At 41.6% G+C, this 144179-nt stretch overlaps 1 pseudogene; it reads left to right on the top strand.

Annotated features, from left to right (window-relative positions):
* The first annotated feature begins 5057 nt into the window (after positions 1-5057).
* Positions 5058-5274, top strand: LOC132485557 (large ribosomal subunit protein eL38-like; annotated as a pseudogene).
* The last annotated feature ends 138905 nt before the right edge of the window (positions 5275-144179 follow it).

Genomic DNA, 144179 nt, shown 5'->3' with positions numbered 1-144179 from the left:
CCCTCAGAATGGGAGAAAATATTTGCAAATGAAGCAACTGACAAAGGATTAATCTCCAAAATTTATAAGCAGCTCATGCAGCTCAATAGCAAAAAAAAAAAACAACCCAATCCAAAAATGGGCAGAAGACCTAAATAGACATTTCTCCACAGAAGATATACAGACAGCCAACAAACACATGAAAGGATGCTCAACATCTTTACTCATTAGAGAAATGCAAATCAAAACTACAATGAGATATCATCTCACACCAGTCAGAATGGCCATCATCAAAAAATCTAGACACAATAAATGCTGGAGAGGGTGTGGAAAAAAGGGAACACTCTTGCACTGCTGGTGGGAATGTGAATTGGTACAGCCACTATGGAGAACGGTATGGAGGTTCCTTAAAAAACTACAAATAGAACTACCATATGACCCAGCAATCCCACTCCTGGGCATATACCCTGAGAAAACCATAATTCAAAAAGAGACATGTACCAAAATGTTCATAGCAGCCCTATTTACAATAGCCCGGAGATGGAAACAACCTAAGTGTCCATCATCGGATGAATGGGTAAAGAAGATGTGGCAGATATATACAATGGAATATTACTCAGCCATAAAAAGAAATGAAATTGAGCTATTTGTAATGAGGTGGATGGACCTAGAGTCTGTCATACAGAGTGAAGTAAGTCAGAAAGAGAAAGACAAATACTGTATGCTGACACATATATATGGAATTTAAGAAAAAAAAAATGTCATGAAGAACATAGGGGTAAGACAGGAATAAAGACACAGACCTACTAGAGCATGGACTTGAGGATATGGGGAGGGGGAAGGGTAAGCTGTGACAAAGTGAAAGAGTGGCATGGACATATATACACTACCAAACGTAAGGTAGATAGCTAGTGGGAAGCAGCCACATAGCACAGGGAGATCAGCTCGGTTCTTTGTGACCGCCTGGAGGGGTGGGATAGGGAGGGTGGGAGGGAGACGCAAAAGGGAGGGGATATGGGAACATATGTATATGTATAACTGATTAAATTTGCAAAATAAAAAAAAAGGAAAAAACAAACAAACAAAAAAAAAAAGAAAAAAAAAAGAAAAGAGGAAAAAAGAAAAGAAAAAAAGCCTTGGGTATGCGGGTGGAGTTTAGGCAGGGATGGAACTTAGGCAGGGGCGGGGTTTAGGGTGGGGCAGGACTTAGGCAGGTGGGGGCCTAGGCTCAGGACCCACATAGGTGAAAAAGACCCTGGGTGCGGGGCCTAGGCAGGGCGACGTTCAAGCGTGGGGCAGGGCCTCTGCTTAGGACCTGCACGGAAGGGGAGAGGCAGCACGTCAGAAGGAGGGCCTCTGGAGTGTGGAGTTCTGGAGTTTGGAGGTAGGGCCTGAGTGAGGGTGTGTGGGTGGGGTTTAGGCCCAGCACATTGGAGGGGGTCTCCGAGTGTAGAAGTAGGGCCCTGCGTCGGGGTGTAGGGGCGGGGTTTGGGTTCTGCACTGCAGAAGGGAGGCTCCAAGGGCAGAGGATTAGGCCCGGGGGCCCAACAGGCTCCCCAGTGCCTAAGTGGAAAGGGAAAGTACTGGCCGCGTTCCCTTCCGTTCCGTTGCGCCCCTCCCCCACCATCTCCTCCAGAGTCTCCCCTGTGGCGCTGGACCCCTAACCATGGCTGAGTCCCACTCGGTGTAGGAACTCCTCCCCTCCCCCAGCCACCCCTCAGGGGTGCAGGTCCCGTCCCAACTCCACTTCTCCTCCCCCTTCACTCCCCCAACACCCCACGTCCTTCCCGGTCACTGGGGGTTCCTCCCCTCTCCTTATGTATCCATGGACCCCACCGGTGGCTGATAGGTGCCCTAGTTGTGAGGAGACGCAAATTCCACGTCCTCCTAGTATGCCAGCTTGATTCTGCCCTCCCATTATTCTGTAATAACCTAAATGGGAAAAGAATTTGAAGGAGAATAGATATAGGTATATGTACACCTGAATCACTCTGCTGTACACCTGAAACTAACACAACATTGTTAATCAACTAAAGTCCAATATAACATAAAAATTTAAATAAATAAATGACAATCAATGAGTAAGATGTCTATTACTATACACAGTCATACCAATGATTTGCTAATCATCTTGCTGTTCGTTCACTCAATAATGTTTTACGGAATGTACTTTTTTTCCAATACCAGTAAACTATTCTATTTTATTTTATTTTATTTGCTAGTTAGAATCGCCAATTGTATGAATGCAAGTTTAACAATTGTACTGTAAGATCAAGAGGAAAGAAAAATGCTCTTTTGGCATCCCTTGATTTCTCCTCTTAGGTATCACTGTCTTCCCCTGAGATACAGTTGGGCCACTCTACAGCAAAGTGGCTTGACCCTCTGTCCTCAGTATCACTGGCAACAATTCTCGAAACTGCCAATGGCAGTTGTGGACACTCACTGGAAATGACAGCAGACTTCAACATGGCATTGACTTGCATGAAGTTTCTCTAATGCTTAAGGAGTTTGGTCATGTGTCAGAGCTGCTCACATTAAATGATCTATTAGGTGCCATGATCTCCAGAAAGTTCATCTGTCACACAGTAAGTCAGAAGTGTCACCTCTGTTTAATGTGATATGAAGCCAAACTCCCAAACTAACTAGAGAGAAACTGGCATATGTCACTGCTGACAATCAGAAAACTGAGGCTCTCGGTTCACACCCACGATTGTGCAAATGAAAGTTCCCCACTTTAACCGGTACATAAACTAAATGTTTAATAGTTTAAGAGTCTATGACTTAATGGCCATTGATTTTTAACAGTTACAGTATTATTAGCTTAAAATAATATTATAATGAATATAAAGTAATGCCTATAATGAGTATAGTTATGACTAAGATGAGTGAAAGCCTTTTTTTTTTTTTTGCGGGGGTGGCTACAAAATGAAACTTTTGTGAGTAGTAAGTGAAAATATTAAACTGAATTTACCAAACAAGAAAGGTTTTTTTTTGTTTTTTTTTTTTTTTGCAGTACGCGGGCCTCTCACTGTTGTGGCCTCTCCCGTTGCGGAGCACAGGCTCTGGACGCACAGGCTTAGCGGCCACAGCTCACGGGCCCAGCCGCTCCGCAGCATGTGGGATCTCCCCAGACCGGGGCACGAACACTTGTCCCCTGCATCGGCAGGCGGACTCTCAACCACTGTGCCACCAGGGAAGCCCAAGAAAGATTTTTAACTGCGAAAGAAGTCCAAGATTCATTTTCAGGTATTTGTAATATTTGTGAGGATCTGGGGTGATTCTTAAGTTGGTCAAAGACAACATCATGCATGGCAAGATGTAGCTAAAAAGAAAAATCACAGTATCGATTAAATGGAAATCAAGTTTAGTGAACTGTCCCTGAAGATAGGGTATATAGACTCTTCAGAAGCACCCGCAAGTGGTTATCACTAGGTTAACGTGGACTGGTGATTTTAAGAATTAATTATAAGGGGAAAAAATACAATTTAAATATTTGTGCTAAAAAGTATGTACGTGCATTATATCTGACATATTTTTGATATCACAAAAGATATCAACTGGGTTCACTCTCAGCCTTTGTCTCAAGATACATGAAAGTAAAAGAGAAAGTGTGCACTTTAGGCTGACATTTCATCATTCATTTGTATAATCTGTATATGTTTCCCATTTTGTGTGTTTTCCTTTGTTACAGTCCAGGTAATTTTACCAATAGTCTAGAAGACTGTTAAGATGATTTCTACAGCTGAGGTGTAAGTTGCGTCTCTTAGAGAACTCACAAGTGTGTAAAATTTTTAAATAGACTAGGGTCATGCAGAGACTCAAATCTCCTTCCCCTTTAGACAAGTGCTTGGAAAGACAAAACAGGTGAGTTATTTCTCCAAAACACAGTTTTGGAGTTGCGGCTAGGGCACGCTGGGACTGCAGTCTGCACACTGTTCTGTGTCTTTCCAACGTGTGATGACACCTCCCACAGTACTAAATTCTTTAGGATATGATTAGTCTTTACAGTCTTCCTCAAGCAGCGTGACTGCCTCCTTACACTTCAAAGAGACATTAAGAGACCCTAAGAGTGCAAACCATAAAAAAGAATTGATAAATTGATAATGCTATAATTTAGAAGTTTGTCACCAAAAAAAGATACTATAAACAAAAGATAATGTACAAATGAGAAAGCATTAGCACTGGACATAACTGAAAAAGGACTAGTCTCCTGAATATATAAAGAGCTCCTTTAACTCAAAAAGAAAATGATAACAGCAAAAAAAATGGACAAAGTATGAAGAAGCAATTCATTGACCAAGAAACCCAAATGAAAAATAGATGAATAAAAAGATGCTCAGCCACACTGGAAATTAGGAAGATGTAAATTAACACAACGAGATAGCATCAAATTGACAGAAAAAAAGTCTGACACTACCAAGTACAAGTAATGTTGCAGAGCTATGGGAACTGTCATATACTGCTGCTAAGAGTTTAAATTGGTACAATGACTTTGGACAACTACTGATAATATCTAGTAAAGTTTTTAAAAGCTCATATCCTATAAGTCAGCAACTTTCCCCTAAATCTGTGTTTCTCAACAAGGAGAGTAGTTCACCTATCCAGGGGGTATTTGGCAACGCCTGGAGACATTTTGAGTTGTCACATCTGGGGTTGCAAAGGCAAGGGAGGAGGGAGGGGATGCTACTGCAATCTAGTCCACAGAGGCTAGAGATACTGTTAAACTTCCTACAAAGCACAGATTATCCCTATGCCCAAAGAATTATCTGGTTCAAAATTTCAGCAGTGCTGAGGTTGGGAATGATGGTCCCAAAAGACTTGTCTACCTGGAATCTGTGAATGTGACTTTATTTGGGAAAAGGGTCTTTGCATGTGAAGTTAAGGATCTCAAAATGAGATCTTGGATTATCTAGATGGATCCAAAATCCAATGACAAGTGTCCTTATAAGAAGACAAGCACGGGTCTCTCGGGCCCTATGTGGGGAGTGGGAGGTAATCCGTGGTAATCCACAGCCGGGTGATATCTGGGGACCCCGGGCCTGGATGGAAAGTTCCAGCCACGCTCTCCGTGCGTCACCATGCCTCGCAAAATTGAGGAAATCAAGGACTTTCTGCTCACAGCCAGGTGAAAGGACGCCAAGTCGGTCAAGATAAAGAAAAATAAGGATAATATGAAGTTTAAAGTTTGATGCAGCAGATACCTTTACACCTTGGTCATCACAGACAAAGAGAAGGCAGAGAAGCTGAAGCAATCCCTGCCCCCAGGTTTGGCAGTGAAGGAGCTGAAATGAATCATGCACACTGACTTGAACTGTATTAAAATTTTAAAAATTCTCCAAAAAAAAAAAAAGAAGAAGAGGAGGCACAGACAGAAGAGGAGAGACACAGAGGAGATGGCCACGTAAAGACAGAGGCAGAGATTGGAGTAAGCATCCCCAGGCCGAGTGCCAACAGTCAACAGAAGATGGAAGAGGCAAGAAACGAAATCTCCCCTAGAGCTTCTGGAGGAAGTGACTGACACCTTGATATGGGGCTTCTGTCCTGCAAAAATGTAAGAGGAAAATATCTGTTGTTTTAAGCCACCCAGTTTTTAGTAATTTGCTGTGGTAGCCTGGAGACTAGATATACACTCAAGGGAAACACTTGCATATGTTTGGGAGGAGAAAGGTACAAGGTTGTAATTGAAGTTCATTATAGCAAAAAAAAAAAAAAAAAAAGAATTGAAACAACCTAAATTTTTATCGAGGAAAATTGAAAAATGTGTTGAAGTATATTCACTTAATGTTCTACAGCAGTTAAAAAAAAAAAAGAACAAATTGGAACTGCGTGTATCAGAATGTGTTAATTTCACAATATAATACTGAGAGAATAAAAGCTAGTTCAGAAGGATATATAAGGTATGATACCATTTATATAAAGTTTTTAAATCTACAAAGCAATATTCTATAATATTTATGGCTATCTAAATCTGTGGCAAAAGTATAATAATGTGGGTGATAAACACTGGTCCCCCAGTAGTAAGTACTCCTGCTATGGATATGGAGGAAAAATAGAGAGAAGGGGTGTACAGGAAGCTCCTCTTTGCATCTGAAATATTTAACATCTTTACTTAAAAGAAATGTCTGATGAAGATCTGGCATGATATTAAGATCTGATAAAGCTGGGTTTTGCCATCTTGTACTAGTGTCCATTCTTCTCTCTTTTAAATCATATATGAGAAAATTAACTAGTCAAGGTTTATAAGACATGGAAATGTATGCCATGTAAAATAAATCAGAATGATGTTTACAGGTGTCAGCGTAGTAATGAAGAGACAATGAAGTGATGAGGAAACAGGATACAGGTGGGGCGTTGGATTCAACACAGAGATAGAGCCCTAATGAGCTGGGCAATCAGAGCACAGATGCATCCCTTTTTAAAGCTTTCTTCAGGGAGTCGCCTCTTTTCCTCCCCACCTGTCTCTCTTCTAGTTCTTTTATTATTTGATTTCAGTTGAGAACATCCTCCCTAGTTTTTCCTTGGTCCAAAATTACATCTAGGATAGTGGTAAATGAGAGGGGGAAGTGAGGATGGAGAGACTTCGGTCTTTGTTGTTTTGATCATCAACAGCCAACCAGGAGATTTGCATCAGTGAGTTATAGTGTCCTAACCATACAGTTCAGATTTGGAGGAATTGCAGCTGTGATGTCTTCCAAGGGACGTCTGAGCACAACAGCAGAACTGTCTTATTAGCGCTTCTGGGTCCTGGCTCTGGGGTTCCTGGAAGAAGGCAGGGCCAGCTGAGCAACACAGATGAATTTTGTGAGCCTAGTTGAGCTTGTGAATATGTACAAAGTCCAACTCCAGTTTGTGATTATGAACTTAGTCGAAGTACACCAAATCAAGAGTTAGGGAAGGCATCCGAGAGGAAAAAACTAATAATAAAACACTATGCTGGGGCTTCCCTGGTGGTGCAGTGGTTGGGAGTCTGTCTGCCGATGCAGGGGATACGGGTTCATGCCCTGGTCCGGGAGGATTCCACATGCCGCGGAGCAGCTAGGCCCGTGAGCCATGGCCGCTGAGCCTGCTCGTCCAGAGCCTGTGCTCCACAACGGGAGAGCCCACAACAGTGAGAGGCCCGCATACAGCAAAACAAACAAACAAACAATGAAACAAAAAAAACCCACTATGCTGCTGGCATGTGGGGACCACTAGTAGTTTGGAGATGTTTTGGGAAGAAGAAAATATCCTGAATGTTTAACAGTCTAAAATGCCTAGGCTCCTTCCTTTCACGTTGTCCCTCATGACAAAGACTGGATTTTGGTAACAATGACTGGCTTGAAATAATTAGGAAGAAAGCACTATATTCTTTGGACCACAAAAACACAAAAATTTATAAACTGAACCTCTTCACTCATGAATTTTTATATTAGATGAGGCACTTCCAAATGTAAGATGGAAATATAGTGCTATTCTAAGAAAAAAAAAACACCCTGTATTTCCAATTTTGCAGCTCATTATCTTTCTTTGTCCACTACATATATATAATCTGCTCCAAAACTTCAAATTAGGAACTTATTTATAGCATAATTCTTGCTAACCTTGATATTAACCCCAAAGCTTCTGGACAAGGGCTACTTTGGGCTTTGCATATCATCTGTCCTTTCCCCAAGATGTACTCACTAGGATACAAATATTTATGTATGCAGTTATCTGTTTACTGTGTTCCCACCTAGCTAGACTGGAAGCTCTATGAGGGGAGAGAGAGTGACTGTCTCGTTCAGCACTTCATATTAGTGCCTATCATAGCGTTTGCCCCATAGTAAGTCCTTATAATGGACTGAATTATGTTCCCCCAAATTCATATGTTGAAACTAGCTTCCAATGTGACCGTATTTGGTGACAGGGCATTTAAGGAGGTAATTAAGGTTAAATGAAGTCCTGATCCAATAGGACTGGTGTCCTTGTAAGAAGAGGAATAGATATCAGAGCTCACCCTCTTTGTGTTCACAGAATAGAGGCCATGTGAGGACACAGCAAGAAGCCAGGTGCCTATAACTCAGCTTACCAGAAACCAACCCTGATGGCACCTTGATCTTGGGCTTCTAGCCTCCAAAACTGTGAGTAAATAAATTTCTGTTGTTTAAGACACCCAGCCTGTGGTATTCTGACCTAATACATTGTTCAATAAATTCTTATGAAATAAATGGTGTTGTGTTGATGATGATGATTATAATAAATTACAGGCTGATAGAACATAAATGCTAAGTATGTAAAGGTATAAGTTATTAAACCCATTTTAAATACAGATTTAGTGCTTCCTAAATACACAAAAATAATTCTATCCATAGATCAAAGATGTTTAAATTACATTTCACAAGAATAGATGCAGAAAACCATATTTCATTCTTGATTGGTTATTTTTTTTAGTAAGTGGAAGTATTCATTTCAATTTTTAAAACTTACTTGACCTTCTTAATCCATTTTGGTAATTTCCATGATTATTAAATAAGAACTCAAAATGCTCATACAATCCTACAAATGTTAAGTAACTATGTCCAAAGTACTTTGATTGACTGAGGCCTTTTTTCACTTGAACGTGGAATTGAAGAGGGATTAATTAATGTTTCTTTAGGACATGAGAAATTTATTCTTGTCCAAATATACATGTTTTTCCCACCCCAGCTTCATCAATATTATGTTTCTCTTATCTTCTCCCCAGTGCCCAAATCATTTGCTTCATTGAACTATCACAATTAGAAATTACAGATTTATTTGTGTAATTCTTAATCTGACTCTCACCAAACAGTAAGCTCCATGAGGAAAGAAATTATGTCCAATTTTATCTTAGCACAGTATTCTCTGTACCAAGCACCATGGCCACCATATAGTAGGCCCTTAATAAATATTTGTTGAATAAATTAATGCATTTTATTTATTTTTTTTTTTTTGCTGTACGCGGGCCTCTCACTGCTGTGGCCTCTCCCGTTGCGGAGCACAGGCTCCGGACACACAGGCTCCGCGGCCATGGCTCGCGGGCCCAGCCGCTCCGCGGCATGTGGGATCTTCCGGGATCGGGGCACGAACCCGTGTCCCCTGCATCGGCAGGCGGACTCTCAACCACTGCGCCACCCGGGAAGCCCTCATTTTAGAGGAATAATTAAATTTTTGCCCTTTTCACTGAACTCCAAGGCAAGGTAACTCTTGCCTTCATTTTAACATCTAAAACCAACCCAATTAAGTCAGCTACTTTCAAAGGACCATTTGGAATTATTTGCACACCTCAGAGTTCCGCACTACAACCACAGGCAACACAGAAACATTTTCTCTTGCCAGAGCTGAATGAATCCATCAAAGGAAGTAAATGTTGCCAATGACTTCTAAACACTCTTCTGGGTGATTGGCAAAAGAGAGCATAAAACCGGCCTTGCCAAGTGGACCAGTCATTCTCTCTGAATCAGCACTCATCATGATTGACTTAGCACCCAGGAACTGTCCTCCAGAAGTCCAGAAAACAAATACACTTGCCAGATGAATGTGAATGTGAATGTGAATGTGCTTGCTTTTGCAATTTGCTCTGACTCAACAGAGACTGATGTGTGGTGCTATGGGTCATAATGAAAAAGCACAAAAATCTAATCATTGGTACCTGTAATGAGCTTTCCTTAGCTAAGCCCCCTGAAATTGTATCTGAGCAAAGATCTTTCCAACATGCTCTGGCGACCTAGGTCATTATCCAATCATTTATATTTTTGGAAAGGCCTTTGAGCAGTAAGCTGAGGGTGTTTCATAGTCTTTAAAATCAAGTCTGTCAGAGAACACATTGCGGAAAAGCAAAAGTTCATGACATAAATCTTAATGTTGGTTTAAAGTTTAATAACTCTTTCTACATTCTCATCTTCTAGCCATTTACTGTGTGTATAGAAGGAAGTGCATTATACTCAGGGGGCCTACTAATCAGTGGGGAAGAAATTGGGGAAGTGCATTAAGCCTTTTAGGCCGTTAGGATATCATTTAGCTCATTGGAGAAGATCATTTACTTACAGCAAGGAGCCAAGGTCCTTCCCAAAGATGAGCCATTTAATCCCAGCTCACCCACATGATCCTGCCCAATGTTTATTTTCCTAGTTTAATTTCCTCTGTAGGTTTTCTTTGATTTGTCCTATTTTATTTCCCATTTTATAGTCACGTTGTCCAATTTAAACTTAATTAAAACTTGCAATTAGAAAAAAAAAAGGATAGTTCTAGATACCTCCCAAGAAACACTTCATTAATGGGAACTACTTAATAAGCAAAATATCTCACTGTGTAGACTACAGCCAAAGCTAGGGCTTCAAAGATCCGACATGTTTTTTCCAAAGTCTGGGTCGCGATGGCCAGGGATGACTAAATGCCTCAGGGCTAGAGAGTTTGGAGCATAGCTAAGATCAGCATCTTTGGCTTGAGGTATTGTGTTCACCTGATGACTGTGATTGACTCAGGAGTGAAGCATGATCTAAATGAAAGCAACCAAAGCCAAACCAATGAAGGGACTTTTTCTGGAACTATTGGGGAAGATGCTCTATCTTCTCTGTGCTTTTCAAGCTGATAAATTGTAATTCTGGAACTTCTAGAAGCATGGGATGCCAACAAAGAAGTAAGTAGAGCCTAAAAATCGAAGTGACAAATTATTGGAAATGTAGTTTAAACACTTGATCCAGCTGTGCTTGAAGCAATATTTACTACTGCACTTTTCCAAGTACACAGACATCCTTTCCCCAAAAAAACTCCTCTCCACATTTTTTCCCTTAGACCTCAGACCTACTGAATCAGAATCTCCATTTCAACAAGATCTCTAGGTGATTTGTATGTCCATTAAAGTATTAGAAGCACTAGCTTTAGCCCTCTTGAGTTGCACTGTTTTTACTTGCAGCTGAAATATTCTTAATAAATATTGGTAGGTTCTATTATTATTTCTGTTTTTACGAAATAGGATACTGAGAAAAGTTCAGTTGTTCAGGATCATGCACGTAGTAAATGGCGGAACTGGGCTCAAAACTCGGCCTGCCTGTCTCCAAAGCACATGTCCTTACCACATGGGCCAAACCACAGGGACTCTGCTTGACCCTGATTGACCCTGTTTTCAAGGAATCTTCAATGTGATAGGCGAGGTCAACAGGTTGGAGATTCAAGGAAGAATTGCAGTTTGAGTCCAAAGGTGGTCTGCTGACAGAAATCCTTCTTGCTTGGAGAAGATCAGTCTTTTAAAATTATTATTATTAATTTTTATTGGGGTATAGTTGCTTTACAATGTTGTGTTAGTTTCTGCTGTACAGCAAAGTGAATCAGCTGTACATATACATATATCCCCTCTTTTTTGGATTTCCTTCTCATTTAGGTCACCACAGAGCACTGAGTAGAGTTCCCTGTGTTACACAGTAGGTTCTCATTAGTTATCTATTTTATACCTAGCAGTGTATATATGTCAATCCCAATCTCCCAATTCATCCCAGCACCTCCCTCCCCTGAGAAGGTCAGACTTTGCTCTATTAAGGCCTTCAACTGATTGGATAAAGCCCACCCACATTATGAAGAGTAATCTGTTTACTCAAAGCCCACCAATTTAAATGTTAAACTCATCCGAAGAAACCCAACCAAACAACAAGAACAAAAACAACCACCTTCCCAGAAACATCCAGAACACTGTTTGACCAAATATCTGGACACTGGCCCAGCCAAGTTGACACATAAAATTAATTATCACCATTTTATGGATTGATGGAGGCAATATCTTTGCCTCTTTGTGTGGAACCTGGCAGATTCAACCATCTAAGAAAAGTGCGACAATAACTACTAATCTCTAGGATGAACGTAACTCTCTTGCCCTGGCACAAGGTCATTCTCCAAGGAGTTTTATATGCCACTATGGTTAGGCCTGGAAACTCAGCAGAGGCCAGTCTGGCCACAGCTGCTCCTGCTTAGGGGCTTCCCCGGTGGTGGCAGAAGGTTCTTGTCAGTACAGGTAAAGGCTAAAAAGGTCGCTGGTCATCAGAAACATGAACGGCAGCCTAAGAGGACATGGCTGGCCAGGTGGGATTTCTGTCCTAAAGGAATGTAGCCAACCAACCTAAGAAGAAAAGGAATGTTATATAAAGCTGGACTTTCAGAGAATACTTTATCAGAGACTCCTATCTCTTCCTGATTTGCCTTCTTTTTTTAATTGCATTGCTTGTTTTGGATGGTTTGGATGTCACGTATTTCAAAGAAATATTTGGGTTTCTCTGGATTAGACTTTAGCTTGTTACCTTGGTTTAATGCAAGTAAATATGTCTCCATGCTTTTAGGATAAAAATCCACCATATTCTTATTTATACTCTCACCTTTAAGCTTTTTGTTTCTCTTTCTACAATATTTTTTTTCCGTATTTGCCCTAATAGTTTTTCTATTTCCCAATTAGACACACCTTGGGATACCCATAGGTTACCATATCCATAAGACATAAGTCCCTGTGTAGAAGGCACCCCTGACTTACTGGGATGATGGTCGCTCCTGACTTATCACATCCATCTGCTGTTACATCATCACTCATGGAGTTTTAGACCCACTGTCTCTGATATAGAACAGAGCTCAGACAGCAACATGCCAGAGGGCACAGTGTTATATATAATTTTGTCTTCTAGGCCTTGGATACCATTTATTCATATCCAGTAGGAGCTGCAGGTGTGACCTCTGTAAGGAACCAGAGGGGGCTGCTAAGCCCCCTGAAGGACACTCTGAGGGCACAGTATACCGGCCATGGTCAATTTCAAGTGACATCAAGTGGACAGTAAGTCCACTTATTTACAAGTTGGCCTAAGTCCTTTCTTCCACATATTCAAAGGGAAATCCACTTGTGAAGAAGGATCAAGTAGAAACTCTCTAGATCAGGAGCTATCCTAGGGGAAAAGAAGGGGTGGAGGGAAAGGGAGTACTTTACTCCAAGGTCAAAGTCAGAATCCATGTTAGGCTCCCTGGACTTGGAATGTTAGCACCACGGAGAAGGAGTGATGTACCTCACCTCAAGACCCAGCTACAATACTCTTGGAAAGCAGAAAAGCAACTGAGTTTCTCCACCTCTCAGTACATCACCAGCATACAGTCCTCAAGAAGTGACTTTAAACAACCTAAAATGAAAATCTCATCAAGTCATTCCCCTACCTTAAAGCCTCAAAGATTTCTAACTGCCCTTACAATTAACAATAAAAATAATAATACCAAAGGTTGGCATTGTTTCCTATTATTTCCACTGTGCCAGGCACTGGCATAAATGCTTTATGTTCACCTACCCTTTTCTCGCACCTCATACTCTGCCTGGCACTCATGCTGAACTTGTCCAATTCCTCAAGATGCCTGTGTGCCCTCCCTCTCCAGGTGTTCCAATAGGTTGTTTCTTTTGCAAACACTCTTCCACAGCTATGGTCTTGGCAGATTCCTTTCCTATTCAGATCAGCTTAGATAGCACGTCCACAGGGAAGCATCTCTGTTACCTCCTTCAAAGTTACTTGCTCTTTTTTTTTTTTTTTGGCCACGCTACGCTGCATGTGGGATCTCAGTTCCCCAACCAGGGATGGAACCTGCACCCCTTGCAGTGGAAGCTCAGAATCTTAACCACTGGACAGCCAGGGAAGTCCCACCTTCCTCTTCTTATATGCTTCCAACGCATACTCACTTCCTGTTTTGTAACACTTATCACACATACAATTTCCTGTTCAATGTCTGTCTCCCCCACCTGATTACAAGGCCTACAAGGGCAGAATGACATTTGTTTTTTCACCAGTGTACCCCCAGTACATCACCCATAGCTTTGTACACAGTATGTTCTCAGGAATATTTGATGAATGAATATAAGAAAACACACCCCTCATGACATAGGACATAACATTATTTCTGACATTTTCCCGGTCTGTGCTACAAAATTTGGGGGACCTTTTGTAGGCCTCCCCCAAGAGGAAGTTTCTTTGCCTGTGATACCAATTGTTAATCACCAAGTGAACAAACTGGATGTACTTCCCACTCGATCTCAGGCAGTGACACCTTCCCGTACTCCTGACCGAGGGCCTTAACTCATGCCCCCAGCACTACTCTCCCCAGTGACAATCCTCAAGAAGCCTCCTCATGTGTCTACAAGCTCATCAAACCCAATTTGTCAAAAGCCCTGGTGGTGCTAAATAATATATGAGATACATCTTAGTGCAACACTACCAGCATGACATCACTGGGACCTACTGTGTGCCAATATCATTAATGATATAATGATTATGACAATACTGATAACAGTGACATCACAATTATTTCTTGAGCACCAGCTCATACTAACCCTAGGAGGACACTGCTCTCCTTTTACAGATAAGGAAAATGAGACTCGGAACTTGCCGAAGGTCACTCGGTAAGGGCGGGCAGAGGCAGGATTTTAATCCAATCATCCGTGTGGTTCTAAATGTGGCCAGAGAACCACAAATGTCAGAATTACCTGTGTTTATTTAAAACACAGGCTTCTGATACATAGAAGACCGAAATTAGAATCTCTCACAGCATGGTCCATTGTTTCCCCTTAATGCACCTTAATATTTGGGAAGGGTCACACCAAACTGCAGGTTTTCCATAAACTGTTTCAAATTCACTGTCTCAGCTTATTAAGTTAAGCTCTTTCCACTTACCATAACCTTAAAAATGGACCCGAGACCACTCTGAAAGGGATCATCTCCCCTCATTTTAGCTCCTAGAACCCATCTGTATCCCCAGTTGGTCTGATAAGGGTAATGAACTGGGAAGAATAAAACAAACTGGTGGGTTTTCACATACATGTGTGTGAATACTTATATATTCATAACTAAATATCTTCTTCAACTTTTTACTTTGAAATAATTATAGATTCACAGGAAGTTGGAAAGAAATGTACAGGGAGGATCAGTGCACATTTTACCCAGTCTGCCCCAGTGTTAACATCTTGCATAACTATAGTACTATATCAAAATCAGGTAATTGACCTTAATCAGATATAGGAACTCATCTGTGTGTGCGTGTGGGGGGGTGTTGTATGTGTAGTACTATGCAATTTTGTCACATGTGTAGCTTCCTGTAACTACCACTACCATCAAGATATAATCACCCCAAAGCTCCCTTGTACTACCTCTTTGTATCCATATCCCCTCACATCCTTCACTCCTGGAAAGCACTAATTTTTTCTCTATAATTTTGTTATTTTAAGAGTATTATATAAATGGAATCATACAGTGTGTAGCCTTTTGTAATTGCCTTTTTTCACTCAGCATAATTCCCTTGAGGTTCATCCAAGGCATGTTGAGTTGTTGTATCTATATAACAGTAGTTCATTTCTTTTTATTTTTGAGTAGTATTTTGTGGTATAGATAAAACGTAGTTTGTTTAACCATTCATTCATTCATTGAAAGACATTTGGGTAGTTTTCAGTTTTTGGCTGAATAAAACTGCTATGAACATTCATGTACAATTTCCTTGTAAACACAGTTTCAATTTCTTGGGGATAAGTGTTCACAAGTATAATTGCTGAATCATATGGTAAGTCCATTTTTAGTTTTAAAGGAAACTGCCAAACTATTTTCTAGAGTGATGGTACCACTTTACATTCCCATCAGCAATGTATGAGTAATCCAGCTTCTCTGCCTCCCTGCCAGGATTCAGTGTTATCACAATTGTGTCATCTCCAAAAAGAGACAGTTTTATTTCTTCCTTTCCAACCTATATGCCTTTTCTTTCTTTTTCTTGCTTTATTTCACTGGGTAGAACTTCCAGTATTACATTCAAGTAACCCACAGGAAAGTAAGAAAAGAGAAAAAGAGGAATAAGAAAGAGAAAACAAACAGAAAACAAAGTGGCAGACTTAAGCCCTAACATATCAATAATCACTTTATCTATAAATGGTTTGAATACACTAATTGAAAGACAGAGGTTTCCAGAATGAATAAAAAATTAGGACCCAATTAGGCTATCCACAAGAAACTCACTTCATACATAACAACATAGGTAGGTTAAAAGCAAAAGGACAAGAAAAAGATATATTATGCAAATATTAATTTTTTTTAAAGCAGGAATGGGTAAACTGATATACGACAAAGTAGACCTCAGGGCTCAGAAAATTACAAGAGATAGAGAGGACATTACATAATGATTAAAAGGTTGATCCTGTAAGAATACATAGCAATGCTAGGTGTGGATGTATCAAACAACAGAGTTGCAAAAAATGTGAAGCAAAAACTGATAGAACTAAAAGGAGAAATAGGTAAAATTTTAATTATTGTTGGAGACTTCTATACCCTACCTTCAGCAATTAATAGAAGTATTAGACAGAAAATCAGCAAGGATATAAAATTTAACAACACCATTACCAAAAGAATCTTATTGACATATACAGAATATTACTCTTAACAATAGAATATCCACTCTTTTCAAGTGATCATGGAATTTTCTCCAAGACAGACCATATCCTAGGTCATAAAACAAAACTTAAATTTAAAAGAATTTAAATCACACAGTGTATGTTCTTTGACCAAAATGGAATCAAACGAGAAATCAATAACAGAAAGACAACAGAAATATCTTCAAACACATGAAAATTAAGGATCTTTTAAATCCTCCCCTAAAACTCTCTTTTCCCACATCACCTCAATAGATTGTTGATAATAAAAAATTGATCTGAGGAAAAGAAGTAAAATAAATAAAAGTACAGAAAAGTGAAATTACATCTCCAACCTGAAAAACTTCTTACAATCTCATTTTATGGGAAGTGGAGGCCACTGATGAACCCCCAGATCTCTAGCCTCTGCCTGAGCTATGCCTGCAATTCATAAGCAATGTAGGATTTTCTACTTATTCAGCTGAGATTTTAGGCATCAAAGGTAAACCTGTCCTTCTCCTTGGCTGCCTACTTCTTCTTGATGACACACAACCTTAAGACATATAAGCGAGGGAGGAAGGGGTCCACTGGGCAGTAGTGTGATGATCTGCAATCAGGTGTGATTTCAGCAGAAAATTGCATTCTGCCCTTTTTCAGAGTCAAGAAGCAATGCATGGGGCTTCCCTGGTGGTGCAGTGGTTGGGAATCTGCCTTCCAATTCAGGGGACACGGGTTTGAGCCCTGGTCCGGGAAAATCCCACATGCCAAGGAGCAACTAAGCCCGTGTGCCACAACTACTGAGCCTGCGTGTGACAACTACTGAAGAGCGCATGCCTAGAGCCCGTGCTCTGCAACAAGAGAAGCCTGTGCACCACAATGAAGAGTAGCCTCCGCTTGCCGCAACGAGAGAAAGCCCGTGTGCAGCAACGAAGACCCAACGCAGCCAAAAATTAATTAATTAAAATAAATAAATAAATAAAAGAAGTAATGCATGAATCCAGCAGAAATGGTTGACTCTTACCCCTTGAAGGACTGGGCCTGGTTAGTCAAGACTTCGAAAGAAAGAGAAAGAGCCCAGACAGCGATGCCCTTTTCATTTGGGTCTCAGAGCTGAAGGAGAGGAGTCACAGAAAACAAGACTGCGGTGTTTACAGAGATGACACTGACAACTGCAGAGCAGGTGGGGCTACAGTTGTTTGTTCCTGTACTGAGAGGGTCTAGAGGCAGTCAAAGAAAACACAGTGTACCTGGAAAGGGGAGAGCTCCCACTTTGTTTACAAGCACAGATGGTGCCTCAACCTTGGTTTCTTTAATCAGGCCTCATGTCCCGTTGGCTTCTGTGTGTAAAACAGTTACCTGGTTCTAGCTAATGGTTATGTTTTGATGGAAAAATAAGTGCTCTTCTGTTGTTTAAACCCCTTCAGTGACTCCCTGATACCCTTGGAATCAATTTGAAATTCTGTACTGTGGCCTGCAGGCAGTCCCTCATGAACTGCCCCTCTGTACTGTGTACCTTCAGCTTCAACTTTCACCAACCTTCCCCTCTGTTCTACACTCAGAATGAGCCTCTGTCACTTCCTCTACTGCATCACATTCTCTCTCATTCCTGGGCCTTTGAATTTTCTGTTCTCTCTACGTAATACACACTTCAGCCTCTCCGCCTGGCTGACTCTTATTCATATTTTGAGTCTCATTTAAATGTCACTTCTTTCCTGGTTCCAACCTATGCCAAGTAGACACATATGTAGCACCCTGTACTGCCCCTCTTTGAGCCCCTACGCACTTTGTGGTTACTGCTAGCTTAATGGTGTCTCCTCCTGGTACACTGGGAGCTCCACGTAGACAGGAACCACGTTTAGCTTGTTCATCATTTATTCTCTCATACAGCGCCTGGTATGTGATCGGCACTTAATAATTACTTGTCAGATAAACAAAGAAATTAATAAGCAAAAGAAGAAAGGCAAGAAAGTGTTATTTTGGGGTGGTCAAGTTGCCTCCTGTATGAGCACAAGGCCCACTCAAAGGTACTATCACTAGGCATTAACAATCAGGGCTTGGCCTCTGGTTCCCAACTATGAATTCACATTAGAAACATCTGTAGAACTTTTTCAAGATATCAGTTTTTCCACATGCCAGGTAGGTGCACTTCAATAAACATCTGATGAATTAATATATAAACAAGCATCAGAGAAGGATATTTTTCTCTTCCAAAAATCACTGCAGCCTCCTCTCTGCTTATTACTTCATCGCCCAACAATGACTCTTCCCTGCCTTTCCATTTATTTTGATAAGAAACAGAAAAGTAACTGAAACATGAGACAAAGGTTCTGGATTTTAAAAACAACTCTATGGTAACAGGCAACAACTCCATGATAATAGGCAATAACGTGCCTGAACCTCAGTTTCTTTACCAAATGAAGGTGGTAGACCATGCTCTGTACACCTCAAGATAAAGGAGCGTATGTAAAAATGCTTTTGTAGGGCTTCCCTGGTGGCGCAGTGGTTGAGAGTCTGCCTGCCGATGCAAGGGACACGGGTTCGTGCCCTGGTCTGAGAGGGTCCCACATGCCACGGAGCGGCTGGGTCCGTGAGCCATGGCTGCTGAGCCTGCGCGTCCGGAGCCTGTGCTCTGCAACGGGAGAGGCCGCAACAGTGAGAGGCCCGCATACCGCCAAAAAAAAAAAAAAAATGCTTTTGTAAACCTTAAAGCACAAGAGAAGGTAAATTCATTTTATTATGCCAAAACTCAAACACAAGATCACAAATTCATATTCTTCATTTTCTCTCTATCAACCCAGTAGAGAGTTACAGAAATGTTCGGACATGAATATGACTGGAAAGGAACAGATCAAAGACTATTTCATTAAACAGATGCTTAAAATTCCATCCAGAATACATAATGTTCTGAGAGGTTCCTGTCCTGGATTTCTCTATCATCTAATATCTGTGTTTCTTCCAGTATTCAATAGCAGCGATTGGCAAACTTTTTCTGTAAAAGGTCAGGGAAAAAATATTTTAGATTTTGAGGGCCATGCAGGCTCCATAGCAATTACCCAACCATGCCGCTGTAGCAAGAAGGAAGCATAGACAACATGTAAACACATAACTGTGACTGTGTTCTAATAAAACTTTATTTATAAAAACAGGCAGTGAACCACATTATTTCTGTGGGCCAGAATTTGCTGATCCCTGTTCTAGAGAGATCCTGAAGAGCAATCTCCCTGTTATAGGTTGAGTTTCCTAGGAAGTAGACTCAGAGATAGAAATTAGCATGTAAGAGGTTTAGTAAGATGAGTTCTTGTGGTCAGCACCTTTGGAAGGGTAGGAAGCAAGACTGGACAAAGCAGGAAGCTGAGCATGATGCCGTCCCAATAAAAGTCTCGGTCAATGACTCTTCAGAGTTGTACCAGGTTGTGTGTAGGGGGCCAAACCTGGTCATTATCCATATCCCATAGCAACTGGTCATTGGGTAGGGCCTGTCCCAAGAAGGGTACATGACCTTAGGCAAGGAGGGGCTCTTCAACTGGGACAATTCCTGTAAGAACTGGCAGCCTGCAGAGCTCCCAATAGCTGGAGGAGGAAGCTCTTCATTCTTTTTTTTTTTTTTTTTTTTTTTTTTTTTTTTTTTTTTTTTTCGGTATGCGGGGCTCTCACTGTTGTGGCCTCCCCCGTTGCGGAGCACAGGCTCCGGACGCGCAGGCTCCGGACGCGCAGGCTCAGCGGCCACGGCTCACGGGCCCAGCCGCTCCGCGGCATATGGGATCCTCCCAGACCGGGGCACGAACCCGTATCCCCTGCATCGGCAGGCGGACTCTCAACCACTTGCGCCACCAGGGAGGCCCGAAGCTCTTCATTCTTGAAGGAGAATCAGGGCCGTGCATCCTATCACCCACCATACTCTCCCTTGAGATTTAGCTCTCTGTTCATAAAACTACAATTTGTTTCAGGTCAATGTTTCATCTACATACAATACTTATCTTAAGATAAGTAAGTATCTTAAGATACTTACCTTACGATACTTATCTTAAGTAAGTATCTAACATCACTGCAGCCAGATTTAGAAAATCTTAGCATATTCCCCAACTTTCTCTGTGAAAGAACATGGGAAAAAGTCACATCGGTTCACTGCTTTCTTACATTCCATCCCAAACTCCAATCTCTGGTGGACAAGAATGGCAATATGGCGAGGGGTCATAAAGGGGTTATACAGTCTTATCTAGAGTTAAATAAATGAACTAAGTAAAGTTTGTGGTCTGTAAAAATTCTATGCTAGCATGCAGATAAAGATGGAATCAAAACTACTTACAGATAAATTATTAAGCCAGAAAATCTGCAATGGTCAAAAAGAAACAATGCTTTGAAGTTACTTAAGCCCAGCACCATACTGGCTAAAAGGTTACTAGCCAATATCTAGAAACTCAATACCTCCTGCTTCAAATAATGTAGTTAGATCTTCATGTCAGTCTGAGGTTTCTAACTGAGCATCAATCAATTTGCATTTCTACAACTGAGACACTGAGATGTCTGTAGGTGTATCAGAGGAAAGAAGCCTGGATAGATTGTATAGATTAGCTCCACTTCTCCACGTAAGGGTCCATGAGGGAGTCATCTATGATTGGTAACAGTGCTGCCTGGGATCACCTTAATCATCTCTTGGCAAGCAAAAATAAAAATCACCTAAGAAGTTAGCTATGTTGAGAAAGAAAAAGAGAAAAAATGAGGGGGGAAAGTATCAGAATACAGCCAGGATGCACATTACAGTCTTCCCTTTATTTTAATTGAATGGTTTGTGTCTTCAGGAAATCTCATTATTCTCCCCAGAGCAGAAGTGCAGAATGAAGGCACAAACCTCATTAACTTTTGAATGTGGAAATCAATAATCTGCAATAAATCTAAGCTGATTTGTTGCCAATAAATCTCCCAAAATGCTGTGTTTTGTAGCTGGGGACATTGGAGGGTATGGTAAGAACTTCCATGTCAACATCAAGATGGCATCTGGGGTTTACCTTGTCGGTTTTTACGACCTTTTAACATGAAACAATTTATTGACATTTACATAGAACACGGTTTTCCGTGGGGTTGTCTGTTTTTTCAGTTGAGAACATATTGGGACTTTTTCTCTTTCCATGACTCTTTTAATAAATGACATGAATAAAAAGAAACAGGCAGGCATCCATTTGGCAGTTCTTTCTCATGTACCTGCCCTGAAAAGGAAGAACAGAGCCCATACTGAGGGACTGGGAAAACGTTCTTTGAGCCTAAAACTGGCTTTACTCATGACTAGCACATAGTAGGCACCTAAAAAAATTTGCTGAAAGAGTAAATGATGGCCATGACCTTTGAAAATCAACCTTTGCTAGCTAAGTATATATATTTACTATGTATGTATTGTTACACATGTGTTATACCTATGTGTGTATATGTGTATACACATGTATGTGTATACATACATAGATATGTACACTTCTATTACATACACACATACATATATATAAAATGTCTGAGCAAGGGTGGGATACTTGCCTATTTATCTTGCAAAAAAACAAAAAAAGAAGGGGCCAATAAAATATTAACCAGTTATGGAGAAATGATTGGGAAACAAGGTGACAGGAAACCCAAAGGACCATGAGGCTGTGTTACAATGAAAACTCCATGAGAGCAGCTTCTCTGTGGTGTTCACCACTAAGCCCTAGTGCCTACAGTGCCTAGGATAAGGCAGGTACTTGGCAAGTGTTTGTTGGTTGAATGGATGGATGCATGGGTGGGTGGGTAAGTGGGTGAGGAAATATTTATTATTAGTAGGAGAAGTAGGAGAGTCATTTGAGATTTCTGTGAATGGTCTACATGGAGAGCAGAGAATATCTGTAGACTAAAGCAACAGGCTAACCCCTTGGTATACATAACAAGGGACCAGCGTTCAAATTGCTCTGTCCCATGCTTTTGGATAGGAGAAGATGTTTGTGTTCCAGTGCAGTGCATCAAAACTACAAAATGTGAAAGAGCAGGTCCCTATCATGATGTTTTATCTCACTGACACCTCCTCTGGTAAGTCTAATGGAACCACTCTACATGTAATTGGGAAGAACAAATCTGACTCCATATTGGATCTGTTTTTTTACCTTTGTATTTTATTGCTTTTTCTATAAGTTAATCACTAAAAGAATGTTGCCTATAGCCTGAAATATACAGGATAGCCCATTCTCAAGGCTCTGACCTTTAAAGGTGTAACACTTTTCTATTCATGTAGAGATAAAAAGTTGCAGAACAAAGAATAATATTTGTCTTGTTGGAGGTTTATAGGAACACTATGGCCACACCTACATGGACAGCTGCAAGAACAAAGGATTCTAGCACCAAGAAGTTCACAACAACCAACCACACCTCCTCCCCTTTTAGCATAAAAGAAGCCTGAATTCTAACTCAGGGAAGAGCTCTAGTGTTCTTTGGGACACTAGTCTACCATATTCTCAGTCTGCTGGCTCTCCAAATAAAGACACTGTTCCTTGTCCCAACAACTCATCTCTCGATTTATTGGCCTGTTGTGCAGCAAGCAGTACAAGCTTGGACTCAGTAACATATAGATCTCAGAACACCATTGAGCCTTCTGACAATCAGGCTCAGTGTCGAAGTGCTCTCAAGAGGAAAAGCCACCCCATTGCTTTAGCATCAAAGGGAGGGCTAATTTCACCCTTGGATGCGGTGGCTCCAGTTCGGGTTTAGTCGCAATCATTCAACCAGATGCATTGGCACTGCTGGTTCCCCCCACCCACTAGAGGTCCTGTGCACTAGGCTTTGTTACTTAACGAGGTGAAATTCTTTCCCTAAGTAAGGGAAGAAGAAAAGGTAAAAGTTACTGTACAAGCTTCACACTTCCACCAAGTGACATGCCATTGCTCAGCTTGACCTGTTTAATGAAGACCTTTATTTATTTATTTTTTTTTTGCGGTACGCGGGCCTCTCACTGTTGCAGCCTCTCCCGTTGCGGAGCACAGGCTCCGGATGCGCAGGCCCAGCGGCCATGGCTCACGGGCCCAGCCGCTCTGTGGCATGTGGGATCTTCCCAGACCGGAGCACGAACCCGTGTCCCCTCCATTGGCAGGCGGACTCTCAACCACTGCGCCACCAGGGAAGCCCAATGAAGACCTTTTAAAAGGATACTTCTCAAAAGTGTCATCCCCAGGCCAGCTGCATCGACGTCATCTGGATGGCAGTTAACAGTTCACATTCCCAGGCCCTGCTACCAGTGATACAGGTCATAGGTCAGAGATAGGGCCAAGGAGTCTGCATTAACAAGCACCCTAGACAACTTACAAGCTCCCTGAAGTTAGACACCTGTAATTCAAAAATAAATGTCCACCCCTCCTCCTCTCTAAGAGTCTCACAAACACCTGGTCCTCACTGATACCGAAGTAGCTGGTAGCATAGTCAAGAAAAAGCTCTGAGTCAGTACGCAAGTGCTGTGTATCTGCTGTGTGACAGGCGGTAGAGGCTGGTGGGTAAGCTGTGTCCCCTGGTGTGAGGCTGCCTGAGTTTGAACTCCAGCTCTGCCACTTACTTGCTGTAAGAAAGTTAATTAGCCTCCTCACCACTTAGTTTCCTATTTGCCAAATGAGGGTGATAACCATAGCTCCTCTCATTTGAGTGTTAAGACAGAACCAGGCCCAAGGTAAGTGCCCACTAGATTTACTGTTATTATTTCTATGTCATAGGAACTGGGGATGATCTGTGAAAAAGAGACAGATGCCTGCCTTCTTGATGCTTAAAAATAACAGGAATTGCAGGCATTAAACACAATCTCTTAACAATGTATTAACTAAATACAAGTGTGAGAGTGCTTAGAGGGAGAATCGCTGGGGGTTTTTGGTGTGTGCAAGACCATGATCCTAACAGTGATCCATGAGGACTGAGCTACCTGAGTTAGGAATTGTTTGGCCAAAGTCACGGGTAGTAAGAACCAGGTTCCGAGAGTCTCAATATTTTACACTCTGATCTTTAAAGATTTGGTAAAATTGCCCTCAGAAAAAATTATGTCTTGTGCATTTTACTGGGAAGTTCTTTTAAATCGTTTTGTATTTAAAAAAAAAATTCATTTACACTCAAAAAAAAAAAAAAAAAAAAGCCAGTCCCATTCTTGCCTCTAAATGAAAGTACAGGAGTCCAAGGCAAGTTCATCCTCTTTCCGAATCTTATTGCCCAACCTATAAAATAGGGGGCTTGGCTAAGATGCTTTCAAAGGCCCTTCCAGCTGTGGCAGAGCAGCAGGACAGACAAGAGGCAAGCTTTGCAGAGCTGGGGCGCCAGAGCCAGGCAATGAGAGCCAGAGGCTCCCTCCGGGAAGGGAGGTGAAAAGAAAGGATGGGGGGTGGGGATGGGGGTGTGGGGAGTGGGGACCAGGGGTCAACACCAATCTTCCTCTTGCCAAAGTTCTCCTCAGCTTGTCCCTGCAGACACAGTGCTTTGGTCAAAGGTATTCTTCTCAGAAATCGTGTGACAGTAGAAACTACGGCCATGTGATACGTGGGGGAAACAGCATCCGGCTTATTGTTTGGGTCTGTGGAACAGAGAACTGCATATTTTCACGTCGCCGTAAGTTAATGGAAAAGCAGTTTAGAAACAGAGGGAGGGAGGGGAGAGAGGAAGGGGGAAGGAGGTCCAAAGACGGAGAGGAGGAGGGGGACAAGCAAGAAGGAGGGAAATACAAGGAGATGAATCAGCTCAAAGTGGGGGCAATGCCTTTCAAAGGCAGAGTTTGCAATTCCATAGCTCACACACAGCTGCTCCTGCTCTCGGCCCCCCTCCACTTAGACTTGATGCTAACTACATTACAGAACCTTTCAGCGGCTTCATCTCTCCTCGTGTATTTCCTAAGTAGTGATAATAGATGAATGACAAGAACTACCAACCTACTCCCAAGGTAAAGACTGGAAACTGCCTTTATGTAAGTGAGAAAAATTTTTAGATTAACCTGTCTGCCTACATGAACTCTTTTTTCTGTTATAAACATTACCTCGAGCTGGAAAGAGAAGATGCAGAGTAGAAAGATGGAATGTTAAAAGCCCGCCTCATTTTGCAGACGGAGAGAAAGGGGCCCCGAAAGAGCGACCTGCCCAGGGTCACTGAGCAAGGAGGTGGCAGGGCTGAGAGTTCCATACAAGTCACCTGTCAACTAGTCCTAGTGAGACAGTCACAAGGACACGAGGGAACATTTTGTATTTTCACAGTGACATATATACTGCAATAGGTATTAGGAAAATTACCACATGGCATCCATGATTTGGGGGACATCATGGCTTAGGGCAAAGCTAAATTATCTATGTTTAAAATGTGAATCAATTTAAGGGACAATATTGGGTCCAATGGAATTGTTGATACATGGGTAGCCAATAGCTCCTGACCCGGTCTCAGATTACTGAGAGAGACCATGTTTCTAGTCCTTCAATGAGAGAAAAAAAAAAAAAAAAAAGACCCAAAAATGCATCTAGCCTGCAAACCTCCAGAGCATCCTCTGAAAAGTTTTAACAGCTCACCTTGCAGCGTCTCCTCCCCTTCCTTGAGTAAGCCTGGGAAATGAGAGTTGGGTGTTCAAAGGAGTCAGACAAGCATAATACTATATATACACTCTACATCCATCTCCTGTATGAAACCTCATCGTTCTTGCGTAACAAAAAGTAAATACTTACCGTGAGCCAGGAGAGGTAGGGAATGATCAGCACTTGGGCCATCAATCACAGTGAGCCAGGCTCCCATCTTAACAACCCTCGTAAGGGAGGGCAGGCAAGGATGGCGAAGACTGGCCGGTAGATAAGAGTTTGTCAAAGGAGTCAAATGGCTCCAAGTGGAGGAATATAAGGTGAGTTGTTCACGCGTGCCACCTGTGAAGGGCCCTGAAGATGGGTTTATGAAGTTGAGGCATAAAGGTGCAGTGGTGAGGAACACAGCCTCTGCAGCTGGACCACCAGCTCCTCCACCTACCAGCTGCGGGAGTTTGGCAAGACAATTCCAGCTACCTCTGTGACGTGGGAATAAGAGCACGATCCACTTCATAGGGTTGCTATGAGGATTAGATGAGGTATTACAGGCAAAGTGTTTTTAACAGTAGTGGGGGCATAGAAAGTGCTCAATAAATATCTCTAGGAGAGCCGAAGACAACAGCCTCTCTTGGTTGAAAGAAGATGGCTTGAGGGTGGTACCCAATCTGTTAGCTGTCATGCACTCAGCTACCCAAGAACTCAATCAGCTGATTTAGAACTTGTGTAACTGTCTAAGCTCACACAGCCAGGAAGAAGCAGAGCTATGATTTAAGCCTAAGCAGTTTGGCTCCAGAGCCCATGGCCTTAATCTTTATTCCTCTTAAGAGATCACATACATTTTTTTTCTTTTATTCTTTCTTTCCCTCCTAGTCAGCTTTCTCTCTTCCAGGTATAGGAATTGACTGATTCTCCATGGCAAAGGTAAAGTGCTCAAGTGAAAATAAAAGCAGGAAACAAGGGTTGGAAAGCTTATATTGTAGGCCCAAATGGGATGGCTGGAGGAATGGAAATGTTTACGCCTGGAGAGGGGAATATTTCAGCAGAGGATAAATCTGTGTGTGTTGAGGAGACCTAAGATGAAGAAGGAAAACCAGCCCATTCCTCAGGGCTCGAAACAGAGACTTAATTCCACCAAGCAAGAGGTTATGAGGAGAGAGATTCTGGTCCAATGTCAGAAAGAACATTCCAGGGGCTATCCCATAGTAGCTGAGAACTTAAATTCAATCAGACAAATCCCAGCTCCACCTCTGACTATTTCTGTGACCCTGGACAAGTTATATGACCTCTCTAACTAAGCCTCCATTTCTTTGTCTATTACTGAGGAGGACTTAGCAGTACCCATCTTGTAAGACCAATGAAAGGTTTATATGTGATAAAGCATGTAAAAAGGTTAACATAGCTTATCATAAGCCCTCAGTGCATGTTGGATGTAAACTGGTCTAGATTATGAATGAACGTAGATATTGCTCTGAATAGATATTTCTTTATATTTTCTTCTTCTCTAGAGACCTTTTTAATTTAATTTTTGTCCCTTTTTTAAAATGTATGCATTTTTATTAACCATTTTTATTACATGTATATTTTTATATATAAGTACTTATTATAAGTATAGTTAATTTACAGTGTTGTGTTAGTTTCAGGTGTACAGCAAGGTGATTCAGTTATATATGCATGTGTATATATATATATATATATATATATATATATATGGTTTTTCAGGTTCTTTTCCGTTATAGGTTACTACAAGACATTGAATATAGATCCCTGTGCAATACAGTGATTTACCTATTTTATACATAGTAGTGTGTGTGTGTGTTAATCCCAAATTCCTGATTTATCTCTCCCTCCCCACTCCCCACTATCCCCTTTGATAACTATAAGTTTGTTTACTATGTCTATGAGTCTATTTCTGTTTTGTAAATAAGTTCATTTGTATCATTTTTTTAGATTCTACATATAAGTGATATTATATATTTGTCATTCTCTGTCTGACTTACTTCACTTAGCATGATCATCTCTAGGTCCATCCATGTTGCTGCAAATGGCATTATTTCATTCTTTTTTGTGGCTGAATAATACTCCATTGTATATATGTACCACACCTTCTTTTTTTTTTCTTTTTGCAGTACGCGGGCCTCTCACTGTTGTGGCCTCTCCTGTTGCGGATCACAGGCTCCGGACGTGCAGGCTCAGCGGCCATGGCTCATGGGCCCAGCCACTCCGTGGCATGTGGGATCCTCCCGGACCGAGGCACAAACCCTTGTCCCCTGCATCGGCAGGCAGACTCTCAGCCACTGCGCCACCAGAGAAGCCCAACCACACCTTCTTTACGTTCATCTGTTGATGGACACTTAGGTTTTTTCCATGTCTTGGCTATTGCAAATAGTGCTGCTCTGAACATTGGGGTTCATGTATCTTTTTGAGTTAGAGCTTTCTCCAGATATATGTCCAGGAGTGGGATTACAAGATCATATGTTAACTTCTAGAGATTTTATATTTAAAGTGTCTTTGGAAGATCCTTCATTCATTGTTTCATTCATTTAGCAGATGTTTCCTGAGCACTGACTGGTGTGAAGCTCTGAGGACAGAGCATGAACAGGAGGGAAATAGTCTACTTAGATTCCAGTGAAGGAGGCAAGTACGGAAGAATGGTCACCCGACAAACTATTAAATTGTAGTTATAGTATATGTGCCATGTAGGGTAAGTCTAGAGCTGCCACCAGAACATTCAACATAGGGACTTATCTAGACTTAGACAAGGAGACCATGGGGACCTCCAAGGAAGTGAGTTTTGGGCTAAGTCACCTCAATGTGATTCTGTGATTTGTGGCCAAAGGCCTGTGTGAGCCCTTAGAAGGGAGTTATCAATCTCGTAAGACCCAGGAAAGCTTCACAAACGAGGGCATCTGAAGGAGCATTTCCCCAGGAAGAGAAAGGAAAGAAGAATTTTTGTGGTACAGGACTCTGTAAAGACTTGGAGAAAATCGCACAACAGGAGTTCAGATAATACTAATTTTGTTACAAGTAAAAAGCTATTAGTAAAAATTAAAGGTAAATCTATTCTTTAAAGATTTTCACTGCAGTGTTATTTCTCAAGGAAAACTGTAAATACTCATAACACATAATTGTCCCATTGTCCAGCTGAGGAATTTTAAGCGAAATTAAGTCCAACAGAACTTTCTACATGATACTACAAGTATAAATATTGCAGCTTTTTGTATATCAATCATACCTCAGTAAAGTTGCTTTTAAAATTCAACTAAAAAATACAAAATTAGAGTGAGAAACAGAAATAAAAATAAATATTTAAAAAATTCATATCAGGTTTTTTTGGGATATAGAAAATTTGGTGGTTTTTCCCCCAACTTGTACATACTAAGTTTTCTATAAGAAGAATGTGTTACTAATTTTTGTTGATGATAGGAATAAATAGCTTCTCCCTTCTTTCCTTTTAGTTGATCTTCTGATCAACTTTACCCTGCCAATGTCATTTCCTCAGCTGAGGTGAAGCCTGGAAGACACCCATTATTCACTCCTTAACCCTGAAGGATTTCTTTAGAAGGAAAAAATTTACCTTTGAGGGATGACCAGTTAAACCACTCAATCTTGAAATGGTTTGTGATATCAGCTCTACAACAATGGCCCAACACTGAACGACCAGAAGAGAGGGCAGGCAGGTTCTGACAGAGAAGAGGAAGAAAGCTCATTTTGGAGAACAGGGGAAAGAAGAAATATGTAAAATGGTCCAGGATAATAAACCTCTAGGAGAGAAAGATGACATCAGTTAAGAATAAAAAGAGGGCCTGGTGGCGCAGTGGTTGAGAGTCTGCCTGACGATTCAGGGGACGTGGGTTTGTGCCCCGGTCCAGGAGGATCCCACATGCCGCGGAGCGGCTGGGCCAGTGAGCCATGGCCGCTGAGCCTGCGCGTCCGGAGCCTGTGCTCCGCAACGGGAGAGGCCACAACAGTGAGAGGCCCGCGTACCACAAAAAAAAAAAAAAAAAAGAATAAAAAGAAACCGAATATAAAATCCATTAGTTTGACTATCTTGGGTCAGATTCCACAACACTGCATAAATTCTTCAGCTCTTCTAATAGGTCTTCCTATCCATATGTTGGTCTGCCTGTCTCAGTGTCTGTTTCTCTCTGTTTGTGTGTCTGTGTGTGCCCACTCTTTGTTTTCTCATATATCAAATACAAATAGTGATTAAATTTTCTTAGTAAGGAACTGACTTACAAGCAGTAATGTTTGGAAGCCTTTGCAATTGCAAACGGCTCTGCTAGTCCGGGGTAAGACCAAGGAGGCTATCTTGGAAGGCAACTGTCAGGCAAGGTGGGAGGTCGAACAGTCACCAGCACAGATGTGTTGCTCATCACTGACCCTTTGGCCATCTTCTAAGCCAGGGCTCCAAGTCAAGCTCTGACCACAGTGAGGTTAACGGGATATGCTCACAAGCAAGGTCAATGAAATTCACTGGGAGTAAGACACCCCTACTAGGAGAAAGTCACCCCTTGAAAGACATGGACCTTGCCAGACTGATGGTTGGATCACAGGAATCAATCTGACTCTTTGATATTGTTTTTTTTTGTGTGTGTGTGGTATGCAGGCCTATCACTGCTGTGGCCTCTCCCATTGTGGAGCACAGGCTCCAGATGCGCAGGCCCAGCGGCCATGGCTCACGGGCCCAGCCGCTCCGCGGCATGAGGGACCTTCCCGGACCGGGGCACAAACCCGTGTCCCCTGCATCGGCAGGCGTACTCTCAACCACTGCGCCACCAGGGAAGCCCTGATATTGTTAAAGGATGGCAACCATGCCTTCTGTATCCACATGTGTATGAGCTTGACAAAGTCAACCTCAGTAGTACACACATAACCACCTGCGGGCCACTCTAGCACCATGTATCTCTATGGCCCACCCACCCTCTATTTCAGAATACATATATGGTCTGCATAAATGCCTGCTTACCCCTTTAAAGATACATGTGTATGTGAGGCTGCATGGTTGTGTATTTCATTTCAACAAATTAAGTCAGCCAGCACTGCACTAGACATTGTGCAGGGTAAAAAAAAAAAAAAAAAAAAAAAAAAAAGAAGGTCTCTATTCTCAGGGAACTCACCATCTATTAGGGAAGACAAATGTATACACCAAAAAAAGGAAAAAATCTTTTATAAAAGGTAGCATATGATAATCATTATAAAGAGGTAAGAAGAAGTAATGCATGCTATTTTAAAGGTAGAAGAGTAATGTTTGAGGACCTGGTCCCTTAGAGAAGTACCCTGCTACAATGCAAATATACTCAGGGTAGGTATGTAGGCAGGGGGTGGGGGGGGAGCAAGAGAAGTAACACATGTAACTTTCAAGCATAACAGCTTTAATAAACAGGGGACATCTTGTTCAACAGAGCATATGCCACTGAAAGAATTAAATTGAACCCATCGATTATCTACCATGCACAGGACAGGTAAGTTTTGATGAGAAGGCTATAAAAGGTGATCCTGTCAAGAGAGGAAGGGCAGATGAGGGCTCTACTAGTGGCAGTATGAATGTCATGAGCCCTTAGGGCGAGAGAGAGAAGCATAATGAGAAAGAGTTTCTAGGAAGGTTGCACCAACCCTACTTCAGAGTTAGGAGGTGGTGGCTTAATATTATATCCCAAATATTGGATCAGATATTTCTGCAGTTCCAGAGCCTATACATCTAAGTGCTTTCTGGACATTTCCCTTTAGATTTCCCAAAAGAACCTCAGAGTCAACATGTCAAAAGTGGAACTTATCTTCCAACCAAATCTCCACCTCCATCCTTTACAACTCTGGATCCTCTTTTGTGAAAGGCATCATTATTCACCCAGTCACCCAACCCAGAAACATGGCTATCTTCCACTGCTCCCTCTCTCTCATGCCCCACATCCCCAAAATTCAAAGTTCTGCCTATTCATATTTAATCCCTTTCTCTTCACCTCTACCACTACTCCCAAAGCTCAGGACATCTTAGGTCAGATCTCATCAGTGGTCACCTGATAAGACTCCCAAGGTCCCATCAGTTTTCCACACAGAAGCCAAAATAATATTTCTACAATGCAAATTTCATTGTATTACTCTTTGCTCCTGTTCAAAGCACTGTACTGGGTACCCACTGCGCTCAGGATAATGGGCTAAGCCTGCGGTTCACGAGGATTTCATGAATCCTTTCTGCATCTTCTACGTCATGTCAAAGTCTCCCATCCCCTTACTTTTCCAGCCACCCTGGGCATCTTTCAGATTTTAAATGCACAAAGCTCTCTCACACCTCAGGGTCTTTGCATATGCTGTCTCCTCTGCCTAGAAACTCCTTGCCTATACCTAGATAGGTAAGAATACCTCTAAAGGAAACCTTTCTCTGACCCCAGAGACCAGGTTAGACTTCCTTAATAGGTACTCCCATAGCATCACTCCTGACTGCAAGTGCATGTTTGTCTGTTTCCCTACTAGGCTAAAATTGAGTGCTTTGTCTACTGCTGTATCTTTAATGCATTAAAAAAAAAAAAAGCTAGGACAGCACTAAGGAAGTATCTGTTGAGTGAATGAACAAATAAAAAACTGCTTGATGCCACAGGATATAGGAGAAAGACCACCATCCTATTAAATCCTTCATGAGACTGATGCTGACATCCCCTTATTGTTCCTAGTACCAATGGCTTCATCTGGCTTCTCTTTAATGGCTCTCCCATCATTTCACTAATTTCTTATCACCTCCACTTTCCAGTTTAGAGACTAAGTAATCAAGTTCAAAGCTTTCTGGCACAGCTTATCCTTCAGAAAATTATCACGGTCTAATCCAACTCTGAGTCCTCATCTTCATCCTCTATCCCCTGCTTATATAGGGACTTAACTGGATGAATTGTACTACATTAATGGATTGAAATCTTTTATTTCATTCTCAGGTAATTAAACTTCCAAGCCTGAGCACAAAAACTTTATCAGAAAAGCAGCATCTCAGGAGAACTTTTCTCCAGCTAGACGGAATAGCAAAGCATATTCTACTCAAAAAATATAATGCCAACTAAGCTTGGCTTCTGGGTTTGGGGAGCACTCTGATGACAGACCAGCTATACCCTGGCCATGAAAAGGCTGGCTTGGAAGGACTCTAGATAGACAAGAACCTCTCCAGGTGTGATCCATGGACCCATCTACAGTGACATCAAATAGAAACTGAGGATAAGCTCTTAGAAATATTTATAGCAAGCTAACATTGCTGAAATATTTTTATTGTATTTTATAAAAGCATCAGTCCATAACAACTGGAAATTAACTTTTTAAAATCTGGTCCTTCACTACAGGCAGTCTGGAAACACTGGGATAGACAAGTCTGAGAATGAATTCAGCACAAATGTCTTCCATTAGTTCTCCTCCCATCCTCTTGATTAATCTGTGTTCCACAGTTAGCTGAGCTCATCAGTAACAGCAGCTCTATAAGAACCCAATTTGGCAAATTCAAGATAGTTCAAAGAATAAAAATACTGATGGCAAAAGAAGAACCAGTCTCTTTCATAATTGTAATTATCCAAGGCTGCTCTATCTAATGATCTAATGTCATGTAGTAATATCCATGATGGTTAATAGCCATGAAGCACCACTATGTGCCAAGCCATTGAAGTTATTCATGTGTATTATTTAATCCTCAGAATTCCTTGGAGTAGGTATTATTGTAATCATTTTAAGGATGAGAAACTCAGAACTAGATAGTTTAATTAAATTGCCCAAGGTCACACATCTAGCAATTGGTGACACCTAGGCTGGAGATTTAATCCCAAATCTTTAATAACAGCCCAGACCCTGAGTCCTTAACCCGAAACCTACACTGCCCCTCTCCCATCTGTATTCCTTATTTTAGTTCCTCTGATTGTGATTTATATAATTGCCCTTTATCTTTCAAAAGAAACACCAAAGCAACTGAAGTATAGTACAACAGAAAGAACAGTGAATTGGGATCAGCATACTTGGACACCAGACCTATACCTTTTACTAAATTACTGTATGATATTAAATAAATGTTATCAAGTATAACATGGAGAGAACCATGATGGTACCATTTACCTACTTCACAGAGTTTTTAAGAGGCTAAAACGAGATAATGAAAGGGAAAATTCATTGGAAACTCTCAAGAGCCATTATTTTGTAGATATCACCATTGTTATTAATCTGGAAAACTGAGACTTGACTATGTTTATCCCAAAGAAGATTCAGAATTATTGCATTATTACAGTCTTCTTGTGAAACAGACAGTAAACTGAACTATTTAACAATTCCAACCAATTACCTTTATCAGCCCAGATTTATGCAGTGATGTTTTAAGAAGCATAAAAAATATATTCCCTGCCCTCAAAGAGTTTATTGCCTTGTCCAAACAACACTACTTACATACACTGAAAATGTAGAAAGCAACACAAGATCATGCAGATGACCAAGGACTGGATGACACCGCATAGACTCAGAAAGAGAAAAAATCAGCAAGAGCTGGAATGATTAGGAAGGGCTTCAAGAAGGAGCAAGCCTTGAGCCTGGATAGAATCCTATTGTAACTGAATGCTGAAAGACAGCTTAGAAATCACTCCCACCTTATGCACATAGGGGAAGGGAAGCCCAGGTACAGGAAATGACCTGCCTGAGATCTCACAGCATGTAGGTGGAGGTCGGGACCATGTGATTGCAGTGCTTCCTCTTCATCACCTCTGCAGTTCTGTTTTTCAAGTGAGATGTGTTTACCCACAGCAATGAGGTCCCAACGTGGGGACTTTTGGACAGGTTGGCAGATCTGTGGCAGATATATTTCTGGATAAAGAAAGGAAGGTTGGCTTACTTAGCAAGTACCTTCTCCTCCTATGCCAGAAGGCAGCCCCGCCTAAAGAACTGAATAGGTAGTAATAAGAGTAAGAATAAGAAGTCCACCAGGACTTCCCTGGTGGTGCAGTGGCTAGGACTCCGAGCTCCCAATGCAGGGGGCCCGGGTTCAATCCCTGGTCAGGGAACTAGATCCCACATGCATGCTGCAACTGTGAGTTGGCATGCCACAACTAAGGAGCCCACATGCCGTGGCTAAGGAGCCCGCCTGCCGCAACTAAGACCTGGGGCAACCAAATCAATTTAAATAAAGAAAGAAAGAATCCAAACTTGAAATGCCCTACCTGCTGAAACACTATCTTTCTGACAAATTGTGTCCCTTGGGAGTCTGTGGAGGCACAAAATGTCTCCAGGGGATCCTGACAAAGAACACATGACAGGTACAATTTGCCTCTGCTCCAAACAGCATTCCACCCTCACCCACCCACCTCCAAGATCCAAATAGCAACTCACTGCAAAAAACAGGCTTTCAGGACAATTCTCTGAACTCTCTGAATCTGGATGTGAGGCCACACTTGCATAAAGAAGCTGGAGAAGTATATGGTCAAAACAAGGGCAGATGGTACCTAGAGATACCATCACAGGTCACAGGTCTGCATGCTGCTTCTCAAGGTGAAGTTGAGGCTACTTCAAGGCAGACCTGAGACTGCAGAGAGGCAGAAATAGGGTATGTTCTGAACCCCAACGCACACACTTTCCACATTGGTTTTCCAAACACTGAGCAGTTTAGGAATGGGGAAATAAATGGCTATAGGATGTCCTCCAGCCAGACTGTGGACCCTTGCCCATGGAATGCCCCTTGTTCCTCTGCCCAGGCCATTGGCAGGCAGGAAAGAGTCCAGAGAGGATGCACTCACCTCTACGGGGTGGTCTGGCCAAATGGGCAAAGGGCCATTGACAAGTCAGAACCCTGGCTCTACAGGGCCTTCACCACGTCAGGCACCTGCTGGTTATAAATATGTTCCCTCCAGATACAGCCAAGAGTGACTGTCATGCGGTGACCCTGCTTGTCCTAAAGTGCAGTGTTACTGTATCTAAACGCAACACGCAGGGAGAGAAATAAAAGAGTATAATCATTTTTCAGGGCTTCTGGCCACTGCAGCAAATCTGTGCCTAGTGATGACTGAAAATTTCTCTTTATTCATTTCTCAATGAAAATGCAAACAAACAAGAAAACTCAAGATGAAGATACAGTTAATTTTTACTAAACACGTGAGGGTCTTGGCGGCTTATCTCCGGATGGTTGAGAGCCCTGTCAACTAAGGTCAGAGGGTCCAAGATGACTTTTTTTTTTTTTAACATCTTTACTGGAGTATAATTGCTTTACAATGGTGTGTTAGTTTCTGCTTTATAACAAAGTGAATCAGCTATACATATACATATGTTCCCATATCGCTTCCCTCTTGCATCTCCCTCACTCCCACCCTCCCTATCCTACCCCTCTAGGTGGTCACAAAGCACCGAGCTGATCTCCCTGTGCTATGCAGCTGCTTCCCACTAGCTATCTATTTTACGTTTGGTAGTGTATATATATATGTCCATGCCTCTCTCTCGCTTTGTCACAGCTTACCCTTCCCCCTCCCCATATCCTCAAGTCCATTCTCTAGTAGGTCTGTGTCTTTATTCCTGTCTTACCCCTAGGTTCTTCATGACATTTTTCCCCCTTAGATTCCATATATATGTGTTAGCATACGGTATTTGTTTTTCTCTTTCTGACTTACTTCACTCTGTATGACAGACTCTAGGTCCATCCACCTCACTACAAATAACTCAATTTCCAAGATGACATTTTTGACATCAGTTTCATTTCCTTTGGTTGCACAGTGCAGTACTAGGCTGACCACTTTGCTGGACCTCCACTGCTACTTCCTTGGATCTAGACCTTATTTATGACTTGGGTCCTAGATGATTAGGTCAGGGAAGCCAATTATATTCCCTTTCTCCTGCAAATTCCAACCAGTGGATATAACTTCCTGGAGTACACTCTGAAATACCCGGTTTCAACAGGAAAGAGTGCTGTGATGGATTAGTGATGGTTTCCACTGTGGTGTAGGGTACAGGGATGAAGGTATGCATGTAGGGAAGGGAAAAGCCTTTCTCCTCTACCCATCTTAGGTTCTCTGGCTGGGGTCCTATACATTAAACGGACAAACAAGAGACAGATAAACTAAAGGAAAACAAACAGAAGGTTATTAACACGTGCATCATGCTTGCACTAAGGAGCACCCAGTGGTGAATAATTCAAAGGAGTAGGTAGAACTTGGGCTTATATAACATCTTAAGGAAAGAACATTTTTAAAGATGTGACAAGACAAACGAAAATAACTTTGAACTTCTAAGGGTGGCAAATCGCGGAAAGGCAAATAAATGGGGAAACTAATGATAGTTTAGGGCTAGCTTTAGCAAGGTTTGTTCTATACATTCCTCTGATGCTGAAACTAGACTGATAAGCGTCTGGAGTTGTCTCCAGTGATTAACTTCTCTCCTTCCTGGTATAGAGGGAAGGGAGGACACCCTTACAAGTTTATGTTCTGCTTTTAGGGAAATGCAGGGGGAGAGCAAAGAGCTTTTCTGATATCTGCTTCTTCCCAACTGCCTTCAGCTCAAAATAATCCTTACTCCAAAGTGGCATGTTTTGGGCTGACATATTCTGCTACCCTTCCCATGGTATACATCCACCATCCTATGATACAGACCTTCTCTTACCTTTTATGCTTACTCTCGGAGCAAGGTCACTGTAATGACAAGATTCTAGAACAACTGTTTTCAATACAACAGGGCTATAGTACATAGGCCTAAGTGTGACTAATACAACTGTATACATATTCACTGGCTGCCGTACAGTAAATTCTTAATAAACATTTGAATGAATGAATAAGAGAAAAAAATGTACACAGACCATATATGGGTCATCAGTCATGGGCAAAGAGAAATAATAGCACTTCAGCATTTCTGTCCCGTTCCTGGGTCCCGCCCCTCCCTCCCCAGATGCTTTTCTCCCTCACTGCCTGTGAATATTAGCAGAGGTGACGATAGCAGATTTCTTTCCCCTGTATTTCCTTGTAAACTGTGCCCTTCTCACTTTATCAGTTAGAATGCTTTGACTCCAAAATAACAGCAGACTTCAAGTAGCCCAAATTAAACAATAATGATTTTCTTATCCTTATTAATATCCATATTAATATTAATTTTAATAAGAAGTCTGGAGTTAGTTCTAGAGTTGATTAACCGAGCAGCTCATCAGCATCATTAAGGACCCAAATTCTTTCCATCTTAAATAAGGAAACAGTATCCAGAACTCTCCAGCAGATGTCCTTTTGTGTCTCATTGGTTGACACAAGCAAGGGGATTGGGGCCATGACTGGCTTGGATGTGGCTTAGGCTCTGAGTTGCTGTAGGGCCAGAAGTTGGGGCTCTTCCAGTAAGAATGAATGGGAAATGGTTGCTGGGTAGGTAACGCCCCTCCCCCTCCCCCCGCCCAAACATCAAGGGCATTCATTGCTACAGAGAAGGGATAACAGAACAGAAAAATGCTCATATCTTTTGGTCCTTAAGTCTTAAAAGCCTAGGCTGGTTATACACAAAATATTTAGAAGAATGAGATACATAAGAGCAAAAGCTTCCCTACATCCTGAGACTAGATAATGATTACCCAAGTGAAGAGGGAAATGATAAAAGACCCCAAGGGAATTTAGGTATGAGCTATCCCAGGCTCCCCACTTTACCTCTGCTTCCTCCCACCCTCTACCTCAGCCCAGGCAGAACCTCAGCAGGAAGGGCCACAGGATATAGAAGACAAAGGGGGGTTCATGAACATGGAAGCAGAGTGTTCCATAGCCCCCAGTGGTGTGGAAGGAGATCCCTCCCATCCCAGTAAGCACCCAAAAGCCATAAGAACATGGGCCATTGCGTGTGTGACCCTGAAGAAGCTTTGTTACTGGAACAAGGGAGGAACTCAAGATCAAAAGGTGTACAAGGCATCTCAGCAGTGGATAAATGATAATGATGTAGCCCCAATGCCTTACGAATGCCCCGGTGCTCTATGAAGGCCTCCTGGCTTAGTATTAACACTATGGAAAGAGGAGAGACCCCAGATCCACGGAGATTAAACTTCATACCGTTTGTCCCCAGTAACACAAAGTAAATTCATTTACCAAAAACTAGAGAATGTTATGTCTCTTGAACACATGAGTTGGTTGCCTGAGATGTGTGCCTACTTCAGGTACATTTTCTGCTGAGTTTCACAGCCATTCTCCAACTAATTTTTATTTTTTTTTATTTATTTATTTATTTATTTTTTGCGGTATGCGGGCCTCTCACTGTTGTGGCCTCCCCCGTTGCGGAGCACAGTCTCCGGACGCGCAGGCTCCGGACGCGCAGGCTCAGCGGCCATGGCTCACGGGCCCAGCCGCTCCGCGGCATATGGGATCCTCCCAGACCGGGGCACGAACCCGTATCCCCTGCATCGGCAGGCGGACTCTCAACCACTTGCGCCACCAGGGAGGCCCTCCAACTAATTTTTAAAATAAGTGTTTATTAGCCTAAGGTTCATAGACTTAGGAAAAGGTAAAGCCAGCCTACCTCTCTTAACTCTGCCTGACGACCCAGTCTAAAGTAGAATCCTCTTCCCAGTACTCTCTCATCAAACCTTGTTTGTTTCTATATAGCCCTCACACATTTTGGAATGATACCTTTGCCTGCTTGTTTGAGTGTTTATTTTCTGTCTCCTCCACTATGTTGTAAATGCTACAAGGGGCTCTTTTAATCACCAACCAGCAGAGTGCATAACACACAATAGCTGTCAATAAATATTTATTAACTAAATAAATAAGGACTTGACTACAAGATCTGTGTTTGTAGTCACTATGTTGTATCATATTATAGAGTATATAATATAGACTGTAAATTTGATCTTCCAAACAATTCTTTGAGGTTAGAATCATCAAAGACTCCAGTTCACAGGTGAAAAAGCTGAGGCCCAGATGGGTCAAGTCTCTTACCCATCTGCATCAGTCATACCAGTAATGACAGTGTCAAGACCTTGACTCAGACTTCTGGACTCCTGAGAGTATGTTTTGCCCATTGCACTGGAGTTGAGCACCTCCCACCTCTGACATCACCTAAGACCCAAGAAGTGCAGTTTCACCTGAGACAACCCAGCCAGGGAAGAAGTGAGTGGATTTCTGTTCATAATATCCCAGTTGGTTACACTGCCATGAATTTCCAAACAAGCTGTAGCGCCTTTCTCTAGCATTTCTAGAATGTTCACGTAGCTTGTGATGTTAAGATACACATGCTACAACCAGACCACAGGTGCACAACAGCCCAGGAGGCACACTGACATTCTATCCTGTACACATTCTATCCTGTACCTCCTGCTGGGGAAAACTGTTAGTTCCAGGCTAGGTGACTACACTTCGGACTGTGGAAAAGACCACAACAAACTTCTCAAGCTGATAAAAATCAAAGCTGCAGAGAAAGAAAATAATGTGAACTCCTGCTACTCTTGGATTAATTAGAAATGTGTTTTCCTTTCTTAAAAAAAAACCAAAAAACATCTTGTTCTGTGCAGTTGCTAAAAAGTTCTCCTTTTCAGTTAAAAGGTTAAGTAAAGCCACTTACATGCTCTTACATTACTTTTTTTGAAAGAGCACACTGGTCCTTCAAACTTGGAGAGACATTATTTCATATGTTTCCAGACTGGCCCAAGGTTCTGTATCTTCTTTGTATTATTATTCTTAATAATTCTTCATGTTATTATCATTATCTGGAAAGCCATATTCCAAGTTTGGTATTTGGGGTTTTAGTTTAGTTTAGTTTCTTTAGTTTTTGATTTGGCTTCTTAGCAAAATGACTTGAGGTTTAACACTTTTATAGTCTTCATTTAGGGAGCAACTATCTTACCACTGGGATCTATAAAGTGAAATTGCATGTTACATACAGTGCTTCCAATAACTACCCTAACCCCAATTCTAATAGTATCAGAACTACAAATTTTAATTTTTAAAGAAGAAATTGTTAATAATTCCAAATTTAAAAAATAAAGCTATAGTAACCTAAAGTTTAAAAAAGTCTTAAACTGCTACAATTTTAAGAAATATTCCATGGTCTGAAATTGATTTTCTTAAAGCCATCAAGCACATGATTGATTATGTGTTGTTGTGACAAAAAAAAAAGTGATTAATTGGTTTTACCTTGTTAAAAAACAGGACGGAAAACAAACAAAATACACTTCTTCCTCCTCCTTTCCTAGAGAACCCTGTGTTTTAAAAGGAAGAAGAAAAAACTGTGAGAGTTATGTAAAGGCACAGAGTACTGTGGGGTCATGAAGAACATTCTGCAAAGCTGGTCTATATGTCCATTCATCAGGAGGAGAGTGGTCTACAGAATTCTCAGAAAAATAACAATTAACAGTTCTAGAGAGTTAAGTTCACAGTTAGGGAGATAATCCTGAACTTGGAAAAATATTCAAAGAAGGTAAAGGTAACAGTGTGGGAGCTGGTAGCAAGACAAAGGAAAGTAAAATTATAGAGACAAAGAGCAAAGAGGTAGGGATGGCAACAGAAAATATCAGAAATAGTGGTTCAAAGATAAGCAAGTCAAAGAATGTTACCGCGGAATGTAGGAGCGGATTTTAAAAGCCAACTAGCATTGCTCTAGCAGGCAGAAGACAAAATGAAGAACTGGATACTCTAAACACATTTTGAAGAAAGCAGAGCCATCAGAGTCATGGAATTATGCCTTCTCATGGTGAAGGAGATGGCTTTAATGACGAATCAGGTTGGACCAAAAACCAGAAGGTAGACTCTGAGAACTGTACTCATTTCCTCTACCTGGATAATCCATCCCATATTTTCAACCTGAGAAAGTTCTATCCATCCACCAAAGCCTATCTCAGCTTCCACCCATTCTAAAAGTCTCCCCAGATTCCACTGGTCAAATTGATTTCACCATTTTTCACACCATGTGTTCCCTAGGACTACAGTCTGCCCTATGTTACAGCAGCAGTGGAAACCCTTGGGGAAGTTTCAAGGGAAAGTTCACATAAATTGGTTTATTTATGCTGGTTGCAATCCTACCAGTGGGAGAGAGGACAAGTAGGGTCCAAATCCAATATTCTATTGAAAATGAGACTTTCTCTTACATCCAAAACTCAATCCCTGACATAACATTAGTTACCATACTTTCAGACTCAGTAAGAACATGTGTATAGAAAATAATAATAATAATAATAATAATAATAATACCACCTATATATTTTTCATCCTTCATCACAACACCACTAAAGGGCATTCAGCTACTGATACCAGAGAACAGTTACCAGCACCTTGCCCTATAATCTCAAGTGGAAGTCCCTGGCATACACTTAATAAATAATGTTCCTGTAGGCTTAAATGTCCTTCCCAATTCATGGTTTCAGGAACACTTGGTGCTGACATTTCTCTGGGTGATACAAAAAATAAACAAGTCAACCTTGCTGCTTCCACCAACTTAAAAATTTGCATAGAATTACCATAATACATTATGAGTTTGTTTTAAAATCATTACTGCTGACAGGCTCCCCCATCTAAACTGAGTATCTGTGGCCTTTACCTTTAAGAAGAGCTTTGCTCATACCATGCCTTTAAAAACATAAATCTATAGTCACATTTTAACCTCAAACAAGATGAGAAAAAACAGTTTTCATTTCTAAGAGATACGCAAGGAATCATATGTATCTCTCATGGGGAATTTAAGGTGGATATTATACACTTCCTTGATATAATTAACCTATACTACGGTCCTCTAGTTTTAGCCTCTGGTATCTAGGCTCTTTAATGCCATCAGTATAACTTATAAAACTAATAACATTTTTCTTATCACATTAAATGTGTCATACTATTGTTGACATTTTAGAAAAGGCTTCTGAAGAAAAAAGAAAATAAAAATCACCTATACTCTTACCACACTGAGATCTTCATCCTAATATTTAGATCGTCTTAATGTTTATTTTTCCAGAATTTTTACAAACAGGAAACTTTGGTAATCCTGTTCAAATTACATTTTTAAGCTGGTGGAACAAGTTTGGTTGACTTGGCTTGCTAATATCACTCTGTGAAGGTTCAACTTCATGATTATTCTCATATGTTTTTTAATAAAGGCTCTTCACACAATGTTTCAGTTCATTATTATTATTTCATGTTTATGGAGTAGTTATCAATCAAATCAATAGTGTGTTTACAATACATATATTCTGATGAATTCACTGACAGCACCAGATGGGGAGTTTAGGAGACCAGAATCTTTATTCCAACTCTTTGACTATTTGGCTGTGTGACTGGACCAAGTCACTTCTTATACCACCACCATTCCCATCATGCTGAATCTCAGCTCCTTTATCTATAAATTAAAGTGGTCAAATTAAATGGTCTAAGTAACTTTTAGTTCTCTTGGTCTAAAATTTAATTGCTCACTGCGCCAATTAACAGCTGACTGAGATGGAACTGTTAAGAGTGACTCTGGGCAAGCCCATGACCACAACAGGGAAAAATGGAGGGGTCATACTTATCACTAAGATTCATTCCCTTAAGAATCAGAGAAGGAGAAAAATAAGTTCTCTGTTCAATATGGTTCTGGCCAAAAGCATCAATAAATAAATAAGCAGGCACGGGGCTTCCCTGGTGGCCCAGTGGTTGAGAGTCCACCTGCCGATGCAGGGGACATGGGTTCGTGCCCCGGTCCGTGAGGATCCCACATGCCGCAGAGCGGCTGGGCCCGTGAGCCATGGCCACTGAGCCTGCGCGTCCGGAGCCTGTGCTCCGCAACGGGAGAGGCCACAACAGTGAGAGGCCCGTGTAACACACACACAAAAGATAAATAAATAAATAAATAAATAAGCAGGCATACAATGTAAAGTGTGAAATGAACAATAAAACATAATCAAATATAATTTTAGAGAGTGAAAAGTATATAAATACCATAAAGCAGGATTTAGGGATAGAAAATAATTTGCTAATCATTTAATTGTCCACCTATAACACCTGGTAGAACCAACTATCAGTTTAAGTTTAGCAAAGTGTATGGATACTTAATATTTAAAATTAATAGCTCTAACAGATATTTTAATAGAATTTTTAAAGTAGCCCACTCATAACAGTGATAATATAAACTATAGACTACTTATGAATAATCATAATGAGAAAAATAGGGCATACTGAAAGTAGGTAGTGAAGAAAATATGATAAAAAAGTGAATGAAGAGATGGATCATTCAGTGGTCAGTAGCTTTGAAATCTGTTAGGACATCAATTCAGGGACGATGCCAAATTAAATTTCAGATGTATTAAAATGACACAAAATATTTCTAATCTAGAAAGAATATAGGTATTTATCAAATATATAAAAGGAAAATGACTTTCTAAACAAATTCTATTTATGGAATCACAAAAGAAAATATCTATAGACTTAACAACCATAAAACTTAAACTTGTAGATTATGTACATCAAAATTAAAAGGTTGAAAATTCTACTTTAGCCAAAATGAGGGAACAGGGACCAGATTTCCCCTTCCACCCTAAACAACTAGAAAATTAGACCCAACATATGAAACAACAGTTTTTAGACATTGAACAACAGGCAATGGAGGACTGTGATTTCTGAGATAAAAAACAAGGTGAGCCCTACAATCATAAGCTTACTGCCTGGAAGCAATTTCCAAGCTACAGCACATGGAAGAGGAAGAAAATCTAACAGGTTTCATTCAGTTGAGAAGACGGAGATCAGACTTAAATTTCAGTGATCAGTAACATAAAATTCATAATGTTTACTATCCACTTAAAAATCACCAAACATGCAAAGAAGCATATAATCCATAACCAGGAGAAAAATCAATCCAAAGAAACAGACCCAGAAATGACAGAAGTAATGGAATAGCTAACAAGGAGAATAAAATAGGTATAATAAATGTTGTCCATATGTTCAAGAAGGAAGATGAACGCTTAAACATACAGAAGAAAAGGAACCAGCATTAACAATGGATTAAACACAGTAGAAAATCAGTTGAACTTTCAGATGTAGCCATATAAAAGCTACCCAAAATGCAGCACAGATTGACATTATTAAGGCACTGGGAAAAAAATTTTGTCAACTTCAAATTCTTTACCAAATGAAGACATCTTTTTTAAAATCAAGATTAAACACTTAGACAAAAGACTGCTGAGAGAATTCATAACCAGTAAACTTGCACTACAAGAAATAAAAGACTTTTTTGACATTTGAAATTCAATCAATACAGTTCACCATATTAATGATCTTAAAAAGAAAAATGATATGATGCAGAAAAGACACAATTTAACACCCGTTCATATTTTTTTCAAGCTCTCATAAAACTAGGGATTCCCCCAACCTTTCTCAAACAACCAGATATCTCAAAGAACTAGTACTAGTTATTGATTTCACTGATTTCCTCTGTTTTTCTATTTCACTCTTTTTTTTTTTTTTTTTGGCCACACCACATGGCTTGCCGTATCTTAGTTCCCCCACCAGGAATCAAACCCATGCCCCCTGCAAGGGAAGCATGGAGTCCTAACCACTGGGCCTCTAGGGAATTCCCGTCACTCATTTTTTTCTCTGCTCTTTATATTTTCTTTCTTCTCCTTATTTGGGACTTTACTTGGTCTTCTTTATCTAGTTAGGTGGGAGCTGAGTGATTTAAGACCTCTTTTCATTTCTAATAAAATCATTTAGTGCTATGAATTTCTAAGTACGCTTCAGCAGCATCCTACATATTTTGATACACAGTGCTTTCATTTTTTTCAGTACAAAATACTTTTTCATCTCCCTTTAGATTTTTTGACCCATGTGTTGTTTAGAAGTATGTTTTATTGTTTCCAAATATTTGGGAATTTTTCAGATTTCTATTATTGGTTTCTAATTTAATTATCCTGTGGTTAAATGTACTTTGTACAATTTTAATCCCATTAAATGTATTAAGACTTGTTTAATATCACAGAATAAGGGATACTAACTTGGTAAGTGTTCTGTATGTCCCAGGGAAAAAAACACCGATCTTGCTGTTGTTGGGTGGAGCACTCTGTAATTATCAATTAGGTCAAGTGGTTGAGAGTGTTAAGACCTATAGTCTTATTGATTTCTATTTACTTGTTCTATGAAGTATTAAAGTATTTAAGTCTCAAATTATAATTGTGTAGTTTTCTGTTGCTCTTTGCAGTCCTAACAGTTTTTGTTTCATGTATTTTTTAGCTCTGTTATTAGGTGTATAAACGTTTAGAATGTTATGTCCTCTTGATGAACTAACCCCCTTCTCATTAAGAAATTACCTTTATTTTTTTATCCCTGGTAATATTCTTTGCTCTGAGTTCTACTTTGTCTGATATTAACTTAACCACGCCAGCTTTCTTTCCATTGGCATAGACTAGCATATACTTTTCTATCTTTTTCACATTTAACCTCCTCTTGACTTTATATTTAAAGTAGGTTTCTTGTCAGCAACTTATCCAATCTTTTAATTGGGATATTTAGACCATTTACATTTGATGGTATATTTTTAGACAATAGATTGTTTTCTATTTATACCATCTGCTCTTTGTTCTCCTTTTCCATCACTCTGGGATCAGCATCTTTCATTATCCCATGTCCAATATCCGGAAAAGCCCTGTTTTATCCATTTGTCTATTTTTTGTTTGCTTATTTCAGGGAGGAGGATGAATCCAGTTTCTGTCACTCTATGTTGCCCAGAAGTGGAAGTCCCTGGCATATACTTAATAAACAAAAATTCTTATTATACAAAAGCTGGGGGGGAAAAGCCAATGCCTATTAACTGTTGAACAGATAAACAAATTGTGGTATGGCCATATAATCAGCAATAAAAAGAACAAACTTCTGATATATACTAAAATATAGATGAAAGCACCATGCTAACTGAAAGAAACTAGACACAAAAACTACTTAATGTAGGATTCCATTTACACAAAATTCTAGAAAAGGAAAAATAAAATGACAAAACAGAGACATGGTTGTCAGGAATCAGGGGTAAAGGGAATGGACTGACTGCAAAGGGACACAAGAAAACTTTTGGAATGAGGAAAATGTTCTATATCTTGATTGCACGTTGGTTACATGACTCAGTACCTTTGTCAAAACTCAGTAAATGGCGGGCTTCCCTGGTGGCGTAGTGGTTGAGAGTCCGCCTGCCGATGCAGGGGACACGGGTTCATGCCCCAGTCCGGGAAGATCCCACATGCCGTGGAGAGGTTGGGCCCGTGAGCCATGGCCACTGAGCCTGCGCATCCGGAGCCTGTGCTCCGCAACGGGAGAGGCCACAACAGTGAGAGGCCTGCGTACTGCAAAAAAAAAAAAAAAAAAAGGAAACTCAGTAAATGGTATATTTAAAATTACTGAGTATTATTTTAGGTAAATTATACTTCAAAAAGCTACATTTTTAATGTTTTAGAGACCAACAAAAATGGTGGCAAAGAAGATTTTTCCATAAATGTGACAATAAAAACATTTTAGTATATAAAGGATCACATCAATCTGTAAAAAAAAAAAAAAAAAAACACTAACATTCCATAGAAAAGAGGGCTAAATAAATGAACAGACAGCTCATGGGAGAGGAAGGATGTAAAACACTCAATGCTAGTGAGGGAGGGATGAACCTAATGTTATCAAACGCTTCTGATGAAAATATGATGTGGCACAACTTCTTGGAAAGCAATCTGGGTGTCTGCAGAAGTCTTAAAGTATTCCTACTCTTTGACCTAATACATCCATACATAGGACTCTCTTGGAAGGAAATATTCAGAGGTATAAACAGATACTTGGAAAAATTAATGTTCACAGCACAATTAATTATTAGAGCCCAGGGCTTCCCTGGTGGCGCAGTGGTTGAGAGTCCGCCTGCCGATGCAGGGGACACGGGTTCGTGCCCCGGTTTGGGAAGATCCCACATGCCGCGGAGCGGCTGGGTCCGTGCGCCGTGGCCGCTGAGCCTGCGCATCCGGAGCCTGTGCTCCGCAACGGGAGAGGCCACAACAGTGAGAAGCCCGCGTACCACAAAAAAAAAAAAAAAAAAAAAAAAATTATTAGAGCCCAAACTAGAAAACTAGAAAAACTTGATATTTAACATGAGGAAGTATATATTACTTTAATACTTTGTAATTTATCTTTTTAATGGTATTTTTATGATCATCAAAAATTATATTTCCAAAGAATGGCAATGAAGTGAAAATGGTCTTGGTAGAATAGTAAATGAATAATAACTAGGACACAAAGGTATTTATTTTCATTTTTATTATTTGTAATGAAATAAACATTGTGTGTGTTTTTGAAAATCTATAAGGAAATAGACCACAAGGTTTCCAGGTTGCGGAATTATAGGTCATTTTTTTCTTCTTGTGTCATTTTCTGAATTTTTACATCTTCTACATTGATACTGCATTTCTTATGAAAGCAAAATAAGATAAATGTATATATAAACATTTAAGTATTGTTAATCTCAAGTAAGAAAGAGAAAATTAGTCTGAGTTTGATTGTTTTGTTTTGGTTTTTTTTTTTGCGGTACGTGGGCCTCCCACTGCTGTGGCCTCTCCCACTGCGGAGCACAGGGTCCAGACGCGCAGGCTCAGCGGCCATGGCTCACGGGCGCAGCCGCTCCGCGGCATGTGGGATCCTCCCAGACCAGGGCACGAACCCGTGTCCCCTGCATCGGCAGGCGGACTCTCAACCACTGCGCCACCAGGGAAGCCCTGAGTTTGATTGTTTTAAGGAAACAAGTGAGAACATGTTCCCACCACCCACCATAGGAATAGCAGCACTCTTTTAAAAGTATATCAATTTCTTGCGAACCACTATCACTACAGAACAGATTGCAAGTTCCATGTTCTTTAAAAAAATTTTTTTTAAATCTTTCACTAACATTTGCTGATTCACAAGTATATGAAGATACAACGTTAGATGTTGGGGATCTAGTATCTACAAGACAAAGTTCCTCCCCTCAAGTCTTCTGAGGAAGGCTAGTCTACAGAGTTCCAAATGGAAAGTTGAGTAGGATATTAGCAGACCACAGCTGCCCTGAGACTAAACAGTAAGAAAGAAAAGAATGTATCCACTTACTTGTTCACTGATTCATTCAAGAAATATTTATTGAATACCTACTAGTTTCAAGGTATCTTTAATTTCCTGGTTTTACAGTAGTTAACAAAATAGATGTAATTCCTGCCCTGATAGTGATTAGGCAGTTAACATATAGAGAAGGAAATATGTGATACAACTTGTACTGTGGAAGAAACAAGCTGAATTCAACGAAAGAGAGTAATGGAAAGAAGGGTGTGAGATCAGTAACAAAATAGAGGAAGGAATCAGGGAAGGCTTCTCTGGGGAGGTGGCATTTGAGCTGAGACTAAAGGATGAAAATGAACCAGCCACGCAAAGTCAGGACAAGACCATCAAGCAAGCCTGAGCTTGTGCTGTCCATGGTACTGAAAGACCAGGGTGGCTGTAGACAGTAGGCATATAGCAGATTAAAACACAAGTAGTTAGAGATGAGGTAGGGACCAGATCATGCAGGGTTTTATACTTCTCAACACTCAGAATAAACTGAAATCTGAGCCTCATATTTATATTTTTGTCATCTTTAAAAAGCATTTTAGCAAACATGAATTTAAAAGGCATTCTTGGAAATATTTGGGCAACTACATGCACAAGATGATACAAGGACTTGAGCCAGTTTAGACACCCCAATTTTGCTCTATATAGAACACGAGCAATATAGAATAACAGGACTGTTGTGAAGGAAACTGAAGGTGAAACATGCCATGTGCACAGAAAGTATTACTGTTCTGCAAAAAAGAAACAATCAGTTGAGACAGAGGAGAGAGTTCTTTTGTATTAGAAATTTGTGTAATAAATTTATTAGCATTCAATAACATCCAACTAGAACTATCAAAAAGAGCACTTCAGCATTGATTCAGAACTGTAGGGTGCATTATCAGCATAATTAAAATGAAAGAATCTAAGCCATTTCCCCATCTTGTTTCCTTATTACTGTCTAATTGTTCAGAATGTCTGTCTGTTATGGAGACAAAGCAATTAAGCCCAGCAAGTCGCAACAATGGGGATCACAGAGCAGGAGCTTGCTTCATTAGCAACTTGGATATCAGCATAGAAAACATTAAAGAAAGAAATGCAATTGAAATTGGAAATAATTGGATGGCACAGTTCGTTTAGCTGGGGAAGATATGCTATCTGCATTTGCAGGCTTTTTTTTTTTTTTCATTTTGTGGGTCTTTTTTCACCTGGGCTCTTTAAACTGAGTTTCATAAACATCAAAGTATCACAGTTGAGGTACCATGGGGCTCAGTGAGCACCAAAGTCTTTTCCAGATAATGGCACCTGTCCCCTGGAAATCCAAAATAATTGTACTTCATGTTAACTGTCAACTGGCCCAGGAAGAAGAGAGGCAAGGGGTCAATGCTTCTGTTAAATACAAATCATCAGAATAAAAACTCGTGTCTTTCCTGCCCCATTTCTCACAAATACAGGGGTATCTTCCAAAAACCCAAGGTCTAATCTCGGAACACATATTTTTTTAAAAAATAGGGACTTCTCTGGTGGCGCAGTGGTTGAGAGTCCGCCTGCCGATGCAGGGGACACGGGTTCGTGCCCCGGTCCGGGAAGATCCCATATGCCGCGGAGCGGCTGGGCCCGTGAGCCATGGCCGCTGAGCCTGCGCGTCCGGAGCCTGTGCTCCGCAACCGGAGAGGCCACAACAGTGAGAGGCCCGCGTACCGCACAAAAAAAAAATAGTAATAATCCATAATACATTTATAATGCAAAAGATTATGTTACATGTAGAATGAATCACAGACATTTTAGATCTGGGATTGACCATAATTTCCAAAGTCCTGTCACTTGAAAGCTGAGGCTCTGAAAGACTGACATGTCCCAGGTAAAAGCAGGTAGGAGAATCAGAAGTGGAAAACACAGGTCTTTAATAATAACAACATAATGATAATCTAGCTACTACATATTGTATTAAAACTGTGTTAGACACTACATCACATGTTTCACGTATATTGTATCATTTTAATACCATGAGGTACAAGAATTATGAATTTTATGGATATGGAGACTGTATAACCTCTCTGAAAACTAATTTGCTCTACTGTGAAGTAAGACTAAGATTTGAATGTAGTTGTGCCTGATTACAAAGCCCATGCGTGTAACTGTTAAATGATCTCTCCTCTCTATACCAAGAGAAAAAACATTAAGTAGTGTGTCCTGTTGTCCCTGTCACCAAACCAGAAGGAGAAAAGAGTGGCATAGGTAGGAAAACTAGTCAATTCCTTAGAGCAAGAATCAGCCAACCACAGCCCACCATCTGTTTTTTTTTTTTTTTCGTATGGGTCATAAGCTAAGAATGGTTTTATATATATATATATATATATATATATATATATTTTTTTTTTTTTTTTGCTGTACGCGGGCCTCTCACTGCTGTGGCCTCTCCCGTTGCGGAGCACAGGCTCCGGACACACAGGCTCTGCGGCCATGGCTCGCGGGCCCAGCCGCTCCGCGGCATGTGGGATCCTCCGGGATCGGGGCACGAACCCGTGTCCCCTGCATCGGCAGGCGGACTCTCAACCACTGCGCCACCAGGGAAGCCCGGTTTTATATTTTTTTAATGGTTGAAAAGATCAAAGGAATATTTTGTGACACATAAAAATTACATAAACTCAAATTTAGTGCCCATAAATAAAGTTTGTTGGAGCCCAGCCCCGATCATTCACTTATATATTGTCGATGGTCAATTCTATACTTGAACAGCAGAGCTGAGGAGTTGACAGAGACTGCATGGTGCACAAAACCAAAAATATTTACTATCTGTCCCTGTACAGAAAAACTTTGCCAACACCTGCCTTAGAGCACACTTAGTTCAATTCAGAAATAAGAATGTGAAGGAATATTTATATGATCAAAGTTCTAAACTTCCAGGGAGAGAAGAGAAGAGAGGGTTATGTGGTTAAGAGAAGGAAAGAGAGAGGAAAAGGGCATGGCATGCCTCATCTTAGCTGAGTATCATTTTGTCTACACGGGTGGTGTGTATCCCTCAAAAAAGGGTAGAGCCATGTTGGTGTGCTCAATCTTCCATCCTGTCAAAGGAAACACTCTAAAAGAAAATACTATCCAAAATCTTAGTGGTAGCTATCAGGTGGTGGCTCTTAGCCTGTAACTTTCTCCTCCTTAGATCACAGACTTGGCCAACAAAGTGAGTTAGGTAAGATAGCAAAGGCCCTCCTCTCTTTATACCAAGGAAACACGAGGGGAAAACCGTAATAATGTTGAGCATTGAACTGTATTATGCTCTCCCTGGAAACCACATAAATTCAGTTCCCTGTGAACATGTGGGAAAAAGGTATATTCAGCTGGATGTGAAAGTGATTTGTCCACCATTTTAAGGAATGGACTCTGGGCTGCATTGATTTCACCGAAAGCCACCTGTGACTCCTTTGAATCCAGGCATCTGGTCTTCCCCTGGCAAAAACCTTCTCTGAAATGGTGTGCACAGAGACACTGCAGCATATGCAAATTTAATGTATGTAAATTCAATAATATGTGCTGAGAGCGAGGAAGAGAGAACTATTTCCCTAGTATGGATAACCCCATGGGCATTCCACTAAACATGCTCACCCTCCACATCTCAGGGTAGAAGACATGAATGGGCTATTCCCTCAGTCAGTCTTCATTCTCACACTCATCTTAAAATGTAAGCATCTCATCATGTTGAGTGTGATTCTAGTGTTTAAAGGTACATGCTCTTCAAACTAGATGACATCCAGATACTTGATCTGGTACTCACCTGAAGAAATAGTGACAAGTGCCAGTACTGGAGGTAACCCAAGCTATACTGGACTTCTTGAGTGATAGCAGGTCTATCTGCACATCTGGTAATATCTCCAAGTTGTTTTCAAAGAAAATTTCGACTAAAATGCAATTTTGCCTTATGTGCTAATCCCGGATTCTGAGCCTCATGTAAAATGTAACTTCATTGTAGGTATCTTAACCCTTCAAAAATCTACAAATTCATAGTGCAGGCAATTAAACGAACTCAATCTCATTTGGGGGTGGGGATGTGGAACTTTATTCTACCTGTTTCAAAAAGAACAATGATCCCCCTTAGATTGGCACTTCCCATGGCTTGTGAGATCTTAGTTCCCTGACCAGGGATTGAACCCGACCCTTGACAGTGAAAGCACCAAGTCCTAACCACTGGCCTGCCAGGGAATTCCCTAAACATTCACTGTTAATAGTGCTCCTTCAAAACAGGGGTCTGGGGCTTCCCTGGTGGCGCAGTGGTTGAGAGTCCGCCTGCCGATGCGGGGGATACGGGTTCGTGCCCCGGTCTGGGAGGATCCCACGTGCCGCGGGGCGGCTGGGCCCGTGAGCCGTGGCCGCTGGGCCTGTGCGTCCGGAGCCTGTGCTCCGCAATGGGGGAGGCCACAGCAGTGAGAGGCCCGCGTACAGCAAAAAAAAAAAAAAAAAACCAACAGGGGTCTGCAATTTTTAAAGTTTGGGAAATGCTGCATAGTATATTCTCTTAAAAGTCACAATACACACTAGCATTGCTATGGACTGAACTGTGTCCCCCACAAATTCATATGTCAATGCCCTAACCCCAAACATGATGGTATTTGGAGATAGGGCCTTAGGTGATTAGGTTTAGATAAGGTCATCAGAATGGAGCCTTAATGATGGGATTAGTGTCCTTACATGAAGAGACCTCAGGGAGCTTGCCCTCTATCCCACTGTCCAACATGTGAGGACACAGCAAGAAGGTGGTGATCTGCAACCCAGGAAGAGAGCTCCCACCAGAAACCAACCCTGCTGGCCCCCTGATTTTGCACTTTTAGCCTCCAGAACTGTGATAAAATAAACGTCTGTTATTTAAGCCACTCAGTCTATAGTATTTTGCTATGGCAGCCTGGGTAAACTAAAACAAACTTGCTGAGAAAATCCTGCAGTAAAGAAATCAATTAACTTTCATTAGAACCAGCATTTTCCACATGCAGTTGGGAGATCTCAGCTATTTTTGCCCTACCCTCATTCCTTAATGCTCCCCAGTAGTAAAGAGTACTAATATGATTATTCAGGTTTTGGGTAGAGATTGGTCCCTGATTAGTAGAAGGCAGGGTCAGTGTTTACTAAAGTTACAGATATAACCACGAATGAGTGAGCTGGGCGCAAGACTTGTCTCTTAGGACAGGGCTTCTCAAGTATGAACATGCATACAAATCACATGGAGATCTTGTTTAAAATGTAGATTCTGATTGAGTAGGTCTTGTATGGGGCCCCAGATTCTGCATTTCTAACAAATTTCCAGGTGATGCTGATGCTGCTGGTCTATGGACTACACTTTGAAGAATATGATGTTAGAAACAATCTCAACCATCTTGTTCCTTGTATTCTCACCTCTTTCTCACCTGATATGCCAGGTATTTCTGTCTCCAGCAGCCAGCTGATGATAAGATTGGGAGGAGGGAGAGAGGCCTTGTGTAGGCTTGGCCTTGAGCCTGAGCTAACAGCTTCAACTGAGCTGAACAAAACACCTCCCATGGGAGTACCATGCGTTAGCTCAAGTGGGAGTAGTTTTGACCCCCATTTTCTTTGCCTCTGGTAGGGGAGGTCCCTTCTATAACCCCACAGTGAAAGTGGTGATCAACAAAACAGGATTCATGCATTCTTGGGTCCCTTAGCCATAATACCATATTAACATGAGCAAAATTCCACCTGTGTCTTTTATGCGATGCTTGCTTGAAGATGGATCACTATTTACATGGGACATCTTTTAGCAAAGGGCTATGGTGCCAGAAACAGAGCTTCTGATGTTTGGAACTCTGTTTCTTTACTAGTTTAGGTCATATGTAAGTTGGTCTTTCAGCTGATTGAGGATCAGACTGAAGAAATTTCCTCTCAGGGTTCACCAGGCTCTGTCTCTCTTTACATATGGCAACTCAGATCTCCCAGCATCAAGGAGTATAGTTTGGAGTTTGTAGCTCCATTTTTTTCTCACTAGGAAACAGGAGGGCATATGCCAGATCTGCCCATAAGCAACAAGTAGCCAAGATCTCCAATCTACTAGGTTAACATTTGCAGAAAGAACAATCCATGGGGACCCACTCTGTCACCACTCAAAGTAAGAAACTGACCTCCTGGGGTGTATTAACTCAGCTGGAAAAATGGGTCTTTATTCAATGCCCTAATGCTGAAGGAGAACTGTGCATATTTGGAAAATTAAATTACCAAAACAAGCAGAAGGATCTTCTCAACTCACACCTGACAGTTAGAAAGTAATTCCTCTTTGCATTTTTTTTTCATCCATGAGTAAATTACTTTGCTAGATGATAATGATCTCCATGGAAGAAGAGGGGGAGGGTAGGCTAGATGGCCTCCCAAACTGCCTTGTAATACTAGAAACATGTATCTAAAAAAAAAAATCTTGATTATTTCTGATTTTTCATCCAAGAAGTCAGACAAACTCTACCCTAGCTTGTTAGCTGTAAAGGACCAGCATTCCAAAGAAGAATCTGATAAATTCTGTATTCTGATTTCCAGACCAAAAAGAAAAAATATTTTTGAAAAGTTTTAATATGCATTATACTGTTTGGGCTGCATTAATTCTTGGATTCAATAACAAAAAAGAATTAGGACAAACTGGAGGGAATGGCAGAAATTCTTAATTTTGTGGTCTCCCACGGATTCTCTTTAACATAAAGATTTCTTCTTGGCCACTGAGTCATCTTCCCTACTTGGACTGTCATCACGTGTAGATTTTAGGAGGGGAAACTGAAGCGTGTCAAGGTGAAGGTCTTACTCAGCTTGAGTTACAGAGCCAAACACAGAAGCTAAGAGTTAGGCTCCTGCCTGGGACACTCTTACAAACAGAGTGGTTAAAAACAGATTTATCGTACTAATAGGCTCCTCGGTCAAAAAGGTGAGATATGTGCTCACAGAGATTAAAGGTAGTAAGAAGAACTATTTCACTATCAATTTGATAACTTAGAAAAGTGGGCACATTATGTTCCATTTTGTTTTTAGAAGTGGCTGGAAGGAAAATCATGGAAGCAAAGAGGGAAAAGGAAGCTCTTAGTAACCACCCCATACCTGTGGTAGCTCTTCATTTTATACAAAAATAATCCTTGGTATTTTTCTTGAGATTTATACTTTTCAAGCATTTAATACCTAGGACACATTTACCTATATAATAATTTATAAGGTTGGCAGAGTATGTAATAGGATGCCCAGTTTTAGAAAGCATGTAAGACAATTTGTTAAACTAATAGGAAACTATTTTGATATATTATTTTTTCCAATTATAAAAATAATAATTGGCTACTTTGAGGAGTTCAGAAGCTAACTCACTATCAAGAAAAGAAAGGAACATACATTTTGGTGCACTTCCCTTTTCTGTGGCTGTTTCATGCTGCTACATGTACATGTGTGTTTGCATAAATTTTTTAACCAAATAGAGGTCTTACTCTGTATTGAGGTGTTTCTTTCTTGCTTTTATTCCACATTAAAATTTGAACAGACTCCTAGGAAGATAAAACAAACATATTTCTATTCCTCTCCTTAAGTGCAGCTAAAATGCCAGTGCTTTATATAGAAAACGTATGTAAAAAGGCTCTAAAATGTGGAGAGAAAATGGACCAGCTAAGACACTGGGATCCAAGGAACAACATAGTGGTGAGTTCCCCAGTTGTTTGTTTGTTTGTCTCATATATTCCAGACTTGGAACTGAAAAAGCCACCAACTTGGAAATGCCAACAGGCACAAACAAACAAACAAAATGCACCCCCCAAAACCCTACTCTCTCTAACTGAAGACCAGGAAAGGGGCAGCTTAACAAGAAGGAAAACTTTTAGACAATAACCATTCTACTTCAGCCAAACACCATGGAAAAAAACAGGGCCCCACATCCACTCATGAGAGCAAGTAGTCTATAACTCCACTCTTATGAGGATCCCAAATCAACACCCCTTACTGGGGTGACATCAGAGAAGATGAGGTAGGCAGCTGGAACTTCCTCAATGGCCAGTAACAACTGCTCCCTCATTGTGTCAGTGGAGACTATGTGGGGAGCCTAGACACCCACCCCCACTCAGCATAAACAAGATTCCCCATCTCCCCACTAGGGGAGTGTCAAAGGAATCCTAATGAAGAGTCAGGACCTTTACCACTGCCCAACAGTAACAAGACTACTGTCCCATAGTGTCAGTGGAGGCCATGTAAGGAGTAGTAACAAGGCACTCTTCCCCTTCCCCAGGCAAGGAGTTATTAGTAGAGCCTAGCGGGGAGCCAGATATCACCCCTCTGCCCAGAACTAATGAGGAACACCCTTTTAGATGTCAACAGAGGTCAAGTGGGGAACCCAAACTCCTATCCCCACCTGACAGTACAAGACAGTGCTCCCCCTTCCTCTACCAGAGTGGTGTCAGGAAAAAGCCAGCTAAAATAGAAGTTTTAAACAAGACTTAGAGTCTCATAACTTAGTATCCAAAATGTCCAGGTTTGGGGACTTCCCTGGTGGTCCAGTGGTTAAGACTCCGTGCTTCCATTGCAGGGGATACATGTTCGATTCCTGGTTGGAGAACTAAGATCCCACATGCCATGCAGTGCAACCAAAATGTCCAGGTTTCTATCAAAAATTATTCATCATACCAAGAACCAGTAAGACCTCAAAATGAATGAAAAACATACAAAAATTAAAGGCTATCACCAGGATGACATATTTTTAAATTATTCGACAAATATTTTTAATTTGACATTTTAAAAAGCTTCAATAAGCTATTATGGACAAACTTGAAACAAAGGAAAAAAATAGAAGCCTTCAGTAAATACATAGCAAGTCTCAGTAAAGAAATAGAAGGTATCAAGAACCAAATGGAAAATCTATAACTGAAAAGTTCAACTGAAATTTTTAAAACTCAGTGGATGAGCTCAACAGCAAAATGGAGGGAATAGAGGAAAGAATCACAGAATAATAGAATAACAGAAATGACATAATCTAAATAACAGACAAAAGAGTGCTCCCCCCAAAAATGAGCAGCACCTGTGGGACTATAAGATAAAAATGTAACATTTGTGAAATAGGAGTCTGGGAAGGAGAAGAAAAGAGGGCAAGGCTGAAAAAGTATTCCAAGAAATAATGACTAAAAACTCTAAATATGACAAAAGACATACACCTAAAATTCAATAACCTAAACAAACCCCAACCAAGATAAACTCAAAGAAATCCACACCATGACATATCACAGTCAAACTTCTGAAAACTTAAGACAAAGTCTTTAAAGCATCAAGAGAGAAATGACACTTTACCAGAGGAGAAAAATAATTCAAACAATGGCAGAAATCACAGAGGCTAGGGACTTCCCTGGTGGTGCAGTGGTTAAGAATCCGCCTGCCAATGCAGGGGACACAGGTTTGATCCCTGCTCCAGGAAGATCCCACATGCTGTGGAGCAACTAAGCCCATGTGCCACAACTCCTGAGCCTGTGCTCTAGAGCCCACGAGCCACAACTACTGAGCCCGCATGCCACAACTACTGAAGCCTGTGCACCTAGAGCCCATGCTCTGCAACAACAGAAGCCACCGCAATGAGAAGCCCATGCACCACAATGAAGAGAAGCCCCTGCTTACCACAACTAGAGAAAAGCCTGCATGCAGCAACGAAGACCCAATGCAGCCATAAATAAATAAATAAATAAATGAAATTTTAAAAGATCATGGAGGCCAGAGGGAAGTAGCACATTTTTAAAGTACTAAAAGAAATTATCTGTCAACCCAGAATCCTATGTCCAGTAAAAATATTCTTTAGTAATGAAAGAGAAATCAAGAGTATTTGTTGCCAGAAGACCTGCCCTAAAATTAATTAATTAATTAAAATTAAATTAAAATTTAAAAAATTAAGTTAAAAAAATTTTTATTCTAAAGGAACTTCTCTAAACAGAAAGAAAACAATAAGAGAAGAAAACTTGGGATATCAGGAAGGAAAAAAAGAACACAATGAGCAAAAATAGGGATAAATACAATAGTCCTTCTTTATTCTCTTGAGTTTTCTAAATTATGTTTAACAGTTGAAGCAAAATTTGAAACACACTGATGTGTTCCTAAAAGTCTGTACAGAAAGTATTTGAGAAAATACTATAAATAGGAGACAACAAAAGGACATTTAAGGAGGTAAGTTTTCTATACTTTCCTCAAACTGATAAGATGACAACACCACTGGACTGTGATGTGTATATATAAAGTAATACCTAGAGCAACCACCAAAAAAGTTATACAAAGAGATAATACTCAAAAATGCTACAGAGAATCAAAATGAAATTCTAGAACATGTTTAAGTAACCCACAGGAAGGCAGGAAAAAGACAGATATACACAAAAAACAGAATAGAAAACAAAAAATAAAATGATAGACTTAAGGCCTAACATATCAATGATTACATTAAAAGTAAATGGTCAAAATACAGCAATTAAAAGAGATTAGCAGGGTGAATGTAAAAAACATGACCCAACTATACGCTATCCATAAGAAATTCACTTCAAGTATAACAGTATAGGCAGGTTGACAGTAAAAAAATGAAAAAAGTTATATCATGCAAATATTAATTAAAATAAAATGGAATAGCTATATTAATATCATGTAAATTTACTTCAAAGCAAAGAAAATTACCAGAAGCAGGGAGAGACATTAGGATAAAAAGGTCCACCAAAAAGACACAGTAATCCTAAATATGTATACACCAAAAAGCAGAACTGCAATATACATGAAGCAAAAACTGATAGAACTGAAAAGAAAAATAAATAAATCCAAAATTATAATTGGAGAGCTCAACAATCCTCACTCAATTTATGGAACACTTAGATAGAAAATCAGCAAAGATATAGAAGAACTCAAATACATCATCGTTCAACAGAAGCTATGCAATGTTTGTAAAACATTCCATCCAACAAAAGCAGAATAAAAATTTTTTTCAAATGACCATACAACACACATGTGTTCTCTATTTGGTTGTGTCTAATCTGTTATTTACCCTTTTGTTCTGATCTTCTATAAACTTTTTCTTCATGTATTGATATAATGCATGTTCAGAAAATGCACAAATGTTAAATGTGCAGATTGATAACCCATGTAACCACCACCTGAGTCAATTATTTAACAACATCCCAGAAGCCTCTCTTACACTCCCTTTCTATTGCTATTCCTTCACTTCCCCCTTTGAGAGTGACTATCCTGACTTCTGAAACTACAGATTAATTTTGTCTGTTTTAAAATTTTATGTTACTGGAATAATGTAGTATATATTCTTTTGGTTCTGGCATTTTTCACCCATAATCAGGTTTATAAGATACATTAATGTTGCTGAAAGTAGCAATATTTATTTGTTAATATCTATTGCTTGCTGTAGAGTTCTACATTGTATGGCTATAGCACAATGTATTTATCTGCTCTACTGCTGATGAACATTTAGGCTCTTTGCAGCTTGCAACTATTACAAATAGCTATGGACATTAGTGTGAACATGTCTTCTAATGCATATATGTATTTATTTATGTTTTTTACCTAGAAGTGGAGTTGCTGATTTATACATGAAGCATATGTTCAACTTTGACAACAGCAAAAATCTTTTCCATAGAGGTTGCACCCATTTATACACTCACTAACAATGCATAAGCATTCCTGTGTTGCATATCTTTGGCAACACCTGGTAATGTCCATCTTTTTTCTAAGTCTTTCTGTTGTATCTCATCATGGTTTTATTTTGTATTTCCCTATTTACAAAGAAGGTTAAGCACCTTTTCAAAATTTTCAGCCTTTTGAATATTCCCGTTTGTGAAATGTTTGTTAATTATCCTGCCCGTTTTCCTAAATTTGATTGTCTTTTTCTTAGTGATTACTAAGTTTTTTTTTAAAGTATATATTCTGAACTCCAGCCCTTTTCTGTTATATTTTTTGGAAATATCTTTTGCCATTTTCTCTTTTCACTCTAACAGGGTCTTCTGATAAACAAAAATTTCTCATTTTAAGGTAGTCCATTATCTTAATTATAAGTTCTGATATAAAGTAAAGCCTATAATTTGGTTCGAGATTGTTTTCACTATTCTTATTCTGTTGTGCTTTCATATGTCTTCTAGAATTAGTTTGACAAGCCCCCTGTCCCAAAAGAGAAAACCCTGCTCTGCTCACTTCTCTTTCTACTTCCTCTCAAGCTAGGCATCCACAGTGGATGAGGCAAGCAAGCTTGAGAGAATATCAGAGCCTAAGCAGGGTGAGTAAGGAGTACATACTTTATTATTATTATTAAAGACTATTTTTTAGACCAGTTTTAGGTTTACAAAAAAATTCAGAGGAAGGTACAGAGATTTCCCATATACTCCCTGCATACACAGGCATAGCCTCCCTCATTAACAACTTCATTCAGAAGAGGTACTTTTTTTTAAACCAAGGATGAGCCTACATTTATACTTCATAATCACCCAAAGTCCATAGTTTACCTAAGGGTTCACTCATGGTGCTGTACATTAAGTGGGTTTGGACAAATGTCTAATGGCATGTATCCAATATTATAATATCACAGAGAGTAGTTTCACTGCCCTAATAATCCTCTGTGCTTTGCCTATTCATCTTTTCCTCTCATTCCATCCCCCACACCTGGCAACCAATGATCATTCTACTGTCTCCATAGTTATACCTTTTCCATAATGTCATAGAGTTGGAATCATACAGTATGCAGCCTTCTCAGACTGGCTTATTTCACTTAGCAATATGCATTTAAGATTCCTCCATGTCTTTTTATGAGCTTGATGGTTCATTTCTTTTTAGTACTGAATAATATTCCATTGTCTAGACTTACCACAGTTTATTCACCTACTAAAGGACATCATAGTTGCTTCCAAGTTTTGGCAATTACAAATAAAACTGCTATAAACACCCACGTGCAGGTTTTTGGGCCAACATAAGTTTTCAGCTCCTTTGGGTAAATACCACAAAACACAATTGCTAGATCCTCTATTAAGAGTATGTTTACTTTTGTAAGACTTGTGGGTTTTTCATCTTATGAACAATGTGCATTGTGTACCTGATTGCATTTCCTTTCTTTTTGATTTGTCCACTTGGCAAGTCAAAGCCGACTTTGAAAGCCAACTTTAGTCACTGTGTACTGATGTGTGTGTTTTTTACTTATGGCCTTCTATAATTCTTTCTTTTCTCATCACTTTGCTTCTTTATTTTCTGGATCATATGGTAATGCATGTTTAGTTTTGTAAGAAACTGCCAAATTGACTTCCAAAGTGGCTGTAACATTTTGCATTCCTAGCAGCAAAGTATGAGAGTTCCTACTGCTCCACATCCTCACCAGCATCTGATGTTGTCAGTGTTCCAGATTTTGGTCATTCTAATAGATGTGTAATGGTATCTCATTGTTTTAATTTTCATTTCCCTGATGACATAAGATGTGGAGCATCTCTTCATATGCTTATTTGTCATCTGTATATCTTCACTGATGAGGTGTTTATTAAGGATTTTGGCCCATTTTTTAATCTGGTTGTTTTCTTATTGTTGAGTTTTAAGAGTTCTTTGTATATTTTGGCTAAAAATCCTTTGTCAGATATGTCTTGCAAATATTTTCTCCCAGTATGCGGCTCATCTTCCAATTCTCTTTACATGATTTTATCGTTTTTTGCAGAGCAGAAGTTTTAATTTTATTGAAGTTCAGTTTACCAATTATTACTTTCATGGATCATCTCTTTTGGTGTTGCCATGCTTATTTTATAGTCTCCATTTGATAATCTTTTTTTTTTTTTTTTTTTTTTGCTGTACGCGGGCCTCTCACTGCTGTGGCCTCTCCCGTTGCGGAGCACAGGCTCCGGACACACAGGCTCCGCGGCCATGGCTCGCGGGCCCAGCCGCTCCGCGGCATGTGGGATCCTCCGGGATCGGGGCACGAACCCGCGTCCCCTGCATCGGCAGGCGGACTCTCAACCACTGCGCCACCAGGGAGGCCCTGATAATCTTTTTAAAGTACTTCAAGATCTGATTCTCCCATCTGTATGTCTGCTCTTTCTTTCCCATGACAAATTTTTATTCTCTTCATGCATTTCGTAGTTTTCAGTACATATATATACTTTTGCATATATTTTATATATACTTTTGTACTATATATAAATACATATTTTTATAATACTCTAGATGATAAACTTTGTCTATAGAAATGTTGTATAACCTAGATTTTAGTATGTCCCTTCAAAGAAGTTTTACAATTGTTTCTGCCAGGTGTCTCCGAAGTATTAACAGCTCAGAATGCCTTTAAGCTTATGAATTCCTGTATCTTCCAGGTTTACCTTCAAACCCCATTCCAAATTAAGCAGACTGGAGCTTCCCTGGTGGCACAGTGATTAAGAATCTGCCTGCCAATGCAAGGAACACGGCTGTGAGCTTTCGTCCAGGAAGATCCCACATGCCGTGGAGCAACTAAGCCCATGTGCCACAACTCCTGAGCCTGCACTCTAGAGCCCACAAGCCACAGCTACTGAGCCCATGTGCCACAACTACTGAAGCCCGCATGCCTAGGGCCCATGATCCACAGCAAGAGAAGCCACCGCAATGAGAAGCCCACATACTGCAACGAAGAGTAGCCTCTACTTGCCACAACTAGAGAAAGCCTGCGCACAGCAACAAAAACCCAATGCAGCCAAAAATAAATATAAATTAAATAAATAAATTTTTAAAAAATTGAGCAGACCAGTAATTATGGTATCTCATTGGTATGGTATCAATAAAACTATAATTACTGGTATCTCATTAGAAACATTTTATTTTGTAGCCAATACTTAGAGTGAGACAAACTACCCTTTGACAACGTAAGAACTTTTTTCCTAGTCCACCCATTCGCTGGAATCCAATTTTATTCAAAGTGTAAGATCCTACATCCTATCTAGGATGTATTTTATTCTTCTACCACACATAGATACTAAAACCTAAGCCCCATGGTTACAGAGACCAGAAATCTCCACCTCCAGCCCCATCCTAAGGCAGTCAATGCTTCTGCTTGACATTCTCTGTTTCAATAACTTCATTTCTGGCCTATAGATTTCTCTTACATTCTTACAAGGGCAGCTATGAATTTAAATATATTGTTTAAGCACTGTTACATTTTCTCCAGCAGTTCTAGGTGTTTTGTAAGAGGAGATTTCCAGATTAACTAATGCACACATATTAGTAGGACTGGAAATCCTTTGGCCTTTCTCAGCCTGAGATTCCTCATCTGACATAAGAATTAATAAGCTAAAATATATAAAATTTCTGGCATATAGATGATCGGTGAGAGGAAGTTACTACTTTATTATTATGCTATAATTATGTAACCTATTGCTGACCATATTTGTTTACCACTTCTATTATAGATAAGCACTTTGATATACAGCCTGAATGTAAATCTCTGTTCATTCATGATTATCTCCTTGGTTAAATGCCAAGAGAAATCGTTCCTAAGACTAAAGATATTTTCACATTTTTTAATACTCTTAATATATACTTTCAAGCTGCCCTCCAAAAAAGATTTACCAAGCTGTATTCCCACTAGTAATGTATTTCTGTGCCCATTTTATCATATGTTGTCACTAACATTGGCTAATATAATTTCCAAAATGGTTTTTAAATTGATTGGTGAAAATGGTACTCTGGTTTAAGATTGACAATCCTTTGATTGTTACTATATGGACTAAGCATGAGAAACACTAATGAGGGGTATAGATTATAGAATTTCCAATACGGGGGCTTCCCTGGTGGCGCAGTGGTTGAGAGTCTGCCTGCCAGTGCGGGGGACACGGATTCGAGCCCTGTTCCGGGAGGATCCCACATGCCGCGGAGCGGCTGGGCCTGTGAGCCACAACTACTGAGCCTGCGCGTCTGGAGCCTGTGCTCCGCAACGGGAGAGGCCGCAATAGTGGGAGGCCCGCGCACCGCGATGAAGAGTGGCCTACGCTTGCCACAACTAGAGAGAAAGCCCTCGCACAGAAACGAAGACCCAACACAGCAAAAATAAATTAATTAATTAATAATTTTTAAAAAAAAAGAATTTCCAATACGGGAAGATATTCTCTGTGACCCAAAATTATACCTAATTGTATAGAAGGGCAACAGATGAAACTTGGAGGTAAGGTTTAAAAAAAGTGAAAAGAGCTCTTACGGTTGCAGAAGGGAGAGAAAGTTTAGAAAGTAAAATCAAGGTGATGCAAGTTCGTGGTATGTGTGCCTTTACTACCATTTCTCACACTCATTAGACAGGCCTAACTGATCACAGAACTCCTCACTGAGTTTCAAAACAACCTCAGTACCCTTCTCAATATAGTACTTCAAGCAGCAATTGATTACAGTTGACCCATAAGATAAAGTTTCTGTACCTTCCCTGATTTAGTCGATTATAATTTTCAGGTCATGACAGGAAGAAGAGATATATAAAATTTAATGTTGCTTTGTATTTATACCAATCCAATTTGCAGCTGGATACAAATGCTATTCTTTGACAGGTTTTGTTCACCTAGCACAGAGCCAGCCTCATTATCACTGCTGGAAAATTCTCTCAGGGCAGGACAAAAGGAAAGATATAATATCTGGAGTCCAGGAGATAATCTGAACAACAGTACCTGAGTTTCCCAGCTAGAGAGTGGGCTCCCAGAGGGAGGAAGAATGCAATCAGATGATCTCCAAACACAACCTGACCTTTAGCAAAGGCTATCTCCTTTGTGAAACCAAGAGGAAGGAGACAGGGAGTGAACATCTGCTTCTGTTTTCTTCCTCTTTGACCTGGAAAGTTTCAGGTCACAGTCACCAGAACTCGTCAACCTCAAATACTCTCAGGAAAAAAAAAAAAAAAAACCAAGGGAGTTCCCAAATGACTCACAGACACTGAAGACTCTCAATGCATGGAGAGTTTACTTTTCACCTCAGCATCAGCTCTCCATGGAAAGGAGCTCCCCAGGGGGTCCCAGAGGTGTTAATCCAAGAGCCCTGGGAGAGGGTTTCTTTTTGGTCTGGGACTCAGGTTTTCTGACAGAGAGGCTGATTTATAAGCTCGTTAACTGCTACACAAGGGGCCCACCTAGATCACAGTCATTAACAAGCCAATCTGACAGCACTGGAGTCCCCCTCTCCAACATCTGTTCTTCCACTTTTAGCATCTCATGCTCCAGTGCTGCTACACAGGTTGTCTGCTAATGTAATATTAAGACCATCAATAAAATGACCTATATATTATAAAATTTAACCACTACCAAGGGAACTTTCCCAATACAAAGAAATAGGTTTATAATTCTCCTTCATCCAAACTAAACATTTATACAATTAGCCCTGTCTATACTTTCTGGATCTTTGAGCCAATCAGATCACTTCTCACAACTTGTTTTCCCCCAACACTGGCAATATTCCTTTCCATTATGAGCGAAGTCCTTTATTCTAGCATATACATCTCTATCATGCAAGCTACACTCTCTCATTACACTTTGATATGTATGAGTATACACGTGTACACACACACACACACACACGCACACACCCTTCTCTACCCTGTCCAGGTCCTGCTGCTTCTTACGTCCCACTTGTAGCCAAGATGGGGCCATCATTCCACTGGGATGGGAAGAGCTTTTAGATGGGGAGGGCAGACAAAGAAAGGGCCCAGGGAACCTCAAGATGAGGAGGGGTCTGTCCTCTGGGTGCATTATTTTAAAGACAATCAAAAGTTTACACTGCAAAGATTAACACCGCATAGTGCAACTCCTCTACTTAAAGAATGTCTTCTATACTAAAGAATCACTTTCTCCTCCTTCACCCTCGAGTTTAATTTTTAAAGGCCCCTTTCCATTCTTAGCATCCATTGTCTTCCATATGCTAGACTCTGGGAAAAGGAAGTAAAAACACATCAAGGCACATATACATGCTCTTCCCCATCCCTACTGCTCTGTATGAAAATCTCCTTAGCCTTCTCTCTCTGGTTAAGTGCTTCATGAAAATGTGAACCATGCCTGAGAGACTTAGGCATTTCTCTGTCTGTTTCTTCTGTCAGCCACTACAAGCCACATGTCTGCCTTCCTGCTGTACTGTGAGCTTACTGAGGGCAGGGAACCTTGCTTCCGATCTTCCTTTCTCCAGCATTTAGCCCACGGTTAGGCACTTGGATGGTATGGATTAAATTTTGCTGGATTGTTAGATGAATGAATCCTCATGATGGTATCTTTCCCTAATATCCATTAAGAATTTTAGAATATGGGAGAGTGGCCAAGATGGTGGAGTAGAAGGACCCTGAGCTCAACTCTTCTCACAAGCACACCAAAATCACAACTAACTGCAGAACAACCATCAGTGAAAAGGACTGGAACTAACCAGAAAAGACCTTCTACAATTAAAGACATAAAGAGGGAGCCACAATGAGATGGGTAGGAGGGGCAGACTCGTGATATAATCAAATTCCATACTCCTCAGGTGGGTGACCCACAAACTGGAGAATAATTATATTGCAGAGGTTCTCCCACAGGAGTGAGAGTTCTGAGCCCCACATCAGCTCCCCAGCCCAGCATCAGGAAGATTAGCCCCCAGAGCATTTGGCTCTGAAGGCCAGCAGGTCTTAATTGCAGTTCACCACAGGACTGGGGGAAATAGAGACTTCATTCTTAAAGGATGCACACACACAAAATCTCATATACACTGGAACCAAGGACAAGAGCAATAGTTTCATAGGAGCCTGGACCTGACCTACCTGCTGGTCTTGGAGTGTCTCCTGGGGAGGCAGCGGGGGGAGCAGAAGCTCACCCTGGGGACACAGATGCTTGTGGCAGAGGTATCAGGGAGTATTCACTGTCATGAACTCTCCTGGCAGCTAACATTTTGGGTCATTGGCACCAAGACCCGGCCCCACCCAACAGCCTGTAGGCTCCAGTTGTTTGCCTCAGGCCAAACAACTAACTGGGTGGGGACACAGTCTTACCCATCAGCAGACAGGCTGCCTAAGGTCTTCCTGAGACCACAGCCACCTCTAGACATGCCCCTAAACATGGCCCTGCCCGTCGAGGGCCAAGACGCAGCTCCACCTACCAGTGGGTAGGCACCAGCCCCTCCTGCCAGAAAGCCTGCACAAGCCTCTAGACAAGCCTCACCCACCAGGGGGCAGACACCAGACGCAAGAAAACTATGATCCCACAGCCTGCAGTGCTCATAAACTCAGGCTAGACCCTACCCTGGAATGAGCTGGCCCCTGGCCTTGGGTAACATGAGGGGAGTGCACTGCTGGGATGCATAGGACGTGTCCTACAGAGGGCCACTTCTCAAATGTTGAGAACCATAACTAACCTACCACATACATAAAAATACAAACAGCAATTTAGACAAAATGAGGTGGCAGAGGAATATGTACCAGACAAGAGAACAAGATAAAATCACAGAAGAAGAAATAAGTGACGTGGTGATATTCAATAGACCCAAGAAAGAGTTCAGAGTAATAATTGTAAAGATGGTCAAAGAACTCAAGAGGAGAATGGATGCACAGAGTGAGAAGTTATAAGTTTTTAACAAAGAGTTAGAAAATATAAAGAATAACCAGAGTTGAAGTATGCAATAACTGAAATGAAAAATACACTAGAAGGAATCAATACTAGACTAAATGATGCAGAAGAACAAATCAGTAAGCTGAAAGACACAGTCATAGAAATAACTACTACAGAACAGAAAAAAAAAAAGAAAAAACTATGAAAAGAAATGAGGACAGTATACAAGACCTCTTGGACAACATCAAGCACATTAATATTCACATTATAGGGGTCCCAGGAGAAGAGAGAGAGAAAGGGCCTGAGAAAGATTTGAAGAGATAATAGCTGAAAATTTCCCTAACTTGGGGAAAAAAACAATCACCCAAGTCCAGGAAGTGCAGAGAGTCCCATACAGGATGAAACCAAAGAGGAACACACCAAGACACACTGTTATCAAAATGACAAAAAGCAAAGATAAAGAGAGAGTATTGAAAACAAAAAGGGAAAAGCAACAAATGACATACAAGGGGACTCCCATAAGATGATCAGCTGATTTTTCAGCAGAAACTCTGCAGGCCAGAAGGGAGTGGCACAATATATTTAAAGTGATGAAAGGGAAAAACCTACAACCAAGAATGCTCTATCCAACAAGGCTCTGGTTCAGATTTCATGTACATATCAAAAGCTTTACAGACAAGCAAAAGCTAAAAGAATTCAGCATGACCAAACCAGTTTTACAACAAATGCTAAAGGAACTTCTTTAGGCAGAAAAAAAAAAAAAAGGCTACAACTAGAAACAAGAAAATTACGAAATGGAAAAGCTCTCCAGTACAGGCAAACATATAGTAAACATAGGGAGGTTAAAAGACAAAAGTAATAAAATCATCTGTATACACAATAAGTAGTTAAGGGATATGCAAAACAATTATATGTAAAATATGATGTCAAAAACAGTACTCATAAGGAGAGGAGAGTACAAATGCAAGGTATTTAAAATGCATTTGAAATTAAGAGATCAGCAACTTAGGGCAATCATATATATATACAGATTGCTATACCAAAACCTCATGGTAACCACAAACCAAAAATGTGTAACAGATATACACACAAAAAAGAAAAAGGAAATCAAACATAACACTAAAGATATTCAAATCACAAGTGAAGAGAACAAAAGAAGGGGGGAAAAAAGACCTAAAAAAAAAAATTCAAAACAATTAACCAAATGACTATAAGAACACACATATCAATAATCCTTTAAACGTAAACAGACTAAATGCTCTAAAAGACACAGACTGGCTGAATGGATACAAAAACAACACTCATAAATATGCTGCCTGAAAAAAATGTACTTTATATCTAGAGGAACATACAGGCCGAAGGTGAGGGGATGGAAAAAGGTATTCCAGGCAAATGGAAATCAAAAGAAAGCTGGAGTAGCAATACTTAGATCAGACAAAATAGACTTTAAAATAAAGAGACAAAGAAGGATACTACTACATAATGATCAAAGGATCGATCCAAAAAGAAGCTATAACAATTGTAAATATATATGTACCCAACATAGAAGCACCTCAATATATAAGGCAAATGTTAACAGACTTAAAAGGAGAAATTGAGAATAAAACAATAACAGTGGGGGACTTTAACACCCCACTTACATCAATGGACAGGTCATCCAGATGGAAAATCAATAAGGAAACACAGGCCTTAAATGACACAACAGACCAGATGGACTTAATTGATATTCATAAGGAATTCCATGCAAAAGCAGCAGAATACACATTCTTTTCAAGTGCACATGGAACATTCCCCAGGATAGATCACATCTTGGGTCACAAAACAAACCTTGGTAAATTTAAGAAAATTGAAATCATACCAAGTATCTTTTCTGACCACAATGCTATGAGATTTGACAAGAGAAAAGAAAAAACCTGCAAAAACACGAACACGTGGAGGTTAAACAATGTGCTACTAAACAGCCAATGGATCATTGAAGAAAACAAAGAGGAAATCAAAAAATACCTAGAAACAAATGAAAATGAAAACAGAAAAATCCAAAACCAATAGGACATAGCAAAAGCAATTCTAAGAGGGAAGTTTATAGCAATACAAGCTTACCTCAGGAAATATGAAAAATCTCAAATAATCCAACAATACATTAAAAGGATCATACACCATGATCAAGTGGGATTTATCCCAGGGGTGCAAGGATTTTTCAATATCCACAAATCAATCAGTGTGATACACCACATTAACAAATTGAAGAATGAAAACCATATGATCATCTCAATAGATGCAGAAAAATCTTTTGACAAAATTCAACATCCATTTATGATTTTAAAAAAAACTCTCCAGGAAGTGGGCATAGAGGGAACTTAACATAATAAGGGCCATGCATGACAAACCCACAGTTAACATCATACACAATGGTGAAAAGCTGAAAGCATTTCCTCTAAGATCAGGAACAAAACAAAGATGTCCATTCTTGCCACTTTTATTCAACACAGTTTTGGGAGTCCTAGCCACAGCAATCAGAGAAGAAATAAAAGGAATCCAGAACAGAAGAGAAGTGAAACTGTCACTGTTTGCAGATGACATGATACTATACATAGAAAATCCTAAAGACGCTACCAGAAAACTGCTAGAGTTTATCAATGAGTTCAGTAAAATCACAGGATACAAAATTAATATACAGAAATCTGTTGCATTTCTATACAGTAACAATAAAATTTCAGAAAGAGAAATTAAGGAAACAATCATATTTATCATCACATCAAAAATAATAAAATATCTAGGGATAAACCTACCTAAGGAGGCAAAAGACCTGTACTCTGAAAACTTTAAGACACTAATGAAAGAAATTGAAGACAACACAAACAGATGGAAAGATATACTGTGCTCTTGGATTGGAAGAATCAATACTGTTAAAATGACCATACTACCCAAGGCAATCTACAGATTCAATGCAATCCCTATCCATTTACCAATGGCATTTTTCAGAGAACTAGAACAAAAAATTTTTAAATTCATATGGAAACATAAAACCCTGCATATCCAAAACACTCTAGAGAAAGAATAACGGAGCTGGAAGAATCACACTCCCTGACTTCAGACTATACCACAAAGCTACAGTCATCAAAATAGTATGGTACTGAGGGCTTCCCTGGTGGCACAGTGGTTGAGAGTCCGCCTGCTGATGCAGGGGATGCAGGTTCATGCCCCGGTCCAGGAGGATCCCACGTGGCACGGAGCGGCTGGGCTCGTGAGCCATGGCTGCTGAGCCTGCGCATCCGGAGCCTGTGCTCCGCAATGGGAGAGGTCACAACAGAGAGAGGCCCGCGTATAGCAAAAAAAAAAAAAAAAGTATGGTACTGGTACAAAAACAGACGCATAATCAATGGAACAGGATAGAGAGCCCAGAAATAAACCCATGCACTTATGGTCAATTAATCTACCACAAAAAAGGCAAGAATATACAATGGAGAAAAGACAGTCTCTTCAATAAGTGATGCTGGGATAACTGAACAGCTACATATAAAAGAAAGAAATTAGAACATTATCTTACACCATACACAAAACTAAACTCACAATGGATTAAAGACCTAAATGTAAGACTGCATACTATAAACCTCCTAGAGGAAAACAGGCAGAACACTCTTTGACATAAATGGCATCAGTATTTTTTTAGATCTGTGTCCTAGAGTAATGGAAACAAAAGCAAAAATAAACAAATGGGACTTAATTAAATTTAAAGCTTTTGCACAGCAAAGGAAACCACAAACAAAAAGACAGCTCACTGAATGGGAGAAAACATTTGCAAATGATGCCGACAAGGGATTAATTTCCAAAATATACAAATAGCTCATACAGCTTAATATGAAAAAAACCCCCAAACAATTCAAGCAAAAAATGGGCAGAAGACCTAAACAGACATTTCTCCAAAGACAACATACAGATAGCCAATAGGCACATGAAAAGATGTTCAGTATTGCTAAGTATTAGAGAAATGTAAATCAAAACTGAAATGAGGTATCACCTCACACAGGTCAAAATGGCCATCATCAAAAAAGTCTACAAATAATAAATGATAGAGAGGGTGTGGAGAAAAGGGAACCCTCCTACACTGTTGGTGGGAATGTAAACTGGTGCAGCCACTGTGGAGAACGGTATGGAGGTTCCTTAAAAAACTAAAAATAGAGTTATTGTATGATCCACTAATCCCACTCCTAGGCATGTATCAGAGAAAACTCTAATCTGAAAAGATACATGCACCTCAATGTTCATAGCAGCACTATGTACAATAGCCAAGACATGGAAGCAACCTAAATGTCCTTTAACAGGTGAATGGATAAAGGTGTGGCATATAAAAATACAATGGAATATTACTTGATCATAAAAAAGAATGAAATAATGCCATTTGCAGCAACATGGATGAACCTAGGAATTATCATATTAAGTGAAGTTAAGTCAGAAAAAGACAAATATGATATATCACTTATATGTGGAATCTTTAAAAAATTATACAAATGAACTTACCTACAAAGCAGAAATAGACTCACAGAAATAGAAAACAAATTTATGGTTACCAAAGCAGAAAGGGGGGATGAAGGATAAATTAGGAGTTTGGGATTAACATATACACTACTATATATAACATAGATAAACAAGGACCTAGTGTATAGAACAGGGAATTATATTCAATATCTTGTAATAACCTATAATGGAAAAGAATCTGAAAAAGAACAGAGATAGAGATAACTGAATCACTTTGCTGTATACCTGAAACTAACACAACATTGTAAATGAACTATACTTCAATTCAAATTTTTTTTAATTAAAAAAAAATCTTAGAATATGAATGCTGGAGGCAACCACAAAACTCATATTGTTCCATCTCCTCCTTTTAAAGAGGAGGCCTACAGAGAAGTGACTTAGTTAAGGCCATACAGTGAGTAGACTAGAATAGCCTACCTATGTCTAGACTCACAGCCCAGTTCTCCTTCCACTGAAGGATATTTTTTTTATTAATTCATGGAAGAAATATGTACTGAGCATCCATTGCTCCATGCCCTACAGATACTATGGTGAAAAGGAAAGAGTTTCTTCCTCATGGGCTCCCAGTCTAGGGGGAATACAGCTAAGTATTCAGATAAGTACACAGGCCAGGATCATGGGAAGGCAATGGAGACGACTCATGAAAATTGGAGTCAAATCCTGACTTTAATTATAATGCCAACATTTGGTTCATCAAGGATTTGGGGTCCCAGTTTTCTTTTTTAATGTTGCATTAAAACATTATTTATCTTGATTCCTGAGTTTCTTGTCAGCTCTTCATATTTTGTCTCTGAGGCAAGTACCTCCCTCACCTCACCCTAGTCTTGGCCTTGTAAGGAAAAAAAATTTAAATGAGGACCAAAACAAATGACCAAGCTTCTGTGACATGCATCTTCAGAGAACCTTTATGATTTTCTACAGTTGCCCGTCTATTTCTGAATGGGAGGAGATTTTATACTTTGGAGCATGGACTTGTTAATTCATTGTCTAATTGCTGAGAGTACATATAGTTCCCAGATTAAAAAGTCATTTCTTAAAATGTGCCAATTTATTAGATAATTTTTGTAGGCCTCAACTAATCATGCAAAATCATTTCATTTTAAGTAAATTCTCATAACTGCTGGCAGCTTAGATGACCAACATCCACCCCGAGATGCGGGTCACAAGGGGGACACCATGGAGTTGATTAAAGACACTATTACCAAGTAAAATAGAACTTCTGTTCATATATTAATATCAATGCTATTCCTCTGAAGTCGTTCAATACTGTGTTATTACCAATGATGACAATGACATAAACATTAAGATAAATAAAAAGAATACAAGAAAATAAAACTAAGCAAAAATGCCAAGTTACCATGATGGATAGACAATTACCAAAGGCCACTGACAACACAGCAAATCTGCAGATCATACTGTTAGTGGCTTAAATCCCAATAACATACAATGCACTCCCCACGCTGAAGCTGCTTACAGGTGCCCCCTGATTCTATGGTGACTCTTTGATCCAGTAGTTAGAACTAAGGGCGAAGAGCCAGATATACAGCTCATGTGCTGGCATCACCACTAGCCTGCAGAATTACCTTGGGCAAGCAGTTTGACCTCTCCATGTGTCAATCACACAGCTATGTGGCTGTTACATGGCTTCCCTCCCCAGAACTTGCTGGAAAAAGGATTCTATAATCAAAAAATAATAAGACTTTCTTCTAAAGAACTGAAAAGTATCAGGTTACAGTGCTCAAAGAGGACCCATCCAGACCCATTTTGCAGGGTGGATATAATGAATGACCAGTGAAGGTTACAATTTCATGATGAGCCCTCAGCACAACAGAGGATTCAGTGGCAATTTAAAACAATTTACCTACATCAATGTTAAAACAAAAAGAAGGCAAGTAAGAAAATAAAACTTGTTTATGTTAATGGTGTTAATGGCTGATCTCAATTCATATGTTGAGCCTCACGGGATATTGGCATTGATTCTTTTGTCAAAACAAACAATCTGCCCAACTTCAAATACCAGCAAGCCACTTATTAGCTGTAAAACCTTACACAAGTAATTTAAGATCTGTGTCAGTCTCATCTCATAGCACCACCAGTCTTCATGGGGTTTTCCTGAGGATTAAAGATCACGTACATACAAAGCACTTAGTACAGTGCCAGGTACCTAGGAAACCTGTGGCAAATGTGAGTGAGGAGGAAAAGGAGAGAAAAAGAAAATGATGCTTTCTGTTTAACTTTAGTCTTCCTCACAGTACTTAGAATGATACCCAGCAGAGGAGACATGAACAGATGTTTGGATGAATAATGAGTGCTAATATGTTCCAAGTACTATACTAAAGAGAAGAAAAAGAGAGCAAGGAAGAAAGGAGGGATCAAGAAAAATACATAACCCCTATCTTTGGGGGTCAGGCTATTTGTTACTATCCACAAGTCCATATATACTTTAATTTCTGACCACTTCTTATACACAAAATAGCCCATCAGGTACACTGCCCAGAGCTTTGTCCCTTCAGAAAATTATTCCTTGTCACTGTCTTTCAAGCCCAATCTCAAGACTGCAATGCAGCTGTCATCATTTTCAACTTGCCCTCATACACCATGTCAACCCACCCATGAACCAAGTGTGGCTTTTTCCCTACTTTATCAGTTGGTCATAAAGGATACCCCACAAGGAATTCCCTGGCGGCGCAGTGGCTAGGTCTCCGTGCTTCCACTGCAGGGGATGCGGGTTCAGTCTCTGGTCGGGGAACTAATACCTCACATGCCGCATGGTGCAGCCAAAAAAAAAAAAAAAAGGATGACCCATATAGCCAGAAGTATAAGCTAAGGAAGGGGCCCTAGTGCAACACTGGCGGAGAACACAGATTTTTGGGCTACCTGCTTATGAAGTTTGCTTGTACTCACTACTCCTACTTGTGCTCAGTCCCAGATATACCACTTCTATCTTATACGGTACTGCTGGGCCCTCTCACCCTCATTACTTGGTAAGCATGCCAGCTAATGATGGGCAGTTTGGGACTCATGGTATCCTGGTGTAACCCATGGTCAATCACTACAAGGGTCCAGTAATATGGCAGGAGTTGTCTTCCAAGAGGGGTATAAAGGCATATCATGCTTGCTCCAGACCCCCACGGAGACTGTGCTGTGCTTCTCCCACTGGGGCTTGGCATAAGCTCCATGGCATCTTTTCCTGTTGTTGACACCACTCACACCCTAAGGTCTTCCAGGTTGTATGGACCGAATAGCAGGTTGCTTACACTACAGCCTGGTCCTGCTACAGAGCACTTTCCTACACTGGGCCCCACTGAAAGCTAGCAGCTCTTTGCATCATTTGATATATGGGCTGGAACAATATTCTCCGCTGTGGGGTAGGTTGCCTTCAGAACTCAAAGAGGACTGCCAGACATTTAGTTTCCTTTGTAGTGATAGGAAGTGCAAGATACAATAATTTGTCTTTTACCTTGGAGGGAAGGCCTGGAATGCCCCTACCACTGGACTCCTAAATATTTTACTAATGTGCAGGTCCCTAAATCTTTCCAGGGTTATACACCCATCCCATGGAGAACATGTGTCCTACCCAAAGCCTCTAGCACGTTAGCCACATCTTGTTTGGTGTACCTGATTAAAATAAAATCAATGCAGTAGATTAACGTGATATTCTGCCTGATGTCCAGATTGCTTCAGAGAGCAGGAGAGTTAACATACCTCTCAGGCAAAAGGGTAAATGTATACTGCTGACCACCGCGTGTGAATATAAACTGTTTCTGATTAGAATAGAAAAGAGGGCATTTGCCAAATCAATGGCCACATGCTGAGGTCATGTTAATCTACTCTTGAAGAGATACCATACTTGGAACAGCAGACACAATTAGGACTTCTACCTGGTTGATTTTGCGAAGATTTTTCTTTTTTTATCCTTCAGGGCACTTCAAGTTTCTTAAGGTGTCAGAATCATGAATTAATTTGAGATATTCTAAGTATCACCACTCCAGTGTCATTTAGATGCTTTAAAATGACACTAATGTCAGCCGTCCCCCACTATCCTGAAATGCAATATTATCTTTGATTTACTCTATTTTTGGCTGGGGCTGGGGTGGATTTATGGTTTCTGAGCTTCATCTTGGCCTTCCCCACTATGATGCCTCTTGCCTCATAGGCTAAGGAACCAATGTGGAGGTTGTGACTATCACTAAGTATGTTAATCCCAAGTTTGCATTCAGAGAGAGAAAAATGGACTACCAGGTGGTTTTTTGGCCAAATGGACCCTCCTTTTGGTCAGGACTTAGTCAAGGATCTTGGCCAGGACTCTATTTAATACCTGAATCCCATATACCTCCAGTCTCTTGGTATCCATCTAGGTACCAGGACTCCAAATATCAATGCCAAGTCAAGCCCTGTGTCCAGTGGTTCTCGAAGTTTGTCATTCCCCTTTCCCCAGTGCATTAGTTAGCAGGGTAAGTGGCCAGAGGTCTCTGTGGGAAAAGACTAGGGAAATCATTCTTATGTATACTTACTATGGCTTTACAGGGTCCTTCTTCCCAGAGACTCAACCTCCTCTTCAGCCAATGGAAAACTGGACCAAGTTTGAAAACTGGTCAAACGATCAAGACTTTTTATTGGGGCACCTGTCCTCAGCCTCCTGAGACTTCTGTTGATGATACCCTTGTTGAATGAGTAGTACACATGTTGGCACCCATCTAATTTATCTCCAGGGACCCTATGTTCTACTAAGCATATTACTATTCTCTTTGGGTCAGATCCTCTTCACCACCACTGACCCTGCCACTCATTATGATCACTGCATTCATCTGGCTTCTGACAATTACACTACACCACCGGGTTTCTATTGTTTCAAGGGCTCTATCATTCCCATCGCTATCAGTGAGCCTAGCTCTGCAATGGTATCTCCTACCATCAGATCTGGCTTCAGAAGAGAGCCATCTTCATCCATATGTTAACCCACACTTATGCTGTGGCTAAGAATTCAGCAGGAAACGTAGGAGACTGGCGAAAGTATTTTCTGTGAACAAGTCAGAGTTCTATGACATTTTTTTATCCTCTCTGTTCCCCCTTATCATTTAGCTGCCCCCACAGAGATTGATATGAGTCATTCAGAGTTCTGCAAGAACCTTGGACCATTGTCAGACTCACAATTAAGGAATCTAGAGGCTTTGGCTCTAAGTTGGAGGCAACGGGGCAGAGAGAAATCTAATTGCACTGGACTCTAATTGCCCATCCACAAAAGGCAGAAGACAAGTACACATTTTAAAAGGTCTCCGGGGTGCTAGACATGAACCACAGGGGAGGAGAAGAGAACTGACACTTGGCTTTCTCTAAATCCTGACCTAAATCACCATCTGGAAGAGGAAGAAGATATGAGGGAGCAGGGTCAACCACGTATTCCCTGGAAATGATGGAGAAGATATAAAAGATGAAAGAGCATCACTAGCTTCACAGGAAGCACAAATTATCCCAGTATGTGAGGCGTCCAAAAAACCCACCACTGGCTCCCAAGAAAAGGAGTCAGCTGTGATTGTTTGCTAAGCCCAAGAGAAAGTCAACTCCAAACATGCATCAAGGGCAGAAGAAAGAAGAAACCAATGCCAATCTCCTAAACTCTTTCTTGCCTTTTACTAGTCCCCCTACCCAGCTCCCTTAGACTAGCTAGCTAGGGATCCAGTTGGGAGTAAGAGACTAAGAAAGAGGTAGAGAAATTGAGAAGCCAACCAGGCCCCCACCTCCAAAATTCACCCTCCCTGCTGGAAGTGGTCAGCCTGAAACAGGAGGGAAGGGGGCAGGGCACAACCTTTAGAAGAATGACATAGCCCGCGGACACAACATAAACTGATTAGAACCAAATAGGTCCAAGATGGCAGATGAGTCAACTTCCACTAGATCTTGAGCCTCAGTGTACGCTCACTGTAACACATCAGCAAGCTAAATGACACATCCACAGGCGCCATGACAGTTCCAAGGCCATCCACAAAGGTCAAAAAGGGGGCAGTGGCCCAATTCTTGGAAATCCCCACCCCATCCCCAAAATAGCTAGAATACTCCTCCCATTCATTAGCCTATGAAATTACCCACCCCTATAAAAACTGAGAATCCCATACCCTGGGGCCTCTCTCATCTTCCGAGATGGCCCATGTAGAGTGTGTTTCTCCCATGGCCTCTCACCTTCTGAGAAGGCCAACACTCTGTGGAGTGTGTTTCTCTCTAAATAAATCCACTTCTTACCTATCACTTGGTCTCTCACTGAATTTTTTCTATGATGAGACATCAAGAACCTGAGCTTCATTAAGTCCTGAGACCAGGTGTGTGATCTCAATTAAAAGACCATGGGTTCAAGTCCCAATCTAAGTTGCACGGTTTCAAGCCCAGGCCAGAGTGGAGGAGGGGGAAAAAGTTAACCTTGAGGTTCCAAGTCTTTCCTATTTTAAGGGACAAGACATATTAATTGCTGAACTGAGACTTCTTGGGGAACTAAAAGGTCTAGTGAGGTTTTTATAATCTAAGAGCACAAAGATATGCTACAGGACCTGCCTGATCACACCCAGAGGCCTACGAAGATCTATTGACACTGAGAGTGTACTTGTGTTTGTGTACACTGGTGTAAAGGAGGGTGAGGATAAGAGACAGTGCACAAAATAAAGTTGTTTTTTGATTGTGCTCTCTGAGTCCCACCCATTTAACCTGTCAATTAATTACACATGATTTAACTTTTCTTAAAATTAATTTTTGATCAAATATATTTTGTAGCTACCATCTTGAGCTCACAACAATGGTCTCTTTCTATCCTCTGGAAGGGGAGACCTTCAATTCTTGGAAAGTTTATATTGATTTCCTCCTCTACAATAAGAAGTGGATCTTCAGCTCTGAGACCACTGTTGTCTGGTGTCATTTTTTTTTTGCAGCTACTTTTGAAAAAACAAATTCTATTGAATTGTATACTTTATATATCTCAGGGCTCTGGGTTTATTATCCATCAAACACTATGTAACTTGTTTTGAGATATTTCTCATAGCTTTTCTGTGGGTTTTCCAGTCCTGGGAGGGAAAACAGAATGAAGTTCTAGAGTTCTCAAATTCCCTCTTTTAACATGTAGGTAACAGAGGGAGGACGACTTTGATAAAACATGATGATTCTTTTATGTCATAATAAAATTGTTAAGTCTTTACAGAAATCCTCACACTAGGGACTTTTCTCTTCCCTAATAATAGGAGAACAGATAAATAAAGCCATTAAATAAGTTTCCTGTCTGTGCACCAAAAACTGAAAATCTTTGGGGACAGGGATGGGGAGAGGGATATTGGATGATCCAGACTTCTCCAAGACAGCTAGATTTTATTAACTCCATTTTACCTATGAGTCATTTAATAGAGAGGTGAGCAAACCTAATCTCTTTTTTTTAATCCCAGTACACAATGCAATGGCCAGCACCCAATAAACACTCATATTTGTTACATGAATGGCAGCTGCAATTATAGAATCAGTACCAGGATACCAGCTAGAGTACCAGAGTGCTATGTAGGACATGCTAAGCAGAACCAGAAGGTTAAAGTAATTATTCTAAATCATCACATCACATCCTCCTAAAATATCACATTATGATTTTTAATAATACATCATTATATGAAATGATCTTGTTTATTTTTAATAAATATACTGATTTTATCTTATAAATACATATATTACATATTTATATATATGTATACACCTAGTTCAAAGGTTAGCACCTCCAGCAAGTATTAAACACACACACTCTTCCTCCCCCTTACATCTGTGTTTAACCTCTAGGAACAATCTACCTTGCTAACCAATTTCATCCCCTAGTCTTAGGCCAAAACAAACAAACAAAAATGATTCAGGTACATCTGATTTATTCAGGGCCTGCTGGGGAGTGGGGTGGGATGGACGTGAGGGAGGGAAGTAGGATAGAGCAGGGAAGTTGCTAAGTAGGAATGTGGTACCTGGTAAAGTCCAACCTTGGATTGAGAGAGAGAGATGGGGGAGCGGGGGTGCTCTGAAGCATAAATCACACCAGAGAGTGTTTTCCCCTTGAGACCCTATCAGTCATTGGCTGCTCCTGGCAGTGGGGCAAGATGGGGATTGTAAACTCTTGGGAGGGACTCAGGCAAGTTCAAGCTTCCAGAGGAGACTCCGTTAGCCACAACACTTACAGCTACCAGAGGAGGGGTGCTTTGGAAGGTGAAGAGGATCTGGGCAGAGTCAAAACAGTCAATGACCATCTTCTTTAACTACTGAGAAGTCTACAGGATCATCAAGTCCTTGAGAGCAGGCACTGGTCTTGTGTTTTTTTTTTTAACTTCCTACATCCCTCAGCACAGGACCTAGAGGTCTGGGATCCACTCTTCCTCCTCTTTTCAGGCTGTTTGGGAAGAATCTTTGAGATGGGAGTGGAGATCTTCCTGCAGAAGCACACAACCTCTCGCAATTTTAGCTGTCTACTGGAAATTCAGGAAACTAAATCTCTCCATGTGCTGCACTGAGGCATGTCTGTGGCCCCCAGGCTGACTTCTATCACCACCCATCACTCTAAGGAGCAGACAGTGAGTCAGGCTCCAGCAGTTTTGAATGGGAAATCTCAGCCTCTCTTGGTGAGCAGCCAACACAGTAGCAGCCATCTTCACTGGACAACTGGGGAGATATTTGTTCACAGTAAAACCCCAGACTTCCTGGAAAGCTTCTGTGCTCAGAAGCTGCCTGACTGGGTCTCTCCAACACTGCTCATGGAAGTATAAATGGGTAGGACCATTGTGAAAAGCAGTTCATCAACAATAAATAGAGCCAACATTGACTAAATCCTTACTCTGTGCCAGAAACCATACTAAGTGCTTTACACACTGACATTACATCCTCATGACAACCTTATGAACTAGGGTTATTATTACCATCCTTGTTTTCATATGAAGAGTTTTTTTAATTGTTCATACTATTTGAATTACTGGGTCAAAGAGTAAGAATTTCTCCTTAGGAAACAATGCTTAATACAAAAGACCTTTACCCACAAAGAAGTTTACCAATGTAATATTTATCATAGAAAAAAACCAAAACAAAACAGGGAGTAACATGCAAACATCCAATGAAAGGGAAAAGTTTACTTCACAGTACCTCTAAACAAGAGAATTTTATATAGCCATTAATATCATGTTTATGAGGATGTGCAACAAAAGTGAAAAAAATTAATGACATAAAAAGATACAAGATTTTCTGTTCAGAATGATCACAACGATGCAAACTTAAAACCATGCACAGAGGGTTTTCTGGCTCAAGATGGCGGAGTGAATATGCAACATTATTTTCACTGTAACAGGAAGTACTGGTGGTCTTCGAAATCTCAGATTATAAAAAATTTTTTAAAGTAAAACCACAGGGCTTCCCTGGTGGTGCAGTGGTTGAGAATCTGCCTGCCAATGAAGGGGACACGGGTCCAAGCCCTGGTCTGGGAGGATCCCACATGCCGTGGAGCAACTAGGCCCGTGAGCCACAACTACTGAGCCTGCGTGTCTGGAGCCTGTGCTCCACAACAAGAGAGGCCGCGATAGTGAGAGGCCCGTGCACCGCGATGAAGAGTGGCCCCCGCTTGCCACAACTAGAGAAAGCCCTCGCACAGAAACGAAGACCCAACACAGCCATAAATAAATAAATTAATTAACTCCTACCCCCAACATCATCTTTAAAAAAAAAAAAAGTAAAACCACATATATTAAGTTGGGAAAATTCAATGTGAGCGTAGAAGCTTGTAAACAAGTAACTTTTCAAGCCCCTTCACTGACATGGCTCAAGAGGTAGTGTTTTGCTCACCCCCACTACTCAGGTGAACTCAGAAAGTCCAGATCTCCAAACCCCTCTTTCATTGAAAGGGCTCCTTACACTACTCTTTAAACAGCATTCTCTTACATATTGGGATAGGAATAAAATCAGAATTGGGCAGGATCACCATGTTACTGCTTAGGAAGTGGACGTCGTAAAAAGCAAAGGAGTCAGCTTAAGGTGTCCCACTGCCCAGTGTGAGTGTCAAAAAGGGAATAATAATGATAGTTAATTGAAAAATTGTGAACCTCCATAAGAACATGACTGCATAATGGCACACAAAAGAGATTGTAAAGCATACAAAAAGGGAGTTGTAATACGAAACAGAAATCAATAGGGCATACTTTTTTTATCATTTTAATACATAACAGTGTATTAATACACATTTTGAGTCTTTACCTTTTTAAAGTGCGTTTTCACTTAAAAAGCATACACACACATACACACAAATTTTTTTAAGTCTAAACTCTAAAAAAGAGGAAAATGGTCCCCAATAAGATAGAGACAATTTCAGGAAGGACGATCAGTGCCAACAATCATTCACAACAACCAAGTGGAAGGAGACTCCTGCTCTTCATTAGCATCAACGATCAGACACAATTACTAATTAAAAGACAGTCCAGCCAAGCACTCCAAGATGATAAATTAGCTGCATTTCAAAGACTAAGAGGAACTAAGTGGGCTTGACTCCTTATCTCCTAGAAGATTAAACTTCAAGCTGACCCTATTAATTATAATGAGGTTCTGGTAAGGTATATATAAATTTCCAATAACTTGAGCTTACCAGAAAAATATATCCTGATGGCAGGACAATGGGATAGAGAATGGTGGCCAGGTAAAACAAAGGGCACACCATTTGGGGTTAAGACACCAGATTCAAAACAAGCTTAAAATCCATATGAAAGGCAGAAATCATAGCATAATAAATAAATCCTGATCGTGAAGGGGGATTTGGCCTAATGATGGGTGGCTTGGGTTTGAATCAACTTGGACCTCATAACCAATGCCCACATCCTAACCAACTGGATACCAGCCCGGATTCTAAAACTTCTATTGATCTGAAATAGTATTTTTTTCTTTTTGAGGCTGGTAAATACCACTGTAATACTAGGAAGATGTCAAGGATTATCTGGCAAAACAACTGCAACCTTAAGAAGGTAAACTTTGGAAGAAATAGAAAGATGAAGACTAGAGATAATGAAAACACAAATCTTCATCCATGATATTCACACTTTACATTGGTTTTTCAATCATTGTATAGTAACCAATTTAGTAATCATTAAAAAGTATTTGTGTATATTATCTTCTACATCTTAGGTTCTTACAGCATTTAAAATATAGACATATCAAACTTGTAATAAACAGTAAAAAGTTTGTTAAATAAGTTTGCAATCAATGTTTAAATATTTAGGGAAACAATTTATTGAATTCATAAGTACTGTTTTATCAATTGTGAAGTAGTATACAAGTATTTAGAGGAATGTTTATTTTTAAGTTAATAAGATTTAAAAATCAATCTTTACACCTAATACAAATTGTAGTGAATCTTTTTCTCCCAGGAGTCTTTTGGGCATTAACAAATCTATTAATAGCTTTCCCATTCTGAGACCCCATTAAAATAGTAGAAAGGGAATGATAGGGGACTTCCCTGGTGGCACAGTGGTTAAGACTCTGCACTCCCATTGCAGGGGGCCCAGGTTCAATCCCTGGTCAGGAAACTAAATCCCACATGCATGCCGCAACTAAGAGTTCATGTGCCGCAACTAAGTGTTCACATGCCACAACTAAGGAAACTGCATGCCACAACTAAGGAGCCTGCCTGCTGCAACTAAGACCCAGCGCAACCAAATAAAAAATACATATAGGGCTTCCCTGGTGGCGCAGTGGTTGAGAGTCCGCCTGCCAATGCAGGGGACACGGGTTCGTGCCCCGGTCCGGGAAGATCCCACATGCCATGGAGTGGCTAGGCCCGTGAGCCATGGCCACTGAGCCTGCGTGTCTGGAGCCTGTGCTCCACAACGGGAGAGGCCACAACAGTGAGAGGCCTGCATACCACCAAAAAAAAATATATATATATATATATAATATATATATATAAAATATATATAATAAATAATAAAAATGATTTTTAAGCTTAAAAAAAAAGAAAGGGAATGATATGTTCACAGACTTCTTGAACACAGATGGGCAAGTGGTGGGTGATGAGCAGAGAGAAAGAAGCTGAAGCCAAGGGGAACTAGACATCTATAGCAGAGGATGGGGGGTGGGGAGTAGAACAAAAACATGCTGATTGACAGCCAGTGCCCCACCCACCTAATGCCAGGAATTTAACCACTCACCTTCTGGTCCAAAACCTCAAAAAAGCACTGTAGAGTAATTAGAGAAAACATCTGTGGAGAATGAGGCTAGTTGGCAAGATTATCCAGGTTTTTTTGTTTCTTTACTGGAGTATAATTGATTTACAATGTTGTGTTACTTTCTGCTGTACAACAAAGTGAATCAGCTATATGTATACATATTTCCCCATATGCCCTCCCTCTTAAGTCTCCCTCCCACCCTCCCTATCCCACCCCTGTAGGTCATCACAAAGCATCGAGCTGATCTCCCTGTGCTATGCAGCAGCTTCCCATTAGCCATCCATTTTACATTTGGCAGTGTATATATGTCAATGCTACTCTCTCACTTCATCCCAGCTTCCCCTTCCCCTCCGTGCCCTCAAGTCCATTCTCTACATCTGCATCTTTATTCCTGCCCTGCCACTAGGTTCATCAGTACCATTTTTTTATTTTTTATTTATTTTTATTTTTTTTTTTTGCGGTACGCGGGCCTCTCACTTTTGTGGCCTCTCCCGTTGCGGAGCACAGGCTCCGGACGCGCAGGCTCAGCGGCCATGGCTCACGGGCCCAGCCGCTCCGCGGCATATGGGATCCTCCCAGACCGGGGCACGAACCCGTATCCCCTGCATCGGCAGGCGGACTCTCAACCACTGCGCCACCAGGGAGGCCCAGTACCAGTTTTTTAGATTCCATATATGTGCATTAGCATATGGTATTTGTTTTTCTCTTTCTGACTTACTTCACTCTTATTATATGACAGACTCAGGGTCCATCCACCTCATTACACATAACTCAATTTCATTCCTTTTTATGGCTGAGTAATATTCCATTGTATATATGTGCCACATCTTCTTTATCCATTCATCTGTCGATGGACATTTAGGTTGCTTCTATGTCTATTGTAAATAGTGCTGCAATGAACATTGTTATCCAGGTTTTAAAAGAGGAAACAAAGGGGATCAGAATATTCCACTTTGACTTAAGGATTATTTTGAGCTAAAGGTAACTGAGAAATAGCAGATATAGAAAAAGCTCTCTATTCTCTCCCTTTCTATATAAAAGCAGGGCATAAATTTCCATTCATCAAGGTAACACTTATTTCCCTTCACAAAAGTGTCCCAGTCCCTTCTCCCATAGCACGAAGAGGAAACTCATCACTGGGAATGGCACCAACTTGAATCTACATAAACAAACCTTACCAATATAACTCTTATCTTCCATTAGTTTCTCCCTTATATTTACCTTCTCACAATCTCCCCACTCTGGAAGCCCAAATCTCTTTTCTCTTTGTCTTGTCACATCTCCACAATTTATCACTCTTTGTTAAGATAGTAGATCAGCTCTCAGGTCTAACCACTCTTTTGAGGCTTTCACTTCTTTTCTATGAAGCCCCCCACTGTGTAAAAAATATTAATATCAAATAAAACTCATATGCCCTCTCTCCTGTATGTCTTGGTCTTTTGTCAATTTAATTTGCAGGGTGCCATAGACTGAACAAAAGAGGGTAGAGAAGCCACCGTGGAAATCAGTACGGTTGTTCCTTAAAAACCTAAAAATAGAACTACTATTACCCAGCAATCCCACTACTGGGCATATACCCAGAGAAAACCATGATTCAAAAAAATACATGCACCCCCAATATTCATAGCAGCACTATTTACAATAGCCAGGACATGGAAGCAACCTAAATGTCCATCAACAGAGGAATGGATAAAGAAGATGTGGTGCATATATATAATGAAATATTATTCAACCATAAAAAGGAATGAAATTGGGTCATTTATAGAGACATGGATGGACCTAGAAAGTGTCATACGGAGTGAAGTAAGCCAGAAAGAGAAAAAAAAATATCGTATAATAATGCATACATGTGGAATCTAGAAAAATGGTATAGATGATCTTATCTGCAAAGCAGAAATGGAGACACAGATGTAGAGAACAAATATATGGATACCAAGGGGGAAAGGGCTGGTGTGGGAGTAATTGGGAGACTGGGATTGACACATATATATTATTGATACTATGTATAAAATAGACAACTGATGGGAACATACTGTATAGCACAGGGAACTCTACGTAATGCACTGTGATAACCTAAATAGGAGGGAAGTCCAAAAGGGAGGGGGTATCTGTATGTGTATAGCTGATTCATTTTGTTGTGCAGTGGAGGCTAAAACAACATTGTAAACCAACCATACTCCAATAAAAAATTAAAAGTATATATAGGAGAATGTATTTATGGACTTGTGGTAGGAATGGTCTCATTAATTACAGCATAAAGAAAGAACAAAAATCTATAAACTATTACATATTTAAAAAAATAAAGACGGTAGAGAAAGAAAAATTTTTTCCCCTTCCTTGAGATGCATAAAAGGGATATGACATGATTCAAAGAAATAAAGTATTAGGAGTTGGATTTTCAAGCATAAGGAGAAAAGCTGCCTCAGACAAGGAACATTCCCACAACCTCTGAAAGGTCTTCCAAATAGGCAACTGATCACCCCACCTTAGGGCCTATTAATCGGCTTCCTCTTTTCTTATCCATTATCTTCAAGAAGTATCAGTCAACATTAACAAATTTAGAATGAGAAGAGTTCTCAGACCTACTCCCTCCCTGAGACTAAGAAGATGATGTGATGTGGAAAAGCCACACCACTGGACAGTAGCAGTGGAACAACCACATCATTGGACAGTGGCAGCGGAAAAGCCACACCATTGGACAGTGGCAGTGGAACAGCCACATCATTAGACAGTGGCAGTGGAAAAGCCACACCACTGGACAGTGGAATAGCCACATCATTGGACAGTGGCAGTGGAATAGCCACATCATTGGACAGTGGCAGCGGAAAAGCCACACCATTGGACAGTGGCAGTGGAATAGCCACATCATTGGACAGTGGCAGCGGAAAAGCCACACCATTGGACAGTGGCAGTGGAATAGCCACATCATTGGACAGTGGCAGCGGAAAAGCCACACCATTGGACAGTGGCAGTGGAATAGCCATATCATTGGACAGTGGGAAAAGCCACACTATCGGACAGTGGCAGCAGAAAAGCCACATCACTGGACAGTGGCAGCGGAAAAGCCACACCATTGGACAGTGGCAGCGGAACAACCACATCACTGGACAGTGGCAGCGGAAAAGCCACACCATTGGACGGTGGCAGTGGAAAAGCCACACCATTGGATGGTGGCAGTGGAACAGCCACACCATTGGATGGTGGCAGTGGAACAGCCACACCATTGGACGGTGGCAATGGAAAAGCCACACCACTGGACAATGGCAGCAGAAAAGCCACACCACTGGACAATGGCAGCAGAAAAACCACATCATTGGACAGTAGCAGCAGAACAGCCACATCACTGCACAGTGGTAGAGCTGGGTTTTTGACTCCCAGTTCATTACTAGCGTAAGCACAGCAGTGAGGTAAGGGCTTCACATGGAATCCAGAAGCAGTAAAATCTTCCCCCAACCACCAAAAAAAATTCCTCCTACATATAAAATTCCAAACACACATAAGGAAAGATCTGATGTTGAATTTATAGTTCCTTCAAGAAAATTCCACCAAATCCATTGAACCAAAGAAATGTTTCCTTCACTTGAAAAATAAAAATATAAGAGCTCTTAGCATATTGTTCATGGCCATGAAGCCACCGCTGCTTGAACAGATGAGATTCACAGACATTCATATACTTGAGTAGAGAGAAACATAATTTGTCATTAAAAAAAAAAGTATACAGAAAAGAGAAAGGTTAGCAGTACTCTTTTTCCTTTTTCTTTTCCTTTTTTTTTTCACTTGCAATGAATCAAAGACTTGAATAACAATGATTCTCAATCACAATCCACAAAGCATCAAGCCTGGTGTGTCAGAAGGAACCTTGATTATTAAAATTGGCCTAGAATGAACTGCAGCTCTTCCATAGACCTCAGAGAACTCCATTCTCTTCCAGTCCTTGGTTTTCACATCTGAAAATTGAGGGAATTGAATAACCCAGATAATCCTAAAAGTTTCTTTCTTAGTTCTTCCCATTTCTAATATTCTATATCATTATATCATTAGTCCTCATTTTTTAAGTTTATCCACTTATTCCTGTAAGCATGACCACTAACTTGCAAAAATGCACTTGTAACTGAAGTGTAGAACAGCTAGAACTGAGATCTCTTTTCCAGTAGAAACTATGAGTATTTGGCCTTCCTAATGGAATAAGGAACCAGGTTGGGCTAGCCAAAAGCCGTGAAAATATCATAATCCAAAACAATGTGAAAGTTAGTACGAAGAAGAGACATTTAGAAGCTTATGAAAAATCTGCGAGTAAGCCCCCAAACAACATTTCTGGATACATAGTCGAGTTTATGAATGGAGAACTATGCCCCAAATTTGGAATAGAACCCGGGCTGGAAATCAACTTGATTCAACAAATTTTATTAAGTTTCTAGATTGTGCAAATCTCTGTGCTCAAAGCTAAGGAGGATACTAAAAGGGTTCAACTTGGTCCCCATCCCTGTGTTCATAGTACGATAGAGTTTAGTCATTAAGAGCATGGGTTTTGCATTCCTTCCTGACTTCACCTCCTACTAGTCTTGTGAGTTTAGCCAAGTAACTTAATCTTTCTAAGCCTCCATTTCCTCATCTGTAAAATGGAGGTGATAATAACAGAGGATAATGCACCTCAAGCACTTGGCAGTGTCTCAGGCACAGTGAATTATCAATAAATATGAATTTATATGTTATATAGATTATAAATGTTATAAATAGTGGGCAAGGCAAAAATCAAACAGGTAATATAATCAAAGGCAAGATGGAGTAAGCATTATAGTAAAGGTACAAGCAAACTGTCAGGAGAGCACAGAGGCAGGAGAAACAAAGCCAACAGTTTACAGTAAGGATGCTCAAAACAACATGCAAAAGGGAAAGAAAGTAGAGAAGGATAAAGTTCAGACTTCTTTCTTTTCCTGAGACCCAAGATCAAACCTCAAGTTATTTCAACATTTGCAAAATAAAACCTCTCTAGCATCATAAAAGTCTTAAAATTCATAACTGGCAAAGGAGTTTGGGTGATGTGATGACCACAGGACACTGAGGCAGACTCTGGTGCTTTTCAGGGTCAGGAGGCTAACTTGCCAAGCAATTAATGAATATAATGAATAAGATGTATCAGGTTAAAATCAGAGAACACGGTAGTCCATGGGAGCCCAAGAGAATGAAAAATATCCTTCACTCCCATCTTCTGCTTGGTGTGTTTGTTCCTATATGTAACTCAATTCAGCCAGAGTGATATAAGATCTGTTCTGATCCAATTTTCCAAGCAATAAATAACTACTAAAATAGCTAACACCTTATGAAGCAGCTATAATGGATAGTCCCATTTTACAGATATGGTAAGTAAAGCACAGAGAGGGCATGCAACAAAGGTCATATAACAAGTCTTATAACCAAGGGGACCTTGTCCAATAGTTCACCATCCTAGTGCCTAGAGGAGTGATGAGCACATAGTGGATACTGTACAGATGTGTTGATTGAATGAGCTGAGAAACCTGGGATTTGCACTCAGCACTGTGGGGCTCACCCACTACACTCATTGCCTTTCTTGTTAATAATGGGTAGTCATGTGTCTCAGCGATTGCTTCCAAGCCTCACTTGGGAATCTATACACCCTAAGGTTTTGTCAAAGGTCAATGTTCATTATTAATTTTCTCAAAAGCTAACACTTAGTGAGCACTTACCAAGTCCCAGGAACCTAGCTAAGTACTTTGCATAGTAATTCCTTCAATCTTCATATTGAAACCAAGCAGGGCCCTGTGGGGCTCCTGGGCACAAAAGCCTTTCTGTGTCCCCATTTCTTGTTTGTAGGAAATAGGTTTTATTCAGCCTCCATGACCTTCCCTGAGTTCCAAAGGGCAGGTTCAAACAGTTGCTAATCATGGAAGGGAAGGGATGCAGAGACAAGGGGGGAGCTGCCAAGAAACAATAGTGCAGCTTTGGGGCAGAGTCCTGGTTCTTCCTCAAGGGATACACATAGCAATATTTTGGAGTTCTGCAGAACTAAAACCCCCACTAAATGGAAGATGCTAACTATTTGATGAAGCATTCTTCATTCCAGAGAGAAAGTCACAGTTCGATACCATCTGACCCAGATGATCTCTGGATTGAAGGAATGAGGGCCCTGCACACACCCTGATCCTTATCAGAAACCCCACCCCTTGACTATAAGACTCCTCACAAACCGCCCTCCCCCACACACACCGGGTTGGGACCCACAGTTTTCAGAGCATTAGCCGGCTGTGGCCCACTTTGCCTGGCAAAGAAATAAAGCTATTCTTTTCTTTTCTAAATTTATTTATTTATTTTTGTCTGCGTTGGGTCTTCATTGCTGCACACAGGCTTTCTCTAGTTGCAGAGAGCAGGGGCTACTCTTCGTTGCAGTGCGCAGGCTTCTCACTGCAGTGGCTTCTCTTGTTGCGGAGCACAGCCTCTAGGCACGCGGGCTTCAGTAGTTGTGGCATGCAGGCTCTAGAGCGCAGGTTCAGTAGTTGTGACGCACAAGCTTAGTTGCTCCGTGGCATGTGGGATCTTCCCGGACCAGGGCTCAAACCCACGTCCCCTGCGATGGCAGGCGGATTCTAAACCACTGCGCCACCAGGGAAGTCCGGCAGGTGGATTCTCAACCACTGTGTCACCTAGGAAGTCCAAGCTATGTTTTTTCTACTTCACCCAAAACACTGTCTCCAAGATTTAATTTGGTGCCAGTGCACAGAGGCCGGGTTTTGGCATCAATATCCACCCCTTGATTACTATCATCATTTCCAATTTCAAGACGGGAAACTGAGACACAGAGGGATTAAGAAAAGTGGCAGAGCCAGTATTCAAACCCAGGTGGTGGGATACTGAAACAGGAGGGGAGGGGGCAGGGCACAACCTTTAAAAGAATGAGATAGCCATAGGACATGACAAAAACTGTTTAGAACCAACTAGGTCCAAGATGGCAGAAGACATGACTTCCAGTGGACCTTGCGCCTCATTATACACTCATTGTAATACACTAGCATCTAAATGACACACCCACCAGCGCCTTGACAGTTCTGAGGCTGACCATAAAACGCCAAAAAGTGGGCAGTGGCCTAATTCCTGGAAATTCCTGCAACTTCCACAAAACGGTTGGAATAATCCTCCCACTCATTAGCCTATGAAATTATCCAGCCCATAAAAACTAACCATGCCATATTTCCAGGTCTCTCACCTGAGATGGCCCACACTGTATCTGCAGCATGTGTTTCTCTCTAAATAAATCCACTTCTTATCCAACACTTTGTCTCTCACTGAATTCTTTCTGTGAGGACACATCAACAACCTGAGCTTCAGGGCTTCCATGGTGGCGCAGTGGTTAAGAATCCACGTGCCAATGCAGGGGATTCGGGTTCAAGCCCTGCTCTGGGAAGATCCCACATGCCACGAAGCAACTGAGCCCATGTGCCACAACTACTGAGCCTGTGCTCTAGAGCCCGCGAGCCACAACTACTGAAGCCCACGTGCCTAGAGCCTGTGGTCCTTAACAAGAGAAGCCACCGCAATGAGAAGCCCACGCACCTCAACGAAGAGTAGCCCCCACTCACCACAACTAGAGAAAGCCTGCACGCAGCAACGAAGACCCAACGCAGCCAAAAATAAATAAATTAAATTAAAAAATTAAATTAAAAAGAACCTGAGCTTCATTAAGTCCTGAGACCAGTTGTGTGATCTCAATTAAAAGACTGTGGGTTCAAGTCCCAATCTGAGTTGCACGGTTTTAATACCAGAGTCCACTCTGATAAGCACCTCAGTACATGTTACACTTCCTTCACAGTTTCACCATGGGCATCAGTCAAGTTGACTTTCCATCCCCAACTGGAGAAGTAACAGTGTGTCTTCTCTGCTCTTAGAATAAATCTTGTTGTTGAGTTCCCAAGCAGTGACTTCAGGGGGGAAGCTATGCAGGCCCCAACCGTAAAACTAGATTCCAGTACGAGGAAGAAAATGGAGCCAATGGTGAGTGATGAATGGGGGGGGGATACTGGATGTGAGAGGAACAGCGTATGAGAGACAGCAACTGCCTTCTCATCTTTTCTGCCTCCTCTCCTTGTACTCACCTGCTACATTTTAATGAAAGGCTGATTTGGGCCATGATTGAGTGGGTTTCTTAAACATGTGTCTTGCAGAGATGTGCCTGTAAGACTTCACTTCTCCTGACCTTGTAAGTTCAAAGGCAGAGTCAGGCTCCTCCCTGCAGCACTGTAGGCAGTTGCCTAGGAGATGGGATTTCAGTGGGTAGGAAAGGCTCTTTCCTGGGAAAAAGGGGAGGGGGGGACACCAATCCTTCCTGCTCTGTGAAGCCAGAAACTCTTCGAAGAGGGGAAAAATAACTTTTATTCCACAATGACAGATGGGGCTTACATGCAAAAAATGCATGAGAGATGAAATATAGTGATTTCAACTCACATTAAAGAGGAAAGAGCTATTATCGAAGCATTTCCTGAGAGGCCTTGTGAATAGAAGACATGAGACAGGGAGGAATGGGGTTCCTATGGAAGAGGAAAAGGGGAGGAAGCCACCCCCTTTCACAAATGAGGCCCCAAGCACCCTCCCGGCCTCACCTTCAAGACGCCACGCCTTGCCCCTGTGTATTACCGGGAGGGTTCCCTGCCCGGACTTTCCCATCTTATTATGCAAATTCCTCCTGCTCAACCTCCAAGACCCTATGTGAATGGGTCTTTGCATATTTTCCCTCACCTTTCCACATGGCTCCTGCATTCCTACCCCCATTGCACTTTGTATATCCTTTGATCATCTTATTGATGTTGAATTTAAAAAGGAAAAGGAGAAGAAGAGGGGAAGGAAAGAGGAGGAGAAAGGCACCATTTACTTTATTTCACGTGGGAAGTATTGTGAAGAGGTAGGTAACATTATTTCCAAATTACCTATGAATAAACAGCCTTAGAGATGCTAAGTAACTTGTCAAGGTCACATATATAGAGCAGAGCCAAGACTCCACCCTGGTGGCCATCTGGTACAATCTGGCTTTAAGCTCTATTCCTTATCAGATTTTATCATCCACTGCTTTTATGGTCATCTTCCCTGGTAGACCATGAACTCCTTCCTTGAAGCAGGAATTCTGTTATATTTGTTGCTTCATTTCCCACTGTGTCCAGAACAGTGCATGGCTCACACTAGGTAAAAGTTTGCTGAAAGGAGAGAGAATAAAAAGAGGAAGAGAGGAAAGAAGCAAGGAATAAAAGTGTTTTGATGAACAAAGAGATGGCAAGTGGTGGGGGGATATCTTAGTGCTTCCACCCAGTGAATCCACACATAGGTCCTGGAGCTGTGTTACAAGCTCTGCAAAGACGAACACAGTCAGGCACAGGCTCTAAACTGCAAACACAGTGGCAGGATCACATTAACATTAAACAGTGTCGGTACAGATTATACCTTCTATCTGCTACAAACACAACACTCTGAAGGATATTATCTAGTAGTCGGGGCAATCTTGTTCTAAAGGGAATGCTATTTTTTAACACTGAGCCAGACCCATTCAATGTGCTTAGGGCAATGATTTCCAATTGCTTTGCAATTCTGAGAGCAGACCCCCATCTTTAACAGCAGTGTACGGCAAGCACCTTATCGTTATTGCTTTTGCCAATGACCAACATAAAGTCAGCTCGCTGCAAGATTTCAAATGATGCTGAAATGTATAACTTACACAGTTTAAGTTCCACTGCCTCTCTCCCAGCTTCCACTCCATCCCTCCCTTGGAGAAAACCACAAAGAACCACTGACACACACTAATAAATATATATTCCTTTACACAGAGGGGATACTACACTATGTACAGTCCTACAGCCAGCTTTTCTCAATTAACCAGTTCTGGACATATTCCCATGTCTGTTCAAAATCTTTTTCATTCTTGTTAGTATCTGCATCATACTTCACTGTGGAGATATACCTTTATTTAACCATTCTCCTACTGATAAGTATTACAACTGGTTCCATTATTTTCTATTAAAAACAAGGCTGTAATAAAGATCTCTCTAGAAATGTACATGGGGATGTAGAGGACATAGATACGATTATATATATCTGCATATACATATAGATGGTATAGATATATACCTTTGAATCATATGCAAATAATCTGCAGTATATATTTCTGGGGTGAGACTTCTGGGTCAATAGGCATGCATAACTAGTTTGAATAGATATGACAAATTATCCTTGAAAAAACTGTATTAATGTATACTCCCATCATGTACTACACATGATGAAAAGAACACCTTGGGGAGTGTGATCCAGGCAAAAAACTTCTTTCCTAGGAGCTTTGGTTTCTAATTTGGTCTCAGATTTCAAATCTATGTGGAGAGGGTGGTAAGTGTTAGAAAACCAATTTAGAAATCCTTCCTTTGAGATCATAACCCTAGGATTCTAGAAGAATTCAGGTGAATCCCAAAGGTGCCTCACCTGCCACACCCCTCCATGTTTAGAAGGGGTAGAAAATATTCTCCATTCCCACTTCACCCATTCCTCAATCCCACACACAGCCTTGCTAACATGGGCGCATCAAACCCTAGGGCTCCAACCTCAGATGCCTGCAGTGGCTAGAAAACGAGGGCACGAACAGAGGAGGCCAGGGTAACCCGAGTTGAGTGGATCCAAAATCCCTACTGTTAAGTTGCATCACAGGCTTTAGCATTTGGTTATCACATTTTTATGCCAAGTGGCCAAGGAGAAACTAACTTACTAGACAGAAAGAACATGGTGTAAGAGTCGTGCATTATTTCGGCCACAGGTAAAACCTATCAGTCAGGTTTCCCTTGCTTGGCATTAGCATAAACTGTCTGGCGCCTCTGCCCCTGGCACTGGAAACCTGAAACCATTTCACTTGCCGCATCTCTTAGTCCTCCCCAGCATCTCCATCATTTTCCCAAGCTCATTTTTAACTCTGATGCTGAAGAGAAAAAAACTTCATTCATGTAGGTAATAAATGAACACCTGACTTTGAAAGAGGGGTAATTAGTGCACATTATCACTTGAGCTAATGAGATCAGAGTGATGCTGTCCTCGCACAACACGCCTAATCAGGAATTTAAATTAAGAAGTCCCACTCTCTGTGATTAAGGAGATATTCACTGAAACATTGCACTCCTAATTCCTTTGTATTTCCATTCACCAACTCAGTATCAAATGTTTTATGACACTGAAAATATGCTCAGTTTAAAAGGAACAGATGCCCAAATCTCCTTGTGCTCGTTTAGACAGACAACTCTGATTTTTCTTTATCTGGGGTGTTATCAGTCAGGATTACACACAGACACAGAGACACACAAGTGATAACTGGATTTGGCTGAAATTGTTTGTAAGCTATATAAACAGAGCTTTAACAAAAATCCCACCACCATGGGGAAAAGAAAGGGGTTCGACTTCCAAGGGAGTGGAAAAGGATACATCTAAATTCTACTACCATAAAGAACTCTTTATTTGGACAATAATTTTGGCAGGGAATAAATTACCTTTGAATAATCTAACAAAACTTTCATGAACTCCTACTCTAGGTCTGATCCTCTTCCAGACACTGTTGCTTGGAGGCAGTGCAATCTGACAGAGATCAGCTTCTGCAGAGGCGTTTAACTGTCTCAGCCACTACGTACAAAAAGACCTTCCACAATTCTGCAGCCTGTGGAAGGAAAACCACATTCACAGAAAGATAGACAAGACGAAAAGGCAGAGGACTTTGTACCAGATGAAGGAACAATATAAAACCCCAGAAAAACAACTAAATGAAATGGAGATAGGCAACCTTCCAGAAAAAGAATTCAGAATAATGATAATCAAGATGATCCAGGACCTCGGAAAAAGAATGGAGGCAAAGATCGAGAAGATGCAAGAAGTGTTTAACAAAGATCTAGAAGAATTAAAGAATTAACACCAAAGAACTAAAGAAGAAACAAACAAAGATGAACAATACAAAAACTGAAATGAAAAATACACTAGAAGGAATCAATAGCAGAATAACTGAGGCAGAGAATGGATAGGTGACCTGGAAGACAGAATGGTGGAATTCACTGCTGGGGAACAGAATAAAGAAAAACTAATGAAAAGAAATGAAGACAGCCTAAGAGAGCTCTGGGACAAAATTAAACACAACAACATTCGCATTATAGGGGTCCCAGAAGGAGAAGAGAGAGAGAAAGGACCTGAGAAAATATCTGAAGAGATTATAGTCAAAAACTTCCCTAACATGGGAAAGGAAATAGCCACCCAAGTCCAGAAGGCACAGAGAGTCCCAGGCAGGATACACCCAAGGAGAAACATGCCGAGACACATAGTAATCAAATTAACGAAAATTAAAGACAAAGAAAAATTATTGAAAGCAACGAGGGAAAAACAACAAATAACATATAAGGGAACTCCCATAAGGTTAACAGCTGATTTCTCAGCAGAAACTCTACAAGCCAGAAGGTAGTGGCATGATATATTTAAAGTGATGAAAAGGAAGACCCTACAACCAAGATTACTCTACCCAGCAAGGACCTCATTCAGATTCAATGGAGAAATCAAAAGCTTTACAGATAAGCAAAAGCTAAGAGAATTCAGCACCACCAAACCAGCTCTACAACAAATGCTAAAGGAACTTCTCTAAGTGGGAAACACAAGAGAAGAAAAGGACCTACAAAGACAAACCCATAACAATTAAGAAAATGGTAAAAGGAACATACGTATTGATCATTACCTTAAACGTGAATGAATTAAATGTTCCAACCAGAAGACACAGGCTCACTGAATGGACACAAAAACAAGACCCGTACATATGCTATCTACAGAGACCCACTTCAGACCTAGGGACACACAGACTGAAAGTGAGGGGATGGAAAAAGATATTCCATGCAAATGGAAATCAAAAGAAAGCTGGAGTAGCAATTCTCATGTCAGATAAAATAGACTTTAAAATAAAGAATGTTACAAGAGACAAGGAAAGACACTACATAATGATCAAGGGATCAATCCAAGAAGAAGATATAACAATTATAAATATATATGCACCCAACATAAGAGCACCTCAATACATAAGGAAACTGCTAACAGCTCTAAAAGAGGAAGTCGACAGTAACACAATAATAGTGGGGGACTTTAACACCTCACTTACACCAATGGACAGATCATCCAAACAGAAAATTAATAAGGAAACACAAGCTTTAAATGACACAATAGACCAGATAGATTTAATTGATATTTATAGGACATCCCATCCAAAAACAGCAGATGACACTTTCTCCTCAAGTGAGCACGGAACATTCTCCAGGATAGATCACATCTTGGGTCACAAATCAAGCCTCAGTAAATTTAAGAAAATTGAAATCATATTAAGCATCTTTTCCCACCACAACACTATGAGATTAGAAATCAATTAAAGGGGGAAAAAAACGTAAAAAACACAAACACATGGAGGCTAAACAATACATTACTAAATAACCAAGAGATCACTGAAGAAATCAAAGAGGAAATCAAAAAATACCTAGAGACAAATGACAATGAAGACACGATGATCCAAAACCTATGGGATGCAGCAAAAGCAGTTCTAACAGGGAAGTTTATAGCTATACAAGCCTACCTCAAGAAACAAGAAAAACCTCAAATAAACAATCTAACCTTACACCTAAAGCAATTAGAGAAAGAAAATAGAAACAAAATCCAAAGTTAGTAGAAGAAAAAAAATCATAAAGATCAGAGCAGAAATAAATGAAATAGAAACAAAGAAAACAATAGCAAAGATCAATAAAACTAAAAGCTGCTTCTTTGAGAAGATAAACAAAATTGATAAACCATTAGCCAGACTCATCAAGAAAAAAGGGAGAAGACTCAAATCAATAAAATTAGAAATGAAAAAGGAGAAGTTACACTGGACACCGCAGAAATACAAAGCAACATAAGGGACTGCTACAAGCAATTCTATGCCAATAAAATGGACAACCTGGAAGAAATGGACAAATTCTTAGAAAGGTATAACCTTCTAAGACTGAACCAGGAAGAAATAGAAAATATGAACAGACCAATCACAAGTAATGAAATTGAAACTGTGATTAAAAATCTTCCAACAAACAAAAGCCCAGGACCAGATGGCTTCACAGGAGAATTCTACCAATCATTTAGAAAGAGTTAACACCTATCCTTCTCAAACTCTTCCAAAAAATTGCAGAGGAAGGAACACTCCCAAACTCACTCTATGAGGCCACCATCACCCTGATACCAAAACCAGACAAAGATACTACAAAAAAAGAAAAGAACAGACCAATATCACTGATGAATATAGATGCAAAACTCCTCACATAATACTAGCAAACAGAATCCAACAACACATTAAAAGGATCATACACCAACATCAAGTGGGATTTATCCCAAGGATGCAAGGATTCTTCAGTATACACAAATCAATCAATGTGATACACCATAGTAACACATTGAAGAATAAAAACCATAGGATCGGGACTTCCCTGGTGGCACAGTGGTTAAGAATCCGCCTGCTAATGCAGGGGACACAGGTTTGAGCCCTGGTTCGGGAATATCCCACATGCCACATAGCAACTAAGCCCATGCACCACAACTACTGAGCCTGCACTGTAGAGCACATGAGCCACAACTACTGAGCCCACATGCCACAACTACTGAAGCCCACATACCTAGAGCCCATGCTCCACAACAAGAGAAGCCAATAAGAAGCCCATGCATCACAATGAGTAGCCCTCACTTGCCACAACTAGAGAAAACCTGCACAGGAACAAAGACCCAACACAACCAAATGTAAATAAATTTATTAAAAAAACAAATATATGATCATCTTAATAGATGCAGAAAAAGCTTTTGACAAAATTCAACACCCATTTATGATAAAAACTCTCCAGAAAGTGGGCATAGAGGGAACCTACCTCAACATAATAAAAGGCCATAAATGACAAACCCACAGCCAACATCATTCTCAATGGTGAAAAACTGAAAGCATTTCCTCTAAGATCAGGAACAAGACAAGGATGTCCACTCTCACCACTATTATTCAACATAGTTTTGGAAGTCCTAGTCATGGCAATCAGAGACGAAAAAGAAATAAAAGGAATACAAATTGGAAAAGAAGAAGTAAAACTCTCACTGTTTACAGATGACATGATGCTATACATAGAGAATCCTAAAGATGCTACCAGAAAACTACTAGAGCTAATCAATGAATTTGGTAAAGTAGCAGGATACAAAATTAATACACCAAAATCTCTTGCATTTCTATACACTAAGGATGAAAAATCTGAAAGAGAAATTAAGGAAACCCTCCCATTTACCACGGCAACAAAAAGAATAAAATACCTAGGAATAAACCTACCTAAGGAGAGAAAAGACCTATATGCAGAAAACTATAAGACGATGAAAGAAATCAAAGATGACACAAACAGATGGAGAGATATACCATGCTCTCGGACTGGAAGAATCAATATCGTGAAAATGATTATACTACCCAAAGCAATCTACAAATTCAATGCAATCCCTATCAAATTACCAGTGGCATTTTTACAGAACTAGAGCAAAAAAAACTTAAAACTTGTACAGAGACACATAAGACTCCGAATAGCCAAAGCGGTCTTGAGGGAAAAAAACGGAGCTGGAGGAATCAGACTCCCTGACTTCAGACTATATTACAAAGCTACAGTCATCAAGACAATATGGTACTGGCACAAAAACAGAAATACAGATCAATGGAACAGGATAGAAAACCCAGAGATAAACCCACACATTTATGGTCAACTAATCTATGACAAAGGAGGCAAGGATATACAATGGAGAAAAGACAGTCTCTTCAATAAGTGGTTCTGGGAAAACTGGACAGCTACATGTAAAAGAATGAAATTAGAACACTCCCTAACACCATACACAAAAATAAACTCAAAATGGATTAGAGACCTAAATGTAAGATCAGACACTATAAAACTCTTAAAGGAAAACATAGGAAGAACACCCTTTAACATAAATCACAGCAAGATCTTTTTTCATCCACCTCCTAGAGTAATGGTAATAAAAACAAAAATAAACAAATGGGACCTAATGAAACTTAAAAGCTTTTGCAAAGAAAAGGACATTACAATCAAGACGAAAAGACAACCCTCAGAGTGGGAGAAAATATTTGTAAACGAATCAAGGGACAAAGGATTAATCTCCAAAATATATAAACAGCTCATGCAGCTCAATACTAAAAAAACAAACAACCCAATCAAAAAATGGGCAGAAGGGGCTTCCCTGGTGGCGCAGTGTTTGAGAGTCCGCCTGCCGATGCAGGGGACGCGGGTTCGTGCCCCGTTCCGGGAAGATCCCACATGGCGCGGAGCGGCTGGGCCCGTGAGCCATGGCCACTGAGCCTGTGCGTCCAGAGCCTGTGCTCCACAACGGGAAAGGCCACAACAGTGGGAGGCCCGCGTACAGCAAAAAAAAAAAAAAATGGGCAGAAGACCTAAATAGACGTTTCTCCAAAGAAGACATACAGGTGGCCAAGAAGCACATGAAAAGCTGCTCAACATCACTAATTATTAGAGAAATGCAAATCAAAACTACAATGAGGTATCATCTCACACCAGTTAGAATGAACATCATCAGAAAATCTATGAACAACAAATGCTGGAGAGGGTGTGGAGAAAAGGGAACCCTCTTGCACTGTTGGTGGGAATGTAACTTGATACAGTCATTATGGAGAACAGTATGGAGATTCCTTAAAAAACTAAAAATAGAATTATCATATGACCCAGAAATCCCACTACTGGGCATATACCCAGAGAAAACCATAATTCAAAAAGACACATGCACCTTAATGTTCACTGCAGCACTATTTACAATAGCCAGGTCATGGAAGCAACCTAAACGCCCATCGACAGACGAATGGATAAAGAAGTTGTGGTACATATATACAATGGAATATTACTCAGCCATAAAAAGGAACGAAATTGGGTCATTTGTAGAGACGTGGATGAATCTAGAGACTGTCATACAGAGTGAAGTAAGCCAGAAAGAGAAAAACAAATATCGTATATTAACGCATATATGTGGAGCCTAGGAAAATGGTACAGATGAACCAGTTTGCAGGGCAGAAATAGAGACACAGATGTAGAGAACAAATGTATGAACACCAAGGGTGGAAAGTGGTGGTGGGGTTGGTGGTTGTGGGATGAATTGGGAGATTGGGATTGACATGTATGCACTAATATGTATAAAATGGATAACTAATAGGAACCTGCTGTATAAAAAATAAATAAAATTAAAAACAAAAAAAAGACCTTCCACAAGACCTTCCACTTAAAGACTCTAAGCCTAAATTTCATCTCTTGTAGATTGTGTTAAAATTAACAACCTCTCTTCATTAACAGGCACCATGAAGAAAGTGAAAAGACAAGCCACAAATGTGGAGAAGCTATTTGCAATCAACATAACAACAACAAAAATCAAGTATACAAAATATATAAAGATATCCTGAAAACAACAGGAAAACATAAAAAAAATTTTTTAAATGGCCAAAAGTCTTGAATAGGCACTTTACAAAAAGAAAATCCAAATGGCAAATAAATACACAAAAAGATGCTCATTCTTGTTAGAAATTGGAGAAATGCAAACCACTGAAATGCAAACCAAATGAAATCCTGATACTAATTCACAGTTCAGAATGGGAGGGGGAAAAGAAGTCTAGTAATACCAAATGGTCACAAGAATGTAGAACAATGGAATATTTATGCACTGCTAATGGAAGTGGATTGTTATAATCACTTTAAGAAATTATTTGGCATAAGAGGGAGGAGATATGGGGATATGTGTATACGTATAGCTGATTCACTTTCTTATAAAGCAGAAACTAACACACCATTGTAAAGCAATTATACTCCAATAAAGACGTTAAAAAAAGAAAAGAAATTATTTGGCATTAAACATGAACTGTTGAACTATTTGGTAACAAGCTTGAAAATGGGCATACTCCATGACTCAGAAATTTCCAAGTTTCTACTTCAGGTACTTGCCCTTAAAAAAGTCTTGCAAATGTATACCAGCATTCAATATATATTTATAGCAGCACTGGTTATAGTAATAAAAAAATCAGGAAACAACCTAAATGTCTATCAACTATAGAGTTGATCATTTGTGATCTACTCACAATGTGAAGACCTATAGAGTGGGGAAAAGGAGTTAAAGTTACAACATGAATGAGCCTCAGGAGCACAGCATGAAACAACAAAAGCAAACTGTACAACAATTCATATAGTATGATTCCATTTACATAAAATCTTAAAACATGCCAAATTAAATCCCGTGTCAAGCCCAACGGTTTGACTTCAAAGCTTATCACTCAAACACAAGCCTGTTATCTTCAGTGGAGAGCGGAGCCAGTAGGATCAGAACAAAGGGATACAGAAGTGGCTACAGGTAAGGATCCATCCATGAATCACCTTGACCTCATGAAAGGACACTGCAGAGGTGACTATGGAGGGAATTCAAGTGCATAAGAAGGCTGAGGGAAGAGACACCAGCAGCCCACGTCTCTACAAGTCATGCCTGGTAGGTCGGCTTCAAGGAGTTTTTGCTGCTGCTACGAAACGATAGCTTAATACGTGGAGCCCATTAACCAGAGCTGAAGCCAGCAGGCTCTTGCAGGCCAGCCTAAATTGTGCCTTCAGAGGACAGGCGGCTAAAAGGTGTTAGCTGGTGCTCACTCCTTAAGTCCCATATTAACACTGGGCTGCAGTCAGGATTCCCCTTTGCATCTGGGCATGAGAGTCCCTCTTTCTCTTTTCTAAGGAGGAAAAATGGAGAAAAATAAGCAGACATGCAGCACCAGCAATGATGTAGACAGGAACTCACACAGGATCACACCTAATCCACACTGCAGCCCAGTGCAGCAGTTAAGATCATCCCCATTTACCAATGAAGACATCAGTCCTCAGAGAAGTTAAATAGCTTGCTTATGGCCACCCAGCTAGAAAGTGCCTGGACTTCCCTTGTGCTGCAGTGGTTAAGAATCTGCCTGCCAATGCAGGGGACATGGTTTCGAGCCCTGGTCCAGGAAGATCCCACATGCTGCGGAGCAACTAAGCCCGTGAGCCACAACTACTGAACCTGCATTCTAGAGCCCACAAGCCGCAACTACTGAGCCCATGTGCCACAACTACTGAGCCCATGTGCCACAACTACTGAAGCCCACACTCCTAGAGCCCGTGCTCCACAGCAAGAGAAGCCACTGCAATGAGAAGCCTGTGCACCGCAACAAAGAGTAGCCCCCACTCACCGCAACTAGAGAAAGGCCATGCACAGCAACGAAGACCCAACGCGGCCAAAATAATTAATTAGTTAATTAATTTTTGAAAAAAGAAAGCAAGTGCCTAGTCTGGCATTCAAACCTAAGTCTACCAGCGTTAAAGCCTCATAATCATTATTTTAGGTATCAAAACTACCTCCTGGCAGCCCAAAGCTGGAGGCCATTTTAAACAAGGATGGATGGTAGAGTGGGTATGAAGACAATGTAGAGAAGTATAAAGTGTCAGAAGTTACATCTACTATTGGAAAAAATGGCTCCTGGCTACTGGAAAACCAGTATCCCAAAAACACCCCAGTTGGAAGGGAAGAAACACACACTTAAGAGATTTTTATTATGGGAAAGATTTCTGAGAGGAGGCGAGGGAAAACTCAGAACTGAAAAAAGAAGGAAAATGTAATAAAAATTATGGGTCTCAGAAAATTCTCATCCTAAACCTTGTTGAGACCATAAGTCATTAATCTCTCTATTTAGATCAGGGTCATGGTACCAGCACTGGGCTTTCTGCCCCAAATCCCTCAAAGTAAATTCAAGCTCGTCAGCTCACTCCCATTCCTTCATCCTGGAGAAGTTAATAAATTAGCGATCAGAGGCCGTTTCTGTCTCCCTGCTCACCCAATTAATGATAATCCGCTGGGGATGAACAATGTTCAGGCTGATGCCAGTGGAATGCTAAGGGAATTGCCATTAATTCCTCAGAAACCAACTCTCCTTTGATGGGTTCCACTGCAGAAAGCCCCTGCGCCTATCTCAGCCAAACAAAGCTGTAATGGGATCCAAAGCCTTTAGAAAAGGCTGTCTTTGCCTCATATTGGGCACTGTGGGTATGACCAGTCCCAGCAACGAGGGGTCTGCCTGGAGTAGGAAAGCAGTGGGTGTTGGGGGTGGCTCCCTGCCTACCTCATGCCCCAGCACCAAAGCTCACCCAACATCTCACTCATTTTCATGACCAGCTAGCCTCTCCACAGCCTTTACCCCAAACGCCACTCATTGTATCATTTATGGAGTTTGCACTCCGGGTCAGATGCTGTGGGGCATTGGGTAGTGGTTAGGAGTACTACTTTTGGGGTGAGACTGCCCTGATTAGAAAGCGGGTTCTGCCTTTTACCACCTGTGTGGTGTCAAACAAGTTGTTTAACTCCTTTGATTCTCAGTTTCCTTATCTATAAGATAGTTACAGGCTTCCCAGGTGGCGCAGTGGTTGAGAGTCCACCTGCCTATGCAGGGGACACGGGTTCATGCCCCGGGCCGGGAAGATCCCACATGCCGCGGAGCGGCTGGGCCCGTGAGCCATGGCCGCTAAGCCTGCGTGTCCGGAGCCTGTGCTCCACAATGGGAGAGGCCACAGCAGTGAGAGGCCCGCGTACCGCCAAAAAAAAAAAAAGGTAGTTACAATAATAATAACCCTATGCACAGAAGGATTACAGGACTAAAGCCCCTAAAGCAACATATGGTACAAAGAATGGACATTAACAGCTTTGATTATATCATTCTAATTACCTTATTTGAGCTGGTAAGTGGGTATTATTAATCCCAATTTACACCTGAAGAAACCAAGACTCAGAGGGAAGGCCATTTATTTTACCCAAGGACATAGCTCATTATTGGAAGAGCCAGGATTCACATCTACTTCAAGATGGCGTCAAGACTAGGATGTCTCTTCTCTGAACTTGTCTCTGGTGCTTCTCTCAGATTTACTTCCAGTCATTCTTCTAAGGAAGGAGCCTTTTCAGAGGAAAAAGCCTGCATTTCAAGACTGTTCTGATACCTCCCACAAGGAAGGAAGCCTCTCTCCAAGAGGTTCCGCCCTGAATCAGAACAGAGTAGGAGTTCTCCCACAAGCCCGGAGGAGCAAGCCGTGGGGCTGCACATCACCAAGGAGCTGGATCACTGCCTGGCAATAGGCAGCTCTCCTGCACCCCAGCTACTGCCACCCACCCCTAGCGCGGGCTCAGACCATCGCATGCACCACGCCGGAACAGCTCGAGGAAGCAGACTCCCTCAGCACAGCTTGGACCCCAATATCAGAAAGGTGTGGTAAAACCCAGAGATTATGAAAATCTAGTTTGGAGGATATAGGAACTTTGAGGAAAAAATTAAAAGTCTGAAAGATAGCTGTTATCCTTCAGATGATTTCCACATAAGCCCAGTTTCTCCATTGGGATATTTACCCTTAGGACAGTTTGGGTTAATAGGGAGGCAACCTGGTACTTCATAAATGGTCAACTATCAGGTGTCATTCTTGTAGGAAGTAGCTCTGGCATCCCTGATTCCACAAGTTTGGAAGGAAATCATTATCTTGTTAATATCAACTTCAAAGGCCAGAAATGGCCCCCAAAAGATACCAGTTTCCTTTCATAATCTTTACGTGTGGAGATCATACATTTATGGTAAGTGTTCCAAATACCCCTCTAGTCTCCACCGTTTGTAAGCTCCTTTCTCTTGCAGAGGAGGCTAAGCTTCTTCACATCTCGCCAGGGACCTTTATCAGCAGTAAGAGGCAGCAGCATCCTAACACAAAGCTCATCTAAGAGGAAGCTGAGCAAATCACAACCAGCACAAGGGAAGAATTCTACCCTCTGCACGTCATCTCTTTAGCTTATCTCTTAAGACCCACTTTAAGGCATTCCCTTGGCGGTCCAGTGGTTAGGACTCCGTGCTTTCACTGCCAAGGGCCTGGGTTCAATCCTTGGTCGGGGAACTAAGATCCCACAAGCTGCTAAGATCCCTACAAGCTGCACAGGCTGCCAAAAAAAGAAAGAGAACAACAACAACAAAAAGACCCACTTTAAGTTCCACCTTTTCCAGAAAGCCTTCCTAATGACCAAAGGCATAACTCCAGCCAAAGAAGGCCATAAAAACTCTTAGAAACATTTTCAGTTGGCCCCTAATTCTTTATCGTTCTATTCTATGATGATAATAATTCAGTCCATTGTTTTATCATCACTGAATGCTCACAAATACATTTATCATGTTCTTGAGTTCATTGTTGGACTTTTTTTTTTTTTTGCAGTACACGGGCCTCTCACTGTTGTGGCCTCTCCCGTTGCAGAGCACAGGCTCCGGACGCACAGGCTCAGCGGCCATGGCTCACGGGCCCAGCCGCTCCACGGCATGTGGGATCCTCCCGGACCGGGGCACGAACCCATGTCCCCTGCATCGGCAGGCGGACCCTCAACCACTGCGCCACCAGGGAAGCCCTCATTGTTGGACTTTTATGTGTATCTTTTCTCTTTAAATTGATTGTAAGCTCACTGAGGAAAAGGGACCAATTTTCTTGCTTATTTGTACTCCCTATTACCTACTATGACTCATGGTACAAAATTGCAGTTTAGGGAGTATGGGTCACTTGAAGGTGACACCATTTGTGTTTGTGTCTTGCCAAACTTGTGGTAGCTTCATCAGCTTTTATCTGTCCTGTTATGAGTCAAGAAAAAGTAATGGAGCCACAGTTATCTAGGCTGGAACTTCTGAGGGGAAGAATGAAGAGGTCCCAGTCTTCTTCCCCTGATAAGCCAGGAGGCCCCTCTTCCTAGGAAGTCACTTTTATTTGTGTGTGACCAAAGAAAGAGGAAACAGGGAGGGCTGTGTCTGGCAGGCACTGGTTTAGGTGAACCAGAATAGAGTTTAAAGGGCTCTTGAGCTTTCTACGTTGACTAGTTCAGTTAGGTCATAAAGTTCTGTGGCTTTTAGTCACTCAATACGTTTTTCTCTCCAGCTACTGTATCTCGCACAGACCCAGCTGCTCCTGCCACCCATCATCTCCCACCCCAAGCAACAGGCCTGGCCAATCATGGCTTGCTTTGATTGGTTCAGGGATGAGCACATGGTCTGAGCAGAGCCAATCAGAGTCCCTTTCTAAGGTTAATAGATATCCATTAAAAAAGATAAGTTCTCTTTCTGTGTGGGGTTCCTGTGTGTGGGACCATGCCCACCGGGGTCTGTTAGCAACCATCTTCCATGGCTATATGGAATAATCCAGTCTGTGGTATGACAGAATGAACTCACAAACATAGGGACGTAAAGACAAGAGGACAAAGGAAAAAGACAGCTTCCCTAACACCATTTGAGCCAAAGAACCCAGCCATGCCTGAATCCACCTTCTACCCCTGGCCTTCGCAGTTTCTGGAGCAAATTCATTCTCTTTTCACTTATACCAGTATAATGTGGGTTTCTGTCACTTGCACAGACAGAATCCTGATAAATACAAGAGTGACCTAGCAGGAACAGAAAGTGTACTCTATGAGGGAATCGGCCACATCTGTCTTGTTATGGCCATACCCCTAGTGTCCAGCTTGATAATTATTTGGTAAAGGAACGAATACATCTCTGGAAACATAAACACTTCAGCAGGAAATGGTCCAGCAGCAAAGAGGCAAGAGGCAAGAGCCTCAGCAAGCATTTGAGTAATCACCATTTGCTCTTGGAAGAAGAGTACCATTCCTTGTCTTTATTCTAGTCTACTGTATGAGATTTACAAGAGGACACCTGACAATTTATTGGTTAAATACTTCCTAACTTGACTCTTTTCCTTGGTGATATACTCCAGTTTTCACCTATGTATTGTAATTAGAATGCTTTTTATGTTTCAGTGGAGTTTGTCTCCGAGACTTTTTGGGTTCTTTCTTCATATATCTATCTTCTTCAGCCCACTGCAGACCCTCACTAAAGTGCAAAGAAGGTCGCTGGTAGGATGTTCGTTAGATGTTTTAAAATAACTTCCATTCCCCAAAGTAGAATCCTTCAGCAGTGGTAACTTAGCAACATGATAAAACACCTCCACAAGCAAAAAGAAGCACGAAAAATTTGGTCTTTTGTCATACTTATTTACTTGCAACAAGCGTGTCACTTACTGATAAGCAAAACAAACAGGATTGCTACCATACATATGTTTTCTCTGTCTGCGTTGAAAGACATGTTTGTGTACAAACAGGGAGCCAACACAAATGGAGTCTATAGCAAACCTGCAATATTTCTAAACCTCTCAGTTAATTGTTCAATCCCACTACGTCCATATGACATACTGGAGACTTAAAGAAAAAATATTTGGAATAAATTTTAAAGTATGGTCTTTTTCCTGTGCATTGGCAGGGAGGTATGGAATACTAAAGCAAAATGTTCATGTGTATTCTGGGCACCAGTATATCTGTAGATACCAATCAAGTGCTTGGAATTAGGGGAAAAAAAAACATGCTGAGGATATTACCCCTGTTCCCTGTTTTTATAGGTCTGCATTCAAGGTTAGTAAATGGTCTCCCTTAATGAGAGAGACACTGGGTCATTAGTGGTACCATGGGGAAGCATGGCAGAAAGTCAGAACTAACATTGTGAAGAGGTCCCCATGATAAGGAGAGTCTGTGCAACAACAGTATTTGTACCTTCTGAGTTTCACAGCCCCCCCCTTTTTTTTAAGCATAGTTGATTTACAATGTTGTATTAGTTTCAGGTGTGTAGCAAAGTGATTCAGTTACACATATTTTTTTCCAGATTATTTTCTATTTATAGTTTATTACGAGATACTGAATAGAGTTCCCTGCACTACACAGTAGGTCCCTGTTGTTTATCTATTTTATATATAGTAGTGTGTGTCTGTTAATCCCAAATTCCCAATTTATCCCTATCCCTCTTCCCCTTGGTAACTATAAGTTTGTTTTCTATGTCTCACAGGCCTTTTTTTTGTGGGGGGGCCCACCTCATGTCATGCAGGATCCTAGTTTCCAGACCAGGGACCAAACTTTTGCTCCCTGCAATGGAAGCACGGAGTCCTAACCACTGGACCACCAGGGAATTCCTCACAGGCCTTTTTGATATTGCTCCACGGTGACCATGATTATCAGCCAATGAGATGACAAATGCCATCCCAACATCTGCTCAACATCAGGTCACGTTAATAAGACAACTCCAAAATATCCCAGAGTGATCTTATTTATGAGAAGGTTAGTCTGTACCACTCTACTGCTTTAAAATTTTCAAGGAACCCCAACCTCCTACAAGAAAAAGGCCACATTTCCCAACATGGAACACAGGGCCGTTGGTGATCTGGGACCTCTACACTCAGCCTCATCTCATACCCATAGAGACTCATGCTTTTCTTGCCAAAAGCACAGACTTCTCAGCATTTCCACTCATTTCCCAATGATTCTTTGCTCCAGTGCCTTTGCTCATTCTCTTCCCCTCTGTTTGACCTCCACAGACCACTTCAATAGTCCGAATCATACCCATTCCATCCAGGAATCCTTCCCTAACCCCTCTTTTCCACCCCTCATGTCCACAGGCTAGGTAAGGGCTCCTTCTGTTGTTTCCAAACGCCCTGTACCTGCTGCCCTCATTGCATTCACCACAGGTCATTATCATTTTCTGTTTATTAGTCAGCTCCCTCCACTAGACGAAGACCTCCTTCTGGACCAGACTGTGTTCTCAGGCAATTCTGGATCACCAATGCCTAGCACAGAAATTGGCACCTAGGAGGCACCCAAAGAACATTTCTTGAATAATGAATAAATTAGCTTCTATTTTTTCCCAAAGTAAATCATAATTCCTCTTAAAGCACACCCACGAGCACACACATAACCTTGCACATGCATATATACACACATACGGCCACACACATACACACACCCATTATGACAACGTTTGAAAAGAGAGGAAAGGAATTATAAAACAATAAAATGTCAGCATTCGAAAGTACCTTCTTAAAGTCTAACCTTTTTCTGTACGTGAATACTTTATCAACCCAGTCGTGTTCAACTTTCACATCTCCAGTGACTGACAGGGAACACGCCACACCCAGAAGCAACCTTTTCTATTCTTGGGCTATTCTGAGTGTTGGTGAGTTCCTGCTCATGATGAGCTGCAACTTGCTTGACTATAACTTCCACCAACTCGCTGGTCCTAGCTCTGATCCCTAGAGCTACAGAGAGTAAGTCTAATCTTTCCCATGTGGCAACCCTTCAAATATTTAAAGAAGCAAAGGCTTCCCTTCTCCAGGGTACACACCATACATTCCTTAAACAGATGCCCAGACACTTGGGGCCTGAGTCCCTCTCACAGCTCTGGTCCTTCTTTCTGGACATGGTTCAGAATCAACCCTTGGGATCCTCTGTTAAAGACTTCGAACATGCATATTGGTATGAGATGTAAAATTACATTCTTAAACTTTATTGAACATTAAAATCACCTGGGGAATTTGTTTAAAATGTTCTGTGGGGGGTCCCCACCCACAGAGATTCCGATTCTCCACGGGTATGCATTGGGACCCAGGAATCTTTATTTTCACAAGCTGTTCAATCCATTCAGCCTTGCAAGGTCCACAGACCACTCTTCAAGAAACAAAGATATCACTAATCTCAGTTTTCTCTCTTGCAGACAGGGGTTCAGTCTGTCTTCTTCTCAGATTACACGGTGGGTTGAGACCTAACTCCTAAACTGGTGACAAAATACTGTCTAAATATTGAACGCACATTAATAATGATGGAAAGGGAATCAAGCATTCACTAAGCTTTCAATCTGAGCAAAAGAGCTAGCAGATGGTGTCCCTACATCAGAGGCTGAGTTAGAAAGGTTGGGGAAGGGAGGTGGGAGAGCAGATTTCAAGCGCTTCATCCTTCCCAATGGCAGTCTTTCAAGCAGCATAATGGTACTTGATCTGCTCTCTGTATTTTATGAATGTGTCATGGGAAGCCTTTTCCATTCCATAAATACTTGTATTAGTAAATCAAATAAGCAGGAGAAGCACTTAGGCATGATGCCAGGGGAAAATTCATGCCGGCATTCCTTCACTTCATTAATGTTATTAGTAAATCATTAATGGACACTACTGATGAATTTTACTTAAAGAGAGTCTTTCTATCAAAGCAATGGAGAATGAGCTACAGAGAGTAAGGCCTCATACAGAAATTTCCAGGGAGAGAAGGGAGTCTCAAAAGATGCTAAAAACCCAGGCTCCAGAATAAAACAGTACTGAGTTTGAATCCTTAGCCCTTCCAATTACTAATATATTACCTTGAGCAAGTTACTTAAGTAACGTTCAGAGCTACATCTTCTCTTCTGTAAAGTGGAACTTCTAATGGTTCCAGTATCATGGGGTTGTTAAAACAATTAAATGAAAATACAATGCAAGGTCTCAACTAGGGACCTTGGTATTATTTAATTCCACATTTGTACACGTATGTGGCTTATTTCTTCATTTCTTATTTCTTCTATATTCATAAAACACTGCACGAAATCCGTAGTCAAACTACCTCCTCCATTTCACCGATGAAGACACTAAGGCAAAGGTTTGGTCAATTGCCATGGAAACAAAATTCAGGTCATTCAGCCATGAGTCCAAAGCTCTGTTTCCCATCAGCCTCCCTCTCACAATGTTGCCCTGGCATCAAGAGAGCCAGAGGGGCTTCTGAGAGCAAATTGGCCCGATGCCCACCCTGGGGAAGCTAATACAACACAAGGAGAAAAGCTACAGATCTAGATTCCATTCTTCCCCATGCACTCAGTTATTCCTTCATTTGTTCATTTCACAATCACAAGTATTTATGGAGCCCCTTTTCTGGGCCAGGTACTGGGCCAGGACCTGGGAAGAGTGGAGAGTAAAGCACATTGGATGGCCTTTGTTCTCACTTTATTTAGGTCTCTGCTCAAATGTCACCCTATCCAAGAAGCTCCCCCGACCTATCACCCTACCCAACAGAGCAGCCTATACCCCTGTCACAGCCTCAACCTTGCCTATTTTCCTCCATTCCCTCACATACTATGTTTCGTTTATTTTCTTCCCCGTCCCCTGCTATAATGTAAGCTCAATGAAGGTAGGACTTTCTCTAGCTTGTTCACTTTTATATCCCCAGTCCCAAGAGTAGTGCCTGGCCCACAGTACACACTCAATGAAGAATCTGCTGGCTAAATAAACAGAGGGGGAAATCTTGGTGGGGGTAGGTGGGGAGAGGAAGTAAACCAATACATGGTTGTAAATTGTGAAGTGCTAGGAAGGAAATCCACTGGGGTTGACTAGGGAATGATGGGCAGGGAGCCTCTTGGTTGCTGGACAGATGGTGATGGAGATCCTCCCTGAGGGGGTGATAATCCAAGGGTCGATGAGCAGCCCATGTGCAGACAAGGAGGGAACTCTACCCTTAGCCCTCAGGTGACCTTAGGCCTGTCACTGCCCTTTCCAAGCAGCAGCCAAATCAGTATTCAACAATCAGAAGCAATTCTCCCCTGTCAGACCCCTCCCAGAACTTAGCATGCTGAAGATGCTGAGGGCTGGAATAGCATTAGGGGCCTAGCTGGGATGTGATACTTAAACAAAAGGCCTTCATAAAATCCACTGCACGCACCACTGAAATTATAACAGAAAGAGGATTTAAGCCTGGGCTTTCCACCTGGGGAGCTGCACAGTTCTGCAATATTTTGGTTATGCTCTAATTAGTTGTTAGCATACGGTGCAGGTGTCAGGTAATCTGTGCTTATTAGAAAGAAATCTGCAAGTAGCAACCAGCATAAAGGCATATGAGGAGGCCCCAGGCACCCCTCCTCTTGGAAGAAATCCAGCATCCCCTGTGCCACATGCAGGTGGGACGTGGAGGTAGAACTCAAAGGACTGTGGCATGTTCGGGACTCAGGTGGGAGATATGGATTTGACCACCAGCTGCACAAGTGAGATTAGTTTCCAAACCAGCAGAGGCAGTGGAGCATCTATGGGAAGGACTGCATTTACACTCTCCATAGGGTGTACTGCGAGGGGAAATACTTCCTATGTCTCCCATTGAATATACGTCTATGTATAACTGAATCACTCTGCTGTACAACTGAAACTAAACACAACATTGTAAATTAACTATACTCCATTTCTTAAAAAGGATTTCAAAGGAAAAAAAAAGAAAAACAATGTGGCATAAAGGCATCACCTCACCCTCATACTAGAAAAAGAAAGCAGGCAGAGGAGGAAAAGCAGCTCATATGGGTCAGAGGTAACCACACAGATGGTCTGACACCTTCTACCACCAGCCGTCCTCTGCACCTTACCTGAAATGAAAACACCATTCCTGCAGTCTGAACCACAGCAGCCCAGGTTCTGACAGTACTCACACCCATAGATTAAAATCACTGTGCTCTAAATTGAAGAACAAGAATTATTTCCCCATTCTGGTACGTGGTGGCCAAGTGGCTCAGACCTGTCATTTCAACTCTGGACTTTAACAGCCAAAGTACAGAACATTCTGGAGAGATTATAATTTTACACAAGAGAATCCACCTTAAGCCATCAGCATTCTACCTGGAATTCATTTATTAGATTAGCTTTCAAAGAGACAGGATGCTGAATGAATGGAACCAAGAGTGGGTAAGTTTTCATGAAAATAAAAGTTAGAAAAAGGACTACTATATCGCCCACTGCTGGGGAAAGCTAGCCTAAGATATGGGGGTTCTTCTGAGACTGCCCTGAGCTGTCATGGCAGAACAACACTGGAAACCCAGAGATGATGGTCTCAGAGAGGAAGGCACAAATCAGAAAAATAACACCTTCTTCAGAGTTTTGCCAAGAGCACTTCCTGCTCTCCAACCTCACTCTGACTCTCAGTCTTTCCACCGGCAAAATGGGCATAATACCCTCTTCCTCTTGAAGCTGAATAAAGATTAAGTGAAGTAGCACTTGTCAAGAACCTAGCAGAGAAAGAAGGCTTCTGCTGGCAAAGGTGACTTGAGGAAGAGGGATATATGAACACAGACACAGAGAGAAGGCCTTGTGAAGATTAAGGCGGAAATTGGACTGATCCATCTACAAGCCAAAGAACATCAAGGATTGCCAGCAGCCACCAGAAACAAGGAGGTCTTGTGAGAGAGCACGGCCCTGCCAATACCTTGATTTCAGACTCATCCCCTCCAGAACTATTTGCTTGAAATTTGACGTTTACAATCATGCTCCAATTTGGGCCCCTTCAAATAAAAGAGAAAGGAGTCAAGAGGAGGGAACTGGAAGAAAGCTTTGGAGTGAAATACAGTGGATTTAGAGACTTGTGATTGGCGCTGCTCTGGGCACAACAGTTACAGCCACGAACAAGACAGAAGTCTCGGAGATCATATTCTTGTGGATGGATGAAAAAGTGAGACTTCCAGGGAAGATGGCGGAAGAGTAAGACGCAGAGATCACCTTCCTCCCCACAGATACACCAGAAATACATCTACACGTGGAACAACTCCTACAGAACACCTACTGAACGCTGGCAGAAGACCTCAGACCTCCCAAAAGGCAAGAAACTCCCCACATACCTGGACAGGGCAAAGCGCAGAGATTCCCGCACAGAGGATCGGTGCCGACCGGCACTCACCAGCCCGAGAGGCTTCTCTGCTCGCCTGCCGGGGCGGGCGGCGGCTGGGAGCTGAGGCTCCGGCTTCGGTCGGAGCGCAGGGAGAGGACTGGGGTTGGCGGCGTGAACATAGCCTGAAGGGGGTTAGTGTGCCACGGCTAGCCGGGAGGGAGTCCGGGGAAAAAGTCTGGACCTGCCGAAGAGGCAAGAGACTTTTTCTTCCCTCTTTGTTTCCTGGTGCACGAGGAGAGGGGTTAAGAGCGCTGCTTAAAGGAGCTTCAAGGCAGGCGCGAGCCGCGGTTAAAAGCAAGGACCCCAGAGACGGGCGTGGGACACTGGGGCTGCTGCTGCCGCCGCCAAGAGGCCTGTGTGCGAGCGCAGGTCACTGTCCACGCCCCCTTTCCGGGGAGCCTGTGCAGCCCGCCACTGCCGGGGTCCCGAGAGCCAGGGACAACTTACCCGGGAGAACGCACGGCGCGCCTCGGGCTGCTGCAACGTCACGCCGCCCTCTGCCGCCGCAGGCTCGCCCCGCCTCCGTACCCCTCCCTCCCCCCAGCCTGAGTGAGCCAGAGTCCCTGAAGCGGCTCCTTTAACCCAGTCCTGTCTGAGCGAAGAACAGATGCCCTCCAGCAACGTACACGCAGAGGCGGGGCCAAATCCAAAGCTGAGACCCGGGAGCTGTGAGAACAAAGAAGAAAAAGGGAAATCTCTCCCAGCACCCTCAGAAGCAGCGGATTAAAGCTCCACAATCAACTTCATGTACCCTGCATCTGTGGAATACATGAATAGACAACGAATCATCCCAAGTTGAGGAGGTGGACTTGGAGAGCAAGATTTATGATTTTTTCCCCTTTTCCTCTTTTTGTGAGTGTGTATGTGTATGCTTCTGTGTGACATTTTGTCTGTATAGCTTTGCTTCCACCATTTGTCCCGGGGTTCTATCTGTCCGTTTTTTTGTTTTTTTTTTTCTTGATAATTATTTTCTATTTTAATAACTTTATTATATTTTATCATACTTTATTTTATTTTACTTTATCTTCTTTCTTTCTTTTTTTCCTTCCTTCCCTCCTTCCTCCCTCCCTCCCTCTTTCTTTCTTTCTTTCTACTAATTCTTTCTTTCTACTTTTCCTCCCTTTTATTCTGAGCCGTGTGCATGAAAGGCTCTTGGTGTTGCAGCCAGGAGTCGGTGCTGTGCCTCTGAGGTGGGAGAGCCAACTTCAGGACACTGGTCCACAAGAGACCTCCCAGCTCCACATAATATCAAATGGTGAAAATCTCCCAGAGATCTCCATCTCAACACCAGCACCCAGCTTCACTCAATGACCAGCAAGCTACAGTGCTGGAAACCCTATGCCAAACAACTAGCAAGACAGGAACACAACCCAACCCATTACCAGAGAGGCTGCCTAAAATCATAATAAGTCCACAGACACCCCAAAACACACCACCAGACGTGGACCTGCCCACCAGAAAGACAAGATCCAGCCTCATCCACCAGAACACAGGCACTAGTCCCCTCCACCAGGAAGCCTACACAACCCACTGAGCCAACATTAGCCACTGGGGACAGACAACAAAAACAAAGGGAACTACGAACCTGCAGCCTGCAAAAAGGAGACCCCAAACACAGTAAGATAGGCAAAATGAGAAGACAGAAAAACACACAGCAGGTGAAGGAGCAAGATAAAAACCCACCAGACCTAACAAATGAAGAGGAAATAGGCAGTCTACCTGAAAAACAATTCAGAATAATGATAGTAAAGACGATCCAAAATCTTGGAAATAGAATAGACAAAATGCAAGAAACATTTAACAAGGACCTAGAAGAACTAAAGATGAAACAAGCAATGATGAACAACACAATAAATGAAATTTAAAATACTCTAGATGGGATCAATAGCAGAATAACTGAGGCAGAAGAACGGATAAGTGACGTGGAAGATAAAATAGTGGAAATAACTACCGCAGAGCAGAAGAAAGAAAAAAGAATGAAAAGGACTGAGGACAGTCTCAGAGACCTCTGGGACAACATTAAATGCACCAACATTCGAATTATAGGGGTTCCAGAAGAAGAAGAGAAAAAGAAAGGGACTGAGAAAATATTTGAAGAGATTATAGTTGAAAACTTCCCTATTATGGGAAAGGAAATAGTTAATCAAGTCCAGGAGGCACAGAGAGTCCCATACAGAATAAATCCAAGGAGAAATACGCCAAGACACATATTAATCAAACTGTCAAAAATTAAATACAAAGAAAACATATTAAAAGCAGCAAGGCAAAAACAACAAATAACACACAAGGGAATCCCCATCAGGTTAACAGCTGATCTTTCAGCAGAAACTCTGCAAGCCAGAAGGGACTGGCAGGACATATTTAAAGTGATGAAGGAGAAAAAACTGCAACCAAGATTACTCTACCCAGCAAGGATCTCATTCAGATTTGAGGGAGAAATTAAAACCTTTACAGACAAGCAAAAGCTGAGAGAGTTCAGCACCACCAAACCAGCTTTACAACAAATGCTAAAGGAACTTCTCTAGGCAAGAAACACAACAGAAAGAAAAGATCTACAATAACGAACCCAAAACAACTAAGAAAATGGGAATAGGAACATACATATCGATAATTACCTTAAATGTAAATGGACTAAATGCTCCCACCAAAAGACACAGATTGGCTGAATGGATATAAAAACAAGACCCATATATATGCTGTCTACAAGAGACCCACTTCAGACCTAGAGACACATACAGACTGAAAGTAAGGGGATGGAAAAAGATATTCCATGCAAATGGAAACCAAAAGAAAGCTGGAGTAGCAATTCTCATATCAGACAAAATAGACTTTAAAATAAAGGCTCTTAGAAGAAACAAAGAAGGACTCTACATAATGATCAAGGGATCGATCCAAGAAGATATAACAATTGTAAATATTATGCACCCAACATAGGAGCACCTCAATACATAAGGCAAATACTAACAGCCATAAAAGGGGAAATCGACAGTAACACATTCATAGTAGGGGACTTTAACACCCCACTTTCACCAATGGACAGATCATCCAAAATGAAAATAAATAAGGAAACACAAGCTTTAAATGATACATTAAATAAGATGGACTTAATTGATATTTATAGGCCATTCCATCCAAAAACAACAGAATACACATTTTTCTCAAATGCTCATGGAACATTCTCCAGGATAGATCGTATCTTGGGTCACAAATCAAGCCTTGGTAAATTTAAGAAAATTGAAATCGTATCAAGTGTCTTTTCCAACCACAACGCTATGAGACAAGATATCAATTACAGGAAAAGATCTGTAAAAAATACAAACACAAGGAGGCTAAACAATACACTACTAAATAACCAAGAGATCACTGAAGAAATCAAAGAGGAAATCAAAGATACATAGAAACAAATGACAGTGAAAACACGATGACCCAAAACCTATGTCATGCAGCAAAACCAGTTCTAAGAGGGAAGTTTATAGCAATACATTCCTACCTCAAGAAACAAGAAACATCTCAAATAAACAACCTAATCTTACACCTAAAGCAATTAGAGAAAGAAGAACCCCAAAAAACCCCAAAGTTAGCAGAAGAAATCATAAAGATTAGATCAGAAATAAATGAAAAACAATGAAGGAATGATAGCAAAGATCAATAAAACTAAAAGCTGGTTCTTTGAGAAGATAAATAAAATTGATAAACCATTAGCCAGACTCATCAAGAAAAAAGGGAGAAGACTCAAATCAATAGAATCAGAAATGAAAAAGGAGATGTAACAACTGACACTGTAAAAATACAAAGGATCAGGAGAGATTACTATAAGCAACTATATACCAATAACATGGACAACCTGGAAGAAATGAACAAATTCTTAGAAAAGCACAACCTTCTGAGACTGAACCAGGAAGAAATAGAAAATATAAACAGACCTATCACAAGCACTGAAATTGAAACTGTGATTAAAAATCTTCCAACAAACAAAAGCCCAGGACCAGATGGCTTCATAGGTGAATTCTATCAAACACTTAGAGAAAAGCTAGTACCTATCCTTCTCAAACTCTTCCAAAATATAGCAGAGGGAGGAACACTCCCAAACCCATCCTGTGACGCCACCATCACCCTGATACCAAAATCAGACAAAGATGTCACAAAGAAAGAAAACTACAGGCCAATATCACTGATGAACATAGATGCAAAAATCCTCAACAAAATACTAGCAAACAAAATCCAGCAGCACATTAAAAGGATCATACACCATGATCAAGTGGGCTTTATCCCAGAGATGCAAGGATTCTTCAATATATGAGAATCAATCAATGTGATACACCATATTAACAAATTGAAGGAGAAAAACTGTATGATCATCTGAATAGATGCAGAAAAAGCTTTAGACAATATTCAACACCCATTTATGATAAAAACCCTCCAGAAAGTAGGCATAGAGGGACCTTACCTCAATGTAATAAAGGCCATATATGACAAACCCACAGCCAACATCATCCTCAATGGTGAAAAACTGAAACCATTTCCTCTAAGATCAGGAACAAGACAAGGTTGCCCACTCTCACCATTGTTATTCAACATAGTTTTGGGAATTTTAGCCACAGCAACCAGAGAAGAAAAATAAAAGGAATCCAAATTGGAAAACAAGAAGTGAAACTGTCACTGTTTGCATATGACATGATACTATACATAGAGAATCCTAAAGATGCTACCATAAAACTACTAGAGCTAATCAACGAATTTGGTAAGGTAGCAGGATACAAAATTAATCCACAGATATCTCTTGCATTTCTATACACTAGTGATGAAAAATCTGAAAGAGAAATTAAGGAAACACTCCCATTTACTACTGCAACAAAAAGAATAAAATAACTAGGAATAAACCTACCTAAGGAGACAAAAGACCTGTATGCAGAAAACTATAAGACACTGATGAAAGAAATTAAAGATGATACAAACAGATGGAGAGATATACCATGTTCTTGGATTGGAAGAATCAACAGTGTGAAAATGACTATATTACCCAAAGCAATCTACAGATTCAATGCAATCCTGATTAAACTACCACTGGCATTTTTCACAGAACTACAACAAAAATTTTCACAATTCGTATGGAAACACAAAAGACCCCGAATAGCCAAAGCAACCTTGAGAACGAAAAATGGAGCTGGAGGAATCAGGCTCCCTGACTTCAGACTATACTACAAAGCTACAGTAATCAAGACAGTATGGTACTGGCACAAAAACAGAAATATAGATCAATGGAACAGGATAGAAAGCCCAGAGATAAACCCACGCACATATGGTCACCTTATCTTTGATAAAGGAGGCAGGAATGTACAGTGGAGAAAGGACAGCCTCTTCAATAAGTGGTGCTGGGAAAACTGCACAGCTAAAACAATGAAACTAGAACACTGCCTGACACCATACACAAAATAAACCCAAAATAGATTAAAGACCTAAATGTAAGGCCAGACACTATAAAACTCTTAGAGGGGGCTTCCCTGGTGGCGCAGTGGTTGAGAGTCCACCTGCCGATGCAGGGGATATGGGTTCGTGCCCCGGTCCGGGAAGATCCCACATGCCGTGGAGCGGCTGGGCCCGTGAGCCATGGCCGCTGAGCCTGCACGTCCGGAGCCTGTGCTCCGCAACGGGAGAGGCCACAGCAGTGAGAGGCCTGCGCACCACAAAAAAAAAAAAAAAAAAAAAAAAAAAAACCTCTTAGAGGAAAACATAGGCAGAACCCTCAATGACATAAATCACAGCAAGATTCTTTTTGACCCACCTCCTAGAGAAATGGAATAAAAACAAAGATAAACAAATGGGACCTAATGAAACTTAAAAGCTTTTGCACATCAAAGGAAACCATAAACAAGATGAAAAGACAACCCTCAGAATGGAAGAAATATTTGCAAACAAAGCAACTGACAAAGGATTAATCTCCAGAATATGCAAGCAGCTCATGCAGCTCAATGTCAAAAAAGTAAACAACCCAATCAAAAAATGGTCAGAAGACCTAAATAGACATTTCTTCAAAGAAGATATCAGATTGCCAGCAAACACATGAAAGGATGCTCAACATCACTCATCATTAGAGAAATACAAATCGAAACTATAATGAGGTATCACCTTACACCGGTCAGAATGGTCATCATCAAAAAAATCTACAAACAATAAATGCTGGAGAGGGTGTGGAGAAAAGGGAACCCTCTTGCAATGTTGGTGGGAATGTAAATTGGTACAGCCACTATGGAGAACAGTATGGAGGTTCCTTAAAAAACTGCAAATAGAGCTACCATACGACCCAGCAATCCCACTACTGCGCATATACCCTGAGAAAACCATAATTCAAAAAGAGTCATGTACCAAAATGTTCATAGCAGCCCTATTTACCATAGCCCGGAGATGGAAACAACCTAAGTGTCCACTGACAGATGAATGGATAAAGAAGATGTGGCACATATATATAATGGAATATTACTCAGCCATAAAAAGAAACGAAATTGAGTTATTTGTAGTGAGGTGGATGGACCTAGAGACTGTCATACAGAGTGAAGTCAGAAAGAGAAAAACAAATACCGTATGCTAACACATATATATGGAATCTAATAAATAAATGAAAAATGGTTGTGAAGAACCTAGGGGCAGGACAGGAATAAAGACGCAGACGTAGAGAATGGAGGACATGGGGAGGGGGAAGGGTAAGCTGGGACAAAGTGAGAGAGTGGCAGGGACATATATACACAACCAAATGTAAAATAGATAGCTAGGGGGAAGCAGCCGCATAGCACAGGGAGGTTATCTTGGTGCTTTGTGTCCACCTAGAGGGGTGGGATAGGGAGGGTGGGAGGGAGACCCAAGAGGGAGGAGATATGGGGATATATGTATACATACAGCTGATTCCGTTTGTTATACAGCAGAAACTAACACACCATTATAAAGCAATTATACTCCAATAAAGATGTTAAAAAAAAAAAAAAGAACCTAGCAGAGAGCTTGGTACATAGTAGGCATTCAGTAAGGAGTGACTGATTTTTTTTTAAATGTTACACAGAAAACAAACTTATGCTTATCAAAGGGGAAAGTGGATGGGGGAGAGATAAATCAGGAGTTTGGGATTAGCAGATACAAATTACTATATATAAAATAGATAAACAACAAGGTCCTACTATAGCACAGGGAACTACATTAAATATCTTGTAATAAACCATAATGGAAAAGAATATGAAAAAATATATGTGTATGTGTGTGTGTGTATATATATATATATATAAACTGAATCACTTTGCTGTACACCAGAAATTAACACATTGCAAATCAACTATTCTCCAATTTAAAAAATAAAATTTAAAAAAAATGGTAATAAGACTGTGACAGAGTATGTGTGCAGAAAGAAACATGAACACTGAATAATGAAGACTAACTTCATATATTCTGCCTAAGAGTTGCAGGACAACTACTCTAAAATCATTACTCTGGAGAAGAGAGGCAGCTTCAAGATTGGTAGATGAGGCCTCCCCGACACTGAGTCAAAGTGTCTGTGGGCCTGAAGTAGACAAATGTTCCCACCTTATCAGTGGATTTCTTTTCTAATTAAAATGCATGAACTCCTGTAAGCTCCAGGTGCCCAGAGGAAGGAGGGCGTGATGGGAGGAGGTGAGCAGTGCGTCACAAAGAATCTTCTCCCTTGTTTAAAATCCAACAACAACAAAAAAGGTTATTGCTTAACAATATAAGTAAAGATCCTGAATGACCAAGCAGGGGAGATCTCTATGGAAACACAGAGACACCAAATTAAGAGGGAAGAAGACAGACAAGAATGGATGTCCCAGAGGTCTTCCCCAAGGTGGCAGTGCACTGTCTGGGGCTGGTGGTACCCAATTTCTACCTGTCTCAGCTGGCACTTTCCAAGTGATAGCCTGGTAGGGAGCCAAGGAGAAATGTCCATGAAAGGACCATAATAGTGATAGTTGACCTTTACTGTGTGCTTCCTTTGTGCCAGCACTTTGCATTCATCATCTCATTTATCTCTTACAAAATCTTGTAATTTGACACTTTTATTATCCCCATTTCAGGGATGAGGAACCTGAGGCACCAGGAAGGTTACTTTGCCAGGCTTCATAACTAATAGATGGTGAAGATGGGATTCAAATCCTAGAAGCTAAATAATCATCATTAATATTCACTGGGCACTTACCAAATGCCAGACACTGTGCTAAATCCTTAACCACATCTTTTATTTTATTCCTTATGACAACCCTAGGTGGTGGCTACTGTCATGAGGCCCACCTTACAGATGAATAAACTGAGGTTCAGAAAAGTTAGGTGACTCACTCAAGGTTATCCAGCTAGTAAGTAGTGGAAATAGGATCCAAACCCAAAATCCAAATCCACCTTGTCAAAGACTGTGCTCTCTATACACCACACTGACCAAACTGCTGAGCATAAAGAGAATTCAGGGATATCATGTGCTCTGGAATGGGGCCCTAGAACTTGCATTTCTGACAAGTTCCCAGGAGATACAGATGCTGCTTGTCAGGGATCAGACCTTTGAGAAAAATTGACCCAGGGAGAGTGGCCTGAAGGACGAATTCCTTCCCCAACTCCTCCTGAACGTTGAGTTAGATGTACTCTGAAAGGTATGCATCCCCTACTGAACCAGCATTACTCTGCACTGGAAAGGCACATTTCAAGTGTCTCTCTTCCCCCATGAGATGTAAGGCCTAAAATTAAAGTCTAATATAAATGTCTAATATAAATGTCTTGAACCTGAACTAGGGAGGGCTCCAGACGGCTTAATCACAAGTCTCCCTCCCAATTCTGCTTCTACAGATAATGTCCCCCTTGATAAGACACAGTTCCTGCTTATCCCTGAGAAGCAGGTTTTGGTTCTTTGCCAGTGCATGGAATTAACAAGCGAATCACATCCTTCCGTGGGAACCAGGGGTCACCCCACCCCCTTGATACTATAGAGCTTGCCTCCTACAACTCCTGGTTGTCCACTCTGTTCCCAGTTGCGCCCCCCCATGTGGCCTTGTGCAGTGTCCTCCTCCCCTCTGCTGTGAGTACACACGACTAACGAACCGCTGGCTGTCTCATCTGTCCAGTGTCAGGTGTCATGTATTCAGCTGTCCCCATGACCCTCAGATGAGGATCCTTCCCTCACCAACAAAGTGAAGAGGAGGGGACTTAGACACACTGGGTGATGAGCTCCATGAGAGGAGACACTCTTTCCATATTATCATTGTCCCCTCCACAGCCTGGCATGGGTCCAAGGCAATGAAAGACACATGGGACTGAATGCTTGAAAACCTCCTAACCCTCTGAAGCCCCCTTTCTTTTAGACAAATAAAGAAACTAAGTCTTGTGCATTAACATGACGTGCCAGGCCTGCTTCCTGCCAGCCCCCAGCAGAGGACACAGACCTGCCCTTGCTGGTGAGCAGATCCATGGGGACAGATTCATCCATTCTGTGGGTCACCTGCCAGACCAAACATTCCTCAGCTCAGGGGCTCAGAGGCTGCAGGGAGCTGCCCTGGGCAATTTCAGGTCTCTTCCCCGTTCTGCCTGAGCAAATATGAGAAACTGGGCCTGATACACTAGGAAGAGCCACTCTTGGAAGCCCTGTTCAGGGCGCACAGACCTCGTGTGCATTCCAGTTGACCAGAAGCAGTACAGAGTTTGTTCTAAGAGGGCCAGCTGATTTACAAAAGCATCAGAATGGGAGTGCTTTGAATCAGAGGCACCTGACTATGTACCAGGGGTGATGTGGGGGAACTAGGGGTCCACTTGGCTCTTACAAAGCTCATGTCATAAAAGTAACACAACCATGACTTCCATGTCCTGTGTCCAGTTCTGCAGCAGGCTCGTCGTGTACCATACCTGCCATTTAATCCTCATGGGAGAGCTGAGAGCAGGGCACTTTTACTCCCATGTCATAGATGAGGACACTAAGGCCAAGAGGCCATGGAGCACAGTGGGTGGCAGAGCCAAGGTCTGAGCCGCAGATTTCGTGGCTCCAAAGTCTCTGCTACTAAAGTCCCCTCCACGTCCTGGGTGTGATGGAGAAGGAACAAAAATGACAGATGGCACAGTACCTGTCCTCTGAGAATTTACAGCCTACTTGGGGAAGAAAATACACACAGGGAAAAAGTACTTAAGAGCTCTTATAAAGCAACGTACAAAGAGGTCTGGCCTGATAGCATCAAAGGTGGGCTGGAAGTCCCCTTTCCCACTCTGGAAATGCCACATAGCCTTACGCCAGATGACTTCTCTTGGGGAAAAAATAGGATGAAACTTAAAGGCTCATTTAAAATAGCATCAATAATAAGAGCAGCTAACATATAAGTTGAGTTTTTCCTATATATCCAACACTGCTAAGTGCTTACACAGAAAATTGAAGATCCATTTGGAATAATATTTTCTTTCATTTATCAACCACTCTGTTATATACCAGGCATTGTCCTAAAGGCTTTACCTATAAGATTTTATGTATGTTGTCAAAGTGGCTTTGAGATTATGGTAGTATTTGTTCCATTTTACAGATGAGAGAGCTGAGGCAGAGAGGTTAAGCCTGGATTTTCATTTTTTTTTTAAGCCTGGATTTTCAAACTGAGGTTTGTGATCCCTAGTGTGTTGTGAAATTAATTTAGTAGGTAATGACAAGCATTGTTTTAAATTAACAGAAAGGGGAGTGGAGGGGGAAGGAAAAGAAATGGAACAGAAGGTATCAGAATGCAAACCATGTGGTATTATTTCATCATTTTTCTTTCAGTACGTGTGTTTGTGTGTGTACAATGAAAAGTATCGTAAAAGATGATTTTACATGAGGATGTTACAGTGAGATGATTGAAATGGGTCTCTGTGGAAGGTTTGAAAGCCACTGGGTTAAGTGACTTGCCTGAGGTCACACAGCTAGTGATTTGTGGAGCCAGGGTTCAACTCCACATACTCTATGTCACCAGAGCCCAAATTCTTGACCTCTAAACCATGCTGTCCCATAGAACTATGAAGTAAACCACATAGGTAATTTAAAATATTCTAGGGCCTCCCTGGTGGCGCAAGTGGTTGAGAGTCCGCCTGCCGATGCAGGGGATACGGGTTCGTGCCCCGGTCTGGGAGGATCCCATATGCCCCGGAGCGGCTGGGCCCGTGAGCCATGGCCGCTGAGCCTGCGCGTCCGGAGCCTGTGCTCCGCAACGGGGGAGGCCACAACAGTGAGAGGCCCGCATACCGCAAAAAAAAAAAAAAAAAAAAAAAAAAAAAATTCTAATAGCCACATTTAAAAAGGGAAAAAGCCAAATTGAAAAATTAAAATGAATACATTTTAGGTACCCCAATATATCAAAAAAATAACATTTCAACGTGTAAGAAGTTGCTTTCAAAGTTAAATCAATCATTGAGGTTTGTTTCATTTTTGGTTTTGTTTTTTTAACTTTTTTGGTACTAACTCCAGGAACTCTGGCGTCTGTCTTACACTTCCAGCACATCTCAGTTCAGGCTAGCCTCACTTCAAGCGCTCAGTAACCACACATGACTAGTGGCTACCCCTAGAAGACAGCACAGTGCTAAACCACACTACCTCCAATACCCCTTTGGACACTGGGCCTACATTCTCAAATTTCACTGCAAAGGAGAATTTCCCATCATATTCTCTTACCCCTTTTACCTTCCTGTGGCCTCCTTCATGCAGTTTCCAGAACATCTAAACCCAAACCCCGCATCTGTGGCTATTTGTGTCTGCTCACCATGGCTCCTTTTAGATTTCACATCCTTGCTAGGTCTTAGGGGAGAAGAACTGGTGGGAAAGGGACCCTGCAGCCAAGATAAGCTGGAGCAGGGTGAGGACAAAGGTCCCGAACAAGAACTTGTGCGGAGCAATGACCTGTGCGGACTGTGTGCAAAGCTGAAGGTTCATTCAGTTTTACAGAGACACACTGGATCGTTCACTCTCGGCCCTGACAGAAGTCAGCTGACCCCACTTCCCTGTCTTTGCCAAACTAAGCAGACTGTGGAATTGCAGAAAGACGGGCGTCTGGAGAGTCGTTAAAAGGCAAGGCAACAGCGATCCAGTGACTTCGGAGCCACCCATTAAATAATCTAAGTACCACACATAAATATGCTATAACCACGGCTGGTAGGCTGGGAGCCCCAGGTAGCCATGACCTAGGGGTGCTCAGTGCTCCTGTGAGCTGAGGTCTCCACACAGACACAAGAGAAGGTGAGGCTCACTGCCCGGCAGCAGCCAGGCCCGGGAAGCTAGAGCAGACAGTCTCCTGCTTCCGGCTCCTGGCATCAACTCCTGGACCCCGCCTGCCCGGCCACTGAGGAAGAGTACTTTTCAGTCCATCGATTTGGTTTCCAAAGCACTGAGAGTGCTGAATGGGGGGGAAGACTTGTTGTTGGGAAAAGGAAACCAAAGAGAAAACCATCAGGCACTTTTCTCTGGATGGCGTGGCAGCACTCCTCAGCCTGGGGAATGAAACTTTAAGTCCGTCGGGTGTTTGTTCACGGCAGCGGAAGGGACCAAGAGCCCTTCCATCATTTACTGGCTTCTTATTAATTGAGGAACTGCCATGTTCCAGGCACCCCACCTGGGTCCTGGGTACTCAGAAATGCACTGCCTGTCCACCTTACATCTGGGAGCTTGCGTGCCAGCCAACAGAAGAGAGTACAGAGAACACAGCGTTGCAGGGCCTGTAGCAGAGGTATAAGCAAATTATGGTGGGGACCTGGAGAAAGGGCTCATTTCTGTGCCTGCTCCGGCCTCCTGCTCCTTGTTAGAGAAGCAGCCCTGCCCCCACATCAGAGTCTGTCTCATAGCCTCAGCCCAGGAGGACAGCTGCCCGATGACCAAACCTATCCAAGTCCCTTCTCTCGGAACTTGGAACTAATACCAGATACTTTTTTAACTCTCTGGGGGCTACCTGGACAGAGAGGCTACGCAGGGCCACCAAAGAGTTATTCTCCCTCACATTCATGGAGAAGCAAAATTCAAGAGTCTATTCATAAGAGCTAGCAACCCAAATGGGGTGGAAACAACCCAAGTGTCCATCAGCTGATGAGTAAACAAAATGTGATATCTAATGGAATATCAGTCAGCCACGAAAAAGGAATGAAGTATGATACCTGGTACAACATGAGTGAGCCTTGAAAACATTATGCCAAGTGAAATAAGCCAGACGCAAAAGCCATATACTGTATGAGTCCATTTATATGAAATGCCCAGAATAGGTAAATCCAATAGAGACAGAAAGTAGATTAGTGGTTGCCTGGGGCTAGGGAGAGGCAGGAATAGGAAATGACTGCTTAGCAAGCATGGAATTTTTTTGAGGGGTTGGGGGATGATGAAAAAAACCGATATTGATGATGGTTGCACAACTCTGCAAATGTACTGGAAGCCACTGAATTATATACTTTAAAATCACTGAAATGGTGAATTTTATGTTTTTGAGAATTTTACCTCAGGAAAAAGAAATGTAATAGTCTACGTTACCCTTTGGAAAGGAACTTGTTCCAGTATGTTTGTATCCTTCACAACTAAAAATCACTGACTCAAACTGAGGTGATCATGCTGAACACACACAACTCTTAGATGCCAGGGTCTGGGCTCAACCTGTGTTCTGCTCGACTGCCAAACGAGCCCCTCCTCCCCATGCCCACACTTAACATGCAGGGGGAAAGGCTTTTGCATCTCTTCGACCGACAGCTGGCCGCTTCCCAGAACCCGCCGATAGGTGGTGAGCGTCCATCCAAGTATGTTTATTTGGGTCCTGTCAGCAGAAACAGGACTTTATTAAGAGGATGTTAGTGAGCCTCTTTGCTTCCCTGCTTTTGTGAGAATTCTTAATGACTCCAATGCGCAGGTGTCATTTTTCAGCAAAATCTAATATTTATGTTATTTCCAGGCAAAGAACATTTGAGGCTCTCGTAATATATCACTCTTCGTTTTGCTCCATGGCACAGGCTGGACACATCACTCAGCCATTTGTCACGGCATTCCCTGTCACCCACAACCCAGGTGCGGGGTTAGGTACACCATTAGCAGAGGCAGGAGAAGGAGTGAGGTGCCAGGACAATAACCTGAGCCAACACAGCAGAAACTTCCTGACCTAGTGTATCCTAGAATCTTGGATCTAGAAGAGACCTTGACATACTAAAAAGTCACAGAACTTTCGTGTTAAAAAGAAAACACAAAGCTTTGATTTCACTATAAAGTTGGAATATTCTATTTCTTTATAAGCCAGTCATTGTTGTGGTTACAGTTTAAAGAATAATATAAATAAACTTTAGGGAAGCAAAGATGGCACAGTGGGTATGCATTCCCTTCTTCCAAGTTGCTTACTTGAAAGGAGAAAAACTGCAAGTGCCAGTGTGTGACACATACTAGGTTCATATTTAACATGCATGACTTCGAGTAGTGGGCACTCGTCTTCCCTTACAGATGAAGAAACTGAAGCTCAGAAGGTTCTATCATCTGCATCAGGTCCACAAGTGAATATTAAATTAGTGAAAAAGGGAGGTTTGATCTCAATCGCCATATTCTAAACCACCATGTTTTAACAGAATGATTACATAATCTTGAATATTTTAGAGTCACATATTGAGTGCAAGACAGTGCTTTACAGCACTTTATAATTTTCAAAGATGTTTCACACTTAGAATGTCTTACAGGACAGAGGGTGAGAGTTGCAGCACTTCTGAGATCAGGGAGATGTTAAGGGTGGAGATTCCATAGACGGGGTAGGTTTTGAAGGTTAGGTTGTATTTTAATAATTAACAAGAAAATGAGGAGGACAACATGAGATGAGGAGAACAGCAAAGGAAAAAGTATGGGAGGGTGATAAATAGCTGGCTGGGGTGAGATCGGAATCCCTTAATTCCCAGAATGGAATGTAATCACTGATTAAGCATCACAAAGATACCTGCTTTGGGGTCCCTTCCTGATGGACAACCAATAACAACAACAACAATAATGGCACCAGCTAGCATCTGCTAAGCAATTTATAGAACAGCCGCTCACAATGCTAAGCACTACCGGTGACTACCGCCTTTGGTAACCAACCACAAGCCCCCTCTGGGTAATTACATGCACACATTTTCAGGCCATATGGTTCTCTCCAAGCTGAAACCAACTTTAGCTCTCAGGTGAGCTATGCAACCCGGGCCTACAGCAACTGGAGCACAGTATGTGAATCGAGACTAGCCTCAGTACTGGTTCAGAGATGAACATGATGACCAGTCAGAACCAGTGGTATGACTTTCTCCCTGAAAGGATATAAGGGCTGGAGCTACTCTTGCCATTTTGCTGAAGAGATGCAACTTGCTCATAATACCGTTGGAGTCCTGAATCTAGCCCTACTCCTGGACTTCCGTTTTGGTGAGTAATAAATTGCCTTTTCGCTTTGACTTTGGGTTAAGTTTTTGGTCACTTTCAACAGAAGAAGCCCTAATTAACATATGCACATAAATGCAACGCATTGAACCTTCACAACAGTACCACGACGTGAGCATTATTAATGGAGATTGTTCCTCCCTTTTTTTTTTTTTTTTTTGCGGTACACGGGCCTCTCACTGTTGTGGCCTCTCCCGTTGCTGAGCACAGGCTCCGGATGCGCAGGCTCAGCGGCCGTGGCTCACGGGCCCAGCCGCTCCGTGGCATGTGGGATATTCCTGGACCGGGGCATGAACCCGTGTCCCCTGCATGGGCAGGCGGACTCTCAACCACTGCACCACCAGGGAAGCCCTGTTCCTCCCTTTTTGAGATAAGGAATGGATGCACTGAGAGGCCAAGTCCCCTGGCAGGTGGCAGAGGCAGGATTTGAACCCAGACAGTGTGGTCTGAGAGTCGGCACCCCCCGCGCCACTGTACCAGCTGGCTGGCATCTAGCTCTGCTCTTACGGAACAGGACTCTCCACAAGCCGAAGATAAGTCTTTTCACTCAAAATAGTTCCTAAGTCTTAAAATACCTTAGAGAGTGTAAATTTTCTCAGGCTCCTTCAGGTTTGCAGTGATCCCTTTTTGGCTTCAGTTGTCTCCCTGAAAAGAATCATTTAAGCAATAGAAATGTCACTCCCCAGGTCATCCTTCAACTGCTGACACTTCACTTTCCCAAAAATTACAGATAAAAATAACAACGCACAGAAGCGAAGACCACATGGCTGCTAAAATGGAGAGGAGGGAAGGAAACGGGAGATGCTAACCAAATATTTTGTGTGTTGGCATGCAAGGAGTTTTGATCTTCACTTGGCAATTTTAGAAGTTTATTTCTTAATTAAAGGTGCTTCTGTCCACCAAAGTCTTGGACTGGTGGCATAGGGAGCTACAGCCGCGGCTTCCTACATGCTTTGGAAATTTAAGAATAAAATTAAATACATACCAGCTAAGAGGACAGCTCTGATGTACATACCTCATCTGGACAATATTCTCTCGTTGTTCAGTTTCCTAGCAATGTGCCAGAGGCTTGGGAACTCCTTGATAAAGGAAGAAGTAGCGATCTTGAAGTGAAAGCCAGGAGGCTGCAGCATGCTGTAACCGTGGTCTCAAAAAACGAAAAGACCTACTGGTGTTCCCAGGGAGCATCCAAGGCAACTCCAGCCACGAGTACTGCTGGATGTGATCAGTACAATATGGAGGCAAAGGGCTGGGAGCCGGGAGCAGGAGAGTGCAGTCTAGCTCAGACTCCCAATAACCTTGAGCCTCATGTGATTAATTATAAAATGACACATTAAGACTGCATTTTTGGGGCTTCGGGCCTCCCTGGGGGCGCAGTGGTTGACAGTCCGCCCGCCAATGCAGGGGACACGGGTTCGTGCCCCGGTCCGGGAAGATCCCACATGCCGCGGAGCGGCTGGGCCCGTGAGCCACGGCCGCTGAGCCTGCGCATCCGGAGCCTGTGCTCCGCAACGGGAGAGGCCACAACAGTGAGAGGCCCACGTACCGAAAAAAAAAAAAAAAAAAAAAAAAGACTGCATTTTTGTTGTTGTTGGATTCCATTAAACAGTAAAGTGGCTGTATAGCTTAGGGAATGAATGCCTGGGCTTTGGAATGAGTTGGATCCCCACCTCAACTCTCACAAGCCTCAGTTCTTGATCTGTAAAATGAAGGAAATACTAGCCTACTTCTTGGGGCTATTGCAAGGGTTAAATGATCAAATGCTCTTAGCACAGTTCCTCACTCAGCATGAAGAAGAAACAAACAAACCAACAAAATATTAACCATCCCTCTCTTATTAGCGCTGTTAGTAAAGCTTATGATTCTACAGAACTGCAAGAGTAACGATGCCCTTTCTACCAAAAACCATACCTGAATGTTTCTGGGCAAATGTTGGCAATATAAAGGTTTGGTCTTGAACAGCAGTAGGTTTTTGGTTTTGGTTTATTTTATGTTATCACTATTCTTACCAAAATGCAGAGATGAGAATATATCTGAATAGTTCCAAGCAGATGTCAACAGTACAAAGACTTGGCCTCTATCTGACTAACGTGAAACTCTGAGTGCCAGTAGCAGGGCAGGTTAGACTGAAACTCCCACATGGCATCCAAGCCTGGCCACTCTCCAGCATAACCCTGCATCACTGCCTTTAAGGTGATCTTTTGAGAAACTTACATTTTAGTCACACACATTAAGTCATGGCTGTTCTCTCTCAAGGATCTACTGTCATTTGGATCCTGTCCAAATGATTAGGAGAAAACATGCTTTATCATCCATAGGTCTGCAACTTAAGAGTAATTCCAGCGAACCTCAGGACTTAAGAGCATCTGCTTGGCCAGAAATCTTTGCTTTGGACCAGACAGCATGAAACTCCCAAGGTAGGGAGCCTGGCATGGGATGTAACACTATCAGAGAAGTCAGGCAGATTCAATAATTGTAGCTGTAGGTACTGTGGCTCTTTTTTCACTTGGTTTGTCTGCTGCAAGGCAGCATCCTCAAAAGTAGTCTGAGGCGAATTCTATCAAACATTTAGAGAAGAGCTAACACCCATCCTTCTCAAACTCTTCCAAACAATATCAGAGGAAGGAACACTCCCAAACTCATTCTACGAGGCCACCATCACCTTGATGCCAAAACCAGGCAAGGATGTCACAAAGAAAGAAAACTACAGGCCAATATCACTGATGAACATAGATGCAAAAATCCTCAACAAAATACTAGCAAACAGAATCCAACAGCACATTAACAGCACATTCATTTATATTCTGTGCATTAATTATCAAGGTGTGGTAGAAAGTCCAGAATTATGAAAATTTTTATATTTGTTGCACTACAGATGATAGCAAGACAGTGGGCCTAAGTACTTAAGATGTTCATCAAGTGCTGAAGTTTAAAAAGCAGTTCTTCTTAACCCTCTAATATCAGGAAATCCAGTTAGCTAATGTGTTCAATGTTTGCATTACTGCCTCCTACTCTTATTGTGGGTCTTGGCCAAAAAGTCACCTCCCCAGAGAGCTCTTCCCCGACCCCTGTAGCTAAAGTTGTCCACCCCTGCCCCTGCCCCATTTCGTGTTTTATTTTCTTCATATCACATATTTCTATGATAAATTATCTTACTTATAGTTTATGTGTTTATCTTTGGTCTTCTCCCACTAACATGTGAGTTCTATGAGAGCAGGAACTCTGACTGCTTTGCTCACTGTTATGCCTAGAACAGCATCTGACACATGAATGAATGGAAACAATGAACATGATCACTAAACAGTAGGTTTGCAGCCTCATCTTTGTTCTGTTGTTGAGGGTGTGGGGGGTGGTGGTTAAAAGTGGATTAAACCCCACATAGAGTCCTGTCATTGTTTCCTAGACTTCTGTCCCTATGTAACGGAACAATGAGGTGACAATGCCCTTATATTAAAAGGGGCCCCCTGGGCCTCCCTGGTGGTGCAGTGGTTGAGAGTCCGCCTGCCGATGCAGGGGATACGGGTTCGTGCCCCGGTCTGGGAGGATCCCATATGCCGCGGAGCGGCTGGGCCCGTGAGCCATGGCCGCTGGGCCTGCGCATCCGGAGCCTGTGCTCCGCAACAGGGGAGGCCACAACAGTGAGAGGCCCGCATACCGCAAAAAAAAAAAAAAAAGGGGGCCCCCTGCCCTGGTCCTGCACTTTAAAGGGCTCCATGTAACACAGGCACGCCCACCCAAATTTTTATTAAACTATACATGTGATACTCTTGGGGTCTGGCACTCACTGACGTGGCACCATCCTTAACCCTAAATATCCATTCTAATGAGTAACACTGTCCAGGTCTCAGGGAAATGCCTCTCCACCCTGCTTGCCCTACACCCTCAAAAGGTGTCTGAATTTAATAAAGGTTTGTGATTTTTCAAAAAAAAAAAAAAAAAAAGTAGTCTGTACTTGGCTGCAGTAATCCACATAGGTCACTCAAATCTCTGAATCTCAGCAGCTCTCAGTGTCTACACCATGCAATTAAATGCATAAGTATACCCCATCTCGTGGTAGTCAGAATTGTGAGTTTCCAGGTAGAGAGGAAAGAACACAAGACCAGGAATCAGGACACCAGGTTCCATCCCCAGTTCTGTCACTGATGCTCATGTGGCCATGGGCATGTACAGCAGCCGTGGAGGTGACACGTGGATCCCTCTTCAAGAAAGGACTTGCCACTCAGCTGCAAGGAGCTGTCTGACAGTCTGGAGCTGTAGCGCCCTCAGGATCTGCCTCAAACTTGTGATGCTTTTCCTGGGCAGTCCCTGACCAAAGACTAAGCATGGCGAGGGTATGAGGGCCCAGCCATTTCTACTCAACATGGAACTCCTCTAATGGGTAATCTGTGCCCTGGGGCTCCCCACCCCTATCAGATATGCACTGTGGTCTGAGGCTTTCACTCCCCCAAGTCCCCCTTCCTCCCCTCTTCCTTTCATAGGTGTCAGGTGCATATAAACACTACCAAATGTAAAATAGATAGCTAGTGGGAAGCAGCCACATCACACGGGGAGATCAGCTCTGTGCTTTGTGACCACCTAGAAGGGTAGGAGGGAGACACAAGAGGGAGCGGATATGGGGATATACGTATACGTATAGCTGATTCACTCTGTTATACAGCAGAAACTAACACAATATTGTAAAGCAATTATACTCCAATACATATAAAAATTTTTTAAAAAATAGGTGTCAGATGGACACCACCATCTGAAGCTCTCCCTGATCCACCTGCTTTCTCCCCTTGTATCTTCTATGAGTGTTACCAACTGCTTGTGCTCTGAACCCTGTCTCAAAAACTCTGTCCTGGGACACCCAACTGATACAGGATTAACTTCTCTAAACCTGTGCTGACTTTTCTCTTAAAGCAGGTATAATCATAACAATGGAAGAGAAGACAGTTTTTCAGGATAGTGTCCCAAGGTACAAACACAGAGTCCTTTCCCCCCACTATCTCCACACCCTCTGAGCATCCCACCACCACCACCATTTACTCCAAGAAATTCTTTGCATCAGGGGATGGCTGATAGGGCAGAAAAACAGAAACTGTTGGAGTTTCTAAGGCACACCTTTAAGTCATAAGAGCCATGCTTTTGGATGTTAACACATCTAAGCCCTGAAGCACTAGGGACAAACCTTGTGTCCTAAAAAAAAAAAAAAAAGATCTGAAAGAGAAATTACTATACCAATATACCCATTGATCCGCTAAATAAGGACTGAGTAGATGAGGAAAGAAGAAAGGGGAGGAGGGTATGGGGGGCAGGGAGGTCCGTGGAGTTTGGCATTGAAGGAAGCGAACCTGGAAGGGCCCCGTGACAGTGGTCAGCGTCATCACAGGCATTGTGATGGACCTGGAGCTTCCCTTCAAAAAGGCATCCACCTCCTCCCGTCCCTTGGGGCCCTAATCCACTGACTGCCCAGTCTTCATGTGGGTGAGCGCCTCCATGGCCAATGCCATGGGAATTCCATAAGTGGTCTTTGCTCTGGGGGACCTCCCACTGATCCCAGCCACTAGGAGTGTCACCTCTCTGGGCCCTGAGACTTTACTCCATCTCCACCCAACTTCTCCCACATGGTCAACCTTCTTCTCATCAGCTTGGGGTGCTCATCATCAGCCTATGGCTGAGAGGAAGGACAAACCCCAAATACCTCAAGGAATGCTACACAGTTGTTGGGAAGAAAAGCAACCCCTATCCCAACTTAAGACAGTGGTTAAACGGAAATAGTAATAATGATTTTATATAGCTCAATATTGACTAACCTGAATATAGCGAATAGATACCTGGCTCTGTGAGCTCTTCTTTCCAGACATAACCCCATGAGCCCCCACAACAACTCCATGAGGCAGGTAACAATGCTATGCCTATTTTACAGACAAGGACACTTGAGGCTCAGCAACTTGCCCAAACTCACTTAGCGATAAAGTGAATTAGCAGGGTTGCACGTAATGTAGTTCCCTTCAAATCTGCGTTATACTCCTTGAGGACAACACGTGTCTTAGACTCTACTGTCCCCTCCCTTTCTTACATAACACTTAGCCTAGTGGTAGGCAGCTAGAAAATTCTCCAATATTTTGTGCTTTGACCAACCAATTTAGATATTTTCCCTTCAGAGTAGGAAAAAAAAAAAAACAAAACTGCTTGAAATGTGTATGTCTATTCTCTCCATACCAGTAGGACTCCTGGGCACCTGCCAGGAAGGAGGTGTGAGGCAGCGAATGTGCATCCACGGAAGAGATCATATTTCAGTCTTTTCATTTCACTTGACAGGAGAAATACTGATTAAAATCAGCCGCACACGTCATGAAAGGGTAACTGGGTTCCTCGCTTTCTTCTCCACAGAAGCAGCCCCACCTGTACTCCAGGAGACAACTCTTCATGCATAAAATTACTACCAGACACCACCTATCTGATGAATGTCTCCTCCTGAATAATTTATATCACTTGATCTATTTTCAAAGGTTAGTCTTACATTAAAATTACAATTCTGAATAGGTCAGCCTGTTATTTAAGGATAAATTATTTCACCCCTTCATGTTAGTGTTGTGTTTAGTTAATGATGAGGTTTTTACTTCTAGCCCCCAATAAACCATGAAAGAAATTGCTTGTTTGACCTAGCCTCTCTCACCCTGAATCTTATTCCTTGATTCATGCTGACTCACTGTCAGCAACCAGCCTGCATGTTTTAAGACACTAGGTTCCCATTCTTGGTCTCTTGTTATTTTTCTACATTTCTCTCCTCTCTTTATCTGGCACCTCTTCCCCACTTCCCCTTCTAACCCCATCACCCCACCTTTCCAACCAAAGCACAACCCATTCTCGGGTCCTCCCACTGGACACACAGCCCTACGTTGTCCCATCACTAGTCCATTCCATTCCAAAGAGGTAATACCTATAAAGATGGTCCACATAGCTTTTCCCAGGCTCTCACCCATCACCCACTTAGCAAATAAGGATGGAGAGAGACTGTAGTCAGTGGAAAGAAGACTAGAGAAAAGCTGGTTTGAGTCCAGTAAGATCCAGTCCAGTTGGTGAACTGCTCCCCATCCCCATTTTCTCAGTGATGGAAAGAACACGGCTTTGAAGTCCGATAAGCCTGGGTTCGAATCCAACATTTTTTATTACTTAGCAATTTGGGGCAGTAAAATCTGAGAGTCAGTTTCTTCTTTTATGAAATGAGGACGGTCATACCTTACTGAGGATTATTTTAAGAGTTGACAAGTTAAAAAAGGAAAAATATTCCATATAATGCAAACACAGTGGGAGGCACTTAATAAATGTTTGTTAAAAGAATCATGGGTGGGCTTCCCTGGTGGTGCAGTGGTTGAGAGTCTGCCTGCCGTTGCAGGGGGCACGGGTTCGTGCCCCGGTCTGGGAAGATCCCACATGCCGCGGAGCGGCTGGGCCCATGGGCCATGGCCACTGAGCCTGCGTGTCCAGAGCCTGTGCTCCGCAACGGGAGAGGCCACAACAGTGAGAGGCCCGTGTACCGAAAAAAAAAAAAAAAAAAAAGAATCATGGGTGAGTGGATGATCAGTAAATGACTATTAGCAGACATATCATTTTTAATGAAAAATTTGTTTAGTCAAGATGAGTGGAAATGGCAGGTTGAAGAAAGGTTAAGTTGCTTGTGTTGAACAGTGGTTAAGAGCACGGTTCCTTCAGATCTGGCTTCAAATCCTGACCCCACCACTTACCAGCTACACTACCTTTGACAAGTTGCTTAATCCCCAGTTTTCTAATCTGTAAACGTGACATATACTCACCTCCTTGGGCTTATGGAGGCTTAGATGGCAAAATGCCTGGGAAAGACTTGGCATAGCCAACATAGAAGGCATCACTGCTGAGATGAATAAAAGTAAAACAAAATGAAAGGTCTCAGTTGCATCTACCTCATGGCACAAGTGTAAAGGGAGAAAATGCTTTGCAACCAGAAGTATGGAAACACATAAGGGACTTTTTATTACCATTATTATTAGAAGGAATGATGAACTGAATAGATGACTGTTATTGGAACAAGCACAAACTTCACGAGGCCTTTCTACAATGGGCATGTGTATATGCGCACAAATGTTCAAGAAAGGTATAGGGTTGGTTTAATTAAAGGATCATTTCTGTTGCTGCTCTGAGTGTACAAAGTCATAAAGGGTAGATGTTTAAGAAGAGAGGCTGAAGTAATGTGTAGAGAACTTAATTGATACTCTAAAACCATTGATTGTAAATACACTCAGGAGGTATATAAATTCACACAGTTTTATGGCAGGAAGGTTTTTTCATTGGTAATTTAATGTAATTGTGAAATTAGAAGGATCACTGGGCCAGAAGTTTTCTATGTATTCAGCTGGGAGGGTTGCCTGGTGCCCAACCTTGAGGAGGCCCCCTGGAAGCCACAGGCCTTGACCTTCCATTTTCTGGGTGAAGAGTTTTCTCTAAGGGGGCCAAAAAAATTCTACAGGGCCCGTGGATTGTTTTCCCAAGCTTGTCCCCACATTCCCAGGGTTGCCATTACCATAAGCCTATGTTTCTCACGGTTCTTTCAGCTACCGGCATCAGACATCCCCTGGGCAGCAAAGCTGAGGGAAAAGGTGATCTTACGGGGCTGAGTCCTCATAAACTGACAGGACCCGAAACAAAGCACCTTCAAGACCCAAGGTGTTGGCCTCCTTCTTCTTACATGTAGGCTTGATTCACCCTTGTGCTCCTTCACCCTCTCCCATTCGTTTTCCAGCCTCTCCTCCATTCATCTCCTTGTACAGCTGCTAAGGAGACGGGTTCTCTTAGGAGACTGGTCCCCCTGCTCCTTCACAAAGGTAGCAAGGGATAACTGCACCCAGCTCTGAAGCTTAACTTCAAAGAATCCATAGTAACAACAAGGCTGCCAGAGCCTTCTGAGGCAGTTTTCAGAGAAGGGTCATAGTCTGAGCACATATCCTAGTAGGTATCTACTGCACTCAGATATGGAAGACATGACATTTTTGATTTCTAGAGATGAGAACCAACTATTGGCTAAATATGTTAACAAATGTAGAGAACACTTACCCATGACTTCCTCCCTTCTCAGCCTTAATGGTGCTAAGAGACATGTGTTGCTTCCAATCCAAAGACCATTTCCATGTATGTCAGAGCAGACAAGGTGGCACAAGTGGAAATGACCCTTAAATTTGCCTCTACTAATGGCTCAGCGTGACATCCCTCCTTTTCATGTTGAGAAGGAAGAGTACCTAACAGAGCGCATATTAGAGTGGAGGTGGAAATACTCATTTGATGTCAGCGTGGGCTGCTTATTTCTGCTTCGTTCCAAAACCGAGACAGAATCTGAGGATCTTACCATGACTTAGTTATAGCCACACAACACAAAATAAATTTAATTAAATGCCAACTGCGTTACTGGTGGATTTTTATAAAACCTCTCCCTTCAAAGAGCATTGTTCTTTGTGTGTATTTTTTCCTGTAACTCTATTTTTTTTTATTCTTTATACAGTTTTTTTAACATCTTTATTGGAGTATAATTGCTTTACAATGGTGTGTTAGTTTCTGCTTTATAACAAAGTGAATCAGCTATACATATACATATGTCCCCATATCTCTTCCCTCTTGCATCTCCCTCACTCCCACCCTCCCTATCCCACCCCTCTAGGTGGTCACAAAGCACCAAGCTGATCTCCTTGTGCTATGCAGCTGCTTCCCACTAGCTATCTATTTTACATTTGGTAGTGTATATATGTCCATGCCACTCTCTCACTTTGTCACAGCTTACCCTTCCCCCTCCCCATATCCTCAAGTCCATGCTCTAGTAGGTCTGTGTCTTTATTCCCGTCTTACCCCTAGGTACTTCATGACTTTTTTTTTTCCTTAGATTCCATATATATGTGTTAGCATACGGTATTTGTTTTTCTCTTTCTGACTTACTTCACTCTGCATGACAGACTCTAGGTCCATCCACCTCACTACAAATAACTCAATTTCATTTCGTTTTATGGCTGAGTAATATTCCATTATGTATGTGCCACATCTTCTTTACCCATTCATCTGTCGATGGACACTTAGGTTGCTTCCATGTCCTGGCTATTGTAAACAGAGCAAGAGCATTGTTTTTAAAGTATCATCTCATAACTCATTTGGCCTCCCAAGCCAAAGTCTATTTCTTCCCATGCTACAGCTGGCAAAACTACGGCTCAGAAGGATGGTGTGGTTTCCCAAAGTCAAGTGACTAGTAAATGGCAGAGCTGATAGCAAAATTCATATCTTCTCATTTATAATCCCACTGCCTTTTTGCTATATTCCTTTGCTTCCCTATAGGCAAGCTATTTGTTATTTTTCCCTTTGCCCCTCCAGAGATACCCTCCACCCTTCTCCATCCTGCTTTGTACCCTGGGAGGATGGCATTATTGATTGGGTTAACTCACTAGAAGCTAGAGGCCAAAGTATTCTCTTAAGTCAATGAGAGATGCCAGCAAGAAAGCAAAGCGTGGTCTTCCCTGGTGGTGCAGTGGTTGAGAGTCCGCCTGCCGATGCAGGGGACATGGGTTCGTGCCCTGGTCTGGGAAGATTCCACATGCCGCGGAGCGGCTGGGCCCATGAGCCATGGCCGCTGAGCCTGTGCGTCCGGAGCCTGTGCTCCGCAACGGGAGAGGCCACAACAGTGAGAGGCCCGTGTAACGCAAAAAAAAAAAAAAAAGAAAGAAAGCAAAGTGTGAGGTCAGAGTGTATTTTCTGGATTCCTTACTGCAGAATCTCCCTATCAAAGGCCACAGAACCTTCTGAACAACCCCTACTTCCTCCAAGTCCCAGTAGCTCCTTCCACCCCTTGACTAAGGGTGGTACCATCTCCTGAACATGAACCATTGCACCATCCTTGTTGGTTTCCCTTAGCTCTTCCCTCTATTGAACTTCCCTGAATTACCCCATCCATTTGTCCTATCCCATCCTTTTCCTGCCAGAACTATGATTGATCAGCACATTAACAGTGTGCCTTAGTCCCCTGATTACTGTGTCATTGAGGCTTATGTAGATATTGTTTCATTGTCTAAATAATAGCCTTTGAGGGGGATAGACTTTACTGTCTTCTACTTGGAACTCACCACCCACAAATACTCTTCAGATCTTAGTCAAAGAAAACAAGTGTCTTTCCATACTGTGTTCTGGCTTCTCTCCATCCTACCAAGGGCAACGTTCTTTGCTGGTCTGAGTCCCAGGTAGGCAGTCTTGGGGGCTGGAATCCACTGGTGGTTCCCATCTTTCCCATGTGAGATCATCCCTATTCCTCCACACAGGCAGCTCAAAAGAAGAGTCAATATTGAAAGGACTTGCCTAACTAGGGGACATATGGGGAAAAAGACTGGGAATGACAGAAACGTAATGAAGAAACAGAAAGGAAGAGACCTTAATAAACTGTAGATAGAACTACAAAACTGCTCAATCACAAGACAGCCTGTTCATACTGCCCATGGATAGGCAGGAATTGTACCTGAACTTCAGCCAGCTGTTTATTTCCCGATCTATTTTACTCTGCAGAAGGCTAAATAGAGTGCTTATTTAAAAGTTGAGTATTTTAAAACACCAATGTAAAGAACTTTTAAATGGGTCACCATATTCCTCTCTCTTCACCCAGATATACATACGTGATAAGTCAACATTCCCCATGCAAATGATTCTATATTGCTATTTTGGTGTTTACTTATCCCTGTCAGCCAACTGTGCTCAAAACACTAGCAACGATCATTCCCCAAATGACAAAGATACTCCATCAGAGCAGGTTTTCTATTGTCTCCTGACTGCCCCAGGATCTAGCACAGGGCCCGGCACACAGCAGGCATTCAGGGAAAGGTTTTTATTTTTTTTAATTTATTTTTAAAATTTATTTATTTATTTATTTATTTGTGGTACGCGGGCCTCTCACTGTTGTGGCCTCTCCCGTTGCGGAGCGCAGGCTCCGGACGCTCAGGCTCAGCGGCCATGGCCCACGGGCCCAGCTGCTCCGCGGCATGTGGGATCTTCCCGGACCGGGGCACGAACCCGTGTCCCCTGCATCGGCAGGCGGACTCTCAACCACTGCGCCACCAGGGAAGCCCAGGGAAAGGTTTTTTAGATAAAATTGAAGGACTGCAGGATTTTGGAAAGTGCTAGAAGAGTAGAACTGTGTCAGAGAGAGAAGAGGAAAAAGAGAGAGGCAGCTCTGAGAGAATGGCAACGCAGGCTCCTGCCGTCAGATTGTTTCTTCTACCTTGTCTTCCTCCCCGGCTCTTTGCACACTCTGGGAAGAGCTGCTTTCTCAGAAGCTGCTGCGTTCTCCCAGCACAGGCCAAACATGGCTGCTTTCCTAAATCCAGCTGTCAGTGAGCATTAGCACGGGCAGTTCAACTCAAGTTTTGTCTGCTCCTACCAAGAAATGCTTCACAGTGAAAGAAAATAAGTTTCAAATTTTCCTCAGAGGAAGGCACGGCATGGAACAGGCCAGACAGTGGCTCCCGCTGGAATCCATTCCTTCACAGCGACACGTCACACACCTGAAGGGCTGTAATAAAAGACACCTCTGGCTCTTCTTGCCAGTCGGCACCTTACTTCTTCCTGGGTGACTGACTCAAAAATAGCTTCCAGTCGCTGTTTCGAGTCTCCACAAGGAACTGAGAATGTCGCCGAAGGTAAAATATTCAGTTCTCCAGAAAGCAGGGAGGCAAAGTGAATTCTTTTCTGCTGCAGCGCCGTGTCTTATTTTATTCTCTCTGGTACAGCCAAGGGAAAGCGCCACCCTGTCACACCCTGCCAGCACCCCGACCACGCCCACTCCCGCTAGAAATTTTAGGCATAGTCACGCCACAGACTCTTCCCTTATGCCTGACACTTCTTAATTCTCCACATCTAGAGATTTTACCTCAGGTGAATTTAAAATACATTTTCTGAGTTCAAGAGCTAAGACCTACAGAAAATGCTAAGATAAAGTTGGTCGCATTGGGGCTCAGAGGAGGCCGCCCCCAAATATGCCTCAATGGCATATTGGTTATTTTGAATTAGAGTCACTCAAGAAGAGCCAATGCAAGAGGACACGCTG

The sequence above is a fragment of the Mesoplodon densirostris genome, chromosome 3 (assembly GCF_025265405.1).
Source record: "Mesoplodon densirostris isolate mMesDen1 chromosome 3, mMesDen1 primary haplotype, whole genome shotgun sequence".
Taxonomy (NCBI): domain Eukaryota; kingdom Metazoa; phylum Chordata; class Mammalia; order Artiodactyla; family Ziphiidae; genus Mesoplodon; species Mesoplodon densirostris.
The sequence above is the reverse complement of the archived record's forward strand: the minus strand, read 5'-3'. Positions and strand labels throughout refer to the sequence as shown.